At 32.5% G+C, this 109,007-nt stretch overlaps 9 protein-coding genes, 1 long non-coding RNA gene and 1 other non-coding gene across 14 annotated transcripts; 3 read left to right on the forward strand and 8 right to left on the reverse strand.

The window, feature by feature from the left end:
- Positions 1-5,757: 5,757 nt before the first annotated feature.
- LOC25493567 (BOI-related E3 ubiquitin-protein ligase 1) lies at positions 5,758-7,423 on the reverse strand. Of its 2 annotated transcripts, none has more exons than XM_024780741.2 (4): positions 7,173-7,423; positions 6,981-7,078; positions 6,582-6,898; positions 5,758-6,493 (listed from the first exon to the last, which is right to left on the reverse strand). In XM_024780741.2, the coding sequence occupies exons 1-4, from the start codon at positions 7,229-7,231 to the stop codon at positions 5,969-5,971; spliced, it is 999 nt and encodes a 332-aa protein (XP_024636509.1). In that variant the 5' UTR covers positions 7,232-7,423; the 3' UTR covers positions 5,758-5,968. The 2 variants fall into 2 exon arrangements, with proteins under 2 accessions (XP_024636509.1, XP_013457552.1); XM_013602098.3 differs by having other exon boundaries at positions 6,981-7,075; positions 7,173-7,422.
- Positions 7,424-35,244: 27,821 nt separating this feature from the next.
- On the reverse strand, positions 35,245-35,437 carry LOC112421439 (U2 spliceosomal RNA). The gene has a single exon (XR_003011771.1). It is a non-coding gene; the product is annotated as a U2 spliceosomal RNA (small nuclear RNA).
- Positions 35,438-36,928: 1,491 nt separating this feature from the next.
- On the reverse strand, positions 36,929-45,055 carry LOC25493568 (uncharacterized). Of its 2 annotated transcripts, none has more exons than XM_013602099.3 (5): positions 44,722-45,055; positions 44,573-44,634; positions 43,012-43,099; positions 38,144-38,243; positions 36,929-38,045 (listed from the first exon to the last, which is right to left on the reverse strand). In XM_013602099.3, the coding sequence occupies exons 1-5, from the start codon at positions 44,865-44,867 to the stop codon at positions 37,365-37,367; spliced, it is 1,077 nt and encodes a 358-aa protein (XP_013457553.1). In that variant the 5' UTR covers positions 44,868-45,055; the 3' UTR covers positions 36,929-37,364. The 2 variants fall into 2 exon arrangements, with proteins under 2 accessions (XP_013457553.1, XP_013457554.1); XM_013602100.3 differs by having other exon boundaries at positions 38,144-38,246.
- Positions 45,056-49,538: 4,483 nt separating this feature from the next.
- Positions 49,539-54,836, forward strand: LOC25493570 (poly(U)-specific endoribonuclease-B). Its single transcript, XM_013602102.3, has 8 exons — positions 49,539-49,850; positions 50,010-50,069; positions 50,161-50,235; positions 50,851-50,919; positions 52,134-52,196; positions 52,451-53,053; positions 53,851-53,922; positions 54,285-54,836. The coding sequence occupies exons 1-8, from the start codon at positions 49,698-49,700 to the stop codon at positions 54,516-54,518; spliced, it is 1,329 nt and encodes a 442-aa protein (XP_013457556.1). The 5' UTR covers positions 49,539-49,697; the 3' UTR covers positions 54,519-54,836.
- A 9,173-nt stretch (positions 54,837-64,009) lies between these two features.
- Positions 64,010-66,526, forward strand: LOC25493571 (beta-amylase 3, chloroplastic). The gene is made up of 4 exons (XM_013602104.3): positions 64,010-64,563; positions 64,665-64,875; positions 65,187-65,297; positions 65,453-66,526. Exons 1-4 carry the CDS (start codon positions 64,055-64,057, stop codon positions 66,245-66,247), a joined length of 1,626 nt encoding a protein of 541 aa, XP_013457558.1. The 5' UTR covers positions 64,010-64,054; the 3' UTR covers positions 66,248-66,526.
- A 1,976-nt stretch (positions 66,527-68,502) lies between these two features.
- On the reverse strand, positions 68,503-69,110 carry LOC25493572 (uncharacterized). The gene is made up of 2 exons (XR_003010921.2): positions 68,943-69,110; positions 68,503-68,863 (listed from the first exon to the last, which is right to left on the reverse strand). It is a non-coding gene; the product is annotated as an uncharacterized lncRNA (long non-coding RNA).
- A 2,515-nt stretch (positions 69,111-71,625) lies between these two features.
- On the reverse strand, positions 71,626-75,312 carry LOC25493573 (probable serine/threonine-protein kinase PBL19). Its single transcript, XM_013602106.3, has 4 exons — positions 74,544-75,312; positions 73,380-73,640; positions 72,794-72,916; positions 71,626-72,236 (listed from the first exon to the last, which is right to left on the reverse strand). The coding sequence occupies exons 1-4, from the start codon at positions 74,874-74,876 to the stop codon at positions 71,814-71,816; spliced, it is 1,140 nt and encodes a 379-aa protein (XP_013457560.1). The 5' UTR covers positions 74,877-75,312; the 3' UTR covers positions 71,626-71,813.
- A 676-nt stretch (positions 75,313-75,988) lies between these two features.
- Positions 75,989-81,805, reverse strand: LOC25493574 (novel plant SNARE 11). Its single transcript, XM_013602107.3, has 10 exons — positions 81,307-81,805; positions 81,116-81,208; positions 80,370-80,463; positions 80,181-80,218; positions 79,976-80,064; positions 79,076-79,155; positions 78,088-78,144; positions 77,896-77,988; positions 77,724-77,798; positions 75,989-76,541 (listed from the first exon to the last, which is right to left on the reverse strand). Exons 1-10 carry the CDS (start codon positions 81,381-81,383, stop codon positions 76,446-76,448), a joined length of 792 nt encoding a protein of 263 aa, XP_013457561.1. The 5' UTR covers positions 81,384-81,805; the 3' UTR covers positions 75,989-76,445.
- A 1,977-nt stretch (positions 81,806-83,782) lies between these two features.
- On the reverse strand, positions 83,783-84,773 carry LOC25493575 (FAS1 domain-containing protein SELMODRAFT_448915). Its single transcript, XM_013602108.3, has one exon. The coding sequence runs from the start codon at positions 84,668-84,670 to the stop codon at positions 83,921-83,923; it is 750 nt and encodes a 249-aa protein (XP_013457562.2). The 5' UTR covers positions 84,671-84,773; the 3' UTR covers positions 83,783-83,920.
- A 7,738-nt stretch (positions 84,774-92,511) lies between these two features.
- LOC25493576 (60S ribosomal protein L37a) lies at positions 92,512-94,231 on the forward strand. The gene is made up of 5 exons (XM_013602109.3): positions 92,512-92,645; positions 92,855-92,894; positions 93,558-93,646; positions 93,761-93,843; positions 93,931-94,231. The coding sequence occupies exons 1-5, from the start codon at positions 92,643-92,645 to the stop codon at positions 93,992-93,994; spliced, it is 279 nt and encodes a 92-aa protein (XP_013457563.1). The 5' UTR covers positions 92,512-92,642; the 3' UTR covers positions 93,995-94,231.
- A 5,783-nt stretch (positions 94,232-100,014) lies between these two features.
- On the reverse strand, positions 100,015-103,964 carry LOC25493577 (casein kinase II subunit beta-1). Of its 2 annotated transcripts, none has more exons than XM_013602110.3 (5): positions 103,551-103,964; positions 102,060-102,278; positions 101,730-101,824; positions 101,478-101,643; positions 100,015-100,484 (listed from the first exon to the last, which is right to left on the reverse strand). In XM_013602110.3, exons 1-5 carry the CDS (start codon positions 103,744-103,746, stop codon positions 100,354-100,356), a joined length of 807 nt encoding a protein of 268 aa, XP_013457564.1. In that variant the 5' UTR covers positions 103,747-103,964; the 3' UTR covers positions 100,015-100,353. The 2 variants fall into 2 exon arrangements, with proteins under 2 accessions (XP_013457564.1, XP_013457565.1); XM_013602111.3 differs by having other exon boundaries at positions 101,730-101,839.
- Between the last annotated feature and the right edge of the window lie 5,043 nt (positions 103,965-109,007).

A 109,007-nucleotide genomic window follows, 5' to 3' on the forward strand; every position in this document is an offset into this window, starting at 1 on the left:
TAAATGAGTGTCTGTTCCCTAAAAAAGGTATACTAAAACTGCAAATGGTGTCGTGTTCTTATCATGAAAATGGGATCAAATAGTGACATGAGTAGTAATCATAACAAGAAGACGCTTCAATACATCTGTCCTCAACTTCCACTCAAGGTAAACTCATAATTTTCTCTCTTTTGCTTTTTTCACTTCATTATTCTGTAGCAAAACTATAACTTAATATATATTGCTTAATTATGTCACCTTTGGTAATTCCACGTCAAAGAAAGCGATGAACTACCTCTTATTATTAGCACCTTTAATTTCAGTCCATGTCTTTATCATTTTGACTTACTTTCAAATTTAGCATGCGATAATTTCTATTTTAACCACTTTGGTTTGGTCATATCCATGCATAGAACTCTGTCTGCCAAATAAAGTTACACACGTCTTCATTGTATGACAAGGCCGGCCAAGCTACTCTTTTGCACAATCATCAATCTTCATAAATTCATATTTAAATCTTGGTACTATATATATAATTTATTTGAGAGAAAAAAGAGTTAACATTCAAGGATTATTCAACAAAAAATAAAGGAGTAACGTTCAAGGAAGGAGAATGAATTATTGTTCAAAATATGTTTACTAAATTGTATTTATCACTGGACCGGTCAAAAGGTCAATCTTATACTGGGACCAAACGACTACCGTACAAAGGCGCAGTGTCTGAAGAAACATACCAATATCAATGCACCACATCACACTCGAGCACGCCTCCGTACGTCAATCATCTTACACATGTCCTCTAACCATTCCCTAATCACATGCTGCATATTCCGGAGATGGTTATTCTCGCGCACGCTTAGATAAGGGTGACTTAACTTCACCCTCAAGATACGATTCACTTTTCACCACACTTTAACACTCTTTTTTAGTTTCATTACCGATTTGAATGTTAACATGTCTGTAACCACCTTTCGTTCCACCACGGAGACTCATCACCACCATACCAGAGCACTTTCCACTACCATTGCCTCTCATCCATCCTCATCGGATATATCACTTTTTTTTAAATAGTAGTAGTAACTTATTCAATGGATGAGTGTATTTTATATAACATACTAGTATATATTAAGATTCTCAATTTTGTAGTGCTTGTACAAAGGAAGGTGTGGTGAGATCATGCATGTGAATTCGTTTGAAATCTTGCATTTGTGAGTATCCAATAATGTTTTTTCTTCCCTTAATTTATTAATTAGTTGATCACATTGAAAGTGTCTGATTGCAATATGATAATTGGATTATAAGTTCTTTTAAATGCCACCTTCTGGATAAGCTCAAATGTGTCATTCATTCACCAACCCAGAGGAAGAATCTGGCAGACTTAATTAACTCGTGAAATTAATACACTATTACGATTCAGATTTGAAATCAATTAATCATCAATTTCAAGAACACCACCACAATGCAAACTTTGCAAAAGTGATTCTTGACTCATGAATCACTATAGTCCTTGAAAGAAAAAAAAAAATTAACAGGAATCTATGTAGCGTGCCCTGCTCTTTCATCTATATTGACAACTCAAACGTGTTTGATCCGTAAACCTTTACCTACACCAATAATATACATGTTACACACTCACATGAAAGACACTGCCTTATTGTCCTTTTTCTCCCTCCCCCATAATATTTTGTTTTCTCTTAAATTAAAAAAAAAATAAAAAATGTTTTTCCTTCTTCTCATGAAAATGAATAGTGTGTGTACATAGAAAAAAAAAAAAAAAGATAGATCAGAGTGTAGACAAAGTGGAGTGAAGATCACATGAGGGGACAATTTGATTATAGTGCATGCTTTCACAAAGGACGAGTAGTTAATGGGTGTATCATATTCTAGGCAAAAAAATTAGATATGTTAATATCAATTAATTATTTGGGAAACACGACAAAGCAAACATGTATGTCTTGTCTTCCAAGTATTTTATTTAATAATAATAATGACATTTCTCTTTTTCCATGTTGCTCGTTGCCATGATTTTGGCTAAATTATACAAGTTTAGCTTTGAATTGAGTTCCACCACTTTGATATAATTTTCTATAATTGAATTTCAATGAGAAGACTTTACATCAAATAACGATGCCAAGTCTTGTCCAATTCCTTGTTTTGTCCTTGTTTTTTTTGTTTGCTCTTTAGTTTTAAAAAATAAAATAAAAAAAAAAGGTAGTTTCTTGGAACATCGAACAAAGGAGTACTTTGTTTTTCATTTTACTGACTTTGGACTATGTACATGAATTCATCTATTCATACACAGAGAAAATCAAAAGAGTCGTGACACAAAGATGAGGGACATATTTTCTTGGAAATTAATTGAAGTGCCTTTGTTGGTTTGGAAGTGTCCTACAAAGTACGTCTCGGTGAACTTAAAAGGGGTTATTAGGCTGCTTCAATTTGAAGGGTCAATATACACATCTCAATCTTGATGCCTATGTTAGTGTGCACATTTGGAAGAAGCAATTATGGAGTAGTATATTGTAAGGTCCAAAGTGTATACATACATCGTATAACTAATTTTAAGGTTTATTTTCGTTTGAGAGATTTGAGAAACAAAACAACAATATATGGGTTGTTGTCAATAGTATATTTTTCTAAAAAAACAAACGTGTCTGGAAAAAAAATTGTGGTTTTGTCCGGGTGTATAATTTTGAAGGGCATATGTTTTCCTTTTCTTTTAAAATATATTTACATGGTGATTTTTTAGGTGAAAAAAATCTCTCTAGAATTAATATGTTCTATGGGCCATCTAAGTTTGTCTACATGTTATCGGTTATAAGAAATTGATCTTCTCTCCTTTGTTTTTGCTCGTTCACTAATTTAAAAAGTGTCTGCGTGAGTTAACTTACGCTAAAAAGTGTCCAACATAAGTTAAATCATGTTGAAAAAAGTTGAGCGTGAGTTAACTCACATTGAACATATTTAACTGAATGATCAATTTTAAAAGGGAGAATAGCAATTTCTTAAACTATAATATCTGTTGTTGGGCTTTACTGCTAGTGCCCATTTTTTTTTTGCTAAGGCCCTTATAAGTTTGTTTACATATTATCATAAAGAATATAAAATGACTGTATGTTTTATGAAATTTAATCACCTTTTTAACTTCTTATTTTACATCTTAATTTTTGTAATTTATAATATTAATCTTTATGTTTTTTAATTTGTATGTTTTTTTGTTTTAATATATTTTTAAATTAATTTTTTAAATGCAGGTGTAGAAAATAATTTGTTAACCTATCTAATCCAACCTCGAGTCATGGAATTATCTTATGATATCTCATTTCACTTATCCTGATCATCAAACAGGTCTAAGTAGGCTCTTTATTGCCTAATTATATTTAAGAACTTAACTATAGTTTGATGAAATATGTAGCTCTTAAAACATGAAGTAGGGTAGCTCTTAAGATGTGTAACACCGAATTCTACTTTTTTCAAACTTCTCTATTTTTTTTTTATCTAGTCTAGTGGCTAGATTCACGCACATAAGATGTGTAACACCGTATTCTACTTTCTTCAAACTTCTCTGTTTTTTTTTTTTTATTTATCAAGTAGCCTAGTGGTTAGATTTACGCACATTATGTGTGGAGAAGTGGAGAATCTGAGATTCAAACTCCGACCCCTACATAAATTATCCCTGCTAGCTACCAACTGAGCTACACTTACGGAGCTCTAACTTCTCTCTTTTAATTAGGGCGTGAGCATAAAATTTGAAAAATTTAGGTGTGGCCTACTAAAATAAATTAAGGCCTGAGTCTGACGTGTAGGTTTATTTTTAGACTTAAATTGAACTTTTCGAAAGTCTAGTAAAACCTATTAACATACTTGAATGTGTGTTTCATATATAAACATCTTTAAATATATAATATGATATTAAGAGATGAATTTCTTTTAAGTACTAGGCTATTTAAAAAAAATGATTTATCTTAAAATAAAATAGCGAGGTAATAAACTCAAGATAATATGCCCCACTTTGATAATTTTTTTTTGAGGGAAAAAAAAAATTGGTTTTATATGCAACATAAATGTAATCTAGGCTAGTATATTTAAATTAGGAAAAATGTTAACAAGTAAAAGTAATATAAAAAATAATAATAATCATAATGATTATTATTCTTGTTTATTTAATTAAACTAATCTTCGTAAGATCCAAAAACATTATTTTGATCAGATGCTAAAGGATCTCCATCAGTTTAATCAAATGTGGTTACCCTTGAATCCGAGATCATACACACAATTTCATTTTACAAAATATAATATGACAATTTTACCTAAATAAATTTCTAAAAAAATATAGTCTTCTCTATTTTAAAAATGAATCGGACCTAATTTGGGCCATGGAACCCCTGTATGTTGACTAGAGCTCTAACTGTAATTATGTGTCAACCAACTCCAACGGTGAAATATATACATAGAAGATTTGGAAAAAAAATCGTAGACACCTTAAGAGCATCTACGATGGTGAGGTCTTCACCATTTAAGACCTAGTACCTAATAGTACTCCTATTGTGGAAATTTTTTTGATGGTTTTGTAAGACTTGGGATCTAACTTAAGACCCACATCTTTAAGTGGTCCCCACACACTTTTTTTATTAAAATAATATGTTAGTGGTGAAATTTAAATGATTAAGAGTTAGTGATGGAACCCATTTAGACTTTTTGTTAAAAGATCTCCATTGCAGTGACTGAGTACCTATTAAGTACTGTTATTATAAAATAATAAAAAAGTGATATGTACAAGTGAGATCTGTTTAAGACTTTCAATTTGAGGGTCTCCATTGTGGATGATTTAACTACCCATTCTACACCTAAAAAAGAAATAAATAAAAAAATGAGTGATATTTGTACAACCAATTTTAAAGTTGTCAAAATATGGTTGTACAAATATCATTTCTCTAAATAAAATGACCAATGTGATATATTGATTATAAAAAATGATATTTGTACAACTATTTTAGGACAACTCTCTCTTTCATACTCACATTATGTTTTTATTTTCTCTCTTCCTTTTTTCCCTCTTAAAAAGAGAGGAAAAAGAAGTTGTCATAATAATTGTAAAAAATATTGTTCAAATTAAATATCATTTCCCATAAGATTTTATGTGGCATTCATCTTCAAATCATACTAATGATAGAGTGGTAGTAAAAAGAGAGTTATTAGATCTCCTCAATTTAAAAACCCAATAATACATCTCATTCTAGATGCTCTTCCTCATCTTAGGTGAAAAAGATGCTCTTCTTCATCCTACTGACCGATTGATAGAGCATTTCGAATATAGTAAGCAGAGATTTGAGACAATTACAAAATAATTGCATTGCTTTTAATTATTAAGAATCATTTTCCTTAAATAATCCATCTGCTTCTTACCTTGTAATTTGGTGTCCCAAAGCTAATTTAATGCAACAAAAAAGCATATGACATGTAAAACTGTAACAATGCCTTGCAAGTAAAAAAATAGTTACCTGCTACACACGTATACACAATACCCCTTAGAATTGACAACTGAGAAAACCATTGTTAACCGAGCTATATTCCATATGCCTAATCCTAATCCCTTCATGCAATTGCAATTAATGAGAAGAAAAATCAAAACCTCAATTTAACACGCAACTTTGTTGATTCTCATCCCTTAAGTAACAAACAATCCTAACCAAAACAAGCATCACTCTCCTCCAAGCCTTTTGACTATTGACATTTCTTCAAAATTGAAAATGGAAAAGGCCAATATTAACAATGCAATAAAAGAAATAAATAACCAAATTAAATAAATAGAATAAAATGAAATCAAAATGCCACTTGTTACCAATGTGGTCATGTAAGTACATTCATTAACCAAAGGTAAAAATGAAAATGTAAATTTATTTATATCTTTTTTACCAGAGACTAGTATATGAACAATAACAATAAATTATTTATGATTAGTAAGTATTTTTGTTTTGTTTTGTTGTTGCTAAGAGAGAAAGACCTCAACGGTTGAATTCTTGGGAGTAAAGCAAACAGGGCAAACTCTGAAATGCGCATCGCATTCTGTACAAACACACAAATGCCGACAAGGTAAAACAACCACCGTTGCCACGCGCTTTTCACACCCTCTACATTTCCCACGCGCCGCCGCAACTTCCACCACTCTATCTGGGTCAATATAAGCCGATTCAGCATCCTCAGCCTGTCCTTCAACGCCGCATGAGACACCGCCGCCGGCATCTTCGCCGGTTTGGCACATTATTGTCTGTTGCAGCTGGGCTTGCAGAGAAGCTGCTGCGGCTTCTTGGGCCCGGGCTTTTGCCTGCCATACTTGGGCTTCCATGGTTAACTGGGCCGTACGCGCTTCTAACTCCGCGTTCCTGCGTGTGGCTTTTGCGAATTCCACTTCTTTCTCTCTTAACCGGCGTGCCACCGCTTCCTCCGCCGCATTTAGTAGCTCCCGGTAATGTTTTTGCCTTTTATCCGCCAATGTCCGCCGTAGATTCTCTCCCTGAAATACCCATGACGTATAAAAATTAAAAATCATTCCTTTCTATTGAATTTCTAATAAATCGAAAATTGAATATTTTGTTGTTTACCTGGGTTTGAAGATATTGGTCTAATTCATCGTGTTGTTGTTTGATTTGAGAAACAAGTCCTTGTGGTAATAGAGATGAGAAAGATGAAGAGTGACAACCTTGTTGTTGTTGATGAAGTTGTAATTGTAATTGTAATTGTAATCTTTGTTGTTGTTGATCATCAAATGATAAACGAAGGCCAGTGGAGACATTTTGTTGTTGATGATTATGGAGTTGAGAAAGATGAATAATTTGAGAAGGTTGAGGAGGTTGTAAAGAGAAATGATTAATAACGTTAGGGGATGTTCCTTCTCTTACTCTCTTGCGAGAATTGGTACCTGCGATGAGTTGAGACATGATGAATGAATTATTTGTGAAGGAGAGATGTATGTTTTTAATTGTGAAACAAAACAAACATACTTGTGTTGTTGCATAGGATATTATGAGAATGATGAGTTTGATCAAGAAGTGATAGTCCTAATGCTCCTGATGGTTGTTGTCCTTCTTGTCCATTTCTGCTGTTACAATTACAATAAGAAAAAGAGATTCATATAGAATTGTATTTGAGGCCGAGGGTACATGATTAGATTACAAAGAGAAATGTGAAAGAACCTGTTATTGTTGTTAAGAAGAAGAAGAATATTGGATGGATATTGAGCTTGAACAGCCATCAATTCAATAAACTATGTCCACTTTCTTCTCTTCTATCTATATTGTTGTTGAGGGATGGATGGATGGGATGGGGAAATAAGAAGAGAAGAGATATATGCGATTGATTGAAACGAAACGAATCAGTCCAAGAGAGACACCTTATTCTGCTCTCTTCTTCCTTTTCTTTACAATACAACTACTCTCTTCTTATTCTACCTTTACCTTACACACACTTACACCAATAATAATAATATTATTATTATTATTATACCTTTCCTTTCAAATCTCCGTCCATTTTTTTACTATTACATTAGATAATAAGTGAAATTTGGTCCTTCATTACCATTAATCATGCTAATCAATAAATAAAAGGGTGTGTGTACAATTGCATGGGATTGTCAATTGTGTGAACAAACAAACTAATATTAAGCGTTGGTAAATAAATGGGTCATGTATTGTTGTTGTTGATGGGGTTCTCTTCTGCCCTTCGAATTCTTTCTACTATCTATGGCCCATGCGTCTCTCCCTACCTTTCTTTCCTTTTTCCCATATTTATTTACCTCACAATTTTTTTATTCATTTCACCCCATACATTAAAATTATTATTACTTTACCCACATACTTGCATCATATTAATAGGTTTTTGGTCTTGACACTATGATTCTACCATAAAAGCAGGGCTGGAGTCAGAAATTAAACAACGAGGGGACCAAGTTTAAAATGTATACTCTAGTTAAACAAATATAATGTTCAAATGTACTACATATATGAGAAATTTAAGCTACATTTGAAGTTAATATTGAGAGAAGATAAAAAAAATTAGATTCACTAATGCATATAATATAAGACTTCAAATGAAAATGCTAATGATGGGAGACTACATTAACATTTCTAGTGAAATAAGAACATAAATAGCAATATACTAGTAGTATAAAAAAAATTATAAGAAAATTGTGGGGTGGGGGGATGGGTATGACCACCCAGTCCCTCCGCCCCGGAAGAAAAGAATTCGATAACTTAAGTTTGGTCAAAAAGAAAATAAGATCCGACTAAATTGTTAGAATATGTTTTTAAACTATGCTTCTTTGGTAGTAAGACTTATGGATCACATCAATAAATATCACAATCACAATGAAAATGAAATTAATACCTCCCTCATTTGTGAATTTTGATAATGGAGATGTCTTGGAAGTTTTCAAAGAATGGTGCATTTCCCACGTGGAGCAAAAATGGATATCTTTATACAGAATCAGATTTAATCACTGTTATAGCTTTTCTATTATTGCCTTCATCACGCACTCAATTACCTATTTATATTTGTTTCTAATTCATTCTCAATTACCTATAGTATTATTATCTTCCATGAAAAATAACAATGATGTTGGATGGTATAAAATATTTGGCACGAAAAGGATATGGAAACCAACATGATGGGAATATATGAAATGAATAATGCATGTCACTTTATTACTATCAAACATTCCACTTTTATCCCTAAAAAAATTATTCTCTTTTATAACAATAAATAATTATCAAACATTTGTCTCCCTAAATTGACATGCGAGTCATGGTTCATACCAGTAATTTCATATTGAATGCAGATTGGAAAAAATAATATTTTATTTCCGCTCTTAATTATTCACCATAATAGATGGTTCCTTTTAACGTATTTTGTGAATGGATGATTTTCTTTTAATTATTTTTTTCCTTTTGTCAAGTAATTCATTGACTAGAATTTCACCATCTTAATATACTTTTTAACAAACCATTTGAGAATTCATTTCTAACTGCATTTCTAAATTCATCTTAATATATTAGGATGAATTTCTAACTGCTCTCCCATTGTTATATTTAGCATTTTTCTTATTATTGTTAGATCTTAAAAACAATGTTAGTGGTATAGCTAAATTTAATTTTTACTGAGTCCTGAATGTTCAGTTCAACTTCTGAACAGCTGTGATTCCTCATTATTCTTTTCTTAGAAAATTATTATGAGTAGATTAAGGTATTCATCCCGATCTAGATGCATGCATGATTGAAATGATCACTTCGCTTTTGCTAATTTCCTTCCTGTAGTTAGAAAGAGATTTTCTAATTAAAACATGTTCATATACAGGACCATTTCAAATTACCTAAAACTAACGTAGCAAAATTTAATCCCATAGTAGCGCAAGAAGTAAGACAAGACAAGAAACTTTCAAACATGATTCATCACTTATGACGATTTTAATGAGTTTAAACCATAACAAAGACCGACTTTTTTTATCTTTGTAAATTAGAGAAAAAATTATGATAATCAACATGCATGCAGCAAGTGATTTACTCCCCTCCAGTCCTTAACATATGAGAATTTTTGGAGAATTTTTTGGTTCTATATTTCTATTTATTAGAAAAAGTCACAATTTTAAGATGTATTCTTTTCACTAACCAAATACTAAACGTAGTTTAACATTTTCTTAGTTTTCCTCGTGATAGTATATACAAGTAAAATATCTGTAAAAAATCAAAGTAAAATGAATACGTTACCAAATAAATTTGATATACTTAAATGTGACAAAAAAAAAAAAAAAACAAACTAGGCCCTTACATCACGCAAATATTTATTTCTTCAAACACGCATCTTGTGAAAACATAAATCCAAGGAGTAATTACAGATCCTCAACAGGTAGGCCAGGAGGGCAGACCTCGAAAAACAAAATCGACCAGGGTAGGTTACGATCAATATTTCAAGTTTTATAAATAGGTCTTGCTAATCAGTGTCCTTAGGATAATGGTTAAAGAAACTAAAAATAGTATATTTACATTAAATTCAACAACGTTTTGACTTTTAAAAAATTAATTCTTCACTTTTGATCGTTTTTCAATACAATGTTTTTATTTTTATCATTTTAACCAATACTCCAAAGGCACTCTTTAATATTTCTCTTTATAAATAATTGAGGCAAACAAGCATAACTAAAGGGTAGCTTCTTTTTATGTTGGTACCAAAAAAATTGACAATTAATCGTGATTTGATTCCATAATTGATGGTTAAAACTTAAAACAATAGGAATAATGAAGGTTAAATGCATCTAAAGGTTCTTTAAATTTTTTGTTTTTTTTAAAATGGTCTTTTAAATTTTAAAAGTCTCAAACAAGTCCTTTTAGTTTTTGAATCATTTCAAACAAGTCCTTTTAGAGGATGATGGTGATGATTCAGATGATAGCAACAAAGAGCATTATCCACAATTTGTCATGCCTAAAAAGATGACTAATTTTAAGTGGGTGTTAGGAGCCAGATTTGATACCAAAGATGAGTTCAAGGAAGCAATTATCAACTATGCTATCTACAATAGGACTTGTTTGAAACGATTAATTAAAAGGACTTGTTTGAGACTTTTGAAACTTAAAGGACCACTTTAGGAAAAACAAAAAACTTAAAGGACTTTTAGATACATTTGACCAATAATGAACAAGCATGCAGTAGTACTATTTACTTTAATCTTATTAGAGGATACAATAATTACTTGTAACGGTGAAAAATTATTACTTGTAGTGGAAGGTAAGTGAATAAGAATCCCACGATACAAAGAAGAAAAAGTTGAAGCCGGTATTGGGTGATCTTCCCCAAAAACCAAGAAGGATTTGTAACTTTAATTAATGAATGAGAGCGACAAAGGCACTAAATAAAGGAGAAAAAAGAGAGGAAAATGTGAAAGAATGGTTAGAATGGCATCACACATTTTGTCTTTACCTATTAGGTCCCAATATAAAGGTCGGCTAGCTAGATATATATCCATCCTAATCTTAGTGTTTTAATTCATTTTTCTTAGTTTAATTATTGTCAATATAACATAACCTAGCACGGCAAATATATCTATCTACGATTCTCTAATCTATAATTATAGTCATTGTTTTCTTAACCCTCCTAGCTAATGAGGACAGCCCCACCTTTCTCCATCTATGCATTGTTTTGTTTGAGTACATAATATTGGTGCTTATACAGTTAATAGGGCAACAACCTGTCTGCACTTGCCTTGTTTCCTTCATAAATCCTAATGCATAGCATAGACATTAGACACACTCTCGTCTCTTCTTTTCTCAACTTTATATCTTTTGGTCCACCAACGTAACAGACCACCCCCATTCATTGCTTTAGCTTAGCTAGCTTCGTAATATATAGTCCCATCTTCTCCTCAATAATTATCATAACAATAACAACTCATTATATTTGTGACATATGATCATATCGATAGGTTTTTTAAAAAAATATTCATATCACTAATTTACATATTTAAAAACATATCGACAAATAAATAAGGCGCATACAATCCCTCAAAAAAAAAAAAAGAGGCGCATACAATCTCTCATTTTCTATATTTGATTAGCAACGTGTTGTTGTATTTGGTTGGAGATCAACGATATTCTTTTTGATGGAAAAGTAACTAGGAGATGATTGATAGCATATAGTGGACTTTGGTTCGTTAGTTAAAAGATTAGGGGTAAAAATTATGTATTTTCGATTGGTGAAATCATCATTTATCTTGTCTTCGGTGTAATATCTCTATTTCTTAATGGATTTTGAGTACTCCTTATATTGTCTTCAATAAACTTTACTTGCTCAAAAAAGTAAATTTTGGTTTTATATATTGTTTTACTATCTTTTATGCATGTACGGTAATCAACTTTCACTTTCTTGTACCCAAAAAAACATTCCACTTACCTTAAATGTTTTGACTGTAACTTTCATTATATAAATTAATTAACTATGTAAAGTTTTAAATAATTAAACAGCTTAAGTCTTATAAAAAAAACAGCTTAATTTAAGTATTTTTATTATAAAAAAAAACAATTTAATTAAGTATATACTTTTAGTACGGTTAATTTAAATATATTATTTATATTATTAATCAATCATAATTATCATACCATTAAATTAAATACATTTAACTCTAAACATTTAACTTAACCCTAAGCCCTAAAGTATAACTAAATATACAGTCCTACATATTATTGATTTTGATTGTTGACGTTGGAAAAATTTCTAGACTGGTTGTGCAATAAAATTAAACTCATAACTAAAAGTTAATTAGTAGATCATTTTGCACCTTTTTTCAAACATTTTACAATTTTTTATTTAGTTATTTGGGTAATGTTGTAGTACTTTATCATTAACACGTAGTATATGTAGTATATCTTTTAAAAAAATAACAATTTATAAGTACAATTAAAATGGTAAAAAATTCCATAAATATTTGATAAGGCGGAGGAGTAATATGTGATTATTTTTGTAGTGTTTGACTCAGAGTTTTAAAATCCGAACCGACCCGGCCGGTCGAAACGGGAACTGGAGGGGTGGGCGGGTTGGTCAGCTATTCAGACCAGATATGCATGCAACCCAGGAAATCCGGTGTGACCCGTGCAGGGCGGGTGGACGAATCAGTGAACCGTTATGACCCACCCGCGAACCGGACCGAATTCTAAATGAATATTTTATAAAAAAATTATCAAATTGTGGCTAGTGGGAGTTGATCCGGGTACATGCAGCATAATATTTTTAACACTTACCACTCAGCTATGTTTTTTTGGTAGTAAACTATATATATTTAACTGAAACGTTTATTCCTAAGGAGTATATATATATATATATATATATATATATATATATATATATATATATATATATATATATATATATATATATATATAGACACATGTTTATTAATATATGATATAAATATCTCTCATGTTCCTAAAAAAATAATATCTCACATGTTTATTTGATAATTATAAAATATAATTTTCATGTAGTTTTTCTTGTTAATGTGAATATGATTTTGATTTATATTCGGTAATTATTTAAATGTGTGAATTTTTACTAATTTTTTCATAGAAGAAATTTTGTTAACTTTTATATTATGAAATTTATTTCATGACTTTTTTATGAAGATTGGGTCAATAGTCATGCGGTCCGACCAGTGACCCATTGGTCCGACCACTGATCCAGTGATCCAGTGCCTTGACCGGGTCGACTACCGGTCCGGGTTTTAAAACATTGGTTTGACTTCTTATTTTTTTAATAGTTGGAAATTTGTATATGCATGCTATGCGATTGAGAGGTTCACATTTATTTTTGAAGAATTGCTTCCAAATGGTTTGTTTGGCGTGTATTTGAGTTATGAGAAGTGTTAGCAACACTTTTTTTTGAACACTCTCTCTGATACTCACTCTTTTATTGGTTTAAATCATTGTGGGTCTACACTTCAGAAATAGTGCCAATACAATGGGGTGGGACATATATTGATTTCATCCAATGAAAGAGTGAGTGATAGAGAGAGTGTTGAAAAGTGAGTGTTGCTAGCATTCCTCTTGAGTTATTTGGAAGTAGCATAATTTTTTGATTTTCTACGACAATCAAATGTATCAAGAGCATTTACTGAACATGTCAAACTTTTTTTGTGGTGGTTGAAGATGCAAAAACTTGATTTTTTTAAAAAATTATTGGTGGTCTAACTCGACTATTTGTTTTTGTATTGGTATTAACACCTTGTAATGTTGTTCTTTCGACTTTTTGTTCTTTAATCTTGATTGGGTTTTATTTTTAATATAATTGCTTTTGACTTCTTAAAAAAATTCCCCATTTGTTAAAACTTAATGTGTGTTAATTAGTTTTTGTTCTTAAAAATAAAGTAAAATAAAGATTTATAAGTTTGACAATTATTACCCGGAATTATGGAAATTTGTTGTCCCGTAAACAAAATTAGACCAAACACCCTCGTCGGTTGACCTCATACACATAATCTTGTGTTCACAATTCAGCAGAAGTTATATCATAGGTTAGGTGACGTGAAATTAGGCCACATGCATGATATTCATAAGATCCAAGGTTGAATCTAGAAAATTAGCATTCCCTAGCAAGCATATGTTTTGTTGTTTGCTTGTAGTGAAAGGAACATATCAATAATTCAATTTTACAAATGATTAAAATTCAACTAAAATTAAAGTAATTAAACTCAAGTGGTTAATAAGTTTCTTAAGATAAATCGTTCTTGAGAACTTGAATTCAATTCATGTATAAAATTCTTGGTAATATTTTACTTACCTTTATAACGAACACCAAATTATTAGGGTTTTTTTTTTTTAACGGGCGAGAGCCAAACCTTTCGTGACTTCTACTTCTTTAATTCATTATTTAAACTTTGATTTACTTATAATGAAAAGAACAATTTGGTCACATCATGATATAATATCATATGCATTCATAAGAAAATAATATAACATATGTTCTCTACAAAAGTCTGAACGTTCTGGCCGGATTAAGCACTGAGCAGCCTTGGAAAATATCGTTGAAACAATACACAAGAAATAATTATCAATTCCATGAATAAAAAAATAAGCAAGATGATACTCCAATGTGAAGTAGTAAATCATTGTGTTATTAAATTGAATAAATAAATAAATAAATAAATAAAATCAATGATGACATAAAAAAAATTCAATGATATTATGAAGAAAGGTGCTAAAACGAGTCACACCATCGATCTTCAAAGAAATGACATGAAGCGTAGCACATTTCCCTTGAAAACAACTTTGTTTAATACAATTCGTTTGTCCTCATCTAGTTTTCTAAGGTTTTCCTTAACTTTGTCTTTCTTATCATATTTCTTTGCATCGTCACAATTTTCTTTCTTGGGTTCCTTTTGGTCACATGGAATCAACTTATTTCACCACTCCCACCAATTCACATTCTAATCCATCAGTACTACTTATTCTTTATGGCTTCACCTCTTTTATTGTATTTTTTAATATTTTTCTCATAGGTCACCCAACTAGATCCTAACACGAATTTCATTAAGTCGGACTGTTGATGGTCTTTTGATCAAGATTATACGATATAAAAAGAATGCTAATTAATCTTATTTTTTCTTTTCACCATACAATTAATATTCCATATTGGCATATTGTAGACATATACGTGATTATTGGATTGTTGGCATTAACCACTATCTTATTATGTCAATTACTAAAAAAATAATATACTGCACTAATCCCATGTGTTTTGTGAAGATTAGTGACTCACATTTGTTTATGCCCTACATGTATATGTACTGAAGTGAACAATCACCTAAACCAAAATAACACCGATCACACGTTGTGCAAATATAATAGGCTCCCGAGTTACTTTTTGTGGATGAACACATTCTCCATTATACACGTCTTGGGTTTTTTTTTCTTCTCTTCTTTTCTTTTTGGAAATTGAATAGCTAGTGGAATGAATGGTGGTAGAGCTAGTGAAAGATGATAATGTCTACTAAATCATCAAATCCAATAACTTCTAGTATATATGATTCTCAAAATTGCATAGTTGACTCGATTGAATAATGTGGATCTAAAAGCAAAAATATATATACAAGGAACCAATAAATGTATACATTATATGATGGGAAATTATTATAACCTTCAATACATATTCCATCTTAACCAATTAGCACTTTGTTAATTAGGGATAATTTTACCACTCGTATATTCCAATTTGATTTGAGGAATTAATCCCCTAGTTTTTCACGAAGATAATTAAGCGGCTTATTCCAAAGAATTCCCTAGTATAAGCATGCTCCATCAAATGCTTTTTTTTTTTTTTTTTTTGGTCAAGTAGCCTAGTGGCTAGAGCTCACACAATTTAATTGTGGAGAAGTGGAGTGTCCGGGATTCGAACCCCAACTCCTACATATAATATGCAATATCCCTACCAACTGAGCTAAGCTCACGGGATCCATCAAATGCTTTTTAATTAAGCACATATCTCCTCTAAAAAAAATTAAGCACACATATATCTAACCTTGATAGTATTTTTTTTTTTTTTAAACGGCGACATATAATAGTAGACTCATTTCAAGTACAAGACGTGCAAGAAACAAGCTGGTGAAAAGAAATACTTGCAAGATTACATTGGTAATAGCCTAGATATTAATTAGATTAGTCCAATTAAAATTATATTAAAAATTTAAATATAATTTGACTTGAAAGAGTTATGGAATCTAACTAGTAGTAATTAGCACTATGAGTGATTTGAAATCACGCACTTAATAACTGTGTGATCGACCGTCCAACCTCAATCTGATGATTCAAATCTCAAACAAAATTAGGATTTAAATCTCAAGCAACATAAGATTCGAGGAGCACATAGTCATTGACTGCGTGAATGCATGCAGTTATTAACCGTAAAAAAAGTATGTATAGTACTAGTATGACCTGCAAATTGGTACCCCGCGCGCGAATATTTATTATTTATGGAATTATCAATATTCAATACTATTGATAGGAAGGATGGGGAAGGTGTTGGTGTTAATCATTTATGAGGCAGTGTGTTTTAGTACATTGTTTTCCGTTTTCTTATTATCGATCGATAATGATTATAGCAGTCACAAGAACAAGCAGGTATAATACCATATACATAACTCACAAGTCCTATCTCAACTGATAAAATGTCGAAATTGTTAGGTTGGTGATGTAGTATTTTTACATGTCATAAAACTATTTACACGTAAGTATAATAAGATCGTTTCTACAGGGAGTTGCGTATTTCATATGCATTTTCACAATACTTGTCACATTAAGTGTTTGGGTATAAAGTGTTTGTTTGTGTAAAACTATTTTCCTATTTGACATAAAAGTAAAACGAGAAGAGATAGGGCTATTTCGCCTGCGGTCAGAGACATCAACCAAGCGTAACAGCTGCAATCTCTCGATCGATTAACGGATTCTAGCTTTTTAAATGATATTATCACAATCACTCGACAATATCATTCGTGTCCAAATGATATCGTTATTTCTAAGGGATCGTTTAAACATCGATTTCTCAAACATTTAAACGATCACAAAGTCGATTGGTTCATTTAATCGACGATTTCCCAACCGATTAAATGACTCAAAAGCATTAAGTTCTAGATTAAAAGTGATTATCAAATATTAACATCCATGTCTAGAGTGATAACTTAAGATAGATTGTTATTCTATTTCTAGATTCAAAAGTATGTGTCCATATCATTTTAAATCTCAATAAGACAATAAAAGCAAGAATAACAACAATATTGAATAAATAGCTAGAACCATATATTATTAAATGATCAAAAGATTACATAATAGCTTTTTTGAATACCTCAAAACCACAAGAGTAGATATAGCTACATATGTCTATGATAGCTTTGCAAAGGATGAAGAAGAGATGAAGATTCAATGATAAGATCCATGATGTCTCAACAAATCTTGGCTTGAATCTACTCCTAACTACCTTGTTTTGTGTTTCTCTCTCTAGAAAAGCCCTAGTCTCTCTCTAAAAACCAGAAAAATATGAATAAAACAGTAATGGAATGGTTGGAAAGAGAAGAGAAAACTATTTATATGGGTTGAAAACGTGTATCTCGCTTAAGCGAAATGCCTGTGAATCCTGATCTGACCAATGAGGTCATGCCATGTGAACCTCATCCCCTGAAGTTTGTTGAATCTCGCGTGAGAGACCTGGAAGCGAACTGAAAGCGAGTCTTGAAGTTGTTTTATGGAACTTTCTCGCTTAAGCGAAATGATCTCGCTTAAGCGACCTGGCTTCATTCTTTGAATCTTTGCTTGCGCGAACTGAAAGCGAGATGGAAAGCGAAATTCCATTTGCTCTCTGACTTAATCTTGCGTAAGCGAGTGTATCTCGCGCAAGCGAGATGCTAATTTCCATGAGCGAGTTGAGAAGCGAGGTGGCTGCGAGATTCCATGCTGCTCCCTGGAACTATCTCGCTTAAGCGAATTGGTCTCGCTTAAGCGAGTTCTGCTTGACTTGGAATCTTGTTTCTTGGTCCTTGCTTGCCATTCCTGCACAAGTTGAGTAGTGTAAGGCATCGAAAGCATAAATGGTCAAATTACAATAAATGATTGCTTTTCCTTAGATAACTTGACAAAACAAGTCACTAAAATACCTATTTTAACACATGAAAGATAATACTTTTGAGCACTTATCAGTTTGATGCTATGATCGGGGTTCGAACCCCGGCACCTCCATTTATGTATGTGAGTTTATAATGGTTTTGCCATTTTGTCTATCTAACAAAAAAAACAATGGTAGATAGAAAGTACATACATATAATGGTAAATTGGTAATGAGGAAATGTGGTTTTAAATTGAGGGCTGCAACCGCAATTATGGCTCCATTGTAAAGAAATTTGGGGTCTTAATTGGCATTGCAATTGTAGTTTCGACAGTATTAACTATATTACTGCAAAATAAGAATTACAAATGTAACTACAACGACAACCTCAATTTAAGATCACGGAGAAAAACAACATCAATGTGTGGGGAGGTTGTGTTGGGTCTCTAATGTATATTATTGTCACTATCTTAATTTTTTTGTACTATTTGTATTTGTATTTTTTATGCAAATTAAAGAATCAAAGTCTATCTATCCAACCCAACTCCTATACTTACTACATACACATTCATTAGTGGGCACAACTTTTATTTAGACTCTTCCTTTGCGTATCCATCCATATAGGTCCCATGCATGCACCAAATTCTTGAGATTAATTGTGCTGCGTGTATGATCAATTTTGTCTTTTAATATAACCTATTCTAATTTCAGTTAGTTGAGAAATAACTAGTTGATCATTCCTTCATTGAATAATTTGTACCTCAATTTCAAATAATATAGCCTCCTTTCAGATGTATATTTCAACAATAATGGTTGCGTCGTTGTATCGCCTTGTACACATTTTAAATTTGATTTCAGTGTCACCAATTGTAGCGATATTAAGCTTATCCGGAACATAAGCTTATACACGTTTATTTTACTCTCCGGCCTCCCGAAGATACCAAAGACAAAGGCATTGAAGTGTTATCCATTCCATATATGATGTCGGATAAATAGTTATTTTGATCTTTTTTGAATGTGTTACGAGTTGAGTAATAGTCCTTCAATCAATTGTATCGAAATTTTAAAATAATTTTTTTACTGTGTAATTTGTAATGAAAATAGTCTCGGATGTAAAAATGATCAGATAATATTGTCATATCGATCTTTCAATATACTTATTTATTGTCATATCAGTCCATATAAGTATTTGGGTTAATGGTGATTTACCCCAGTAATATAGGTCATTTTTGGTTTTCCCCCTGTAATTTTTTTTTTTTTATTTACCCCTCTGTAAAATATATATTTTTTGGAATGCCCCCTAATAGGTCATAAAAAAACGACTTTATTTTTTTATTTTTTTCAGAATTTTTTCGTTTTTTATGACCTATTAGGGGGGTATTCCAAAAAAAGAAAAATTTACAGGGGATAAATCAAAAAAAATATTTTGCAGGGGAAAAACAAAAAATGACCTATATTACAGGGGGGGTAAAGCATCATTAACCCTAAGTATTTACTTACTGTCATTTCAGTCTCTATATCAAAAGAGTAAATGTCAGCAACGAATGACTATTTTAATGTTATAGATTATTTTGACTAACAAAATACACGGACAGAGACTATTTTTAAAAATTATGCATTGAAGGACTATTATAGTTATCCATTACACCTTCGATGGCCAAAATGACCATTTGTCCTATTTATAATTAAAAAAATAAATAATGAGTGATTGAAAGACAGACATTGAATCCTGAAATTTTGAATCCAAGTCCTGCTAATATGTTTAAAAGAAGGTAAATATAAATATAATGCCAAATATCTCCTCAGATCCTTTAAATTTCATGTTTGTTTTAGATAGATCTTTTAAGTTACTAAAGTTTCAGATAGGTCCTTTAAGTTTCGAGTTTGTTTCAGATAGGTCCTTTAAGTTCTAAGGTTTCAGATAGGTCCTTTAAGTTTCGAGTTTGTTTCAGATATGTCCTTTCTATCAACCTCTGTTAAGCCAAAGTTGATCTGATTGGGAAAAAAATTGATGCCAAGTGTCAGAGAGAACCACCTCACCCACTTAACGGACATATCAGCTTTGACTTAACGGACAGAACAACTTTGGCTTAACGGAGGTTGACAGAAAGGACATATCCGAAACAAACTCGAAACTTAAAGAACCTATCTGAAACCTTATAAACTTAAAGAACATATCTAAAACAAACGTGAAACTTAAAGGATCCAGGAAGGTATTTAGGCTAAATATAATTATAAGTGCTTTCCGTGCCCTAAAAAAGTCTCTAGTTTGGATTGAGATTGAGGCATCTATGAAACGTTCTGCTTTAACTTAATTGAATAATTATAGATATACATGCCTTCGGTATCCACCAAGGTGGTGGTTGGTCGATGAAGTTCCAGCGGTCTTGCACGCAGCTTTGATAAATCGATGGCGGCATAACTCTAATGATATCCACGGAGGTCGAAGCTATGGTGGTCGGTCGTTTCCCATCATCATTTGTATTATTAATTTACTAAGATATAATTTTTTAAACTTTGAAGAAAAAATTTATTTTCTATTTTAAAATTAAATTTGTTGGAAATTCGTTGAATATCACACAAATAAAATATTTGATGTGTGAAACAAGTAATAATCAAGCAACCAAAACAAGTGGGTGACAGTTATAAACACAAGTAAAAGTAGAAAACAATCGGAGAGCATCCCTCTGTTCCACTATAACGATGAGTAACTTTACAAAAGAGATATCAAAGGGTTACAAAACACAGTCTCCAAACCTAATTCTACCCAAAGTCTCGATCTCTTCCCGTGACCAAGAGACTCAATCCTAATAATGTTTTCCTAGGTGAATCAATCTCAATCCTAGTGTTTGTTGTCAAGAGCAAACTCTATACAACCCCTAGTTTTCTTGTTGACGTCTAAACCCTTGTTTTCAGACTCTCTACCTCAAGGTTTACTCTGATATAAGGTTTATATTTATAGTAAAAATAACCCTTAAAATTTGGAACAAATCTATCCTGAAAGATACGTTTCTGTTTTTCGCCTTTAGTGCACCAACGTGCCATGTTACGATCCTATCGTGGCACATTTTTTCGAGTGACTTGCTTCAGAAATTTCTTCAGCAAATGTGGCACGTTGCTTCTAAACGTGACACAATTTTCTCCATAACCCGATTTTAAGTTAACTCACAAAATTGGCGGTATCAAATTGATTTTCTATTTTCCTAGTGGAGTGTGCTCTAAAAATCACCATTAAGGAGTTTTGATCCAGAGAGAAAAAGAAAATAAATGAATACTTTATATAAAATCATTCGAAAACACGTAACTAGTGAGTGGACCACAAAAGAAATTTGACTCCATCAAAGGAGAAAACTTGCATTAGAATTTAATTCAACAAAATTTCCAAAGCACTAGATCACTTTCAATCTGTTGTGTTGCCTTCTCAAATGATAAAGAAACCATTGCAAAATCCCAAACAGAATGAGTATGGAGAAGAACAATTTGGGTTAAGAACAAAATTTATTGAATACCCAAATGCAATGGACAGTGGTCCCCTAATCCAACGGATTGTAGCACAGGTACCATATTTATAATAATAGTCCTGCACCTATCACATCATTCATCACTGTGTTTTTTTTTTAGAGATGATTTCTATTTTTAATGAATTGGGTGGCTTATTTAACTAGTTGCACCATTATTCATAGTGGTTGATTAATTTTGCATAAATTGATTATACTTCAGGTCAATCCTATCTAAATATTTAGAGGTCTTATTCTAATTTCAGGTTCAGTCAAGTGAAAAAGTAACCTCAAATCATCTATCTCGAATGAATGAAGAAGGGATAGAGATAGTATGAAGGATGTAGGACGTCATCTTCTAAAAAAAATTAGGGTTAGTTGGATATAGCCAAGTTAACATATATATATATATATAAACCATTTTTTAATAATTTGTTTACTCGCAACATTAAAATGTTTCTTGGTGAACAAACAAACTGCTATATATGTAATTGGAAGGTTATCTTTTTTGTTAATCGTTATTTTGATAGTCGATGGAATTGATCAACCGACAACCTCTTTATCCCTCCAACTCTATCTCACTCCCTCAAACCATCAAATCACTTTATCACTCTTTCGAGTAATATTATGACATGAGCAAGAAAATTTGACGTTCAATTATACAAAAGCAAGGATTATTAGCAGCCAGGACTAATGCAATTCAATATATAATCAATAGATGATGTCTTGCTTTGCAGCCAGTTACGTACCAAAAACAAACCAAACTAATTAGATTAGATATCATCTCATTCAAATATTTCTAATAGTGAGACACGAGCATGACCCATGACCTTTCTCATTTGAACTATTAAATGCGTTAATTATTTTGGGGTCACATTATATGGCTTAATCTGTCCTCATTTATAAGCAAAAAAAAGACTAATTATTTAATCATAAAATATTGAACCTTTCTCTCTCACTTTCATATTAGGGTTCTCTATCGTGATCATGGGCTAGATCGATCGTTGGGTTGGGACCATGTAGAGAGGCTAATGGGTAAAGTCGTGATGAGGATGGAATCAATCAAATTATGTCATGACATATATATGACTATAGTGTTAATTGGCATTTTATTGATTTTGGAAGCAAACAAAGGGAAGCTACTAGCTGTATTCTTTTAAATTAAATCTGAGGTGCCAATCGAATAATATATAATTTCACTATAATGGCTAGCAATTCTTTGCTTCTTTCGTATGGATGAGAAAAGGAGAATTCCTCCTCTAATACCTTATATTCAACTTTATTCTTTTTGTTTCTTTTGGATAGAAAGGAAACGATTTAACAAATATAAAAACAATATGCATGCTATAATTCTTATATGTTTAGTGGCACATTTTCCGTACTCGCGAGTTTATATCAGTTGGTAGATACAATGAATAATATATGCAAGGTTTGGGATGAACCCTGACCACCACAAAAAAAATAGTGGCACATTTTCCCACTCTTTTAAGATTTGCCTCCTTAATTTTTATTTTTTTTGAAAAGAATGATTTACCTATTTAATTAAAGTTTAGAAAGTATATTGGTGAAAAGAAATTAAAAAAAATCTGTCTCAAAAGAATTTAATTTGAAAATAGAAATATTTTTCCTTGATGAGATAGTGATATGTCATAGTTCTTTTTTCTCCATCAAAATTAAGCATATTTATTGTTTTAAAGAAGAAAAAATTACTCTGGTCTTAAATGGTAATGCACTGAAATTAAACTCACACATAATTGTGAGGTCTGGGGTCACGACATCCAACCTTACAATTTTAGAATTTACCAGTTGAGCTAAGACTTCTAAACGAAGACAAAATTACTCTCGCAATTTTTTAGCTTAATTTCAAGTAACGGTTTAGTTTTTATTTATTTTTCCCCAATTGCAAGGACTATGATGGTATTTTGTCGTCGGCCATGGAGTGCTAATATCTAGAATATTTGATGAAGCCAATGACTATACGAAGATGAATGCAAGAAAAAACTATATATATTTGAGAACTCGGTTGCCTCTTCCACTGATCTGAACTTGAGTTAAGGTTATTATTAGATAGGGAGATAACATGGGAAGGTTGTGGCTGGTGGAGGGGATGGTATGGGAAGATGAACCCTAAGCTAAGGTTATTAAATTTTAATATTTAGAGATAATTTTAAAATGATTTTTTGAGTAAATGTCTAGTTGGATTTCCTCGTGATCACTATTGCATATTTGTAAAAGAGGTGTAATATATTCTTGTCAACAAAAAAAAAAGAGGTGTAATATAGATTATGTTAAAAAAAATAGATAGATGTGTTAATATTTTAAAACTTAAAAGGATCAATTTGAGAATAAAATTGATAAAAGAATTGAATTGTTATCTAAAATCTAGGAGAGCAATTTTATCTTTAAAAACTACTCATGATTTACTCATAATAAACATTATTTGTTCAATGTATCTTTTTAGTTGGAATGGAGTACATTCAATTCTTAGGACTTTTAGTATAACATTTTTTTTTTTTAACAGATAATATAACATCTTTCCATTGCACAAAAACACACACGCATCTTTCCTCCCCATGCCTCAAAAGCAAGTAAACCTTTGTGAAAAGAGAACAAAAAAATACAAGAGGACCTCTAAATTTTGAAAATGAAATGGACCCATATCTTACCCACTACTAAATAAATCTAAAATTATATCTTTTCAACGATTATCTACTAAAAATATCCACAACTATTATCAAATATTAACGTGGATCCAAGTTTCAACATCAGTTTTTCATAGAATGCAATATGAATACAAATTTAACGGGTCAGGCCAATCACAAACAATTAAATTACAAGCACAGATGTAAGATAGAAAGAAAATTATTTTGTTAATATTTTTTTATAAAAAAGGAGGAAGGCAGAAATTTTTATCAAATTAAGTAAAAATAATGGTCTTTTTAAAGTTATCCTCAAGCAAATTTGAACTCAATTCTTTGAGATTAGAAGATTAAATTTTTAACACTGAACAAACATTTCATGCTGTTAAATAAAATTTCATTTGAAACATAATATTTTTCTGTTGGTGAATATAATAATTAATTAGTATTTGTCGGACTGATTGAAAAATATATTTTTTATTTTAAAAACTCGGTATCTTTTTTATAAAGGTAAAAGCTTGGTATCCTTAAAAACCGATTAATTCGAATGATCAATCATATTGTTCACTAACATGATATAATTGAAGTCAGATTTAGAGAATATATTATGCATGTGAAGCGTGCAAAGAGCCCACACCCAAATGAATTATTCTTATTAATTTTTCTATATAGGATTTGGATTTTTTTTTTTTTTTGTGGTCAGGTAGCCTAGTGGTTAGAATTCATCTTGTAAGGTGAATAAGTGGGGTGTCCGGAGTTCGAACTCAACCCCTGCATATAACAATGCATTGTCCCTGCCAACTAGGGATGGCAATGGGTCCCAATGGGTAGGGTACTACAGTGCCCGTACCCGTGTCTGTACCCTTGTGGGCAACAACTTTAATCCCCTTCCCCATATCCTATGGGTACCTAAGTGCTCATACCCGCACCCATTACCCGCACTTTAACTATGAAAAAACAAAAAAAAAAACATCACAAATGAAATAAAACTACGATCCGAATTTTTTAAAATTAACTCATAAAATAATATGAATCGTGGTATTTAGTCAAATAGAAAACATCCAAAATATCCCTAAAAAATTATACAACGGCATGATGGAGTTGTTATTGTATTAAATAGTTGTTTGGTTTAAGTTTAGGTTTAGGCTTAAATAGTTAAATAAATAAATTAATTATACATAAAAAATAAATAAATAATTTATGATATTATATAAATATGTATATGCGGGGTTGCGGGTCTTAGCAGTATAATACCCTTACCCGTGTCCATACCCATTTAATTTTGTGGGTATTACTCGTACTCGTGCCCAGACCCATAAAAGCGGGGTTTTACCATACCCATTGTAGGTATTTTTTTGCAGGTATCCATTAGGTCTGGGTCCAATTGTCATTCTCACTACTAACTGAGCTAAACTCACATGGACGGATTTGGATTCTTAATTACTTGCCTCTTAAGGTGGGCTTGTTCAAGCACGAGTCTCCCATCTACCATCAATAATTTAGAAATGATCATGACGAATGAGCCAAGATATATATAGATCATCAGAATCGTGTGAAAATATCAATTTTATTGGCTTGATTTTTTTGGACAATAATTTTATATGATTGATTTTAATTTCCTTTCTGTCGAGCTTGACCTTTATTGTTCTTTTATTTTTTTAGAAAAACAAGACCCATTAATCGTATTAGATACTCATACAAATTCTCTCTCTGGTTTTTTTATAAGAACAAATGAATCAACAAAAATTAATGTATTTAGGTCATAATATAAATCACATACATAAATTTTTATTTACATATTTGTCTCGTATAAAAAGGATCGGAGAGAGTAGCAAATAACAAACAAGAACAAAAGAAAAAAGACCATCCGTATATCTGGTTCGAATCAAATCAAATCCACCTCTTCAAACAAATATAGTACATAAAACCTTCAAATTGGTGTAAGGTCATACATGAAATTATTCCCTGTTAGGAAATCAGACATAATGATTTTATTTGGTTGTAAAGTCATACATAGAGACAATTTGACTATCCAACATAGAGTATTAGTTATGGATGTAAGGTCTATGAAGAGATTGAAGATAAGAAGACACAGTCGAATTCCAAGGATCAAGTGGTGGCATTTAGAAGGTGAAAAACTAAGGATCTTCTAACACAATGATTTAGAAGGAGGTATCCGAGATCCATAACGAAGTTCAAATGTTATATGAAGCAATATGCAACAAGCGATTAACTTTTCTTCAAAAGAGACGTTGGGAGAATCAAGAGATTTTGTACATAGCCAAAAAAAATCTTGTTATTGGAATGAAAGTCTAAATAAATTTAAAACAAAAAAGAAATACTTTAAAGTTTAGTCTGTACGTAAAAATGATGAAAGTTTGAAAATTAAGGAAGCTAAAAAATATATCAAGTCTTTGATGGGTTATTCATTAGACTCCAAGGAGGGAGAGAAAAACTCTATATATGCTTGCTAAAGGATGGTAAAGAAAAACAAGAGATTTTCATAATTTTTGGAAATAAGGGATGAAGAAGAGAAAGTTTTGGTTCAGAAAAAGGATATATAAAAGAGTTATTTTCGTAAGTTATTTATTGAAGGATGTGAGATGTTATCGGACTCTTACATGTTAGATATTAAATAGAAGGATCAAAAGTAGACCTTATATCATCAAATTAAATAACACGAGGTTAACGAAATGGTGAAAAGGTTGTATAATGGAAAGACAATTGAACCATATAACATACCTATGAGCTGTGAAAAAATCTTTTAGATAAAGGCATTGTATGGCTCACAGAGCTTTTTAACAAGATTATGAGATCAAAGAAATGGCGAGCGAGTGGAGAAGAAATAATTTAATTGTGATTTATAACAACAAGGGAGATATAAAAAAAAAAACTATGCAAACTATATTGGGGTTAAACTTATGAGTAATACCATAAAGTTGTAGGAAAAGACGATTGAGCAAAGACTAAAAAAAGAGACTCAAATTATGGATAATCAATTTGTTTTAATGTCTAAGAGGTAAACCATGAAAGTGATCTACTTACTACAATATGTGATAGAGTGATATGGCATGGATAAATAAAAACTTGTATTTAGTTTTCATTAATTTGGAGAGGGCATGTGATATAGTGGATTTTGTGGAAAGCCTTGGAGAAAAGAAAGAAAAAAAGGTTAAGATTGCTTATATTTGAGTTATCAATGATATGTATGGGAAACCTCTACTAGTGTGAGGATACAAGATGGAGTCATAAAATATTTTCCCATGACAATAAAAATATACCGAGGGGTAAACTTTAAACCCTTATATTTTCACTTTACTGTTAGACATACTTAACATATCAAAGAGTCTGCATCAAAATGCATATTTTCTGTGGACGACACAATCTAATATGGAATGTAATTTTAACAAAAATGTAGTATTTCTAGCTTAGAAATGAAAGTTAAAGAGCATGTCATATCACTAGTTACACGGTTAAAATATGTTGATTCATAGTTCAAAACGATGGAGAAATAGAATGTGTAAATTATAGAATTCAAGTAGAGTGGTTGAAAAGAAGAGGATCTCACGTGTTTTATGCGATATAAAGTCCCCCTTAAGTTGGAGGGAATTTTTTTTTTATCATGTGGATGTAAGATCGGCGGTGTTGTATGTGTGGACAATCACAAAATGTTGGATAATAAATGACCAACACGAGAATAAAACAAGTCTAACAAAGATGAGGATGTTATGTTGGATGTGCACTAAGACATAAAAGAATTAGAAATGACCATATTAAAAATTGAGTTGGCTTGCACTAATCGTAGAAAAAATGGTGGAAATTTATTTTAGGTGGTTTGAACGTGTTGAGAGACTACTACTAAATTATGTAGTAAGGATAATAGATCAAATGGAGACTAGTCAAATAAATAAAGATAGTGGAAAACTTACACAAACTATAAGATAAACTATTAAATAATATATAGAGATTAATGAGTTAAATAAAGAAATAATATATGATAGAACGTTAGAATGTTATTTGATCTATGCAACCGATCTTATTTAGTAGGATAAAGTTTGATGGTCGTTGTCTGTCAACGCGGGTGTGGGAGATGATAGAGTTATTATTAAAGTCAATTTTGTTGTTAAATACTAGTATATGTCTAAAACCCATCCTACCTTGTAAATAAAAATATATATTGATGAGGGGGTCAAGTTACCAGCTACGTAACAAATTCTCACTCACATAGCATATCAACTTTTTTCTCCCACCAATCGACAACCAATTTCTTGGGTCACAGGTTACATTAACATTTATATGGTTGTATGTCACTCATACATATTCAACTTGTTTCATTTTCCTTTCCTTTCCTTTGCCACCACGTTCTTTTGTTGCCTTCTTGACCCAATTCCTCTCTGTCATTGCCATAATTCATGCCTTCACTTATTTCGGCACATATACCCATTTCAAATCCTCTTCCCACTCAATATTACTATTATTTCTTCACCAACCTTAGCAGACCAATCACAATACCAACTCACATTTTGGTAACTAACTAATTTAATTAGTAAACAAACTTTTTCAAACCTTAATTAGTCAATATGTTCATGCCTAGCTTTTTCCTTAATGTATGTATGTACATGGTATACGTAATTTACCAAACTTCCATTCACGAGCACATAATGCATCTTTTGATTTTTAGCTTAAACTGTTGGAATCAATTTAATAAAGTTTTCAAAGTTTAAGCCAGAGACATGTCACATTGCTCAATTACAACTATATTCTCTGTTGTACAGACTTTGAGTGATTGATCGCTTTTAGCACGTCTTATGTGGGATGAATCACTTTTCATCTGAGTAATATATTTCATTTTGATTTGTTCAAAAATATATATATATGGACGGGAAATATATAGAGTATACCCCCTCAAAAAAAATATTTATAGAATATTAATTATTTAAAAAAAAAATATGTGGATTTAGGACCGCCCCACACGCATCATGCATGGCTAAACTGAAAGGACCATATTAGGTACACTTGTAATAGACCCACTGAAAGTATAACCCCATAATTAATTGGATCCAATTGTTTTTCCCATCAAAATTTGTTAGGGCCCCAAACATGTCTAATTTGTATGCATTTGTAGGATATCCCTTTCAGTCATTATACACAATGGGTGACAATTTATATCAAACACATCATGTGACCTTGGACAAATGAATGGCAAAAACACAGTACAAATTTTAATTTACATGTAAGATCTATTGATCTAATCTTTGTCTCCCATAGTTTGGTTTTGTAACAGCTTACTACATATAACATGCTTCTTATTTTTCTCAACATTTTAGATCTAAACCTTGCCTAATTTTTTTTGGTGAATAAGTCTTGCCTAATTGATATTGTTTATGGTAAGATGCCTTCTTGTTATTAATATTGAATACCTTTGATTATTATTGAATCACCAACCCAAATTGGAGAGTGGTGGTTTTGTTTAGTCATAAGAGTTGTGTTTGCTTGTCAAAAAGAAAGTTGTTTGAAATTCTATGTTTAGGGTGAGTACTCTATGCGAACTTCTGAAAAAGTAGTGCTCTTATTTATGTATTTTTTTTAAGAATAAAATTTAAGTTATTCTAAACAATTCATTTTTATGGAGCTTATTAACCTTTCAAGTCAAATGATTTGGTTAAAACTAGTGGTCTCATAAGAACTTAAATCTGTCTTGCTTTGCATTTTTTTGGCAATGTCATAATAATATTTTCACAGTGAAGGTTCTGTAAAATTAAATTTTAGATAGCAATTAAATATGGCTATTTGATTTCGTCAAAAAGAAAATATGACTATTTATTTGTCAAAAATATATATAGCAATGTAATTCATTGTGTCTATTTCAAAAAAAATATTAATTCATTATGTAATATATACATAGATTGTAGATAAGATTCTAATAATTTTAATTTAGAAAAGTTTCTTTCAAGAGAATCAATAGTTATTGAAATATGTAATATTATTCTATAAGGTTTGCATTAAGGTGACAAGTAATTAAATACCTTGAAAAATGGAGTGGAATAAAGTTTGATTTTGATTAAACAGCTAAAATATTTCTAACGACTTTTAATTTTTTAAATAGAATTTTATCATCAAAATTATGGTATTTTAGAATTTCAAGATATATTCGCCAAAATATCAAGTTTTTATCATAGATTAATGATCTAAGAATTTCAAAACTAAATACAAATACAAAATATATTTTCATATGTTCTATATTACTCGATGCTTTTGTTAGAAAAGGAGACGATTGTTCTATCCTAATTAACAATCATATCTTTTTTTCACAAATATTAAAAAAAGTTGATAATGTAATTAATATTTATGTTTTGTGTATAACCTTAAATGGTTCCCTAAAAAAAACCTGAAATGGAGAACACCTATAAAAAAAAAAAGTAATGATAATTACGTGACTCTAAGTGGTCTATATAATTCACTTTACTCCTAAGAGTTTTGGAGAAACTTCTCATTTTCCAAATGAATTTATTACTCTTTGTGTGTACATGTATTTTAAACTTTTCATATTTTAAGATAAATTATCATTAAGAAAAAGTGTGTAGATATATTTCAAGATATATTGATAGTATTAATAAAAGATACCAGAAAAAAATAAGAAATGTATTTGCTAATTTAAAAAAGAACTTATGTCTAGTGACATGTTTTTTTCTTCTTCAAATAAATTTATAATTAGAGTGTGAAGGAGTAAAATATAATAAATTATTTTTCTACGTAATAAAGTATACAACAATAACCAAGTCGTATTTCATTAAGTGGAGTTTACATAGTTCAAATTACGTCATAATGCATGTTATATCATAAAACATATTTGAATCCAACTCATTGACTTCTAAATCATTTCTAATTGTTTCTCTTATAGTTTACCTAAGTCGTATCTCATTAAGTAGAGTTTACATAGATCAAATTATGTCATAATGCATGTTATATCATAAACCATATTTGAATCCATCTCATTGACTTCTAAATCATTTCTAATAGTTTCTCTTATAGTTTTCCAGGTCTTCCTCTACCACTTTTGACCTGACTCTCCTCCATCTGATCTATTTTTCTTACGACTGCATCAACATGTCTTCTTTCTACATGCACAAACCATCTAAGTCTATTTTTTTACCAACTTTTCTACTATAGGTGCTACCCCCATTATCTCCCTAATGATGTCATTTCTAATCCTACCATGTCTAGTCTTACCGATCATCCAACGCAACATCCTCATTTCCGCTACACTTACTTGATTCTCATGTTGGCTCTTAATCGCCCAACACTCCGTACTATACAACATCGCTGGTCTGATTGTTGTCCAATAGAACTTTTTTCCCAACTTAAGTGGTATTTTCTTATCATACAAATCACCTCAGATTAATCTTCTCCATTTCAACCACCTAACTTGAATACGAAGATTTACATTTGCTTCTATTTCTCCGTCATTTTATTTTCTACATAATAAAGTATATTAAATCATAAAGCATTATTAAGTATTGAGTGGTTTATCATGTAACGGGTGAGGTTAAAACTTAAAAGCATTATTAACTGACAAATTGAACTCATATCGTGCAAGTTATTTTAAGGAGCAATGATATTTGAACAACCATTTGGTACAACCTTTATGATAAAAAAAATTTCTCTCTTCTTATTGGTCAAAATAATGGAGAGAGAAAAAAGAAAAGAAAGAATAAGAAAATAATGTGAGTATAAGAGAAAGAATTGTACAAAAATGATTGTATAAATATCATTTCTCTATTTTAAGTTAGTGGTTTCCCTATCGTTTTCTCAATTATTAAATGTCTTGTCTTGTATGCCTCCAAATAGGCAGGATTTTAAGCAAAAGAAACGCCCATAAAAGAAAATAATTTGGAATGGATATCTGCAACATCTCTATTACATCTTAATTTCGTCAGAACATGCATCAATTCCACATGTATTGGTATATTGGATCTTTAAATTAACTGTTAAACATAATTTTTATTTCTTGAAAAAAATTCTATCATTTAAAAAGTTATGATAACTAAAAAAAAGTGACAGTAAAATATCATTCATATTTTCAATATTTTTTATGATAAAATATAAAAAAGAAAATTGTATAATGATTATAAACAATAATTTCTTTTTTTTTTCCTTATGAAACAATTTATTTATTTTTCAAAATACAAAAGTGAGGCAAATATATCAAAATCCTTCAACTTAAGAATGTGTCGTAGAAGCTCTTATGTTATATTGTATTATTTTAGAGATAAGACATTAGGGCAATTGTCGTTAACACTTAACTTTCTTGTTTTGATTTTTGGAACACGTCGAGTATTAGGGGGTTTCCAAAATTTCCGCATGCCAACTTTATTCCTTTGGCTTGATCCCACAATTACAAACCTAACTGCACCGTGTCCATCAAGCTTTAGTCGTATTAAGGATTTATAATTTACGCACGGAAGTGATAATTGATGTTTAATAATTATTAAGCCAGCCACTCTCTTTTGAGTACATGTTTTGGTTGTTTCAGTTGCAACTGTTCAAGGATTTAAGGTGTCTGGTAGGGACAATGTCATATAATGAGATGATATATGCTTTTTAAACTCATTTTTGGTTTGTCCTCTGTCTTACCTTTCTTTTCTTTTGTCATTTTCACTTCCAAAGGATGATGAGTCTTTGGTAGTAATGATAATTATGTATCGGTAGAAGTTGAATGTAAAGTTATGGGTTTAAACTTCTACAATGTGATAAACCAATATTTAAATTACATTCGAAAGATGTATCGTCATTTAGTGTTTTGACACGTTTCAAATAAATTACGTAAGTGTAGAAAATCTATAAGAAATCAAACAAAATAATGATAATTATGTGACTCTAATGATCTATAATTCACTCACTCTTGAGACTTTTGGAGAACGTTCTCATTTTCGTTTCGAATCTACTTCTAGTTCATACTGCTTAGAATTTTGCAGATTGATAGCTTATTTTATTGGATAAATATCTATCCTCCTTCTTAGAGTTTTGTGGAAGTGTCGTTTCATATTGTCTTTTTTCTTATACACTTTTGACCTTAAATTATACCATATATAGTAAAGCCCTCATGATAAATTTGGATTGGTTAGGTGAAGCACCTCGTGGCTATACAAAGAAGGGCATCCGAGAAAGACTAAGGGACATGATCTAATTTGAATTTATGTATTTGAATCATGGATGTCATTTCTTAATAAGATAAGAGATCAGAAGTGAATTAAGAAACGTCGCCACCAATCCACCCTAAACAAAGCGGAATGGATGGTCCACTAAAATAAGTGGACATATTTTCACCCAATCTTATTTATGTGCAGATAATTCCGCAACAAAATAAATTAGTTAAAAAAATGAGAGAAAAAAACCATTGAAAATGCAGCTGATTAACGGGTTGCCCGCCAAAAATGACGGTTGGCCACTAAAGCCTCCATTCTTAACCATGGAGTTGTGGGTTAGGTTGGGCAGACTAGGTGGGTTAGAGGCTAAGGTACCCAACTCGCTTTAATATGCCTAAACAAGTTGACCATTTTGGAGAAAAAGTTAAAGAAAAAAACCGTGAGTTTATTTTTCATCCTCAAGCTTCTCGCACGTCCTATTTTGGATCGTAAAATCCAAAAAATGGTGGACATATTAAAAGTTTTTTTTTCAACGTTTTTACACCTTTGAATATACAATCCGAAATGTCATGTAGAACGTATAAGAAAAAATACATGAGATAAAAAACTCTCAAAATTCATTTATGCCAAAACCACTGACATAGCCCTATATCATAATTTGCAGAGTAATTTCTCTTTTGGACTATCATATGCACCACCTACCATGAGATGAGAATTACACAAATTTAAAAACAGTGCAAACCATGTGCCCCTGACACTTGACAGGCAAAGCTGGCTAGTGATTTTTTAGTGTCTGAGATTTCCTAGCTTTTTTCATAGGTGAGTGCTTCTCTGGAACTGTTTTGACCATTTCAAGTGGCATAGGAATTAATGTCATCAATCCACCACAGTACCATTGCAACATTATAGAGAAGAGAGGCCATGATTTATACGACCAAAAACCCATAATTATTGGTTGTCCATACACATGGATTACTTTCTAAAAGAAATGAAATATATATATATCCACACATGGAGTTTTTTTTTTTAAAATGAAACCACACATATGGATTACTTTATTATAATTAAATTGTTGTATCGAATAAATAGAAGAGATATAATTATTTTAAATTCAGTACATTATTTGTTGTGTTAGCTACACCACGAATAAGAAAAAGTCAGATTAGTTGATTATTTGATAAGTACTTCCCACTTTAGATAGGCACTTTTTTTATTGCTTGTTTCCTTTTATTCTGGTGGGCTAGTAATATAATACAACACCAAACCATTACGAATCAAAATGTTGTAAGAGAGAATCATTACAACGATCAAAAAATTTGGACATGGCATGATAATGGGTTTGATAAATGAGCAGATTCTAAAAAAGTTGATGTTGAGATGAGTATATAGCCATAGAAACTTGAAAGTAACTAGTACTATTGATAGCCTTTTGTCAAAGGGAAAAAAAATGTCATTGGAAGTTTCATTCCCACCAAGAAAGTAGGTGCGGATCGAGTAGCATTGTAGGAGGAGGAGAATAAAATAAAGACAATAAATTATAAAAAAGCACTTGTGGATTAAGTAAGTAACCTACATAACTCAATGGATGCCCTATGAGACTACACATATGTATGTATTAAAAGCTTGGAGGAGAAAAATGAAAAAGATTGGATTTCATTGTCCCAACGGCATGTGCCTTTAGAACCTAACAAGCCTTTTGAATTGATGAGTCTTTGATTTCAAGATAATGTAAATTATGCATAATTAAGTGTTTTGAGTGCTCCATTGAAACTACTAGTAGATTTTACTTCTGAATCTGAAAACTACTGAGATGAGCTGCACGTGTTCTAGTACTAACCTTTGAAAGTCACTTTTTTTATTTTTGTATACGTGAAGTCTATGCAATAGTGCAATATATAAACGACATACAAGAAGTCGAGTAGCAAGTTATTGCAACGACCTCTTCCCTCAAAAATAATTTAATACCATGTGAACCCTTGGTCCACATATCAGATATTAAACGGATAAGAACATATATTATACTTAATCTTAACCAAAAGGCCGAGAAAAGTATACGTAGGTAGTTAGTTATATGCTCATTTCAATGTTTTATCCCCAATAATCATGTCATATGAAATATATATCCATATAAACTCGGTTCTCTTTGACATTAGAGTAGATTAGATAAACTCATGGTTGTATCCGTAACTTTGTATAAACTCGGTTCTTTTTGGCATTAGAGTAGATTAGATAAACTCATGGTTGTATCCGTAACTTTGTTGAAGGTGCAAAAAATTACGATGGCTCACCTTAATTTTGTCAAATTCATCGCAATATCAAAAATATCTTCAAAGTATTTTCCTTTTGTCGGTTAGCCAAAGGACGTATAGTAAATGATTTCTTCATTCTTAAGGGCTAAGATGGTGAACAGAGGAAAAGAATTATAGAGGCAGGAATATGTACTTGCATACTTTTGATCATCTTATTATTGCTTTAAGCTATTTTCGCCCAACGAGGATGCCCCTAACTTATGTAAGCAACAGCTTTCTCTTATTCCCTTCAAAAGTCAAGTTTAGATAAGTCGGATAGAGAGAGCTCTTCCCACTGGCATGATCAAATCAGAATGAATCTTTTGGCAAATAATTTTTTACAATATAAAATCACATACTAGTACATTACTTACAACTTTGATCTTATTCTTTAAAAAATATCATTATAAATGTTTATTCAAAGAGAAATAAACACAAACTATTTACGCAAGATAATTCAACCATTTATATCTAACTGGTGTCGCTAACCTTTCGGAAAAAAAATCTAACTGGTGTGGCTAAGTTGGTTAAGTAGTGCTAAGTCTGTAGAGTAGAATAAGCACTAATTTAATCCCTACAAACCAAACCAAACTCTTGAAAGAAATAAGAACTTCAAGTTACAACTTAAATAAACATCGAAGTTGAGATTATTCTCATCATGAAGCTGTGAAAGCTAATCTATTGTGATATTGAAGGAAGAAATTACTTACTGTTCCTTTCCCTCAAAGTTCAGCTCCCAAAAAGCAAAATACCCCACAGCACAGTCACTCACCCATTCTCTATTCACCAATACTGTACAGCTGTTTGTACTTGGTGCTTACGCTCAACTACAAGACAATCTAAGCTAGAAAACCGGGATTGGATTGCAATTGAAAAATGAATATGGGCACTATTTCCTCAAGTTCCAATCTAGAATGTGAAATAAAATACCTACCATGATCTGCCTAAAGATACAGGCCATAAAGAGAGTTGATAGTACATTGTATTTCACGCTATTATTGCACACTATCGCAGTGCATCATCAGTATTCAGTAGTAGCACCGAATGCACGTTATTCGAATTCGTATGACAAGGATATCACAAAGTATATACAATAAAAAAAATTAGTGATATTGGCAAAAATTCCACGAAGCCTTCAATTTTCAAAACAAATTGTGACATCAAAATGATTTTTTAATCTAACAATATATTGTGACAACAATATCCATATATCATAATTTGCGTTAGAACTTCAAGATAAAAGCATAGAACTTCAATGAACTTGTTATTAAAAAAATCTAATAATAAAATACCAAAAATATAAACAAGATCCCCGCAATTGGATGTATCAGAGTATTGTAGAATTCTGCCAGAATTAGGCAATAACAATGGTAAACTAATGACGACTTCACTTCATCACAGGCCATCCGAACTGAATCAGTGATACTTCTTTTCGAATCATGACTAAATTAGTTCATCTGATTCGTTTTCTGTTTAACTTCAGTTGAATCACATCATGATTAAACTGAAAATATAACAAGTTCACGATCCAACTAATTCAAAAAATGGATACGTTCTGATTTTAGAGACATTGTTTGGCTTCCGTTTTGCCTAATTCTAATTTTACATAGCCTTTTCCTTGAATAATACCATACAACATTTAGATTTCTTCATTCTGCAGAAGCTAAATTTTAACCACTAAAAATTCTAACCTCATAACTGCTCCACATACTCAAGAGAAGAAAAGTGTTTGTCAATGATGTTGAGAGTTTCTTGATCAATTTCAGAGGACCCAACCAATTTTGGTAACGAATAATCCAATTCTTTTGCTGGTACAGCATCGCCTTCAGCAGTTTGATTCTGATGCATTTCATTGTCTGTGTGTTGCACCATAGCAGAGTCTTCGTCTGAATTGAAAAGCTGTAACTTCACCTCCAAGCATGACTGCAAATCCTCCTCACTTCGGGCTTTGTTAATTTTGTCCAGAAGATCACTTATAGCTGATAACTTTTCGGTCCTCTTTCTCTTATTCGAAGATTCACTAACTTCATCGATTTCTTCATTATTGCTGTCACCATCTACAGCACACTTAAGCTTCTTCAATCCATCATCTACAGTTTTTTTTATTCTTATTCTAACACCATCACTTCTCGTCGAGTTTGACCTTAGTTGCAATTTTAACCCAGGGATCATTACCTCACTGTTCTCTGTTGAAGTTTGATTAGCCTCCGATGCAGAAGACACATCCTCATCTGACTGCTTCACAGATAATACTTCTTCCAGCAAATCTACATTTTGCATGTATCGGTCAAAAGCTTCATTTTCTGCATCAACATTTCGCTCCTTGTATTCCTTTAACTTGGAAAATCTCCATTCATTGATAGCTGCAGCATCCTGTAATCAGACACAATGCTATTACTTCCAACCAACATACAGCTTGCTAGAACAAGTTTTATACTCAACCAAACTTAGTTTATATATTGTGCATGTACCTTTCTAGTTAGTGGCTTCTTTGATCGAAGTGAAAGATGCAAATTATTGAACTGAGCAAAACTATTGGAAAGTTGTCGAAGTGACGCAGCTCTACCTGCACTTCTGATATAAAAAGCAAAATGATCCTCAGGGAAAAATATAAGAATCTGAAATCTGATTATATAATTGAATAAATCAAGGAATTAGAAATAAATACTACCAGAACAGACTGGAAGTTCAAATAAATCACAAATTACAGACAATTATTAAATCTCTAAATTTTAGAGATTGATACATCTATTTACAAAAGGTACAGATCATGTTTGCTGTTCTACAGACTATGAGTGCTAGATATCAACCAAACCAGATAATATTAACACTCCCCTCAGGCCTGAATATATGCCATTTTCATCAAACTTTTCTTGTGAAATTTCTTTGTTCCATTTCATAAAACCCCTTTCAAAATTTTCATTCCATTTATTATTTGTTTACCCAAGTACCCTTGATTATTTTACATTAGTAAGCCACTTAGCGATAAGTGTTGTCATGAGAAAGATAAATTATTTCTCTCTTATAATTTGAAGGATAAAATTGAAAGAGTAATACAAGTTACCATCAAATTTAATGCCACAGTAACTTTCTTAACTCCAGTGACATAATCAACAAGGTTTTATATATACATGGAAATCCCTATATGCTTGGTTTTTTTTTTTTTTTTTTATGGAAACCTAGGTTGGCTACAAGGTAATTGACTACAAAAATCAGTATCTGAGAACCTACATTTTCAAAACCTCAAATCTTGTAATTGTTTCCAACATTCAACTTCATACACACAGAAAGAGTCTGGTTTGAAACTCTGCTGTTCCAGATCTTGCAACTAGCTATGTTTAAGATTTTATCTAATAAGAACATTAGAAGCCAACTTTCTATAACTGAGACCTTCCAAATCTACATTTGTATCAGGAACAATAATTTTAGTAAGGTCTTTTTTTATCACTTGGAAAAGAAGAACAGAAGAGACTCGGACTACATACTAACTATCTAAACTTCTAATACATCTGCTAGAAGAGAAATAGACAGGGGGAATAATGACTCCAAATTTGCATTCCATAATCCAAGCTGGCCCGGAGCTTGGTAAGCCAATCTGCACAACAGTTACCTTCCAACAAGGTGTGCTGAAAACACAGGTTCTAGGAGTCGGTTGTGCCTTCTAATATTTGAAGCAATTGCCATGGCTACTAGAGACACCCATGATCCAATTACTAGAGGAGTTCGTGATGAGACAACCATAATCCGATAGCTACGGGTTCAAAAATGAGCTCCCGTCCACATCAAGTTTCACAATATTCTCATAAGAAGGCTGCCCAGAAACAAACCTCATGTCGTTCTGTTGTTGGAAACCAAACACTTAAGGTGGAATCAAAAGGAGCCTTAATGTCATTAATAACAAGCCGGTCCTTTCGGGAAAAGAAAAAAAAAAAACTCCCATTATGAGATTTCCAAACCAACCAGCAAGGAATTAAAAATAGTTTCTGTAGCATTGTATTGGGGCTAAGTGAAACAGAAACTGCACTGGATACGCCCATCAACCATACAGACTTACAAATCATGTAAAGTTGTCTTGAGCAGCACCACATCTACAACAAGAAGTGTAATGAGAGACAAGTCGAGAGGATCTAAAAACATTCGTGGGAAGACTATCATGAACAATGAGCCATAAAAACTGTTTCATGTTCTTGAAAATGTTTAAAGTCCCGATCCAAGACCAGTTATAGGAAATAGGCACAGGAGTTGTATTGCGTTTGCTTAGCCATGTGTGGCTTTTTAGTCATGTAAACAGGAAGGAGTATTATGCACAACCCACATTTGAGTTAACAAAGACACCATATTTCTTGCAAGATATCAGAAGGGAGTTGAGTTGCGAGAAGATTGAAAGGCCACTCACCAGAGTGGTGTATGCCACTAATAAATAATTGAACATTGTCAATATTAATCTCTAAAGAATCGGTGCATTGGAAATCTCGAAGTACTGTGAGCGGGTACTCATCTTTATTAATGGTTGTATGTACAGAGAGGGAACGCTTCAGTACGACAAGTATGGCTTACTATGGGTACTGCCAAAGATGTAAAGATTGAGATCCTACATAGGATCAGGAAGGAGTTGCAAGATCGTAAACTGATGAATCATAACAAGGATCATAAGATCCTACCAGATTCACAAATTGACATATAAATTCACGTATATGCATAAAAACAACACTTCAGAACACCACAATTACTTAATTAATAAACATAATTTGTTTACTTATTAATTAAAAACTAGTACAGCATAAAATATTCTCATTTATTGTTATTAGTGTGTATGTGTTTGACTTTTTTAAATCACATTAGCAATTATTCCTTATTGCAAACAAAAAAGAAAGTAAGTTGTAGAACAGAGTGGAAAGCAAAGCGTAAAGGGTTGCCCAGTGCACTAAAGCCCCTCCATACGCAAGGTCTGGGAAGGGGTCCCACTATTTGGTGTATTGTACGTAGCCTTACCCTAATTTTACACAAGAGGTTGTTTCCAGGACTTGAACCCGTGACCTTTCAGTCACGTGACAACAAAAAAGCGACAAATTAATGTGTAGTAGGATAGAAACGGACCGACTCAGCCTTTCATGTGTTTTTGACGTGTTATTTTAGGGTTTTCTTTAATGATGGTGTTGTTCTAAAGAACCAGGCCGTGGTCCTCACCCACAAAACAAGGCTGGTGCAACATGACCAGATAAAATGGCTGACACATGATCCCAGCCACTTCCAGCCAATTTGTGATTCTTCCCATGCGCGATCTCGACAAGACCTATGAAGATCGCATAACAACACGATCTCACACGTTGGCTCGCGATATTGACTACCATAGTACTGCCGTTAAGATCGCACATATTTAATTGCTGAAAAATGGGTCAGGTCACGAGACAACACCCAATATTTTTAAATGAAATTTTAGGGTTTTTTCAAAAATCAATTACAAGGACTGGTATGGAAAAGGGCATCTCGCTCTTTCGTTTCTTCTCTTTGTAAATAAAGCGTAGTAACACACACAATCAACAAAGTTCGCTCTCAATTTTGTGTCAATAGCATTTCAATTCTTTCCCTCACTGACAACAACCAGCAGCAAATAGTAACGAGGTAAGAGAAACTTTATAGCTTGTCGCCGCCAGCGGCTGCAATGAACCCCAGTGGTCATATGATCATAACCTGCTCTGATTGCTTATGTCGAAATCAGACCAACTCCCCCTCTCTTTACAATCGTGTGTGCAATAAATGCTAGTTGATATGATTTGCTAATTCGAATCCCAATCTATGATTCTAAACTTAATAATAAATGCACATATTGGATTTTTTCACTCTAACAGGTTAACTTGACTATTTGTGGGCCATAAGTCCAGAGGTCATCCGGGTCCCTGTTAGTGACTCAAACTACATATAAATCAACAACCTCCTAGAAAGAATGTTATGGCAGATTTGAAACCCATGTCTACTAACTTCAAAGTATCAAGATTTGGATTTCTCCCATGAATGATCTTCAGCTTTACAGGTTTGCAGTGGGAGTTCTACAATATGCAAACCATTACTGGACCTGAAATTGGGTTTTCAGTAAACAAGGTTGGTCAGTTATGGCTGAAACTTCCAATGAACAGTAGAAATGGGTATGGGGGGGGAGGTATATTTGGATTGGTGATGTAGGATGGAATGGAATAGGCTCTATTCCATCCTATACAAGGCATTGCCACTCATTGGCTTCTTTCACAGCCACACTCTGCCTCTACAGTCTACACCCATCAACTTGTAGGCATCCGGTGGTGTTGATTAGACTTCAGATATTGATGACAGGCTGCGCAAGCATTTTTCTTGACACGCGCATGCATTTTTCTTGACAATAACTTGATTTCCTGGTGGTCTAGCAAGCAACCAGCCAACCAATTGTGGCCAGACTTGATGCCAAGGCAGAGTACAGGGGTATTGCTCTCTCACTGCAGCAAAACTAGTGTGGATGGTCTCTTTTATCCGAGTTACAGCTGCCTTTCTCTACTGCTGTTTTTTGCCATAATTGAAGTGTTGCTGTGGAACTTGATCTATATTTTGTCATAAATATTTCAGCACTGGACCAAGTAGTAAATAATCTCACCAAGCACCCTTAGAGCCAAACTCAGGGTGATGACTATGCCTCAAAACACCCTGAGTTTGACAGGGGAGATGACAGGAGAATGAACTTGGAGTACATTGTATCAATCACAAAGGGTTAGCTAAGTCTAGGGCTTCAAACTGTTAATTCTGGTTAATCAATTAGAAATTGCTAAATTCTATTGCATAGGTAGTTAGACTCATCTGACTCTAAATTTATCTCGTGTGTTGTATAGTGTGTTGATTGAGAGGAAAGCTCTCGACTCAGCCTCATGGAATTACGCTTACACTCGTATTACATAAACCATAAATGGTCCCTAAATTCCAAAATTGTAGTGACTGGTATATCTGTTTGCAAAAACTGCATATTATGACTCTATTTTAATAATACAAAGATATCAACCAAATCAAATAATATAAAAAATTAAAATGTGTGTGCGCGCCTGCTACCTCTTGCAGTAGAGTTTGGGACAAATAAACCTTTGAAACTTTGGCCAATATTGTAGCAAATAGCATGACTTATGTGAGGTATATACAAGATAACTGTAGATACTGCACTACAAAGTCCAGCCAAGCTTTCAAAAGAAGAATAGCAATGCTATTCCGCAAAAAACAAAGTGTCCATCCAAATTTATTTTTCAATAAAGATTAACATGTTTGAGATATAAAACTAACATAATGAATATGATATAAATGTAGGGTGTTGATACTTGTAACTTACATTGACGGGGGTGGTTCAAAGGATTTCCGATCAAGTGGGGCAGCACCAGAAGATGGAGTATTGTCAGGAATTGTACTGGCTTTCAACACTACATTCACCATATGACATGAAAAAGAGGGGGGATGAAAATCTGTTAGGATCTTTCAATTATGGGAAATATCAACATGAGTAATAGAAAGTAACAGATATTGTAAATCTTGCAAAAGGATTGACGATTTACTGAAATAATTGCATCTTTTTTGTGTTACATTACATTTTCTTAACTTACATCACAAGAGCCGATTCACCCTTTAGAGGGCATTTTTCCAATTTCAAAATATATAAGCTAGCCATGTTAGAAAGCTCTAGACCGGAAAGGCAGTATCTTAATTACTATTACTCTGGCCACTAAAACATATGTTTCATTTTTATTTCAATCATAAGTTTCACTTCTATCCAAAAGAAACATGCCTCCCCTCGAATAAAAAAGGAAAATATAATATCTTTTTAATCAATATCAAGATTTACGTTCTTTGTAACCCAAATACTCATGAAACTAAGGTTGTCAAAATCGAGATATTGCATCGGATCGAAAGGGGATAGCAAAATCATAAAACATAAGATCTTAACCAAGATCAAAGTATTCTACTCAATTAATTTTGTAGGATCTAGAGGGGATAGCAAGATCATAAAACATAAAATCGCAACCAAATTTGAAGGATCCTACCAAAACAAAAATAACACTGAATATATATATTGTATATATAAACTACTCAAAGTTTCAAATCTTAAACAAACAAAAAACAACCAAATCTCAAATCCTAAACATAAAACAATCGAGTCACAAAGCTTAAACATAAACGACTCAGAGCTAGAATCGCATGGAATCACACGATTTCACCCGATTTCATGTTTTGATGCTATTTCACAGGGATTTTACTCAACTCAGAATTCAATTCACGGTCTGGATCGATAAGGGTGAGTGAAATCGCAAAAACGTGGGTTTTCACGATTCTGATCAGGATTCTGACGACAATGAAGTCTCTTCATTTTGCCTCTAACAAACCAAAGTAGCTAACCCCAGATAGTGGCAGAAACCAAATTAACCCTATGGTCCCACTGGCTTATTAGTTTCGCAATAATAAATAATTTGTGTTGTGCAATGGTTTATTTTCAATTTAACTAACACTAATATTTGAGCGAAGCAATTATCGCCAAAGTGACCATCTAGAAACTTTTGCTAGTGTTCAAACATCAAGTTAAACAGAGATGCACCCGTCACTGTAAATACATTTTACATAGACAGCCAATAAAAACTCTCTATCTTGCCACTTCATACAATCAAATTCAAACACACTTACGCGAGTAGTATGATGCGGCAAAACAATGAAATTTAACCGAACATCACGGTAAAATAATTTTACACTGACGACGGTACTCTAGATTCTCAAACATATATCTAGTATTTGAACTTCCATTAAATTTCAACATCAAAACCAAGTTAATCAAGTCACCATCAAGAAAACCATTCTAAAAAAAATATTATCGAAAACAAAAACACATCAAAAAGACCCAAACTGACCATGAATTGGACACGGATTTTGATTCTTGGAACAGCAACTCTTGCATTGCTCGTAAGGACACCTGAAAATAAAATAAAATAAAAAATCAGAATCGAAAATCATAAACGAGTGAAGTAAAATCAAAGTTTGAAAGAAAAAGGAGTTAGACCTAGAACGAGCAACATTGCCACACTGCTTGCACTTAGGTTTGTTCTGACCGCGTTGAGATTTCGGCGCCGATGAAGACATCGGTGAATTTGTTAGACCTAGGGTTCCGACTTTCGCAGTTGAATTGTTGCTCGGTGCCGTCGCCATAAACGGCGGAATAAAAGAGTTGATTCAAATAAAGAAGGAAAAATAGTAAAAATTAACGGGGGGTGATTTTTATTTTTATTTTGACGAAATTGTAGGGTTAATCTTTTTGAGAAGAGAAAAATTTGAAGGAAAAAGGGTGGGAAGTGGTTTTACGAACCCTTTGCTTAACCGCGTGAAGCTGGGGTTTGTGAGTCCGGAGGCGAGGTACTCTAGTTCCGGTTTGTGTTTTAAGTTTTAGAGAATTGTTGTTCCCACATGTGATAAGGCTCTGCCACACCAATAAAATACGATTTTACCTCCTTGGCAGTTAACTGCCGAGAAATTTGAAATCCGGCTGCAGTTAACTGCTGAGGAAATCCTCGGTAGTTAACTGCCGAGGGGTTGTTTCATGAGATAAAAGCCACCTGCTCCCCCTACACATTATTTTCTTCATCAACTTCATTTTCCATCTCCATTCCAATCCCAGAATCCAATATTTTTTCCATCAATCATTGATCCAAAATCATTCAAGCATCAAGCATAGGAGGTATCAACACACTTTTGACGTAAAAAAACAGGTATTGTGCATTTTATTCGATTGATTTTTTTATTATTTTAAAGGTATCTACGTGAGTTACGTAGAACCCTGTCATGGGAATCCTCGGCAGAAACCTCGGTAGTAAGGTGCCGAGGAACTCTTAGTGAAAATTTTTCACAACGAAAAATGGAAGCTACTGCCAGTTTTCAAATTTTTTTTCTTTTGTTTTTTTTTTGTTTTTTTGTTTTTGTTTTAATTCATCATGGCATTGATGTTTATACATTAGTTAGTTGTTAATTCATATTTATATGTTGTATAATTATACTAATGGTAGAGAACGAGGAAGATGTTCCGGGAGAGACAAAACAAAATTTTGTTGAAAATTTCGGAGATGTCAAACCGCCTAAGGTTGAAGCGAAACCAAACATTGATGGAGCTTCCGTCAATGTTGAAGCTTCAAAGTATGTTGCCGGCTAGTGTGTGAAAGGAGTGGAACTCACAAAGTTCCGAAAAAAAAAAAACCGAAGCATGCGAGAACGGGCTCAAGAAAATGTGGTTGCTTATTCATGATTAGTGGATATCAAAGTAAGCAAACAAAGGAATGGGATTGAACATTCTTAATGGATTTCACAACCATCCCATGGAGCCGGCTTTAGAAGGACACATTCTTGCCGGTAGATTAAAGGAGGACGAAAAGAAGATTGTACGTGACTTGACCAAGAGCAAGATGCTTCCAAGAAATATTTTGATACATTTGAAGAACCAAAGACCACATTGCATGACAAATGTGAAGCAAGTGTACAATGAACGTCAACAAATATGGAAGGCAAATAGGGGTGACAAAAAGTCGTTGCAATTTCTAATCTCGAAGTTGGAGGAGCACAACTATACTTATTACTCAAGAACACAACTTGAAAGTAATACTATTGAAGATATTTTTTGGGCTCATCCAACATCCATTAAGTTGTTTAACAATTTTCCAACGGTTTTGGTTATGGACTCCACCTACAAAACCAACATGTATAGGATGCCAATGTTTGAGGTAGTTGGGTGACTTCAACCGATTTGACATATTCGGTTGGGTTTGGATTTATGACACATGAGAAAGAGGAAAACTTTGTTTGGGTTTTAAAAATGTTGCGTAAACTTCTTTCGTCAAAGATGAATATGTCTAAGGTGATTGTTACCGATAGGGATATGTCTTTGATGAAAGCGGTTGCACATGTTTTTCCGAAAAGTTATGCAATGAATTGTTACTTTCATTTCTAGGATAATAGTAAGTGGCGTGGTAACTTCTTAATTTATTTCTAGGATAATAGTAAGTGATTTTCGTCTTCTTTATGTGCACGAGTAGACAAAATATTCTCTTCATGCAGTGTTAAAATTTTAAAGCAATATTTAATTGTAAATTTTGTTGGTCAAAATAGGTGTTTTTTTAGGGACCAGTCAAAATAGTGGGCGCGGTTATGGTACATAATGAAATCCTTATGCACCCTGCATAAATTCAGAAATGGTTTCTGTAAGTTGTATTCTAAAACTCATTAGATGTACTTAATGGTTTCCAGCACCTTGTATAAGGATTTCCAGCACCCTGCATAAAATTATGTCAAAACTATTTTACTATGTAAATAGTTTCTGTGAGTTGTACTCCAAAATCATTTCTGAATTTATGCAGTTCCTTATGCACCATAACCGCACTCCAAAATAATTATTGATGTTAAATTAATCTTAGAGGCAGATATAACAATATTAACGAAGTATTTTAACATTAGATATTATTTTGACTAATGTAATGCACAACTAGGGACTGTTTTGAAATTATGATACATTGAAAAGCTATTGTAAATACTCATCACACATGGACGAAAATGATTATTTATCTTTTTTACGCTTTTTTTGTATCATGTCGATTTATAAAGATCTATCTAACCTGAGTCAACCAGAATCATAAAAGTTGATAAATTAGTCTATAGTTAATAATAACCGTTAAAATCCCTTCAAAAAATAACTGTTAAACTAGCTCAAACAGTGGATAAATTAAAAGAATAAATTTGTAGTGTTTTATAAATAAAAAATAAATAAATAACGACTAAACTAACATATAAACATGAAATGATTTGCAAGTATACGGTTCTATGGTCGAAATAAATTATCGATCTCACATATACATGTAATCATCAAGATAACATTTTTCTCCCTAAATATGCAAAAGAAAGTATAAATATTTTTGTTGTTTTTTATTAAAGATGCACCACCAAAAAGTTTTACGTTATTTTCATGCTTCAATCCTTGTGTCTATCTATATTTCAAGCAACCTTCCTTCATTTTCATTTAACGGAAGATTGTCTAAGATTTTGATAAGTGTTAGAATAATCATGAAAAGTTTGTCATAAAAATGCTTTCCTGATTCTAAGATATGAGAATATTACTCACTCTTCATAATGAAGAGCACAAACAAAATAAAATAAAGAAAATAAAAAAGTAAAAGAAGAAAACTATATTAAACTAAAATGCAAGTTTACAAGTATTCATGGTAGTAAGTGGTGTCAAACCAAGGCAAAACTAAGCTTATATATAGGCAAGATATCACAATTTGCCTAAAGAAAAACCACCGCAAAAAAGTGAATTCACATCGTTGTTATGGTAGTATTCTCCCTCATTACAAGTAATTGTAACTTCTGTAATTAAGAAATTGATCATTGACTTCTCATCCTAAGGTGGTAGTTTTTATTTTTTATTTTTTTTTATCTTTGACGATGCATCTTCTAAAGTTATAATGCGATATTTACTACTACTTAATCATTAAAAATGGTCTTGAATGCCATACAAGTATCCTAAGTCTTGGTTTTGGTCAATATGTGTTAATGTTACTCTTATCTTTTACTACAAAATAGTTTATGCAGGCTTATATATGTACGCTTATCATGACACGTGTTTGTGTTATAAGTTGAAAAAAAAACAATTGAGATAGACTCTTAATAGAAAAATGTAATTTTCTTTAAAAGAGAAAAAAAAAAAAAAAAACTTTACACTGTTTGTTTGATCCTATTTTTTGAGAGAACAATTATAATGTTTGTGATTAGAGCTTTACTATGTTATACGGTCGGTAAGTATGAGCAAAAAATTATAAGAAATGTTGCAAAAAAGTTAAATTATGTTTTTATTTAAAAGTATATAGTTCAATAGGTTGATGAGAGTTTGACCTAAGATAACCGAATGACCAATGCCAACTCTACCACTAGGCCATATGAATCTAAACTTATCAGCACATATTCGATTTTTACATGCATTATATATACATATAAAATAATAATATTTTAGATCCCAAAATTTTAGAGATTTAACTCTGTAGAGCTGTTTGCACCTCTAGAAGGACGACCCTGATGACATGTCTATAATTTTGGTTTTTGTCTTTTGATCTCTCAAACTATTGAATTGATGTATCTACTAAGATTTGAAAGAAACAATTGTGAAAGGAGAGGTTCTAAATCCGTAGACTTCGTGATACTTATACTCTATTGGCTACAAGCCATTATTAGTTTTTACTATTTCCAAAAGCCAGTGATTGCAGTAAACTCTTTGCAATCAATGGTCGTTCGATCAAGATCCAACAGTTAGCCCATTTTAAAGTGCATCTTTCAATTTAAATATTATTTATTTTTGGGTTAAATATGTCTTTGGTTTTCATAAAATATACAAACTTTTGATCTTAGTCCTTCTAAAATTTTATTTGACATTTAATCCCCCAAAAGTTCTTCATCTTCACTTTTGATCTCTCCTTTTAAGTAAACTCATGTATAATTTATATTTTTGAATAAATTTTTGCAAAAAAGTTTATAATATTATAGGAATTTATCACAAAAAAAATAATTAAAACCTTTTAAGCAAATATGAATTTTTATATTTTTTGAAGTTAAAATCATATTTAATTCATATTCATGTTTCGTTAAAAAATTCTAATTTTTTAAGAAGAGATTTTTACAATATTCTACCTATTTCATTAAAAAAATACAAAGACTTGACTTAAAAAAGGGATTAAAAGAAAAGATAACTTTTTTATAGGAATTAAAAAAAAAAAAAAAAAAAAAAGAAGAGATTTTTTAAGAAAGAATAAAACTAAAGTTTGTATATTCATATTGTCTTTCGGACATAGAAGAATACAATTTAGTTAGTAGTTATGTTTGTGTCGGCAATATAGTTACCTTAACTAACCATATCTGTTAATTCTTCAACCAATCAACTCATTCATTATTACTTTCATCTGAGATTCAATTCAAAGTCAGAGTAATTCATACACAAACTGTCTCTTGAACATGGATGGTCTGATCAAGGGGTTGATCGACGTAGCTCTCGGCGGCAACAACAATCACGATCAGCAGGATAATGATCGCGACGAACGTTCCAGATCCTCTTGGTCTGAGGTTGTTTCCGGTGATCAGGAGAAGGATTCCGATCACCATCCTCAGGTTAGTTAGTTTGTTTGTTTGTTTGCATCTCTCTCTGTTTTCAATCAATTATTGTCACCGTCGAACCAAACATACACTAAGTTGTTTATCCAAACAAGGTCTATTCGCATTCTCAATTCATTCAAAACAAATAATATTGATTACTTAATATTATTACAGAAGGAGGAAGTAGAAACATGGCAAGACAATAGTAACCGTCATAGTCCTCGGCCTCATAAGGTGAATTGTTTGTCTATTTTTATAAATAAATAAATGTATTGTGGATGTAATGTATGCAACTATGTTTACTGTCCTACACTTTTTTCTTCAGGAACAATATCGTCCTCAGACTCAGAGGCAGGAGTATGAATCTGAAACTTTCAACTCTCCCAACAGACACAACAAGGTTTGTATTTTTAATTTAACAGATGATAATTTTGCAATTTTGACACCTTTAGACTGCTCCGTTGTCCTTCACAGATATATATGGTTGCATCTTAGTTTAGCTTTCAAGTTTTTTGATAATGTATGTATTTGCAGATCACAAGAGATGATCACTTAACTTGTCTTTGGGTGAATGCTTAACTTTAACAAATGTTAATTACTTTGAATTATCTTAAAATTACTTGGCTAATATTGAATTTAAAGTGAATTAATCTATGTTTGGATGCATCTGCTCTAAAAACAATATTTAACATTACAACTTAACCTAAAATTTTCAAGCCAGGGCAATAACTACTTTTTAATCAATTTTAGTTTTATCGAAATTTGTAAATAAAATAATTTTTTATTCAATGAAACCAAATTGATCAACTATCATAGTGGCAGATCATTCATAATCAAACTTTACAGTTTCTTGTTTGTTACGAGATTGGAATTGTTGCGGCATTAAAAATTTAGAGTGCACTCTTATAGTCTTGGTGTATTACCAGGGAGTTGACGCTTTTTCAACCATAATTAAATAAATTTATCGTGGATGTAATGTATGTAACTATGTTTATTGTACTACACTTTTCTTCAGGAACAATATCGTCCTCAGCAGCAGGAGTATGAATCTGAAACGTTCAACACCTCCAACAGACCCAACAAGGTTCTTACTTTTAACTTAGCATATAACTTTTGCAATATTTACACCTTTAAATTACTCTGTTACTACTGCGTTTTAGGTTAGCTTTAATTTTTTAACAATGTATATATTTGAAGATCTCAAGTGATGATCACTTAGTTTGTCTCTTGGTGAATGCTTAACTTTAACAAATGCTAATTACTTTGAATTATCTTAAAAATGATTAAGCTAATATTGAATTTAAAGTGAAGTAATGTATGTTTGGATGTATCAACTCTAAAAACAGTATAAAACTTTCAAGCCAAGGGAAAAACTGCTTTTTGTTGCTTTTAGTTAAATTGAAATTGTAAATAAAATCAATTTTTATTCAAGGTAACCAAATTGTTCAACAATCATAGTGACAGATCAGTCCTAATGAAACTTTACAGTTTCTTGTATGTTATGAGATTGGAATCGTTGTGGCATTAGAAATTTAGAGTGCACTTTTATAGTCTTTTTGGTACGGTGGAGGAAGTGGTGGATGCGGTCAAGGTTTGGCCGTGGAGATGGTCTTTGAGTCGGTTGAAGGTGACGGCTTGTTTGTTTTATGAATGGTGTTGGAACCCAAAAGATTGTTTTCTGCGGTAATCTGTTGAGGCTGCGGTATGCTGCGCCTGCTGTTAACGGTGTTCTGGTGTGTTCAGGCAGCTGTGTATATGGTAGCCTCAATCCCCTCTTTTTGTTTTTTTCGGCAGCTGGCTGTTGCTGTTTCTGGTTTTTCTGTCTGTTTTTGGTTCCTTCTGCTGTGCAGTTTTTCTTTTGTTGGAACAGGCACTGGGTCTGCTGGTAGTGCGGTTTCTGGTATGTCAGAGCCATGTTTTTGTTGTTCTCTCTTGCCGCGAGTTTGGTCGTGTTTGTTGCACACCTTCGACGTGAATAAATTTTCTGATTCTTAAAAAAAAAAATTATATGGCTCTCATACTGGCACTCTCGTGATCCAAATCTCTCCCAAGTGCATAAATTATAAGATTGTCTCTGGAATTTTTTTTTCAAGTTTTTCTATATTTATATACAAGATAAATGACTCACTGAGCAGGGTATTTGAAAATCAGATTTCTTGGGGGCACAGCAACTTAAAAAATATCAAGCATGCATGGACCTGTCTATTTTTCTTTTTTTAACAGAAGAAACATACAATATGTAGAGTTTTTCTATTGAAAATTTTCTATTTTGATGAAATTCATTTTTTATTTTTGCAGTCAGATGAAGGTAACAACGATGGATGGCAGACTGTGGGCAAACCTTCAAAACAGACACACAAGGTTTATATTTTTATTCAAATAAAATGTCAAGTAGACATACATACAGACGCAGGCGTATATTGAGTGATATGTGTCAATTTAAACACTTTTGTATTGTCTAGTGTATTTGTGTTAATACTACTGTTACAGGTATATTTTGTATAAACTTTACTTTATGCTAGCTTTGTTGCGGAATGTGTGATGTAATAAGCCATCAACATTTTATGCTGCGTCACATTCTGAATCTGAACGACGGATCTTACCAAATGCTGTAGGTTCCCAAGGATAACTGGAACAGCTATAAACGACCTGCTGATGAGCAACAATACTCCAACGAAGTTGAAGTTGGTTCCAGAGTGGAGCCCTCAGAAGATGAACTTGCTGATCTATCCAGAGCTTGCGAAAAACTCTGGGATCTGGATTTAAATCGTTTGACACCTGGCAAGGATTATGAAATTGACTGTGGTGAAGGGAAAAAAGTTTACCAAAAGGATGATATGGCTCAGGGGAGCTTGTTTACATGGGTTAGTGATGATGTATTCAGAAAGCCTACCTATGCTAGATTTCTTTCACTGTTAGATAATTACAATCCACATCAAGGATCTAAGGAGGTTGTCACATCTGAAGAAAAACAAGAGCAAGCTTCCTTCATAGAAGAAATTAGTAGAACAGCACCGATTAAATATCTTCACAAGTTTCTTGCATCGAAAAGAATCACATCTGGGAGTTCCCAAGATTTCAAACGATTGTTGACCAGTTTGTGGTTTGACCTTTATAGCCGTTGTGGAACTTCTGGTTCCTCTTCTGCTTTTGAACATGTTTTTGTTGGAGAAATCAAACAAACCAGTGAAGTTTCTGGATTTCATAACTGGCTGCAGGTATGACCTCTTATTTTTCTCTTGTCCAGTATCCATTAACAATTCATGCCAAATATACCACCCAACTCTAGCACATGTGGTTGGTGCACAATGTGAGCATTGTAGGCGCCGCACACCGAGTTGGATTCCTTCTCATAAATAAATAAAAACTATTCATGCCAAATATTGGTGTTTTAACTTAGGATTTGGTGCTCTTTTCAATCATAATTTAATATTGCCTGCTCCATTCAGCATCAATTCCATTTGTATTGGATATATTTGCACAGCATATTGGATTAGTATACCAAGGCACCTAGCTCCTTGTAGAATAGCATCAAAGTTCATACTGCTAACAAATAAATAGTAGTCTTGTAATGTCTTGTGTTAGTAATTTGCCCAATCACATGCCATCTCTACAGGTGCTTATTTAGAAGTTTCTTTCTTGTTTTAATTTTTTCTTTAACCATTTGTGACGCCATTAAGAGAAAATTATACTCACTGGCTCTCAGGTACTTAAATGACACATATACATACTCTATCCTGTTAAAGACAATTATTTACCATCAATTACACATACCTCCCTTCTATGACGTGTCAGTTAAGCATACTTCGAGGGAGCAGTGTAATTTTCCCTTCCAATGATGTTCTATCATGTTATGAGTGATTTTGTTAATCTATTAAATGAGTAGACGATGTACCAAAAAAAAAAAAAAATGAGTAGACGAGGACTTGGACATATTTTATTTCTTTAATTTATAAATTTGGTTTCATTAGTCATTGTGTGAAATTTTATTTTGTCTATTGATATATTTTTGCAGTTTTACCTTGAAGAAACAAAGGGGGCAGTTGATTATCAAGGCTATATTTTCCCCCGTCGACGGGGTGAAGTTGTGAGTGACTATCTGTTAAGCTAGATTTCTATTTTCTAAGGACTTTTTTTGCTCTTCCAATTATAGAAATTACATTTTTGTGTACTAAAATAGTACAGGAAACTAATATTCTTCAGCACAGTACTAGATAGACATCAAACCACGTTTAAAATATTTTACCAACAAACTTTTTTTTGAAGAAGCATTATAACAACAAACTTATTTTCCTGTAATGCTGAGAGCCTTCGTAAGTTTTCAATCATAGTTTATTTCATTATAGAGAACTCTTTAAGTTAGTTATTGTATGCTATGGTAATCATTTGTTATATATTTTGAGCTGTAGCCACATTATTTTTAATGTTTTTTGCCTTCGTAACTTGCAGCCTGACTCTGAAACCCAGCTTTTAACAATTCAGTTTGAATGGAATGGTGTTCTAAAGTCTGTATCAAGCACTTTGGTTGGAGTGAGCCCTGAATTTGAAATTGCTTTGTATACCCTGTGTTTCTTTGCTGGTACGGAAGATAACCACATTCAGATTGGTCCATATCCAGTTAATATCAAGTGCTATCGTTTTGGGGATCGAATTGGATCTGTTTTCCCCATTGCAGATTCATGAATGTTCAGCTGCTAGCAATGATAGTATTGTTTCTCTGTTGAAATCACATCTTATGCATATTTGGTGTACCTTGTAGCTCATAGCTGTAAAGGCAGCAATATCAGAACCATAATTGATATGTTATTGTGTATTATTGTTAAACAACTTCATAACCATGGTAAAACAATATCGCGAGGAGTACACATGATGCATTTTTTTATTTTGATCTGATTGAAAAGAAATCTAGTGGAACTAGTTGGTTTCTATTTTGTAATTTAGAACCTGAATCAATATGCTATTGTGTATTATTGTTAAATATCTTTGACTTTGCTGACTTGAGAGTAATCTTAGAGTGATATATACAGCTTTGTGACCATGATAATAGATGAAGCTCCGGACCCTACAATAAGTTCCTTCACTTGGATATGTATCACCTTCTTGAGTTGTGCTACTAAGGCATCGCCAAAAATATCTTGCAAAAATATCTAAGCGGGAGATATTTTGAAAAGTGTTCTAATTCTCAAATATCTAGTGCATCTTGCACATAGTTGCTAAATTCATTCACATCAGCCATCTAATCTAATTTGGAGCTTAAGATTCAATGAATTGGAGAAACTTTTTGCTGGTGGAGGCTTCCACGCCCTACACTACTTGTCTATCGAACCGATCAAATGATTAGTCATTTGATTCGCGTCCGGAGGCATTTTCAACATGAAAACAAAGAAGCTACAATACATAGCTTTCACTTCGACGTGGATTTCTTGGCACAATTTTACAAAACGGACAGCAATATCCCCCTGTTTTAGGTCCCTATTTAATTGTCTAACCTCCATTTTAACATCTAACAAAAATCACAATGAGAATCTCATGATTTTTTTAGACGACGTACTTAGCTTTTGGTCTTACCTTATACACCTTGAATTTTCATTGATTGGATTAATAATTGCATAACACAAGTAAATTAGTAGAATTCAGATTATGTTGGTGTGACTTATATATTGTCTTAAAAATATTAAATTTTATAGACAATTATAATTTCACGTTTGATCTTAATTTTTTTTTAAAGCCAAAAACCTATAAAGATATGAGTGTGATTTTTCTTGAGTTCGTAGCGGGTGTATATGTATAAATTATGGAGAATAAATGTATATGTATGTTAGAGCATCTTCAACTCAATATTTCCAATCTTTATATTTTGAGGTTCTTATGAGTTTCACTCATTTACATTTTTAAGAATAAACCGTTCATCTCTTCAACTCTTAACACTTCAAAAAAAATTATTAAATGAACATCACCCGTGATATCAAATCCTTACATTCATCATCGATTTTGTAAGTTAATTTAAAAGTATAACCCACACATCTACATCGCAAATAAGAAGCATATGCTTGAGACTGTGTTGTGATAAAGAAACTTGCGGTAAAAACTCGTGTTGACGCAAAAGTTTTAATATATAACTTCTTTGTTCTCACGTCAAAACATATCAAACGTGAGAATGAAGCTCAAGAAACGTATCCAAACCGATTTGAATTCTCCAATTTTCATTCATTTACCTTTCTCTATATTTCTCTCTTTATTTATTTTCCCTCACTTCTTTTACCCTCCATTTTAAGCGTCATTATCTCTCTTATTTTCTTCAAATTTTGCCTAAAGTTACTCAACTTTTCCCTCCATAAAGTTAGACAATCCCTCTCCGTACCAAACACACAAAAACTGAGCAAACAAGCACTTGATTTTATTAGTTATTTTCAAAAAGCGAATCTAATGGAGCTTATAAGCCTTATGCTATTAAGCAAACACCTTATTTAAGAAACCCATTCAAGATGACGTTAAAACAAGTTAATAGTCAAAAAGCACAGCATGTGCACCACGTCCACGCCACGGTAGAAACTGGAAACTGTGTTGATTGTATTTTTTTTTAGGCTAAACTTCACTTTTCGCACTTTAAAGTTTCAAAATGTTGCAATTTTGACCCCTTATTAAAAAAAATGGCAAAAGTGACCCCCTATGCTCAGGGAAATATGATCTTTTGACCTCCTAACATAAGGGAAATATGCTTTTTGACCCCTTATTTTTACAAAAAGTTGCGATTATAGTCCCTTTTTTGGAACACGTGGCGTCTTCTCGGTAATTTTGATGAAAGGGGCCAAAATTGCTATTTTTTTTAATAGGGGACCAAAATTGCAACATTTTAAAATATAGGGGACGAAAAGTACAGTTTAGTTTTTTTTTTTTATCGTGTCAATGAAATTATAATGAAAGGGACTTTATATTCAATCCATAACTAGTTAGGTTTTACCTTGCACGTACCCCACATTCAATTATGCATAATGATATAATCCCTTTAAAATAAATTTTGCATTCACAACTATCTATCACCAACCAAAATAGTTTACCCCTCTTTACTTGTGTACTTGTATCAACGGATAGCAAAAAAGGAGAGATGACTACTTTTGAAAGTGAGAGATTCCCTTCATTTTGGATATTAAATCTTATGAAATCTTTGAATCTAACCACGAGGATCTTTGTAAAGGTGCCTTTTTTCTTACTCCCTTTTCTACCCGAAAAAGCAAATACAAAGCCACAAAATTCAAATTAATCGTCCATGTCATTTTCACAATATTTCATTATTAAACCTTACATCCACATTACATATATATAAAAACATTTAAGACACTTGTATATTTCCCTTCCGTGCACATTTTCCCTTGGTTCTCGGTTAATCATTTTTCTTTTCTTTTCTTTTTTTTCTCTTCTTTTTTTGTCTTCCAAGACTTTTTAAAGGAAGTGTGACAAACAAACGTAAAGATAAGGTTCTATTTCCTCCACAAAATTTCTAGGCCAATGAATTACACGCATATGAATAAGCTTTGTGTTGGATAGAATACAAAATATAATAAAAAAATCAAGTATATTAGCAAGATTATGAAGTATAGATTTCTATGTATTTCGGAAATTAACAAGATCAACTAGCCAAACTTTTCAATCAAACTCATGCCAAAGCACCATCACCGACAATATAATTTAGTTAACAAAATTGTTCCTGACATGTATGTTGTCCTCTAATAATATACTACATGTCTTTTGGTTTAGGTTGTTTGCAATTCCTTGCCGTGCTGCTGTTACTTACTCCTATGTGAAAGTGATTGTAATCATTATTAATTAATAAATATAACAATAAGATTAGTCAAAAAAATATGATAATAGACCTTACAGTGAGGAATGGAGTACTCATGGGAGTCCACCAAGAATGTCTAATTACTTATAGTGAGGAATGGAGCACTCTCATATCAAGCAAAGTTTATAAGACTAAACTTATTCTTTAGTAGTTTTAATTACTTAATCAAGTGGTCATAAATTTGATCTTTGATTCATGAGTACATAAATTCACTATTTAAGATATTTAACACTTAAATGTACGTACTCTGAAGATAATAGTCTGGGTGGTACACTGAAGATATCCTAAAAAATAAAACAAAAAAGAGCACATATTATTTAGAGACTTAACACATGTAATCTCTTTCAATAACAACTCACTTTCATTAAACCACCATGTGAGTGATAAGCTGATATTGTGGGCCTAATAAGATTTCTGATGTTTCATTTTAAAGGATTTAGCACATCCAATAATGATGTATAACTTTTTTTTTTATTTAGACAATAAAATTAGGAATGTTGGTAAAAAAGACATCCTCTTTAAATCTTGATTTTTTCCATTCATTTTTGAGAACTCAATTCAAGTATGAAGGAAAAAAAAAAATCAATCTTATTAACTTCTTTTTTTATCCAAATTTTACTGTGGTTATGTAAAATTAAATCTTGATTTTTTTTCCTTCATTCTTGAGAATTGAGATCTCTTACTTTACTAGCATGTTTGTTTTTATGTTAGAACAACAACAGTTAGAACTCAATTTTTGTGGCTTTGTATTTTTCATGGCAAAATTGCTTTGGGATGTGATAAATAGAACTGTGACACAGTTTCAAACGAGCACTAATTCATCAAAAATTTCTCACTCTAATAGAGTTGGATTGACATATTAAATTGGTGGATTAAGCATATTTTAAAAAGCATTGGGAAGTTAGGGCAAAGCTACTAAGCTAGAGTATCAATTGAACGTAGGGAGCCAACACAATGCGATTTTAAAGTCACTGTTAAGTTAGAACACGGTCAAGGTCAAATTCATCCAAGAACAATATTAACTTTGCATACCCCAGAATGATTACATGTTTAGATTGGCGGTGTGATTGTGAAAATCAAATGAAATTTACAAAAACTATATTATGAAGTTTTAACAAGATCACTCGGATTTTTAGAAATCGTAGTTGAGCTTAACATAATCTCATAAAATCGGCTTGTGAGGTGAAGATTGTCCCCGTTTATAAACACACTGTCAGACTATCTTTTATCCGATGTAAGACTCTTTAACACGAACACCGGTTATCTAAAGATGCATTATTCATCCCGAACATATTCACCATCAATAACAACGTGAATAATCAGTTCACCCAACTTGTTGCCGGATGACAAAAAGGACTGGTAATCCTATTTCAGTGACTATATATAATAATATGATCAGTCAACATTAAAATTCTAGTATTAATGTCCACCAAGTAAATGCAATGTTTAAAACCTGAAATATTATGAAAACTTGAGTAGGTAAACAAGAACACGCGGAAAGAATGGTCCAACTCTAATGAAACCCTAGACTTCATCAAAACCACATAATTTTCCCAAATAAATCATTTCTTATCTTGAGCAAGATGAACAAGAACCATGAAATTATAGAAATTAAGAGACATTTTTTCATCCACGAAATCCCAGCTTGCAGGAAAAAGGTAGATGATAGAAAGCAACAATAAAGCTAGCTCATTTGGTGGGCTTTGTCTTATGGAGGCAACAAAACCACTCATTAATTATCATGCCAAGCATTAAATTTGCAATTTTTTTTTTTTGGTCAAGATTAAATTTGCAATCTTATAAGGAAAAAAGAAAAGAAAAATATTTGAATAATCTATTTTGGCTTTGTTATAGAAAAGCTTTTGCAGTTTGTGACCGCTGTCAGCAAAATCCCAGTCAAATATTTTAAAAAGTTGGAACAATGATGGGAACATTTTTTATTGATCCATAACATTTCAGCTTCAAGCACTACTAAATTAATGCAAACTATTTTACCTGTCTCTCGTAGTGAATGCAAAGAGTTTAACATAATTCAATTTACAAATAATCTATTTTTAACATTTAATTTTTTATTGACTAAAATCAATATTAATCTCACACTTTAAAAATAAATCACACCTAAAGTGAAGTGATTATATATATATATAGGCCCGGCCTTGAGGGTGTGCAAGATGCTCAACCAGGCCGGGCCTCCAAATGATACGGTCTCTAACGAAAAATTAAATCTAATATCCACCCCCCATTTAAATAAAAAAATATATATATTATATCTTTTTTATTCTTTAGTACACGTTTGAGTTTTTTTCTAGACTCTAGTTTTTTTTTTTGTACATAAATCGAATCCTATCAAATCACCCCTAATTTGTATAATCACTTAATCAGTCAATTTGGAAAACTATTTCATTGAAAGAATCACAACAATCATTTTTTTCTTCGCATAAACCATTCGTTTTACCCTTTTCCACAACAGAGGAGTGACAAATCCAAACGACACCGTTAGATAAATTTCACCTCTTTCACTTAATTTTTTTAATTCCTTTCATGTTTAGAAGTTCTTCTGATTTTGATTTTTTTTTTTAATGAATTTAGCTACACAAAAAAAATTACATTTTATTTTACTAGGGGCCTATTTTAAAAAGAGAGCCGAGCCTCCTATTTCACCGGGACGGCCCTATATATATATATATTGATTTTACCTAACGAAAGAGTGAGTGTCAGAGACTAGATATAAAGAGAATGTTCCTGACAAAGCCGGTCTAATAATTTTTAGGTCAAATATTTCTTTCGGTTCTTAAGTTTGACAAAAATAACATGTTAACCCTTTAAGTTCTTAAGTTTCAAATTGGTCCTTTAAAATTTTTTAAGTTCAATTAAGTCCTTTAAGTTGTTAATTCAATGCACTTATTTGAAGTTTTTAAATTCTTTTTTTTAACAAGGAAGTTTTTTAAGTTTTTAAGTTTCAAATAAGTCCTTAAAAGGGTAACAATGTTTTAAATTAACAACTTAAAGGACCTATTTGAAACTTAAAAAATTTAAAGGACTAACCTAATGTTTTTGTCAAACTTAAAGAACCAAAAGATGTATTTGACCTAATTTTGAATACTATTCGATTAATTCTTCCCCACCGCGCACTTCTCCTCCGCCCTAACACTTTTCATTCATGTAATTTTTTTTCTTTTCATTCATGTAACTAGGGATGTAAATGGATATCCATGGATGCGGATAATGTGATATCCGTGTCCGCTCCGTTAGATAAATATGAAATCCGTACCATATCCATATCCGTGCGGATATCCATTTAGCGGGTAATCCGCGGATTTTTAGGTATCCGCAGATTTATACAGATATCCATGGATAACATTTATAAAAATAAAATAAAATTTTTGTTTGATTTTTTTTTTAGCTAAAATTTAGAAACAAAGGTTCTTCATATGTATTTTCTTTTCTTTTTAGCAAAACATCATAGTCATACATTACAATAACAACAAAGATCATTGACTCAACAAAAACATAAATAAAGTCTCTTACATTTAATAAAAATAAAGTTCTTTGATTTAACAAAAACATAAGTAAAACCATCATATTCAACATAAGCAAAGCTTTTGCTTCAACAATTCCAACCACTTTCATTTCCTTTTAAAGGAGCGTAATAACTGATAACACTCACAATATATCTAGGGGTTTTTTCTAGATTACCCTCTCTTATTTAGAAGGTATTTTACCCTCTCATGATATCAACCAATCAAAATGTAATATACATTGGCAACATTAAATGTCATAAATGAGTCATTTTTTTTCTAAAAAAAGAATCAATTATAATCATAAGGTAATTTTTAATACTTTTAATTTTTATTTAATTATAGACATGATTACATTGGAGATCATTTATCTTATTTATTTGTTACATTTGGGTCCTTTATCTTTATTTTTTTCCACTTAGGTCTTTTATCTCTTATAAAAGCACATATACATCCTTTTTCTCATTTTTTTATTAAAAAAAAATACATAATTTTATTTTTTAAAATATCTTTTTATTAAAAATGAAACAAATCCAGAAATATGATGAACATGTTCATCATCTTCATCTTCTTCCTTTGAATCTTCATCATCTTCATTGAATCAAAAAAATTTCTACACAAATATATCTCCAAATATCATGAATTAATGTTATATTCACCTCAAATATTCTTTTAAACACAAAAATCAAACCCCTATAGAGAAAGAGATTTAGTTTCATCACAAAAAAAAAAAAAAAATTAGTTATATAAATTGTCACGCTGTATATTATTATTATTTTCTAACTCAATATTCAAGTCCGACATAAAAATAACCCCAGCTTTGCACATCAATTTTGTTGTTTCCAAAACAATCTTAACTTTCGTAAAGCCTAACCCTTCCGCCAGTGACTAAGCCTCCACCATCCGCCTTGCAACATTTGCGAAATTAAAGTTTTGATTTTTGTGTTTAAAATAAGATTTGAAGTGAATATAACATTAATTCACGATATTTGGAGATATATTTTAGTAGATTTTTTTTATTTAAAGAAGATGATGAAGATTCAAAGGAAAAGATGAAGATGATGAACATCTTCATCATATTTTTGGATTTTTTTTCAGTTTTAATAAAAATATATTTTTAAAAATAAAATTATGTATTTTTTTAATAAAAAAAATGCGAAAAAAGATGTATATGTGCTTTTAAGAGAGATAAAAGACCTAAACAGAAAAAAATAAAGACAAAGGACCAAAGTGTTACAAATAAATAAGATAAAGGACCCATAATGTAATATTGCCTTAATTATATTTAGGTGTTCAATTTTAATTAATTTACACTACAGGACTGGCTTAGAATAATTAAAATTTCACATCAAATTTCTTTCATCTGAATGTCCTTAAATTTATCAGTTATATTCATAAAATTTATTCCTACCATTTTGATTGTTCAATTTTGTCGTTCCCAACTGCCGCATTTTTCAATTTTCGTGAGAATCGTCATGATTTCAAATATCGTGAGAATTGTCGTTATTTTCAGTACAACGTCAGGTATGATGACTTGATTTTTCTTTTTGATTTGATTTTTCTTGGTTGTGAGGTAGTTAATTATAACAATTGAGTAAATCATCCGTTGTACTTTGAGGGCTGCTAGCAGGTGTTGCCGCTGTGATGTTGTGGGAGTTTGCTACCATTTTTTTGGTTGCTGCTGAAATGGTTATGTGATGAGGCTTTTGTTCTTTTATTTGGACTTAAAGGCTTTTGCTGATAGTGGGACAGGTCTATGCGTGTTAACATATTTTATTAGGTTGGCTGCTTAAATAAAAAATAAGTCACGATACCTGACGCAGTTCTAGAAACAACGACAATTCTCACGATAATTGGAAATTGCGGCAATTTGGAACGACAAAATTAAACAATCAAAATGGAAAGAAGAATGAAAAAGAAACAAAAATTGATCAATATGGAAGAATAAAGAAGAAGAAATTTGATGTAAAATTTTATTTGTTATAAATCTTGTAGTGTAAATTAATTAAGATTGAACACCTTAATATAAAAAAAATTAAATCATTTGTTGTTTCAAAAAAAAAAAAAAAAAATTAAAAGTATTAAAAGTTACCTTATGATTAAGATTAACTCTCCTTCAACAAAAAAAAAATTAAGATTAACTCTTTTATTTTTAGAAAAAATCTACTCATTTATTTGACATTTAATGTTACATATGTATATTACATTTTGATTGGTTGATATCATGAGAGGGTAAATTACCCTCTAAACAAGAGAGGGTAATGTAGGCCTCACCATATCTAGGGTGTTTTCTTAGGAAGTTGAATGATATTGATGTAACTTACTCGGTTTAATAGCGGGTATGGATGTCCGCGGGTGTGGATATCATTAAATTCGCATCTGTATCTATTAATTAGCGGGTAGTTAAAAAATCCATTTATTTTATCCATAAATATCCATTAAGGTATCCGCTCCGTGCCCGTAATGGATTTTATCCGCGGATATCCATTAAGACTTTTTTTTTTAAACCAAGAACTTTTTTTTAAGAGGTGAAAAGTAAAATAAATATATTTGCAAACTGAAAGGCACACTATAGTTGAGTTCATACGTACGGTGTGGTGTATGTTGCGATAATATATAACCGTAAAAAACTGAAGCCACACACGGTTTCGATTGGATAAGAATAGAATAGGTGGAAACACGTAAGCATATGACAGACAGAACAGACCAGTTTTGATTTCTTGCACTTTTTCCACTTTCCAATCAGAGCCCACCAACGTTGTCCACTTCAGATCCCAAACCTTATTTTTTATTCTTATAAATAAACATTACATCTTCAACATTTTCAACATATCATTCATCTATTTTCAAAAAAATACACAATGACTTTAACACTTCGTTCTTCAATTTCTTTCATCATTCAGAAAGAAACCAAGTTCCTTAAAACCTTTGATGATGTCTCTTCCACTCTCACCTTTGCAAAGATTAAACCATCTTTCCGTCTCAAAGCCAAGAGTTCTATGCAAATAGCACACACCTTCAAGTCTGATGAAAAATGGGAGCAGGTGCATGCTCCATCAATTGTTCATAGTAACCATGATAATTCAAAGAAGGTACCAGTTTTTGTGATGCTTCCATTGGATACAGTAACAATGGGAGGAAACTTGAACAAGCCAAGAGCAATGAATGCTAGTTTGATGGCTTTGAAAAGTGCTGGAGTTGAAGGGGTGATGGTTGATGTTTGGTGGGGTTTGGTTGAAAAAGATGGACCTTTCAAGTATAACTGGGAAGCTTATGCTGAGCTTGTGCAGATGGTGCAATTGCATGGTTTGAAGCTTCAAGTTGTTATGTCTTTTCATCAGTGTGGAGGAAATGTTGGAGATTCCTGCAGGTATGATATAACAGTATACGTGTTTTGTTTTTATTTTACCTGTGAAAGATCTTTTGTGATTCGGTGTAACTAATAATTTTCTTTCTATTGCGAATTTTCAGTGTTCCTCTACCTCCATGGGTGATGGAAGAGATCAGCAAGAACCCTGACATTGTTTACACAGACAGATCAGGGAGGAGAAATCCTGAGTACATATCATTGGGATGTGATTCAGTGCCTGTTCTAAAAGGAAGAACTCCCCTCCAAGTGTATGCTGACTACATGAGGAGCTTTCGTGACAGATTCAGTGATTACTTGGGCAGTGTCATCTCGGTATGTTACATACTTGAACTAGAGTTACAAACATAGATACTGTTACACTGATATAGTAATAGGACACATATATTGTTGCAATATAATAAAATTTAGAATGCTTGTTTAAACCTGAAAACAAATTTAGTAGTAATTTTGAGCGTTATTAGACGGTGGACTAATCAAATTAAGATATTATTAATTGAAGTGGGGATTTTTATATTATAACTTAAGGCTGATTATAATACAAAGTCATTTCTGCATCTTTTTATCTATCCCTTTCGGCATTCAATGAGATTTGAAACTGATCCACAAGACCTATAACTTTTCAGGAAATACAAGTAGGAATGGGTCCATGTGGGGAGCTGAGATATCCATCATATCCAGAAAGCAATGGAACTTGGAGGTTTCCTGGAATTGGAGAATTCCAATGTTATGACAAGGTATGAAAAAAAACCATTAATTTAAACTGTTTTTGTGAATTGTGCACTTATTATTTCAGTGATGTTTCATAATCATGGTCTTTGGGATGACATGGATATCTCAAAAACATAATTTCAAAATATATTTTAGCTAAAATGTCTTGTTTGTCATGCAGTATATGAAAGCATCCTTGGCAGCAGCAGCCGAGGCCATCGGAAAGAAGGAATGGGGAGGAGGTGGACCCCATGATTCTGGCCAGTATAATCAGTTTCCGGAGGATACTGGATTTTTCAGAAAAGATGGAACATGGAACTCTGAATATGGACAGTTCTTTCTGGAATGGTACTCCGGTAAATTGCTAGAGCACGGTGATAGGATCCTTGTATCAGCCAAAGAAATATTCCAGACATCTGGTGTGAAACTATCTGGTAAAGTTGCGGGAATCCATTGGCATTACAGATCAAGGTCGCACGCAGCTGAACTAACTGCTGGTTACTATAACACTAGACATAATGATGGGTATCTTCCAATTGCCAAAATGTTTGCAAACCATGACGTTGTCTTCAATTTCACCTGCATGGAAATGAAAGACAGAGAACAACCTGGACATGCTAACTGTTCGCCAGAAGGGTTAGTTCACCAAGTCAAGAAGGCAACAAAAATGGCTAATATAGAACTTGCTGGGGAAAATGCACTGGAGAGATATGATTCAGGTGGATATGCTCAAGTTTTGTCAACAAGTATGTCAGACTCCGGCAGTGGATTGGCTGCATTTACATACTTGAGAATGAACAAGAAGTTGTTTGAAGGTGATAATTGGCGGCACTTAGTGGATTTTGTAAGAAATATGTCTGAAGGCGGTCGGAGACAACGACTTCCAGATTCTGATTCACGCGGAAGTGATATTTATGTTGGGCACATCGAGAAAACTAAGGAGCAAAAACAAGAGGGTGAGGCTATTCTTGTTTGAACACATATTAGCATGTTTGTTCAGGCATCTCGTGTATGTTCAGAACCATCATACAATGTTTTTTATAGGAAAGACGATGACAATATAGAAAAAAGTGGAGAAATGAGTTAGAGTTATGATGTGTATACATAGAACAATGGCCTAAGCCATGCCAAAACTAGAGATCCATGAGATATTATTTTATTTGATTATGTATATATAACTCCATTTATAAAGGAGACAAACTTTATCTGCTTACGGTAAAGAATCAAATATACTGGTATTGGTCTCTATTCAGTATTTGCAACTTCTATCCTTGAAACATCTACAAAAGCTCACCATTATCATTTGTTTCTCTCACTCTGTAAGATTATAAAGAAGCACGTGTCAAATTGTTCGGAAAGCAATACCCTCATCTTATTTGAACATTCTTATTGTATCTCAATAATGCCACAACAAAGATAACAACATGCGAAAAGAATTTTTATTTTTAAAAGCAAAAGGAGCTTTATTAATGCTAAATACTCAAATACACAAGGCAAGCCATGAGAAAGGCTTACAGCAAAAGCACAAATTACATTGTCACTGGTTACATCAAAAGAATGTAATCCATAGAAACCACCACACTTACTGGTACCAATTCTTGAACTGATATTATAACTCTACCTATTCATTAAGAATTGACAATAGACAGCATGCAAAAACAATCCAAAATGATACTATACTCCCACTCTCATCTTTGTCCGAAATCACCGATGAGTGCAAACTAAATTTGCCATTAAAACACATTATTAACTTCCAATGCCTCTACCACATCACTACTTAAAACCTTATCAAACAACCTCCAAAGCATGACTGCATCCCCTTCGTAAATGCAGCGTACCACAACATCTTTCATAACAAATTTCTGTTCCACCTCATTCCATGATGTGATGACAGTAAAACTATTTAGATCGGTGTTATAGCCTTGGCACCGTCCAAAGCATCTGCACTTGAATAGTTCAATCTACCAACCAACTTGGCCAGTTATAAATTGCCACAACAATATGGTCGGTTAAGCAGAAAAAATTCCATCAAACTACATCAGGAAACCAAAACAAATATACATATCAATTAGAATTTCCACCCTCAGTCACTGGTTTATCAGACAATAATTATCCATTGATTTGGAAACTGAACTTCGTTCAAACTACAACACGCCTCCAAAAGTCCACCCAACACCCCAAAGACCTGCACTGTTAAATCCCAAGGCATTCATTGGCCTGTACCATCCAATTAAATCCCTTCAATTAGCTCCTTAGCCATCTCCATGACAGGATTTGAACATCCTCTATCACTGATTCAGCAGCAACACTTAAAAAATATAATGATCTCTTGTGTTCCACAGCCTCCACATGCATGCAAATTCAACCACCTTTGCTTTGTCAATTAACTCTATTCCTCCACCCAATAGACCCGGGAACTGAGTGAAACTTTCCCATCCCTTGTCATGAAATGCAGTGGATACATATACCCACCCACTTCAAAATACCATTCCATACTTCAACACTTAAACAAGGTTAAAGAATAAGTGTGATACATCTTCTTCCACCCCAACTTCGAAGACATGTTCAATCGATCATGTTGCAAAACACCTCTTTTTACTAAATTAACTTGTTTTGTGATAGTATCTAGTTTGGAATAATCTCCAAGCAGAGTAATTCCTATTCACCTCTTGCCTTGGTTTAGCTTTAAGAACTTAATATGCCTCTCTAATTGTGTCCAATTGTTATGCTTTTGTTTTACAAATTCCTTTCAGTTACAAAATTCTTGCCAGTATTTGGTTATTATGAATGTAAAAAAGTTGAGCCACATGGTCATTGATCACTATCAATAGGCACTTAGGAATTTGTGAATCTCTATAAACATCAGCACAAAGGAATGAAAAAGAGGGCAGAACAATAAATTCGAATTTTGTTCAGTTAAGTTTTCTCTTTCCCTATGAGTGTTTCACCTTCCAAATACTATCAATTTTTTAAGACTATGTTTGGCAAGGCCAATGTTCGAGCTTATAGCAGATAGCTTATACACTCATAAGACCAAAATAGACATGTTTGGTGACGTTCCACTATAAATTATCTATTATATTTATAAGCAACCCACTATTATCAGTATCAGCCGTAAAATTATCCGCTATTTTTTACCAAGCAAGACCTAAAGCTAAAGGTGACAAAACAAATATAAAATGTTGCAACAACAAGAAGAGAAGTTATTACGAGCTGAACATACTTGTAAAATGTTGAACAACAAACTTTGATTACTGAAAGTGACACTAATGATCATTTTACAACGGGCAATCGAACTCAGCATCTCAAGTATAAAAAACAAAAGGTTACAAAGAAAGTAGAGAATTGCATCTGAGGCTATAGAATCAACACTAGTTACAAAATTGTTTAAATTTGAACTCATATACGCTACATAGTAACAAATTGAAAGCAATACAATAAATGACATAGTGAATGAAGCTACTCTAGACGGCGCAGCGAATTCATCGAGGTTCAAGAATGAGGAGGAGGTGGTGGATTACCGCTACGGAGTTCTTCGATTAGATGAGAGAGTTCTTTGCGAGAGGATTCTCTGCCAAACATGAATCCATACCTAAAAGCGCGATTAGGTTTGTCAGAAATTATTATGAATTGAAATTGGATGAAGAATAAGAGAGTGAGAAATAGTTAACCAGAAAGAAATGGCGGAGAAGACGCCGGCGGTGGCAACGGTCTGAACAAGGGTGATCTTCTTCTCCATTGGTAGTGGTGAAAGTCCAAATTATTAACGGCTGTGTCAGAACAGAACAAGAGACACGAGTTCTATTTTTGGACTGGTTTTCGTAGCACTTCTTCGTTCATTCGACCAAAAAAAAAGCTTTTTGCGCACGTTTTTTTTTTTTTTGGAGAATTTTTTTAAAATGTTTAAATTATGGAGTATTTGCAATAAAATCATTCAAAAATTAAAAATATTTTTGGTTAATTAAAAAATTGATTTTAGAGGGGATTAAAATTATCCGTTGAAAACCCACTTGGGTTGTCCTGATATTGACTTGGGACTTGGAGTGTGCTCCTACTTGAAGTCTCAGTTCGATTCTCTCAAGTATCAATTTAAATGGACTAATTTAACTTCTTAAAAATAAAAATTATTCGTTGATTTTTTTTAATGAAAATGAAAAACAAAACTGACTATATCTATGACAACAACAAGTTTATATGTTTGTTAGGGTGTGTTTGTTTCAAATTATCTTTCTAGATTTCTGGAAATCAAAATATACAAATATGCATTTATATGTTTGTTATAAATTATATTCATAGGTATAAAATGTTCCTTAGAATTTATAAGAAAATCTCAAACATAAAAGGTGGAAATAAAGTTTCTACGGAGATGAGAAAAATTTCACGTATAATTAGTAATTAACCTCTCTATTATAAAAGTTCTTAAAAGTATCATAATGTTAACCAAACATCTTTTAAAAAAAATACTTGAGGATAAAACTTGTATCCTTATATCCCATTTGGGTTGACCTCATATGATATTGAGTGAGACCTAGGAGTGTGTTCCTCCAAGGTCTCATGTTAAATTATTTTCGATGTTAGTTTCAGTGGGTTAATTTGAATTATTAAAAAAAACCTCTTATTTATATTCTCATAAAAGTTATTCCTAAAAATAAATCTAGTAAATATGAGAGTTTGATAGCTCAACTGATTTGAACTAAGGTCTAAGGAGTTGAAATTCCATGGTTCAAATCCCAACAAGAAAAAACACTAACATAACGATAAACATACTAACATTTGTCATTCATAAAATATTTTACAAGATGTGTTTGCGTGATGACGACTAATGTTTTGTCTAAGCGAGAGCGGTGACATTCAACCCTTTTTTTTACACTCAAAGAGTTGGAAGTTTTTGATTTTTTTGGAGCTATTCATTTAATTGGTGAGTTCAATTGGGATAACATAGTTTTGTAGTTGAGTTCTGAGGTGGCGGTAGATAGTTTCCATTTGAATAAAAAAAAAAGACAATTCTTATTTGGATATTGTTGTATTATGCAAAAGGCATACTCACGAAGGCTTCTCAATGTAAAAATTTGCCAATCAAAACATGTTATTGGACGGAATAGAGAGTCTTTGCGGATTTCTTGAGGCATAGACCATGACTTCATTGGATACAAAACATGAGCATCAATAACATGAGTATATCCCATGAGCATCAATAACATGAGTATGTTATGGAATTTGTCCCGTATATCCTTTTACAATAACATGTTAGTCTATGCCTCAAGAAAGGAAGTCATGGTATATCCCATTTTACACTCATGTTATTGATGCTCATGACTTTATCTTTATTAAGTAATTAAAAAATATTATGAATTGATTAGACCATGACTTCCTTTCTTGAGGCATAGACCATGACTTCATTGCTTACCGATGGATTTTTCTAATAGGAAACGGTTCAAATAAATTAAGTTATTATTGTAAAAGGAAAATGTGAATTGGATACAAAAATTATGGAAGTGGTCTTACTAACTTGGATTTTAAAAAATTGAATACACGATTTTTAAAAAGAACATTTTATTTATAGTTCAGAAATCATAGTTCAACTGATAAAATATCGAAATTGTTAGGCCGAACGTCATGATCGAGATTCGAATCCCGACACCTTCACTTATCTATGTAAGTTTATAATGACTTTGTCATTTTGTCTATAAAAAAAGAAGAAAAAAAACATTCTATAGTGACTTGGTAACATGTAAGAATATTGTAAAAAAAACATGTTAGAAAAGAAGAGATTGCGATCGACCCAAGTCAAACAACATTTTTTTAAGAGGGTCAAACAACGTTAATGTTTCTCATCCGTAACATAAAATTCCAACGGTTTGTGTTAATTTTCATGTCTATATTAACCTTACACTCCGTGGATGACGAGAATACCTCCACATGAATGACGTATGCTATTATAGTTATTGTTGTAGACTTGCCCGATCAAATAAGTTTCATGTTTCAACACGAATTTATTAGACCATTACCATTTCATTTCAACGTTCTACAAACATAAAGACCATCTTATCTTAGTATTTTATTTTAGTTTATTCAATTAAGTCAAAAAAAATCACTGTGCCTCTTAAACAACGTCATTGGTTACGCCTGGCTTTAATTTTCTAATGATAATAAAACGCCAATACCATATGTCCATATTGCCATTTACATAAGATGGCATTATTCTTCAAAATCACCTTACCCTTTGTATTTGCCTAATATAGTAATGTTGCATTAACCTTATGCACTCTTTTCTTTTGACTAGAGAGCCTAGTGCACTTTCAATTCCATGTGAGGAATCTATCTACTATATCAAAAAAAATTAAAAGCCAATAGTTGACAAAGTATAAGATCATTAATTTTGTTGAGCTATGCCGAACTAACAAGAAAGTTCAAACCAAAGAAAAGTAAAATCACCCTCCAAAAAAAATAATAATTTGACTTCCAAGATTGACCAGAACTCCTTCTAATTCAACTCATGTTTAACTGATAAGATTCTTGGTCCTAAAAATAAAAAAAAAGTTCTATTTACCTTTTTGAACCAATCTTGACCGAGATGATTCAGCATTATCATGAGGAGTGTTTGACATTTCTGAAAATTGCAATGCTTGCTTCAACCCTTCCACTATCTGACTCATAGATGGTCTATCTTCTGCATTCTTCTTTAAGCAACTGTCGGCCAATTTCGCAATTTTGCGAGCTGCAACAATCGGATATTGGTTCCTGAGACGCGGGTCCATTATCATGCTGAATCTGCTAGTGTCAGCAGGATATTGTTTAACCCAATCTAATAGCTTTTGTTCAGTTGTCGGACGGTTCCTTTCCAATGATCGTCTTCCCGTGAGAATTTCGTAGAGTACGACACCGAAACTCCACATGTCACTTTGGACTTTGAGATGACCTGTTTCGATGTACTCTGGCGCAGCATATCCTTGTGTTCCAACAACCTGATAACAAGAATATATGGTTCAACTCATTTGTAAACTCGTAAATATAATATTTTGTGGTCTTTAGATGAATGCACATATAAGCAATGTTGCTTAAATCGTGACTTAAGGGACTGGTTATACGGTATAGGCCCTATTTGGATATACAACTTACTTAATCGCTTATAGCATGACCACTTATCATATAAGTGTTAATGTATAAACTATTTCTATAACAAAAGATGAAATGAAGTTTAACTTTTTTTACGTTATAAGCTGTTTTCATAAACTAATTGGAGATCTTACCGAAATAAGCTAAAAACAGCTTATAGGTGTCATAAGTTGTTTCCATAAACTTTCTCAAGCAGTCTCAGAAATGCTTATTAATAGATAAGTTCAAATCTATCACTCAAAGCATACCCTAAATATGAACTCGCTTTAGGAAGGGGGCATAATGATATTATAATTATACACACAAGTCCCTACAATTTAGGCACTTTTGAATATGAAAGTGATATGTATTAGCAGATTCGTACTTGAAGAATAGTTAAATACAAGTCCAACATATATAAACCTACCGCAGTAGATACATGAGTCTGATCCCCTTGTGGTCCTTCCCTGGCAAGACCAAAATCAGATAGCTTCGGGTGGAAATCCTCATCCAATAGAACGTTTGAAGATTTGAAATCTCGGTAGATCACCTTCCAAGCATAAAAATAAAAATATTATCAACCACAAGTTGTTATTCAATTATACAATTTGCAATCAAAACCTTAACAATCATTTGCATTCAACACACAAATTCCACTTTAGGCCTATAGATTTGTTGGGAGGTCCTAGGTTTAGGTTTAGGTTTAGGTTTAGCAAAAAGTAACAAATAGTGGATAAACTGGCATATAGTGAATGAAGTTACAGTAGATAGCTGACAAGCTAGCTGAGAGCAAATAAATAAACAGATTACATTTGTAACTTTGCATATCCTAGTAACATTTGTGACAATATTTTTTTGAATTTCGCGTCATTATCAAGAACGTTCCAACACAGAGAGAGAACGACAATGATGAGAAACATGTGAATATTATGTCTACATTGAAAAATGTTAAATAAATAATGGCTTGCACTTAAGTTAAATGATATTGCAACAAATCTCATATTTTAAGGTACCTGTATCTCCAATCCCTCGTGTAAATAAGCTAATCCTTCAGCAGCACCAAGCATGATTTCCAATCTTGTTTTCCATGGAAGGACAGGTAGAGTTCTACTGAAAAGGTGATTTTCCAAGCTCCTGTTCGGCATGAACTCATACACCAACAGCCGTTGGATTCCTCTTTCTCCATCTACTGAGCAATATCCCAAAAGCTTAACCAAATTTGGATGATTAACAATGCTGAGAAATTGAACTTCTGCAAGCCATTCTTTATGACCCTTTTACAAGAAAAGTAAACAAGTGTAAGGATGCAGCTATATTTTTAAAGTACAATATAAGTATTTGGATAGTTCAATGGCAAAGAAGTAATAACAGCGCCAATGATTTGATAGAACTCGAGATCATTAAAGTCATATGCTGAAAAAATTATCTGATTCTTGATGTTTTTATAAACATTATACTGAGAACTTTTACAATCACCACCATTGCTCTTTTATAGCACAAAGCAAGATCAATATTAGATTCTGTCAATGAACAAAGACAACAATGTATATGCAAATAAATTGCTAAAATATATCTTCTGCTTGAAGTTTACCCTTAAAACATGTTATGCAACTATCACATTGATGTTTCTTAAGGTTCTGTTTAATTTCTCACTTTAGAAAAGTTCAACCAGAAGACTTAACCAAAGAAAGCACCCACATGTGGATAAAAATTCAGGACAGTACTATTACATAACATAGCTTTACAGCAAATAATTTGTCCATTCTATATATAGTATTACTATATAGGTCCAAACAGACATGGACCCAAAAGGTCAAAATTTCCTTCACCAGATGACAACAATAATGAGTATAATCAAACACTAAAACTCTTAGCCACGACAAATTAAATCAATCAAAGCATGTGAATACTATATCATATCAACTTCACAAGGGTCCATGTTCAATGGGTACCTCTTTCAATTATTACTCACAAGTCACAAGAGAACAGAACTATGAAGCACAAACAAACACATACACACAACACAAGCTCAACAATTTAAGAAAATGAAAGTAATTAAATGTAACCACATGTATGTGTATGGTGCAAAACCATTGAAGCAATAAACACCTACCAAATCAAGCATGATAAAACAAAATTACATAAGCAAAAAGAGAAGAAAAGTAGTGAATTCAAACCTGAAATCCACGAGTGTTGAGCCTTTTGATGGCAACTATAACTGGATCACCTTGTCCATCTGGGGGCTTAATGGATCCTTTATAAACACTTCCAAAACCCCCTTCTCCAATCTTAAGCATCCTATTAAAACCATTGGTAGCATCTCTAAGTTCTTGAAAAGTGAAAACTCTGAAGCTTTGTTCTTTCTCTCTATACAAATCCTTCACACTTCTAGGAGAAGATATAGAGCCAGTAGAGTTTGTTGCCCGTTTCGACGCCGGACTCTTGTTCTTGTTCTTGTTCTGCAATTCTGGAGCTGATTTGGATTTCTCTTTGAAGAAAAAACACTTCATTTTGTGATCATGAAGTTACCAAGAGGTTTGTTGTGAATTATATATATATTTGATGAATGTTTTGTAGGAAAAGAGAAAAGGGAAAGGTTGAAGAGAGAAGAAGATTGAGAAAAGTTTAGGAAAAGAGGAAGAAAAGTGAGAAACGGTGATTAAATGAAGGGAATGAGAACAGAGAGGAGTGGTTGAGGTAAAGATAAAGACGGGACTGTGAGAGCGCGTTGAAGACGTAAGTAAAAGAATAACATGAAGAAGAAGCAAAGACCTTTCAAACCTGTCATTTAGGACATAGAAATTGTTTCATGTGCTGTCTCCCTACACGCAATTTGGACACATGCGGTCCCATAATTAGCCTCTGTTGTTCGGTAATAAAACATCATGGTTGTTGTCAAGTAAAGTAAAAATATATCAAGTCATTTGATTCAAGTGGTTATGAGCGAAACAATCAAATACATGGAGGTTATTATGGAATGCATATTCGTAGTACTTATGTAAAGATATATAGTATTTTATTTGCGATATATAGTATTTTCCTTTATTTATTTGCTGAATTTAATAGTTTCTTTTAATAACTACTCCAGATGATTAGGATTATAGTAAGCAAGTAAAGAGATATAGATATGCCGCAAATACAATAGATTCAATTCACACGTATTTATTATATATAAATAAACAAAAACATACACACATATTATAAAAATCACAGTTGGAAATCATATATTAAAAAATGAAGCATAAATCATGGATGGAATTTTAAAAACATGACACACGAGGCAATCCACTAAGCTCACATAATGATGGTGACATTCGTGGAATTTGGATTTCCAGAAGTTCAGAATATGCATTTACCGTAGTTGTGCAACACATAATGTGAAAATTCGCATTTAAATTGCAAAATGAGTCAAAATGTGGTATTGAAAAGGAGTGATAAAGTGGTTTGAAGAGGAACGTATAAATTTGAGATGAAAACTCCTCTATGAATTAAACTCCTTGTATTAACAGAATGACAACATTTGTCATTTCATAAAACCATTGTTATTAAAATTTGAGTCCTTGGATCTTTGATCAAACCTCGATTTGCGCAACCACAAGATTTCTCAAATCCAACATTGTCATAGGGTGTCAAATTATAATCAATAATACTTATGATATCAAGTATTTTTGTAAGAACGGTACACAAAAAAATAAAAGCTGTTGTATATTACAAGATTGACAACAATACAAACAACAAACAATCCAAGAGGATTCGTTTGTTTAGCTTTCGCTATGCTTCGACAGATAAAAATCCGTCGAGTAGAAATTGTTCAGTTCAAGAAAAATAATTAAACATACAGGCTTAGATCAATAATGTTCTCTCATGCTTCAGGTCAACCAACCAATCCACTATTATGTAACAACACAATTATTGGCAACATTGTTTTGAGCAAAAGCTGCATCCATTGTCATCGCCATCAAACCAAAGAGCACAAAATCAATATGATGAGATCATCACAATGTTCATTTTAATCCTTGTGTGCGTTCCCAAAACAATTGTCCCTCGTCCAAGTTCATCACAATCTTCACTTAAAATAATCAACTGTGATTCCAAAGCAGTCTTCTGTTGTTCGTGACAACAGGAGGAGCTAATCCTGGAATGTCGCGAATGTCCTTGTTCTCTGGATGTACAAGCTGAAATTTTGAAAGATAAAATTTAGCATAGTAAGTCATAATTTGAGCATTGTCACAGAATTTATCAATCAGTAAAATAAGCAGTTTGGCAAGAAAGTAACTTCTTGAATCTAGTTTTACGAGGTAAACTGAAACAAAGGTGGTGTTTACAAAAAGAAAATTGGCATTTATATGATCACATTCATACACACAAAAATCAAGACATCTTGACTTTGACCTTCTGTTAACCCAAAAAACACCGAATAGAATTTGAAATGCAATTTTGTTTGTTGCTCTGTTGTCAAAGCGGAAATGCGGCGCGGCCACCCCAAAAATTGACGCGGCGCGGAGTGCGGGCGCTATTTCGGTGATGCGGACACTAATATATTTAATATTAAAATACTATACTGTTCAAAAAATTACTAAAATACCTTAAACATTACTCAAAATTCATGAAGTATTCCTAATTTGAAATAAAAGTCACAAGTCTTAAGCAAAACATAAAACATATTTGCAAAAAATACTAATAAAATTCAAGGAAACCGACACTTTAAGCCTCTAAAGCTTAAAGTAACAAAACTGCAAAACATTAACAATTAACAAGTTCATCCTCCCAATTAACAAATTGACAAATTAACAATTAACAACTAACAAATTGACAAATTAACAAATTCTGAAATCAAGAGATGAAGAGAGGAGAACAAAGATGGGTTCTGAGATGATGAGACGAGGAAATGGATTTTTTTTGTTGGTACGATGAAGAAGTTGAGTTTGTGGCTGTGTATTTGGTTCTGGTGGAGAAGAGTAATAGTTAGGGTTTTGAAAATTACAAAAATGACCCTTAAAACGGTTTTAAATGAAGGGAAATCTAGTATTTCTTTGTTGTACTTACAAATATCATAATCTGAGAAAATTTCAACATAATAAAAATACATACATAAACTAAAAGCTGTAAATCTGTGAAAGGCCATCAAAAGCTATGCCTAGTGAAGACTAATGGACGAGTTCTTTTTCATGGTTAATCAGTAAATCAATATATTATGCTTCATAAGCAACATAAATACTTCATCCACGTGTTGTCAAGCAATTTCTACCATAAGTAAACAAGGCACATCTAGGCACCAATAAATTCACCATGAAGTACAGCATCAATAGAGGGTATTTTTGAATTGAACCATAAGTTAGAAAGTAAATTTCTCTTACCTTTACAATAATGATAGCAATTACTCCAATGACGATGAGGAACAGTAATGCCATAATACACTTGTCAGTAGCAACCTTTTACAAAAATGCGAGCAAGTTTATCAATGAATGATTCATAAAGTAAGTTAGGAAATATACTGAACAAAATGATGTGGATTCTGTAGAAATTGACCTGCCTACCGATTTCCTTGACCAATTTAGATGCTTTCTTTATAGAAAAATGGATAGAATCCAGCTCATTGACAACTCTGCTCATTTGTTCCGTCTACAAAAGGAAGAGGTTACAGCCCTTAGTACCCATGTCAAAATCAAGTTTTTTTTCTTGGACTACTTCTGGGGTGAAGTCTATGCATAAGATTCATACCTGTGCCTTAAGAGCTGCAGCAGTCTCAGTACCAATATTTACCGTGTCTTGAACAATCTATTGCAGAAGGGTTCATGGAAATAAACTGTCAGCGAAGTTCCCATCTTTATCCACATGAAATAGACAACAGAATTTGTATATCCAGAATATTCAAATCAAACATCATTTAGTATTTTTCAGTTCTCTTTCACAACTTCCACTGTCCATCAAACTTCTAGAGGAGGAGAGGGGACATGGAGAATAATTGTGGTTTAATTTAAGGTGAATTAATATAAAACGCACATATTTTCCACATGTACCCAAGGAGGTGTATGGATAACAACTTTGCTACTCGATTTAAGGCTACAAGGTTATGTAAGACAAAAACTTGTGTTTCCTTTGAAAACAAAATATAGAAATATTCTGTCTCCACTTCCTCACACTTTTTCATCCTTATTTCACAGATTCCATGATTTAGCAATATCTTGGAGAGCAGACAGAGAGGACGTTGCGGAAATGCGTAATTAAGTTTATTTAAGCTTGTATATGAATAAAAAGCAAGATTGAGAAGGTAATGTTTCAGGAGCATAATGTTAGATTAATATAAACACAACAAACTTTAATGTACTCTTTAATTTAAATGAGAAGGAACATGATAGTTAAATTGTCATAAGATATTTACGGAAGTAAAATGACGAGACGGTACTAAATAAACAATAAACAACAAACAATAGGACACAACAAAGACAACAGTTTGACAAAAAAGAAAGATCGTATATTACTTGAAGGTCAAAGTCATTACCAGCAATTAAATTTGTGTTCTAATATCCATATATTTTCTTAACTAACTGCTATTATCACGACAATGAAAAGTAAAGCAAGCATAATATGTATAGCTACAACATTTGCCTCTAGGACAAATAAAATACTATAGCAAATTATAAAATCACCAGTAGTCTATGTATTTGGAAAGAAAGAAAAAATAGTGATATTCAAGGTATAAACCGACCCTTTTTCCCCGCTCAATGGCTTGATCTGTGTCATCCATCATCCGATTCCCATGATCCATTAGCTGTTCATTTGACATTGCTGTAATACATCATAAATGCTCCAAATTAACCAAAATGGTAAACAGATTAAATCTTCTTTGGTCACGTGGCGAAAACCAAAATAGCTTGTATTTCAATTAAAACTACTTCCGACTTTTAAAGGTTGACAGCCAAAATAAGTATTTTTAACTGACAGAAAAAGCAGAAAAGAGAAGCTATTAATATTAAAAGCAGAAATAGGCCAGCCCCCTTCAAACAATAGCTGAAACAGACTATTTTTTACAGTTTTATTTTCTTTTTTTACTTTATATTGAAGCTTTTCTACTAAAAAAAAAAATGTATGTAAAAAAGGATGAAGATCATAGAAGTGTGAGAAAGGAACTTGGACTACGAAGCATGCATGCATGTTGAACTTCAAGTAATGTGTATACTACATATCAAAGCGACATAGACCATCTCCCAGTGTGAAATAATACAGAACTATGATAGTTTTTCTTATCTCTCACTTTCACTGTAACGATCAAGGAATCCTCCGCTCATACAGTCACATTTTTCTATCCATGCACCCTCCTAGATTGCATTAATGTTTGCTAAACTTGGGCGATGTCACAATACAAGTGTAGAATAAATCAACCACAAGTCGTATAAATCAAGCATAACAAGAAGGTAGAAGCACGGGCCTTGTCTAAAAACTGAGTAACTGAAAAATATATCCATTGACTAAATTACTAAATATTAAGTGTGTTTAATCAATAATGTCACACCTAGTGAAATAAAATATTCATGGACTTAGACTACTGAAAACATGTTGGGATACATAAACATTAGCATAATCGATATGAAGAAGCCAGCATGCTTACCGGAAGCTAGCAAGACATTTTCTTCTGTGTCACCTTCATTGGGCCCCTCAAAGAGTTCAATTCGCTTATTCTCAATATTTGAAGCGTATCTGCATTGCAATAAAACACAGGCACTTACTTATTGATGCTATCGAGGTACACGCATTCCACTCAAGCAAGAACAAAATGAGAGATTCTAAGGAAGCCAAATGGTGTTCTCACTTACTGTTTTTTCAAAGCAACATATGAATTCAATTCTTTGATCTGCAACAAAAATGTAAATTCTTGTTAGTAATAGGATGAATGCCATTTAGAATTTATAGATACCAATAAACTTAAAACATGAAGTAGCAAAATTAAGGGATCAAAACAGAAAAGTATATATCACGTTAGTATCCAGAGCTATACATCTTACCATTGACTGCTTTTTCTCATTCAAAAATTTGGTTGTTTCTCTATCAAAACTAGCCTCCAAAGCTTTGACTTCTTTATCAAACTCTTTGATAAGCCTGAAAAAAACAGATCCAACAATATATACACTAGAGTTAGCAAAGAGCTAAACCACTAATCACGGCAATTCATCATCAAAACTTGCCGTGCTTCCAATGCCAAAATGGAATCAAACAATCAACCTTTGAAAAGTATTGAAAACGAGTTATTTATGTTTGGTTCCACTTTTAGATGAGCCTAAATTGATTCTAAAGGAGTAGAATTGATTGTGACATGTTTGGATGTTTTCGAGTAAAATTGATTTTGCTTCCAAAATTGTTTCTAAGCTAAAATTTCGAGTTTTTGCCTCTACAATTGACTTTTAACTTTAAATTGATTGTTCAACCCACTTTTATATAAATGTATCTGAACATAAATCACTTTTAGCTAAAATCTACTCATTTTCAGCCAGAATCAATTTTATACAATCAATTCATGCAAAATCAATTTTATTCACCACATAATCAAACACAGACATCAAAATCACATTGATCTTTCAGGTTAATAGTTTTTATTACATTTTTAACACAGATCTGGAAATGCAAACAACTCTCTCAGCTCTAGCCAATAAAATGAACAACATCAAGCTCAACATTGTAACAAAAACTTTCATCGGCTGACATAAAAAACAAACATTTCAATCACAAATAACGAACAAAACACAAAAATTACCCTTTACATTCTCGCATTTTCTCGGTGAGTTCTTCCAATTGCCTGCTCTTTCTACTCGCATCCTTAATTTTCTCCAGCTTCTGAAATCCATTTCTGCACAAAAAATCAACAATGACGATTCAAAAAACGATGCATGAAAGAGAAATTTGAAGCGGAAATCAAAACAATGGAGGATTTGATTAGATTCTTACGATAGAGCGCGGAAATTGTCGGCGACGCGTCCGTCGATCTCCGCCAGATCCTCGCTGATCGCCGACAACTGATCCATTTTCAACAACGATCAACCTCAACCGTCAGATTCTATACTAACGGCGAGATCTGAATGAGGAAGGTTTGGATTTGTTTGGATGAAGATTTTACAATGTAGATTAGATTTTCCAATGTGGGTTAGATTTTGTATTGCAACCAAACAGAGTGCTGCATTTATTTTAAGGGATCAAAAGCGCGTTTAGGATAATTTGATTTTGAAAGGACTTTAGATTATAGTGTTGTTGTTCGTTAAGTCGTGAAGAATAAACAAAACATTGTTGGGTTTCTTCTTCTCCCTCGTGAATCGTGATTATTATTTTTTCATAAATTTTGTGATATTTTTTTGTTTTTTTTAGTATTTTTGGTTCTAAATGAATTTGGCCGCTTAAATTTTAAACGACCATAGAAAATGGGTGATGGTTTTGGAACTTTGCCGATGTGTTGACTCGTGGATGGTGGCTTGATTTGATTCTCGATATAACGATGGTTTTCATAAATATAAAGGCCACTAAAAACAAAGGCTACTTATGTCATTTCATAAATATATCTATTAACAAACAACTAAACATTCATCTCATTTTCTATCCTTTAACAATCTTTCTTTTCACTTTCTTCTCTTATCCAAATAAAGCCTTAGCGAATGCTCATGTAAGTAATGTTTGAACAAGCATTGTTTCACATAGTATTCAAACTCAAAAGTCTAGATACTTCTAAATGATTTATACTAAAAAAAGTTCATTTGACTATTTAAACTCAATCATTTTTTTTTCAACCTTTGTCTTATATTTACGTCTTTTTGTTGAAAATACATCACTTCCCCCACACACTATCACACGTGAATTTTGTCCTAGCAAAAAGAAAAGGAGCATGAGTCTTGCAAGTAAAAGAGAGTTAGAGAGGCATTTGAGTCTATGAGTTTACTTTATTCACAAAACAGCAGGTATTAGAGAGAACAAGATATGACATAACACTACAAGACATAATTGTACTAGAGAGTCACAGAGATAATGTTTTTATATGAAAAATGTAAAAGGTATTTAAGTATTTTTTATAGTAAATATTGTGGAGAGAGAATATTTACGTATTAAAGATGAAGTATGTAGATTTATGTACTAATTCAATGAGTTAGTTTGTATACTTGCAATAAAACTAATCTATTGGTCGTGCATGATTGAGTTAAGAGATTAAGGAGTCAAGAAGTTAAAAATCTATGTCTGAATTTTAACAAAAAAATAAAAAATAATCAAACAACTTTCATGCTGACATTTTTAATTAAAAAAACCATAAATTGGGTTTGGCCCCACCAGTTGGTAAATGGTGATGATCATGATTTTATTTTATTTCCACATTCACCGGCGATAATGGAGACATAGATTTACCAAAGATAAGATTGATGTTGTTGTCTCATCACTATAAGCAAGCACACAACACAAACTATCATTTCTTTTCTTTTTTCAGGAACAACACAGCACAAACTAATCCTCTCACATTCCTGCTGTTCTAAATTATACGTAATTTTACTAAAAAAAAGTTGTTTTAAGTTATATGTTATTTTATAATATCAATTAATAATTAATGTTTATTTTTTCGTTATGTCATTTACTACTTATTATTTTATTCTTTTTCAATTTATTTAAGTTTATATTTTTCATACCATTAAAGAATTATATTTTTGTTATTTCAAAAACAAAAAATTGTATTTTTGTAAAAATACTAACTCGTTATTACTCTTTTCTATATAAGATTAATTGCATTTCTAAATATATTTTGAAATTCCTATAATGATATATAGTTTGGAACGGATAAAGTATAATAATACGTGTCATTATAAATATAAAAAAAAACTTAAAAAAGTGGTCATTTTATTAAGTATTTTACAACATTAAGAAACATTATTTTTTATATTTTTCTTACTTTTTATTAGTTTTAATTTTCCTCTAACCGACAATAATTATGATCTTTAAATCTAATAAACATTTCAAAATATTTTCACACTTGCTCATTTAAAAAAAAATCTCACACTTGTATCTAGGTTAAAGAGGATATGAGACATTCAGATTGTTTATACAGTGCTTAGATTTTAGATTTATCATATACCACCAAAATCTCATAAACGGTCATGTGTTTAAGACCGTGTTAAAATTCATTTTTTCTTTATAATTAAGTGTTTCTCGTATACTACATTCTGCTTCTTACCACTCAAACTAATCACATATATATGTACATGTTTTATTAACAAAGCAAATTTATTTTTTTTGGTACAAAACAAAGCAAATTAATTAAAAACTTTGTAATTGTGAATTTTATTTTTAACTATAAGGACCAAATATTGTATAAAATAAACAAATTTGACTCATAACTTTTAAGAAAAGTTGAGCCTATTAAACCATTATTATATATATCTTTTCAATCAATATATTCAATACAATCCAATCATTTTACCATTTCATAATTATGTTGACAAATAAATAACAATGAAACTAATTTTAACACAAAGAAGAAAGAAAACAAATCATTACAATACTAGTGTAGAAATCAAGTAGGTCACAAATACATTCATAGGAAAGAAAACATGAGGCACACTATAAATATCAAATATGCATCATAAAAAAACCAACGAGGAGATCCTGAATATTCATGTCTTTCACCATTTGAAATGGTTGGACTGGGGGCAATCCATATAGGAGGGTTAATGTTGTCTCCGGTATAAGGAGGCGAAGGGAACGAAGGAGATGGAATTGGAGGTGATGCTTCACAAGAAGTGTTTGTGTTGTTGTATTGGGGTGGAGGTATAGGAACACCATGGTTATGGTTATTCTCTAATGTACATGTTTGTGACAAGACCCCATCTATACCATGACATCGAATTGAAGATCCAGACACACATATGTTTGGGCTAATAATCTTTACATTGTTGACAACAAAATTCTTCCTACCATTGTTAGATATTCTCATTATGCAATTTGGCAATAAACTAGGAACGGTTGTGCCACTAGGAAATTGTTTCAAGGTGTCAAAGAGTAGAGGTGATGGAATTGAATGTCTTAACAAGAATTTAGAAACAGATTCTTCTTGAAGCGTCACATTTGCGAGCATTCGATCATTTGGCATTAAGAATGTCACGTTTCCTTCGAGTCTTGTGTCAGGTGGAGACATTTTGATTAACATTACAAATGTGAAGTAATTTGCTCTTTGCATCTCATCGGTGGCTGCAAGAAGGTCCCTTGCATGATCTTCTATTGAGACAATTGGTGAAATAAATTCCACCAGGATGAATACAACAAATAATAAGCTCATAATTTTCATGACTCAGTTTTTTCTGCAAGTTGTTTGATTTCTCTTCTCCTGGATAGGTTGGTTTTATCATGCAAATGTTATTAAGGATTTTGATAATTACAACAAGAAGGTGTTATTTTCGTGAGAACATGCAAATGTGGTTCTTTACCAACTATGCCTACACACTTCACGAATGATTAATAAACTAACACCAACTTGAGGTAATTCATTCCTACTAGCTTAAAAATTATACGCACATATACATCCAATCCATTGTAATTTTTTTTTTGAGAGGGTCCATTGTAATTTTTTTTAAGAGGGTCCAATGTAAACATGTTGTTGAAGAGAAAAAGGATTGAAAATAATATACGATTACATTGGTTCTTTTTATGATTTAAATTGTGGGTTGGATTGGATCGAGTGACCATATCACTTAGATTCACAAACACTCGTAAATTCGTTGATCGGCCAACTCGTTGAGGGGGTGAAATGTGATGATAGTCTCAAGCCACCTGTAACAGCCCGATTTTTAGCTAGATTTATTTTAATTACTTTTAATTGTGTTTGTGTGTGATTAATTGTGCTTGTGTGTATTTAATTGTCGTCGGGTGCATTTACATGGATTACCGTATTAGAGGGGTATTTTGGTCATTTGGCGGATAAGGGTAAAATGGTAATTTTGGTGAGAATCATTTTAATATTTAGTGAGAACCCTTATTTTACTAAGTTACTAGTGTAGTGATTAGTTTTTACCGTTAGTGACCGTTCATTATATTTTACCGTTGTTAGTAATTACCGTGGAGTGTATAGAAACTTTTGAATTGTGTTAGGATGGGTTAGGCCATTAGAATTTGGAATTGAGCCCATTAAGGGAGATAACATTAGGGTTGTCATAGGAAAATATCTTTCATTCACTTCACAAAACATTTTCCTAGAGAGAAGGAGAGGTAGAGAGAGAAAGAGTGAAGAGAAGAACAAGAGTGTTGGAGGGGAAGCTTGAGGAATCAAGTGGGTGACCTAGGAGCTGAAGTGAAGTTAGGATTAAGGATAATCAACTTCAAAGGTAAGGGGGTTAGTTATTATCATAATCATGTACAATCTTTGCATTTTCTCATGTTGTATGAAAATGGGTTGATGGACAATTGTTGTTAAATTCGTGCTCTTGCTGTAATGCTATTTTCTTGTGTTTGAATTGATGATTATGGTATGTTTATGGGTGGAATTACATGTTTCAAAGTATGTATAAATGTTAAGTTATGAACTTATGCTTAATTGATGAAATTTGATATGTTTTGATTGAAATGAGATGTGATTCATATTCCATTAATGTGGTTATTGTTAACTGATGCTATTGTAAGTGAATTATGATTTGGGTATACTTAATTGTGGATTGATGATGAGAAATAAATTGTTGTTGGTGGTTTTGTGAAATTTGTGAAGTTGAGTTAAGTGTTCATGTGAAGGACCAAAATGAACTTTTTGATATATATATGGTTGTTGACTGAAATTTTGTTATTGTTGGATGAATTCAACCTATGAGAATTTCTGTTTTCATGTTATGGTTATGTTAGTTGAGTCGTTTGGGAGAAAACGGATTTTTCGTGTGAAATGTCGATGTTTAAGCGTTTTCGCCAATAAGTGATTATGTGAGGTTTTGGAAAATGACTTTTGGGGATGGTTGAAACATGAAATTTTGATAGATTATGTTAGAGTCAAGTGTCAGGATCGTGTAGGTGAAAACGGCATCAAAATCCGATTAACGGTTTGCATTTTACGCGCGAAATGGTGAAAAACGCACTTTTTGGAAAAGCTGTAAGCGAACAGGCCAGAAGCATACTTCAGAAGCACACTTCAGAAGCAGCCTTCAGAAGCACACTTCAGAAGCACCCTTCAGAAGCGTACTTCAGAAGCACCCTTCAGAAGCGTACTTCAGAAGCATACTTCAGAAGCAGGCCAGAAGCTTCTCAAGAAGCGAAACTGCCAGTTCCAGCATTCCCTGTTTCGCGTTCTTGCGTCTTTTTCACCTATTTCTGTTTCGAATTGGCCTTTGGTGTAAACATGAAAGTTTTAGATAATTTTGTTAGCTTTCGAATGGCGTTGGTTTGAGGTCCAAATGATTTTTAGAACTTGAGTTATGATCAAATTACTACACATGGGTCATGTGGATTTTTGTGAAAACTTATCGTAACTTTTTCTTTAAGCCGTGAAACTTTTCCAAACTTGATATTGGGTTTAATGAAGTACTTAGAGTGAATAATTGAGTATGCATTTAGGTATTCGGGAATGTGAATGTGTTGATGGTTTAAGAAAATATTTTGAGTGGAGTAGAATCGGTGAAAACGAGTTTTGAGCTAAATGTCGTTTTGTCTTGGTTTTTCTCATACGAACTTAAGCTATCCTTTGAGCTAATTTCTAATAGTTTGTAAGTGGCTTAAGTCCTTGACTACATGACTGATTAAGATTGAATTGTAGGATTTCAAATTTGAATAAGTTACCTAAGTTTGAAAATTATCAATGTTGGCCGTTTGCCACATGATTTGAATTTTTGTCGGAAATGTTTCTTTAGCAAATTGTCTTGTGAGTTATTGAGATTATTCTTGTATGACTAAGTGAAGTTGTATGAATGAATGATTGTATTGAATATGATGTTTATCATGAGATGTGTATGCTATCTTACTTAGAATGTAAGGAATGCTTGAATGGTGAAACTATATGTGATAGTTGATGTTGAATGGTTATATGTTGGATATGATATTTGTCATGAGATGTTGTATGTTCTCTTACTTGGGATATGAGAATTGTTTGGAATGGTGAAACTATATGATATAGTTGATGTTGAATGACATTGTTGATTATTGATAATCATGTTGATGTGTGATGGTGAATACTATGATTTATTTGTGTGGGCATGTTTTCTTGATAATGCAATGTTGTGGAGATAATCAATATAATTGGGTGTCGTCCTATATATTGAGTTGAGATTGTGATTTGTTGTCGCATTATCGAGTTCTTACACATGTCCATGCATCATAGTCGTTGTTGCTGTAAAAGGGATGACTCTTTTACTTCGAGATTATTGTAAGGCAGAGGTGAGTCTTACATGCGATGTTGACTTGTCCATCGGAGGTGACGACCTTGTTGAGATTTGGTACCACATGCATTTATGTGTCCATAAGTGCATATCATAGCATGAGTCTTATGTGAAATATGTGATTGGTGATGAATTGAGATGAATGATTATTGATGATGTTCGTGATTGACGATTGTGAATGAATATTTGTGAATTGATAATTGTTCATGAATTATGATGTATATGATCGGTGATTGTTCATGATGTATATGATTGGTGATTGTTCATGATGTATATGATTAGTGATTGTTCATGATGTATATGATTGGTGATCGGGTATGAATAACTGTGAATTGATATTTATTTATGATACAAGTAATTGGTGATTGTTCATGAAATGTGATTAATGATTATTCATGATAAACGTGATTGGTGATTGTGAATGAATAATCGTAAATTGATAATTGTTCATATGATTGACGAATATTGATGTGAGATATCGGGGTGTGATGTAAGTATTAATGTGTAATTATTATTGATCAAGTCCATGATGTTTTAATTGAAATATTCATGTTAACTGTTATTTGGATTGTGATAATGTAATACTTACCCCCAGTGGCCAGTGGATCTGTTATGGACCGCCTGCCTATCTGTATGGATGGGTAGACGTTGTGCAGGTTTAGTTGCTTGGTGGATATCTGGAGCTTTCTCCGATATCGATGTTTAGAATTAGTCGGCTCTGATCTAGGCTTCGTTGTGTCGGTCTAGATTAGTTTATTTTGGATTTTGTTATGTTTGGAGATTACCCGTTGTTGGGATTTTTGAGATGCATCTATGTTGATGTAATTTATTTATTCATAACATGTATATTTGAATTTACTCTGGTTTATATTCCGCTACGACTGTTGAGGTTTATGTACATGTTTATTGGTTTTTGAATTTTGAATAAGACGTAATCTCTATTTCTTGAATAAATGTATTATTCGCATGTTTAATTGCTTTAATAGAAATAGGAGCGTTACACCACCTACACAAATTGAAGTTCCTCATTTTAGATGGTCTTTTTGCAAGGGCAAACAAAAATGGCTGATGTGTAACTCTTGAAATAGTTATGATATAAAAATCAAACTGTAAAGACCGTAAGACCTTAATAGAGGACAAAACTCTATTTAATACCGATGCATTATTAGTATTTGATTTGAACTTTAGACCTCTTGTTAAATTGGAAGAGATTCTTTACCATTTTATTTGAGCGCTTTTGGGTATTTGACATATATGTTTTCATTGACAATTTTAACCTCTTCTTGTTGATTCAGCAACACAAAATCGCGTATTCGGGCACTATGCGCGCATTTTGGTGGATATGGACTTGTCAAAGCAGCTTTTCAATGATGTAATGATTGAGAGGGAAGGCTACTCTTTTTCCATTGAAGTCACATACGAACGATTGCCTTCGTTTTGCACTCACTGTCGAAATATTGGTCACCAAATCACGAGTTGTCGGTGGCTGCAACCGGCTAAGGATACTCATGTGATTGATAAACAGAAAAAAAGCATAGTATCACAGAAGCAGGAGGTTCAAAAATGGCAGCCCAATGACAACCTGGACGGTATTGGTTCGTCAAGAGCTTTTCAGACACCAGAGGTTACTAACAATGAAACTGGTCACACAACACCGCAAGAAATCAATAACACCGCCACTGATCTTACAATGCCGCAAAAGGATGCTATGCCAATACAACAAGAGCTGGAAATCACAACCAGACAGGAGGTAAATGTTGAAAATGTTAATGATGTTATTCCGGTTTCTCAAGATGAAGTGCAGACAGACTTGCAGATGGACAAAGCGCCTTCAGACATGACATTCGAAAATGTCGACATCGGTATCAATCAAAAGATGCTGCCTTCAACATCTGTTCATGTTCTTGAGGAAATTATAGATGCAGAAGTCGCAACTCCACAGGAAAATGTAAGTGGTGACAATGCCGTTTCACATCAGTAGCCATCATTAGATGTTATGGCATTGGAACATTCAGCTAATGTGCAATCCAGACCAGCAGAGACAGAAGCTAATTCAAGTGCAGCAGCTAATGAGTTTACTGCTGATCAGGTGCGTGAAGTTTCAATTCAGTCCAAGGAAATCCAGGTTTCGAAAAATGTTCAAAATGACTTGGATTTATGGGCTCGCATTCGGGAGTAAGATCAACGTATGGCAGCCGAAGGATTCACGCAAGTTTTGTCTAAAAAACAGCAGCAAACATTGAAAAAGCAAGTTTTAGGGAAAGCTTCGTACAACACCCGTGCGAAGGGTTCAACTCCCCCTTCTCAATGAATTTCCTTTATTGGAACATCCACGGTATAGTATTGGAGTTTCGAAGTATGAGAATTTGCTTCAGGCTCAATGTATCATGGCAGAGTTGGTAGCTGGGGCATTTCTTCATTATTGAGAAATTGGCTTAGACTACTTCGGTAATAATAATGTTGATGATTGCACTCAATTCTATCAACCATGTGTTGGAAGAAGCAGAGCTATAACAGTACCAAAGCATATATGTGAAGAATTGGCTTGATGAACTTAAACATGTTGTTTGAAGCAGACCAAATTTCTACCGATGCAATGATAAATAAGCTGAAAACTCAATCTGATTTCTTGGGCTTGGTTTCAGCTTTAATGCAAAGCAAAAGAAAGAGTTGGGATTGGGAGAAGGTCCTAACGCTAGTAATGAAGGCTTAGTCAATAATATGGGTCATGAGATTCAGGGTTCTTTTTGGTTAGTCTCGCTACGGGCTGAGTTGCATATGGATTTCTTTCGAGATAGAATTGGTCTACCCGATTATAGATTTTCTTAGTCTTTTATTTTTTATTTTTTGGTTTCTCTTCTGCTTCCTTTTCTTTTTTATTTGAGGGTTTTGGCCTAGTCCCCCCTCTCCCTGTATATACTTTTTCCTTTTTTTTTTTTTTTTATTGAATTTAGAGTTTGGCAGGCATAGGACGGAGGCTTCCCGGGATGCCAACCCAGTTGGGATGTCGGTGTTGCCTCATGATGCCTGTCTCTCTCCCTGCTTAGCAAAAAAAAATAAAAAATTATTTACATTGATAATAATTAAATGGTCATGCTAACTTGTACTCTTATGACACATTTTAAACATTAATGTTATTCAATTAATGGTAAAAATTTATTGAAAAAAATTAATATTAAATATTTTAAGCAATAAATTAACACAATTTTCAAAACATAATTTCTATTAGTAAAATTCTTTACATGGGTCTTAAGGGCACATGTTAACATTTCCCATAATTAAATCTATAAAAAAAAAATGTAATGAGAGACATGAAAAATTAGAGTATTATTATTATTATTTTTAAAAAAAAGAAGTTTTAAATGCAACTTCTCCCCACCTATTTTCAAAAAAATGAAATTTCGGTTCCTTTATTTAAAAATTTAGTTTTTGACCTCATATTGAACATGGTTCCGAATTTTGATCCCCTATCCAATTTTTAAATATTTTTTATGTGATGTATTCATTTACTATATGACAACATTTATTATGTCACCCGAAATATTCATGTCAGTAAATATATGTCTAATAAACAATGCCATGTTATGATTGAGTATGACACACTATGAAAAAATTACATGAATCAAAATTTTGAAAAAAGTTTATTAGAAGTTCCAAACAAAGTCAGTCACACAAGAGAAAAAATGATTTTAAAAATAGAGAACCAAAACTTAATTTTAAAATAAGAAAATTAAAATGCATACAAGTCCAAAAAAAAGTCGGGTACCCAATCCATGAAATTGCTTAATCAATTAGAAAGGAAATAAATCAGAAATGTACCCGACCCAACAAACTAAATCGGAAATAAATCACTCGTACGTGTGACTCTAAAAGTAGTTATGATATTTGTCAAAATAAAAATAAAAAGTAGTTATGATATAAAAATCAAACTATTTATATGATTTGACATATATGTTTTTTTTGTTTGTGTAAATTGAATATCCTTTATACACTATTGCAAAGACCAATTCTTTGAGGCAGGTAAGATCTTTATGGATTACAAAATTCTATCTAACATTGTTGCATGTATGATGATGAATTTGAACATGAGACATATGATTTTATTGGGACAGGTTTTTTAACATTTTGTTCAAGTGCTCGTAAGCATTTGACACTTGTTTCGATTTAGTGTTTGAAAAATATTTACATTGATAATAATTAAATCCATAGAGAGAGAGAAAATATAATAGACATGAAAAAAATTAGAGTATTATATAAAAAAAAAAAGTTTAAATACACTTTTACTCTTCCCATTTTTTAAAAAAAATGGAAGTTTTGGTTTCCTTATTTTAAAAAATTCATTTTTTTCCTCCCATTTAACCACCGTTTCTTCTAAATTTTGATCCCTTACCCCATTTTTTAGCTTTTTTATGTACCTCTGAAAAAAGAAACTATTTCATTTGATGTGACATATTCATTTCTATGTCACTTCATAAAATAGATCTAATAAACAATGTCATAATTAAATAGGATGTGCCATAAAAAAATTACAGAGGATTAAAATTATGAAAGAAAAAGTTTATTAGAAGCCCTAAAAAAGTTAAATAAGAGAAAAAACAATTTTTTTTAAAAAGAGGACCAAAGCTTAATTTTTAAAAATAAGAAAATCAAAGAGGACCTAGGCTTAATTTTTTAAAATAAGAAAATCAAAATGCATATAAGAGTCCAAAAAAACTGGGTTCTCGACCCACCCCAACTGCATACTAGAAAGGAAATAAATTCGGACATTTACCCGACCCACCAAGGTAGCCCACCCACCCACCCAACGCGGATCTCTATAAAAACAGTGAGATAGAGAATTAGGGTTTCTCTGCTTGTTCCATTCCACCGCTGCCACTTCCATAGCTCACAGCTCCTTCGATCTCTGTAAAAATGGTACTCTTTCTCTCCTTCTCCATCGATTTTTCTTCTTACAACTTTCAATTTTTTAAGCTTCGTTTTCTACCATGTATATTTAGAATCACAGAAACGTTTGTTGTTGAACCCTTTATTCATTAACCCAGATTTGCAACTGTTATGTATATTTTTACTTCTCTATTTGTTATAAATCATCGTTTTAAGTTGAATATGTACTTTTTCTGCAGACTAAGAGAACTAAGAAGGCTGGCATCGTTGGCAAATATGGTATGTCTGAAATCTGATAACTTCTCTGATTTGGTCATTGTTATTTGTTTGTTGTTATGCTCTTCAATGTCGTTAATGATGTATACATGGGTTACTTTATGATGGAATGATTAGTGATCTATGTATTGTTCTTAAGATCCAGATAATTAATTGTATATTATTTATGAACATTATGATTTAATTTGATCCATGTCGCCCACTCCACTTAGTGGGATTAGCTGCTGCTGTTTTTGTATAGGTACCCGTTTGGATTGCTTTATTTTTTGAGCTTATGCAATTTTTTGAGTTTGTGGAAAACAAAACAGCTTATGCAAATAAATAAGATTTTATGCAAGGTTTGTTTATGTTAAAGCAGCTTATGAAGTTACAATTCTCATTAGTGAGAACTTGTAAATTAACATAAAAGCTTATTTATTTTCTTAAGCTATTTTTCATAAGCTAAAATATAAGCCAATCCAAACAGTCCCTAGGTAGTTGCATTCTAGGTGTTTTGATATTTTGGGGGAAAATTGATGATGTTCCTGAACTGTTATCCAATTCATGAATTGTATTTGTAGACCACTATTCCTTGTTGTACGTAAAATATATTTTGGATTTATTTTTAACTGTTCAAGGATATAGTTTATGAGAAGTTAATTTGTTTGTTTTGTTGTATTATATTAGGTACCCGTTATGGTGCTAGTTTGCGTAAGCAGATTAAAAAGATGGAAGTCAGTCAGCACAGCAAATTTTTCTGTGAATTTTGTGGAAAGGTAGGCCTTGTGTAATGTTGTATATCATCGGTCAAATATCTAAGTATTTAGTTTAGTAGGTTTAATCTAGCCTTTTCAAAATGCCAAGTTCTGATGATCAATTACTTGTTGCAGTATGCTGTGAAGAGAAAGGCTGTAGGGATATGGGGATGCAAGGATTGCGGTAAAGTAAAAGCAGGCGGAGCCTACACTTTGAAGTAATTTTTCTTATTCCTTTTCTCAATGTTTTATTTTTTTAAATCTGAAAGGCCAGCCTCATGACTTTGTTCTCATTATTATGACAGCACTGCAAGTGCTGTGACTGTTCGGAGCACCATCAGGAGGTTGAGGGAACAAACTGAAAGTTAAGCTATAAGCCTTTGCTTGTTGCTAGCTTCTTTAAATTAAGTTTAGCTGATTTTGCAGAGAACTACATTCTGTGTACTCAAGTTAAACTTCTATTTTGAGTTCTATCTGTGATAATTTTGATATTAATAGTTTGCTACTCTTCATGTTAGAGCAAGTACCTTTGTTGTTTCCTCTCATTATCTACAAACAACTAATAGTTTCTTTTGATGTTTGTCGATCTAAAGATTAGTTGCCTAGTGTTTTTCTTGTGTTGTCAGGCTTGTTTTTATTCGTGATTCTGTTGAGGCCATGGTAGCATTATAATATTTTGGCCTTTAAATTATAGAATGCACAAAGATTTTACCTTCATTGTGAAGGTTTAAAGTATTACCGCTTACTGGAACGATTTTGAAGGCTTAAAGTATTACTGCTTAGAAGAATAATCGTGGTTCTGGTTTGATCTTTTTGATTATATGACATGTAGCTCTGCTTAATCAATTTAATTCTAACTTGCGTGTGCATTAGATTGGATTAGACGTTTATTCATATTGTTTAAGGTGTACCAATTTGTTTGTCTTTAAAGTTAACTTTCTTTCTAAACAAGTTTATTACTAAAAAGGTTGAATTGAATGTGGTTTGTTTCATTTTTACTTGATTTATTAGGAGTAACTTTCCCTAGAATACAAGGATGGGAGTTTTATTTGTAGGCAATTTAAAGAAACGTTTTATCCCACTCTATGGAATTTGTTTTCTATTCTCATGAATTTTTATGTCCAGGAATATAATTTAATAAAAACTCAGATTCCGAGAAGTTTTTCAATATAGAAGCAAATACTAATCTCATTTTCTTGAATTTCCAATGTATATTGAGTCGCAAACTGTTGGGGTTATTTCCTATCATGTGCGATTCAAATTATAGACTAAGTCTAGGGGTGTTCAACTTCAAGTTTAGATCTTGAAGTAAAATCACGGTTGATTGCCATGAATGCGTGTTTGTTGTATTCGAACCCTAAACATGAACGTGTGCTACGGACTCTAAACCAAACATAGGCTATGTTTATTGTGTTTGGTTTTAAGTTAGGATGCATTAGAAGTGTTTTTCAAGCGACAGAAATAATTTCAACTCTAAATTTTATGTTTTTCATTTTTTTGTGGGAAATCAATTTTGGTGAGTAAAAACAATTCTATTTGAAGCTAATATTTGCAACTATTCTATCTTTACAAACTTCTGACATGTTTTTTCAGTTAAGTGATGCATCCAAATATGCATATTTTCTCAACCCCATTAAGTTGCACCCTCAAATTTGCACTAAGCACCCATGTCTTTACAAACACACCACCGCCATGATACCTTGGATTGTCGTATGTGCCAACTGAACGACTGAACGAACACATGAACAATTGCAACATTTGATTAGACATTTTTGTTTCCAGATTATTTATGGAGTGAAGAAGATGACCGCTAGTACAAATTGTTTTTTATGGGAAATATTAGTAATTGTTGTTTAAATTTTCTTCAAGAAAAAAAAAAGTAATTGTTGTTTAAATAAATGTTAGTGTTGTAACAAAAAAAAATGTTAGTGGCATCGCTAATTAATTTTCTTTTTTTTTTAAGCAATATTCCTATACTTCCTCGAATTTCTCTTGGTAAATCCGTGAGGAATAACCCATTTTGTCAGATTTATTATACTTGTCCATTACCAAAAAAAGATTTATAATTGTCCCATTTTTTTTGTTGCATATCGCGTTCGTTCTTCACCATTCAGGTATTTTCTTTCTTTTTTTGAATCTAGTTGATGATTGAATCTTTTCTGTGTTGCTTAGAATTTTCTTGGATTTGAGAAATTAGGGCTTAAAACTTTTTAATTGAGGACAACGACAGATTTTGAGAAATTAAACTATCAATCACACTGAAGTTCTAATCTGTTCTGTGATGGTTGGAAGTATTCAAATCTTCTCGGATTTTTGTTTAAGCCTGTTTGAGGGATTTGGTTTAACACCTTTGAATCTATGTTTGAGGGATGTTTCCGGCACGATATTGACACATCAGTGTTTCGTATCTTATCTTTGAATTGTCCTTTTTTAAGGTTGTTATAGATTTCCAAAAATTTAGTTTGTTATGATGAAATCAAAACCTCAATCACAATTATTATTATGATTATTATTATCAAATTAAGTTTCTCAGTCCATCATGCATGATTTAGATTTTGCCTTTTTTGGTGGTGGCCGCTGGGTGGGGGGTTTGAATCCCGAACCTTGCTTGTATTATGCATTGTCCATATGAGCTAAGTTCACGAGGATATTTAGATTTTGACTTTAAAACCATGTGAAGATACAATTCTTTTTGCTTTAATGTTTTAAGAAAATGCTAGGTCTTGATTTAGTGTTAATATTTATGTTTATCTTGCTATATATTTTTTTTCTTCTATTTATGGTTATATATATCTTGCTATTGTTGCTAGACTTTGAGCCCATTTCATTCTCTCCTCAATCATCACGTCGTAAATGGGTAACTCAATTCACCTCTTTTTCATTTTATAAACCAATTGTATTTTTTTGTTATGTTTTGTCCGTGTCCGTCTTCATTATGTTTTTGGCTTTTTGGCGGTTTCTTATTTGATCAAAACAACAAACAGAAGTTGCTAAGAAGCAAAAAGTAGATAGCATAGAGGAAAATTCTCATGTGACAACCAACCCGTTTCTTGATGAGATGCAAGAAGTAGAAAGTAAGTTTTACTCAACACTGTATTAATATATTCTTTGTGGTTGAATTAATTTGCATCTCGTCCATTTGTTATGATTTAGATTTTGACGGTAAAACCATGGGAAGATGCAATTATTTTGTGAAAATGCTAGCTCTTGATTGAGTGTTAATATGCACATAAGTTGATTTTTTTGGCTGTTATATTTGTCTTCTATTATGTTTTTGCCTTGTCTTTTTCTTTTTTAACTTTCAGCCATATTGAAATATCCTCACCTTTGGGTTTCTTATTTGATCAAAACATTAAATAAAAAGAGGTAGCGACGAAGCCCCATTCAAAAGACAAAATAGAAGAAGTTGCTGAGCCAGAAGTAGAGAGCTCAGATGATTCCGATGATCGTCTTAGTGATCCGATATGGTGGGATGGTTCTTCGTTGGGTTGATATGAGTACTTATGAGGAATGGCGGTTGAATGAATGTTATGATGAATGGGGCGAAGATGAAGACTGGATCGACAATGATGAGGCAAGTTTTTCTGGACATCTCAACAAAGCATGTGGCCTTACAGCAATGATTTTGATATTCACAAATTTAGTTTCTATGTGCATATATGAATTCTTTATTATCAATCACTAAACCTGCAGGATGAGTTATTGTTATGACGAAAGGTGGGATAAATGTTTTCACGTTGGTAAGCTCCCAGGGGAAGATTAAAGACATGGGAAAAAGAATGAGGACTGAGAGTAAGAGAAAGAGAAGCATTTTTTAAAGTAGTTTTGATTATAGTTTTGAATCATGTGTGTTGGTGGGTTTTTGTTATGTGTAACTTATGTTGCCTGAAAACTGTGTTATTGTCTGTCTAAATTTCTTTTTTGAATTTTTTTTTGGAGATTAAAATCAATTCTATTTGAAGCTAATAAGTTATCACTTGAAAAACACTTCTAATGCATCTAAACTTAAAACCAAACACCCTATACTTAGTCTATGTATGGTTTCAGTTTCAGGTTCGTAAACAACAAACACACGTTCATGGCCATCAATCGTGATTTAGCTCACTTTTATATGAATGTATCAAAAAACAAACCACTTTACCTACAACTCATTTTTAGTTAGATTAAATTCTACAGAACCAATTTACTTCGAATCGGTTTTTGTCAAATCTCAACCAAACATACACAGGTTCACTAATATACCACATGAATTGAGACAATTTTACATTTTTCTGCAGCTTAAAGATTATATATATCTTCCGAATGTAGAAAATATTTAGTTAGTAAGAAGATTGGAAAGTTAGTAGTAATCACATAGCAATGAGGCTACCCAGCATGGGGTAGGTTATCGCCCATATCAATTTATACGATGAATGATACGTAAGGAAGACATGAGATTGTTTGAAAGCACTTAGAACATCAGACTGTTGCTTAAAAAAATAGTAAAGGTGTCTACGAAAGTAATGTAATAGTTGTAGCTATGAGAGAAAGTGAAAGGTGAGAGAATCCAAAGATCACAATTCACAATGAATGGCTTCAAAGGGTTGATTATAAGACTAAGTGAGGATAATATTGCTGTCCCACTTTGATTTTTGCTTAAAAACGCATGAAAATTACATATTTAACTCCACATTAAATTATTCAATATTCAATTAAAATATAATTTACATTTTATGTTATATTTTAAAATATATTAATCTCATTGAACAAGTTGATAATTACTAATATTGAATTATTATAAAATATGACAAAAGCATCTATATTATTATATTTTTCAAAGCAATATGAGTTTTCAAAGCATCTATATTATTATTGTATGTGTTGTACACGGAATATTCTAAATTAAATAAAAATTCATATTTTTTTTTTTGAAAGGAATATTTTGAAAGGATTTATAAATATTCCTAAATTAAATAAAAATAAACCCGTACAATGCACTTGTATTGTATTTGTATCTTGTACTAACACAATGGAAGATGCAAATTAGTCTTTAACGCTAAATATTTAGACCGAATTATTAATAATAAAATGAATTAAACAATATTAACTTTTTCTGAGGCATTATACAAAAGTAACTTAAAAAAGGGGCAGAATTACAAACCCTAAAAGCAAAACTGAAAGGGTGATTGTATTATACACGCACAAACACAACATCGCTCGCTACACAAATTGAATACAAAGAACTATTGTTGGCCGGTTGGTGACGAAAGCGCAAGGCTTACACAGAAAGACACAATGGCAATCGACACACAAATTGAATTCAAAGAACTATTGTTTCTGGTTTGTAACCAAAGCTCAAGGCTTACACTACCAGTTGATATCAACATCAATTATTGTCACTCACATGCAAAGACACAATGGCGATTGACGCACAAATGAATTCGAAGAACTACTGTTGGCCCGATGGTGATGGAAGCGCAAGGCTTACACTGGTAGTTGATCTCAACATCAGTTATTGTCAAATACTCCATCAATTTGAAATTTTGGTACGATTTGGTTGATCAGATATGTTTTTCTTTACACCATTGAAGTTTATACTGTTTTTTTTTTTTTTTTTTTAATATATAATTCTCTATTCAGTATCGTGCAAACAAAAAGTAAATATGCAATGATACATATGTCATATCAACAAAACTTAAATAGATATGGCATATGTTTTCCCTCAAAAAAAAAAAAAAAAGATATGGGCATATGTTTATCAGGAGTTTCCAATCCCCGTGGTACAAAATACTGTGTATCACTCACAGTGTAACTCAATCATGTAGATAAGATGCAGACTTGTCTAGCCTTTATTTATTTTTGTGATTAGAGTGTTTTATATCCACTGACACAATTGAATATAATCTGCATTAAATTATTGAGATATATAAAATCATGCAATATCTTTCATATCTTGTATGTTTTAAAAACCAGACCCTATACTATATTAAACCAGCGGGACCTCCAAGTCATGATTCAATCGATTGAAATTCATAGATAAATACTAACTCCTAAAAATCTGTTTTTGACCAAAAACAAACTAGTTGAACCAACAGCGGCTCAATCCAATTATTGTAGACTAAGAACTGACTGCAGTTGAACCAAGAGGCAGATCAGTTCAGTTCTGAAAACACTGAGAAACTAATTTGGCTCAATCTAACATATCCTTTTGGTTCACAAATCAGTAACCACAAAACAAATGTATCTGATTGACAGACTCAAAGGTATGTTGTATTTGTGTCCCGTATAATCAACACTAACGTTGGATAGACAAGTTTAACATCAAAGCAAGTGAACCTATAAAATCAGCAAATTGTCTGAATCTATTAAGATCAAATCCACAAATTCAACTTAAAACGGAAATCAGATAATGGAATAAAACAATATCGAAATAGCAGATATATGTAATCAGAGACAAAAAACATTACGGAAATTGCCAAATACAATTTGTAACAAGACATTAAAAAGTGTCGTCAAGTACCTAAGCACTTGCTCATTGAATTTGAAGCTGAAAGTGAAACTAGGCACTTGCTTCACATGTCTGCATATATTTCTTTACAACACGCTCCTAAAACAAGTAAAACGGATGTCTATATTTTACTGGTTTGAAAAGGTTTTGATCCGCTGAATGCTGCAAGGAGTACTACAACAGAAGAGTTGAATGAGATTCGGGCAGCCTCTTACTTTCATGAAAGCTTAAACTTCCGGCTTCATGGCTTGTGAAGTTTGAACCCAAAAACTCTTGGAACGTAGCCCTGAGCTGGTTTCTGCGGCTTCAGTTGTCCATATGTCATCAAGAAGAGGTGTGGAAATGTTGTTCCAAAATAAGCTCCATCAATGTCTAGACAGAGTCAAGGAAGTTTTAGAAGTATTGCATACAGTGTTCAACCAACAATTCTAACCACAATTATATAACCAGAACATGAATATCATAAAACCATCCCTATGTTAATATAAATATCATGATTAAAAAACTATAGAATTGATACTAAGCAAACAAATTAATAAAATAATTTCTGAAATCAAGCTTAAAAACAATGGCCAAAATTAATAACATTAGTGTGCGATAGAGAAAGACAATGGAATCGATACTGAACAAACAAATTAATAAAATAATATCTGAAATTAAGCTAAAAAACAATGGCCAAACTTCTTTACATTAGAGCGTGATAGAGATAAAAAAACAGAAGGATGTCTTCCAAAAAATTTACAATTCCAAAAAACTGGTCACTTTTCAGCTACATTTTATAATCACAAAACACAAGCATCCCAAAGTTTTCAGAAACTGCCATTCACTTGAGGTTACAACAACTAGAAATACGGTAGCAGATATAGTTTTCTGAAAGAAGGAAAAATGAAATTGTTTTCATAAAGTCAACAAACACTTTTCAGAGGTATAAAACATTCATTGTATGGATTTAATTTTTAGTATACCATTATGGAGCAGCAAAGTGTTGTCTGCATTAACAACTTGCCCAAGCACAAGAAATATTTTCACCAAAATTCATTGAGTTTGTAGAGTTCAAAGATATGGTTAACCATGTCCAGGGAGCAGTTTATAACCCACATGCAAATCATTTTTTTCTTTCCATACCAAATACTAGCTGGCATATATTATGTAAGAGAGACTAAAAATACCTATACCTAAAGGTCACACCCTACAAACACACTACTTAATTACTTATGTAACAAACTATCAAATGAAACTCAAAAGCAAGGAAAAAAAAAAGAGGCACAAGAGAATAATATAGCTTGAGTGACATAGTGATGCATATCTACATAAGCTAAAATCCATGACAAAATAAAATTCAATATTGATATGTCATAAGGATACTGCCTTGATACTTGGACCGAGGATAATAAAGATCTTCACACCTAGGGCAATATATTTTCACAGTACTTGACCTAGGAATGTCCGACTGACCAACTGGAAGACAAGGTTGTCCAGAGCAGTAAACTCTTGGGCATCTACCAAAGTCATAGTTCTTGTACTTGTCAAGCTGCAAAAAGTTGCAATGTTGTTAACAATGCCGATCTCCTGGATGGTAAAGCTTGAAGAGAGCGATAAGCGACTATGAAATCTTACCATAGCAGCCATTCCTTTGCTTGTCAATATGTATCGCGCATGAATCATACCATAAAGCATCTCTGCTGCCGATTCAATTAACTCGTTTTGTTCCTCTGTGAACATATCACCTATGAATTCCAATTAAACCATAGAAGCAGTTGTACAATAAAAAAAATAACTGAAAAGGCAAACAGAGCTACAGACACACATAATATGAATTCAGCTTCAAGAGTTATATTTTTCACACCAAATCAGAATCAAAGTGAAGTATCACAAAAGATGAGCAATCAAAACACTATCATTCCATGCTTGTACAATAAATCCAACAAAATATGAAGGAAAGCTCACCATGAGAGGATTCAACATCCAAAATCAAATCAAGAGCATAATCATAGTAAGGCACTTGGCTGCTCAATCCACAAAGGTTGAAGTCATCTTGGATGTAATCATCATCAACCTCACAAAAGAACTCATTTCCTCTGAGATTGCAGAACCATGAGATCCAAGATGTGTCCTCTCCATCAGAACCACTCACATCTGACTCTTCACTGTCTGTTTCAGACTCCTCTGCAACCAACACATAAATGTAAAACTAAGTTAGCTCATTAATGCAATTCTCATAAATGTATACACTCAGTACCCTCAATCTCTCTCATATTGTAAGCACTAGCGACATTTTTGCAAATAATATCATACTCTCAGTTACTTACTAGCAACTATTGTCAAAAAAATATCCTTTATTTGAAAGGGAAAGAGATAAAAGGCAGAAACAGCATAAGAAACACTAAAAGATATAAAGGAGAGAAAAGACAGAACATGGACAAATATTTTCCTGGAGCATACAAGGTGATAAAATTGCAAATATCATATAATTTTTTATTTTTTTTGAATGGCAAAGTATAAAATCTATAAAGAAATAAACAAGGTTACAGAGAGTTTAGAGGGGAATCCCAGAGTACAAGAAGTACTCTAAAGTCTAAACAAAAACATTAACGGTACAAGGAAAACAATACAACACCAGTAAAGACAAAAATCACCAGAACAAGCTGCCAAACCCCCAACTCCAAACCCAAGGAAAGCATCAGAAACAGATCACCCCCCAGCTTAACGAGACAGAGACACCCAATCAGCCCCCAAGGCCATACCGTCCTCAAAGAACATCCCCCAAAAGCCTCTATCGGTGCCAGCACAACGTTGGTTCTACATTCTACCTGTAGTAGGAATGGGAAAGCCCAGAATGCTTCCCGGAGAACCATTTCAACGAGGTGCTTTTGGTCTTACCCACCAGTTGGTGTTCAGTGATTAGATTAAGTCATTCCGAGAGACCTCCAGTTCGACCACACAACAACATGCCAAACCAAAAGCCAACCTGACCTACCCCTCCTCCCTGATTTCCATCTAAGGTTCAATTTGCACAAATTGGGTTCTAAAACTCCTTTCTAGTTCCATACTTTATAGTACATTATAGCATCACACAAAAAAAATAATTGGGTCCTTGACGAAGTGGCAAACTCGTATTTTACAACTTCGAGGTCCCGGGTGAGGATATCCAGTCTAGCAAGTTAGGTCTCACAAACACACAAATATTCCACTAGTCTAAAACATGAATCAATCACCTAAATTAATCAAACTGAATTAACCAACAACCATCTAAATCCCAATTCAATCATATTAGGGTACAATAAATCACAAAAGTATACGACAAACAAAAATTCCCAAAAAAAAAAAAAACACAAAATTAGGTCATAAAAAAAGAGGGCAAATTGAAACAATATAAAACGAAATTAAAGATTTTGAATACGGAAACATAAAGAATAGTTTTGGATAAGAAATGGGTACCAGAGATATTGGCAGTTTTGGAGGATCGTTGAAGAAGAGGATCCTTGATGGTATTGGTTTCTCTCTCTTTGTTGCTTTTGCCATTGATGGGACGCGAAGTTGAAGGAGAAGATCGTTCAAGCTGCTTATCGAGAACATCGTTGATTCGCTTTCGATCCTCCGATTTGGAGGCAGAACCACCACGACCTTTGTACATTTTTTCTTCGAATTTGATTGAAACCCTAATTTTGACCAAAAATCAATTATATCATGATATGATATATCCTTCTACCTTAGCTGGGAAAATGCCTTTCGGCTATTTTCCTTTTGGTTGTAGATTTGAGACACAAAGTGTGCTAGGGTTTTTGTTTTTGATGAGGGACCCAATTTTACCTACAATAAACAAAACACAATTGCAATTTACAACAAAAATAATACACTCTATTTGCTAATTCTCAACTTAAGCAAAGGTAGTAGGGTTGTCACATGTCACATTCAACTCCACTCATTTAATTCAATACAAAAAAATAATATAAAAAATAATATGGTGCTAAAATGGAAATAGTTGGACAATACGGTGTTACCTCGTTAGTTGTGTCATTGCCCAAAAAAATTAGAGAAATGATATTTGAACATTTATTTGGTGATAACTTTTATGACAACTTTCTCTCTCATACTCACATTATTTTTCACTTTATCTCTCTATTACTATGATTTTCGTGTCAATACTACTTTTTCTTTGTAAATTATAATTGTCAAATAAGTTGCCATCAAATTGGTTGTTCAAATAACACTCATAAAAAAAATAACAATACGGTGTTCAAATTTATGAAATTATATTATGTAGTTTTTTCTAAAGATTATTATGGTGGTTTATCGTAATTTCGATAAATTTAATGTACTACTAAATAAGGAGTTAGCCCTTCGTCATTTAAAACCATGTATTATTCAAATTTACAATATTACAAATAAAATAACAATTTAGTAACTCAACATTTAATAGAGTTAAAAAGAAGTGCTAACAACACTATATTTTCAATACTCACTTAAACATTCCATCTTTAATTGAATGAAATATATGTGTGTCCCACCACTTTACGTAGATATCATTTTCAAAATGTAGGACATAAATATGTTTCACCCAATCAAAGATGGAGTATTTGAGTGGATGTTGAAAAAAGACCGATGCCAACACTCCTCTTAAACCAGAATTTTTTATGGGTTGATGTTTAGTGGGAAGAAAATCAATTCTATCATTAGTATTAATGTTAATAGGTGGACGGTGTTCATGATGTATCTGTTGTTGTTTTTAATCATGTTGAGAATCATTTTAGGTTAAATTATACTAGGGGTCCTTTAAGTTTGAGGTTTGTAACATATTGATCATTTAAGTTATTTTTGTCACATATAAGTCCTTTAAGTTTGAAGTTTGTAACATATTGGTCCTTTAAGTTATTTTGATCACACATAAGTCCTTTAAGTTTGTAAACGTTTCAAATTTAGTCCTTTTGCCACATCATCTTTTTTGTAATATAAGGACTAAATCGAAAACGTTTACAAACTTAAAGGACTTATGTGTGACCGAAATAACTTAAAAGACCAATCTGTTACGAACCTCAAACTTAAATGACATATATGTGACCAAAATAACTTAAAGGACCAATCTGTTACAAACCTCAAACTTAAAGGACCCCTATTGTAATTTAGCCATCATTTTAAGTATGCCTTTACGGGAAAATCTCGTGTGGAAAACTTCTATTTAACTCTTAGTTCCCAAGCTAGTAGTGAATTGCAGAGATATTTTTTCGAGGAAGAAGTTAAGAAGGCAATGTGGGGGAGTGTGATAGTTTTAAAAGTCTTGTACTGGATGGTGTCAACTTTTGTTCTCTACAAGATTTTTAGCCAGAAATCACAGCAGACGTGTTTAGTTTTTTCTTGAAATTTTATCGGCATGAGAGGTTGTTCAAAGGATCCAATTATACTTTTATAGCTTTAATTTCAAAAGTGGATAATCCTCCGAGGTTGTTCGATTTTTATCAAATTTCGTTTGTTGAGTGTATGAACAAATTGTTGATTATGTTGTTGGTCAATAGACTAAATTTGTTTGCTGATGATGTGATATTAGAGACTCAAATATGCTTTGTGAAGGGGATACAAAAATTGGATGGTATCCTTGTCGTCAATGAGGTGGTGGACGAGGGTAGAAAGCGTGAGAATGGACTTATTTTGTTCAGAGTTGATTTTGAAAAGACATGTGATTTTGTTGAATGGAGATATTTGAATGTTGCGATGTCAACACTGTCGAGTTAAGCGGTGTTGATGAATTATGGAATGCGTGAGTATAAAAACAACTTCAAATCTTGACAATTCTAGTCCAATCAATGAGTTTAAAATGGGGGATGGGGTTGAGGCAATGTGATTCCCTTTCTTTCTTGCCGTTTTTTATTTTGTTGAAGATTTGAATGGCAGTGTGATCCTCAGTTGAAGTTGGTTTGTATTCAGCTTATCGGTTTGATTCTTGCGAATTTCAGGGCCTTGAAAACTAATTTAATTCTCTTTGAGATTTTTTTGGGGTTAAAGGTTAATTCTTATGAAAGCTTACTGGTGGGGGTTAATGTCTAAACATCTTGCTTCGTGGAAGCCTCTGTTGTGCTTAACTAAAAAATTGGTCAAATACCATTTACTCATATTGGCCTTCCAATTGGAGGCAATCCTCATCGATTATGTATTTGGTAACCTTTGATTGAGCATATCAAGAAGAGGTTATCGAGGTGGAAAAGTATAAATCTCTTAATGGGTGGTCGCTCGATACTTTTGAAATTTGTCTTTTCCTCGTTGTCGTTTAACTTTTTTTCTATTTGAAGGCTCCCACATGTATAAAAAAAAATCTATTGAATCTTCATTTAAATATGTTTCATAGGACAGAAGTAAGGAAGCTAAAAAATTTCATCGGATCAAGTAGGATAAGATGTATCTTGATCGACGTAGTGGTAGTTTAGGATTTCAGAGCGCCTGAGGGTTTAATTTATCTTTATTAGGTAAATGGTTTTGAAGGTTACATATTGATCTCGACATTGTGGTTTAAGATGTTGGAAACTAGGTATGGGGTGGATGTAGGTCGTGGCAAGGATGGATGAAGTTAGGCCTTTGTGTGGTGGAAATATTTGCTTGGTGTTAGACGAGAAGTGGGGTTGGGCATCAGTAATTGGTTTGATGATAATTTGGTGAGAGTGTGAGAGTAGTGGGTAATGGGAAAATACGTTGTTTTGACAAGTTCCGGGGTTGCTGGGTGGTTTTTATGTAATTGATTTAGATAATATTTCATTTGGGGTTGATCTAGTGGTTGACTTGAGATCTTGGAGTGTCCTCCTTTCAAGGTCTAATGTTCGATTCTCTCTGATGCCGATTTCGATGGACAAGTCCATATAGAGCTTTGCTCTAGCTTTAAGTGAGCCACTGCTAGTGGACGGTGGGATTGGTCCTCTCGAATTAGTGGATTCTTGTATAGGCTACTGAGTTTTTTTTAAAAAAAAAAATTAGAAGAATTTTTGAGTTATCCAGAATCGTTCTGTGTATGTTGAATATACATGTAGGTCAGGGTGAGGTGTTGAAGATGTATGGTGGGGATGGCGTAGAAGGGTCTTTGCTTGGGAAGATTAGTTGGTGGTAGAGTGTGGTTTTTGTTGGATAATATTTTTTTTTTGTAGAATAGCATTTTTGACAAGAGGGGTTGGAAATTGATCCGGATGATGGGTACTTAGTCAAATGAGTTTATAATTTACCGGCTCTCGAGGTTGAGGATGGACCTATGACTCATGGATCTTATTTTAAAAAAAGAAATAGGTTTCTCTGTTTGTTCGGAAGCTCTAAAACAACAAGATTTCAACAAAGGATAATTTATGTCGGAGAGGTATCTTATAGGTTCAGAGTCCCTTTTTTGCTTGAGAGGTTGTAGGAAAGCAAAAAATGTGAATCATTTGTTTTTTGAGATAACTTGAAACTCGTTGTGGTAGGGCATACTTGGTTCAGAGAACATTAGATGATCATGGAGTTCGAAGGTTGCATTCACTATGTTATAAATGTGGTATTTGTGGTCAAGAATTTTATTGGTTAAATATTTCAACAATATAAGAAAAGAACCACTGTTTTCACTAAAATAGCTATGTCTCATTCAGTTTCATTTTTATCAGATAATACAGAAGCATCATCATTCCAGATCAGGTTATCATAACCAAAATTTCTTGCAACTGCTTTTGTATTATTTCTTCTGCGGGAAGGACAAAATTTGTCTCCCATCTCAAAGATGTAACTTCGGATCAATGTTAAATGCCATCCCATGAGAAGTGATTGCATTCGATAACTTATCGAATATTTTATTTGTGTGGTTGATTTATTTTTCTGAAGATTTATTTATGAGCTGCCCTAGGATATTTTAACATGAAAAATAGGTAACTAAAGGAAAGGTGACAATTAAGTTATGCGACCTTGGAGGATCATTCAATCTAACTAAGGCCCCATGAACAATTTTGCTTCAAATCTATATGCATGATACGCACCTTTTAGGTTTTGTCTTCCTAAAAGGAATTGTCTCCCAAAGAAAGATCACATGTTTTCAATTATATTAATGAATACTTAGTATAGAGATTTTTTTAGCACAAATCTATATGCATTTACATGTAGTGTGTGTTCGAACAATGTTGCAAGTGAATTATCACAACCAAAAGCATTTCTCACAGCGAAATCAGAAACTTCAATACATTGCTTCTGCATCGCCATGGTTTTCACTGCGATTTTATTGAAATCGAAAGCAGATCCAAAAATTCGTATACATGTATTCTAGCTGCTGCACTCACTGCAGAGTTGTTCTTAAATTGAAATTTAAACTTTCATTCAAATCCCCTATTAACATGTCTCTCCAAAATAAATGATTTTTCACATAAAAATCACTCTAAAATAAATTAACCCAAAAATATTTTTTTTAACACATCTGCAATAGTGTCTCATAAGAATGTTGCTATGCATTTCAAGATAGTTCATATAAGGTTTAAGATAACTTGCATTAAATTATAAATATTGACTAAATTTTTTGGGGTTACATTGTATATCTAATATCTTTAGTATGTTTGTCTTAACTTCTTTTATTAATAAAAAAATATATCATTAGTCTTCTTTTCTTGACAGCAACGTCATTAGTATGTTCTCAAAAGAAATTTTGGTTGACTGAGATTTCAAGAAGAATCAAATTTTGTGCAATAGATATTGTGATAATATCCTTCCCCACCAAACATTGATTAGCTTGGTATGAACTGGTCTGTTTTGTAGCAATGCTTGCCTTCCTTCCAACACAATTAATGGATGCTAAATAATAATTTCACTATTTTAAGATGATAAACCATTCATCATTGTTTAATGCATTAATCTGATCATGCAAATGATGATGAAACTAGCTATCAAAAATTTGAACTCTTGACCAGAAAC

This window comes from Medicago truncatula, chromosome 4, assembly GCF_003473485.1.
Source record: "Medicago truncatula cultivar Jemalong A17 chromosome 4, MtrunA17r5.0-ANR, whole genome shotgun sequence".
NCBI classification, from domain to species: Eukaryota; Viridiplantae; Streptophyta; class Magnoliopsida; order Fabales; family Fabaceae; genus Medicago; species Medicago truncatula.

Excerpts from the sequence above, each read along its gene's own strand:
- LOC25493567 (XM_024780741.2), bottom strand. The coding sequence starts at position 7,231 with ATGGCTGTTCAAGCTCAATATCCATCCAATATTCTTCTTCTTCTTAAC. Across the intron at positions 7,079-7,172 it reads CTTCTTAACAACAATAACAG|CAGAAATGGACAAGAAGGAC; the intron begins GTTCTTTCACAT and ends TAATTGTAACAG. Across the intron at positions 6,494-6,581 it reads ACCAATATCTTCAAACCCAG|GGAGAGAATCTACGGCGGAC; the intron begins GTAAACAACAAA and ends TGGGTATTTCAG.
- LOC25493568 (XM_013602100.3), bottom strand. The coding sequence starts at position 44,867 with ATGGCGACGGCACCGAGCAACAATTCAACTGCGAAAGTCGGAACCCTA. Across the intron at positions 44,635-44,721 it reads GGCAATGTTGCTCGTTCTAG|GTGTCCTTACGAGCAATGCA; the intron begins GTCTAACTCCTT and ends TTTTATTTTCAG. Across the intron at positions 38,247-43,011 it reads TTTGAACCACCCCCGTCAAT|AAGTGCAGGTAGAGCTGCGT; the intron begins GTAAGTTACAAG and ends TTTTTATATCAG.
- LOC25493570 (XM_013602102.3), top strand. The coding sequence starts at position 49,698 with ATGGATGGTCTGATCAAGGGGTTGATCGACGTAGCTCTCGGCGGCAAC. Across the intron at positions 49,851-50,009 it reads ATTCCGATCACCATCCTCAG|AAGGAGGAAGTAGAAACATG; the intron begins GTTAGTTAGTTT and ends ATATTATTACAG. Across the intron at positions 53,054-53,850 it reads GATTTCATAACTGGCTGCAG|TTTTACCTTGAAGAAACAAA; the intron begins GTATGACCTCTT and ends ATATTTTTGCAG.
- LOC25493571 (XM_013602104.3), top strand. The coding sequence starts at position 64,055 with ATGACTTTAACACTTCGTTCTTCAATTTCTTTCATCATTCAGAAAGAA. Across the intron at positions 64,564-64,664 it reads AATGTTGGAGATTCCTGCAG|TGTTCCTCTACCTCCATGGG; the intron begins GTATGATATAAC and ends GCGAATTTTCAG. Across the intron at positions 65,298-65,452 it reads AATTCCAATGTTATGACAAG|TATATGAAAGCATCCTTGGC; the intron begins GTATGAAAAAAA and ends TTTGTCATGCAG.
- LOC25493573 (XM_013602106.3), bottom strand. The coding sequence starts at position 74,876 with ATGAAGTGTTTTTTCTTCAAAGAGAAATCCAAATCAGCTCCAGAATTG. Across the intron at positions 73,641-74,543 it reads TCAACACTCGTGGATTTCAG|GGTCATAAAGAATGGCTTGC; the intron begins GTTTGAATTCAC and ends TTCTTGTAAAAG. Across the intron at positions 72,917-73,379 it reads ACGAGGGATTGGAGATACAG|GTGATCTACCGAGATTTCAA; the intron begins GTACCTTAAAAT and ends TATGCTTGGAAG.
- LOC25493574 (XM_013602107.3), bottom strand. The coding sequence starts at position 81,383 with ATGGATCAGTTGTCGGCGATCAGCGAGGATCTGGCGGAGATCGACGGA. Across the intron at positions 79,156-79,975 it reads AAATGTCTTGCTAGCTTCCG|CAATGTCAAATGAACAGCTA; the intron begins GTAAGCATGCTG and ends GATGTATTACAG. Across the intron at positions 78,145-79,075 it reads CCATTGAGCGGGGAAAAAGG|ATTGTTCAAGACACGGTAAA; the intron begins GTCGGTTTATAC and ends CTTCTGCAATAG.
- LOC25493575 (XM_013602108.3), bottom strand. The coding sequence starts at position 84,670 with ATGAAAATTATGAGCTTATTATTTGTTGTATTCATCCTGGTGGAATTT.
- LOC25493576 (XM_013602109.3), top strand. Across the intron at positions 92,895-93,557 it reads TGGCATCGTTGGCAAATATG|GTACCCGTTATGGTGCTAGT; the intron begins GTATGTCTGAAA and ends GTATTATATTAG. Across the intron at positions 93,844-93,930 it reads GGCGGAGCCTACACTTTGAA|CACTGCAAGTGCTGTGACTG; the intron begins GTAATTTTTCTT and ends TTATTATGACAG.
- LOC25493577 (XM_013602111.3), bottom strand. The coding sequence starts at position 103,746 with ATGTACAAAGGTCGTGGTGGTTCTGCCTCCAAATCGGAGGATCGAAAG. Across the intron at positions 101,644-101,729 it reads GCAAAGGAATGGCTGCTATG|CTTGACAAGTACAAGAACTA; the intron begins GTAAGATTTCAT and ends AACTTTTTGCAG. Across the intron at positions 100,485-101,477 it reads TCGGTCCAAGTATCAAGGCA|ACATTGATGGAGCTTATTTT; the intron begins GTATCCTTATGA and ends GACTCTGTCTAG.